Source organism: Dendropsophus ebraccatus, chromosome 9 (genome assembly GCF_027789765.1).
Source record: "Dendropsophus ebraccatus isolate aDenEbr1 chromosome 9, aDenEbr1.pat, whole genome shotgun sequence".
NCBI lineage: Eukaryota > Metazoa > Chordata > Amphibia > Anura > Hylidae > Dendropsophus > Dendropsophus ebraccatus.
Window position 1 is genome coordinate 73,605,136 of NC_091462.1, and position 144,179 is coordinate 73,749,314.

The 144,179-nt window shown below is 42.4% G+C and overlaps 1 protein-coding gene across 2 annotated transcripts; it reads right to left on the minus strand.

Annotated features, from left to right (window-relative positions):
- Window positions 1-4,614: 4,614 nt before the first annotated feature.
- Window positions 4,615-115,678, minus strand: RHBDF1 (rhomboid 5 homolog 1). Of its 2 annotated transcripts, none has more exons than XM_069983644.1 (18): window positions 115,458-115,678; window positions 62,104-62,245; window positions 49,807-49,937; window positions 42,737-42,950; window positions 42,452-42,658; window positions 41,065-41,187; window positions 39,800-39,966; window positions 39,294-39,545; window positions 37,325-37,436; window positions 23,179-23,253; window positions 15,136-15,297; window positions 14,645-14,748; window positions 14,089-14,152; window positions 13,636-13,730; window positions 13,314-13,389; window positions 11,247-11,347; window positions 10,788-10,941; window positions 4,615-5,518 (listed from the first exon to the last, which is right to left on the minus strand). In XM_069983644.1, exons 2-18 carry the CDS (start codon window positions 62,218-62,220, stop codon window positions 5,099-5,101), a joined length of 2,574 nt encoding a protein of 857 aa, XP_069839745.1. In that variant the 5' UTR covers window positions 62,221-62,245; window positions 115,458-115,678; the 3' UTR covers window positions 4,615-5,098. The 2 variants fall into 2 exon arrangements, with proteins under 2 accessions (XP_069839745.1, XP_069839744.1); XM_069983643.1 differs by having other exon boundaries at window positions 62,104-62,248.
- Window positions 115,679-144,179: the final 28,501 nt, after the last annotated feature.

The following is a 144,179-nucleotide window of genomic DNA, read 5'->3' on the forward strand; positions in this document are numbered from 1 at the left end:
TCAGGATAGTATCAGGATTTCCTGACAGTAATCCGTTTTTACCATCAGGAAACCATCAGGAAAAACCTTCAGGATTTCCTGATGAGAAAAAAAAAATAGGACATGTATTTTTGCAAACTGGATGGTCATAGCTTGCAGAATTACAACTCCCATCATGCTTGGCTGACAGGTCATGATGGAAGTTGTACTTCTGCAGTCTGTGGTCACCCAGGTTGCAGTACATGATGGGAGTTGTACCTCTGCAGCGTGTGGCCATCCAGGTTGCAGAAGTACAACTCCCATCATGACCTGTCAGCAAGGCATGGTGGGAGTTGTACTTCTGCCACCTGGATGGCCACAGGCTGCAGAAGTACAACTCCCATCATGACCTGTCAGCAGGGGCATGGTGGGAGTTGTACTTCTGCAACCTGGATGGCCACAGGCTGCAGAACTACAACTCCCATCATGGCCTGTCAGCAAGGCATGGTGGGAGTTGTACTTCTGCAACCTGGATGGCCACAGGCTGCAGAAGTACAACTCCCATCATGGCCTGTCAGCAGGGCATGATGGGAGTTTTAATCTCACCTGTCCTGGTCTCCTGGCTGCCGGGGGGGTGGGGATGGGGGGGGTGCCGCGAGTGGCCGCAGGGGGGTGCGGGGGTGCCGCGAGTGGCCGCGCGGGGGGGTGCCGCGAGTGGCTGCCGGGGGTACCTGCGGATGAAGAGGCAGCGAAGAGGCAGCAGGAGCAGAGGCGGAAGGAGAGTGGAACTCCGGACGCTTTCCTGATGTGCATCAGGAAAGCGTCCGGGGCCCGGGCGCTCTCATAGACTCCTATGGGGGCGTCCGGGCCGGATTTCCGGACGAAAATAGGACCGGTTCTAAAAAATTCGGTCCTATTTTCCGGAACGGACAGCCCTCCGGAAAATTCCTGAAGGGTGTCCGTGTCCAATGAAAGTCTATGCGTCCGGAAATCCGTCCGGATTTCCTGTGGTTTTTCCGGACGTGTGAAGGGGGCCTTAGAGATTAGAGAGTCCATCCGAACCCGAACGTTCGGTATTTGATTAGCTGGGGCTGCTGAACTTGGATAAAGCTCTAAGGTTGTCTGGAAAACATGGATACAGCCAATGACTATATCCCTGTTTTCCACATAGCCTTAGGGTTTTATCCAAGTTCAGCAGCCACCGCTAATCAAAATTCGAAAAGTTTGGGTTCAGATCGACTCGAGCATGCTCAAGGTTCGCTCATCTCTACTCTTTTTTCTTTTCATAGATGTGAAAAGGGTTATCCTGCACTCTGTTTAACAAATTTCCTTTATTAATATGATTAAAACTAGGTCATGGTTTCCTGACTGATGCATTTTCCACTTCTTGGGCGCTTAATTATAGTCATAAACACAGTGTTAAATCCTAACATGGTTGCCAGGATACATAAACTTTATATTTGAGGGCACAAAGGACTTAACCCTGAATTTTCCCAGTGCAAAGCAAAATATAACTTTTATTACATAATAGTAACTAAAACAAAGTGAACAAATATGAAGTGATTAAAAACTGCTAAACCCTTAAGGTCCTTCTACACAGACAGATTTATCAGTCATTTTATAGAAGGCAAAGCCGGAAATCGATTTAAAAAGAGGATAGATGCCAGTTAGAGATGAGCGAACCTCGAGATTCTGGAGTCCATCCGAACCCAAACTTTCGGCATTTGATTAGCGGTGGCTGTTGAACTTGGATAAAGCCCTAAGGCTATGTGGAAAACATGGATATAGTCATTGGCTGTATCCATGTTTTTCAGACAACCTTAGAGCTTTAGCCAAGTTCAGCAGCCCCCGCTAATCAAATGCCGTGTCATCAGGTGCAAGACAAATAGGATTCCACCTGTTTTATGTGAACAGATCCTTAACCCTTTAAGGACATGGCCCATTTTCGTTTTTACGTTTTCGGTTTTTCCTCCTTGTGTTTAAAAGGTCATAGCACTTGCATTTTTCCACCTAGAAACCCACATGACCCCTTATTTTTTGCGTCACTAATTGTACTTTGCAATTACAGGCTGAATTTTTGCATAAAGTACACTGCGAAACCAGAAAAAAATTCAAAGTGTGGTGAAATTGAAAAAAAAACGCATTTCTTTTATTTGGGGGAAATGTGTTTTTACGCCATTCGCCCTGTGGTAAAACTGACTTGTTATGCATGTTCCTCAAGTCGTTACGATTAAAACGATATATAACATGTATAACTTATATTGTATCTGATGGCCTGTAAAAAATTCAAACCGTTATTAACCAATATACGTGCCTTAAAATTGCTCCATTCCCAGGCTTATAGCACTTTTATCCTTTGGTCTATGGGGCTGTGCGAGGTGTCATTTTTTGCGCCATGATGTGATCTTTCTATCGGTACCTTGATTGCGCATATACGACTTTTTGATCGCTTTATATTACATTTTTTCTGGATTTGATGCAACCAAAAATGCGCAATTTTGCACTTTGGGATTTTTTTGCGCTGACGCCGTTTACCGTACGAGATCAGGAATGTGATTAATTAATAGTTCGGGCGATTACGCACGCGGCGATAGCAAACATGTTTATTTATTTATTTGTTTACTTTTATTTAAAACCTGGGAAAAGGGGGGTGATTCAGACTTTTATTAGGGGAGGGGGCTTTTTACTATTAACAACACTTTTTTTTTTTTTTTTTACACATATACTAGAAGCCCCCCTGGGGGACTTCTAGTATATACACTTAGATCTCTCATTGAGATCTCTGCAGCATAGATATGCTGCAGAGATCCATGAGATCGGCACTCGTTTGCTTTCGGCTGCTGCAGCCGAAAACGAACGAGTGCCGAGCCGAGGACGGCGCCATCTTGGACGCGTCCCCGGCCGGCATCAGTAACGGAGATGGCTCCTCCGGGACAAGGTCCCGGAGGAGCGATCTCCCCCACTAGACACCAGGGAAACGTTGCCTCCGGTAATCGGAGGCAGCTGTCAACTTTGACAGCTGCCTCCGATTAGCTAATTAGCGGGCACGGCGATCAGACCGTGCCCGCTAATAGCGGCGGTCCCGGGCTACACGCGGCACCCGGGATCGCGGCACTTCAAAGCTTTGAAGCTTTGAAGTGCAAGTGAGGACATATGACGTAGGGGTACGTCATATGTCCTTAAGAGGTTAAAGGACAACTCTGGCCAAAAGTATTTTTTGATATGTTATTACTTATGGAAAGTTAGACAAATTTCTAATGTACATTAATTATGGGAAATGCACATTTACTGCTATTTCCCTTAATTTAGTAGATCATGAAGACTTCAATTTCTCAGAAATTCTGTTACGTCACGAATCAGGGTGTAATTACAAAGGAGTGTCCAGCAGGGGGTGCACTACATATAGAAGTTAATGAGTACCATTGACTTCTATATATAGTGCGCCCCCTGCTGGACACTCCATTGAAAATTACATGGATGCGTATGTAAAAATGTAATGTAATGTACAGTATGTTTTTGATTGAATACATTTATGGAATACTTTGGGGAGCAAGAGCAACCCTGATGTGTTGGGCCACGTAGCAGCCCCTGTATGTAGAGGTGCACACCTCTTGGAAAGAGTTCACATTACCTATTGCATTGTTACAAATTACCAATAACTTTGTGTTGTTTAGTCTAAATCTGAACTTCCTGTTTTCCTCTTCTTTTGTTTTTCTCACCTACACCTAAAAAAAAAAAAAAAACTGCCATCCTCCCTAATCCCAACCTCTCAGTTCTATCTTCCAGATATTGCCCATGCATGCTGTTTTCTGAAATGTGCTACCTTAGACTAGCAGAATTTTTCTTAAAATCCAGTTTTGTGTGTCCTAACCCCCCCCCCCCCCCCCCATCTTTTTAGGCAGGCTTATCAGGTTCCATAATAAGCAGTTGCTACTACTATTACCCCAGCCTTGCTGGACTATAGGAGAAATAAAACAATTTCTACCTTCTGCCTTTTGTCTTTACCTCCTATCCTTTACCTTACCTATCCCATAGTCTGTAGTGCTTGCCAGCAGGGCACTCACATCCCTTGTTTGAGTTGATGCTTAGGGCCCTATTACACGTCCCGATATTGAGGAGGAAGTTACCGCCGGCACTCTCTTCCTCCTCGTTCCCTACTCACTGTCTGTGGATTAACACGCACAGACATCGAGCAAGGAAGAGCAGGGGGGCCACGGGGGGCCCATAGAAGAGAAGAGAGAGGTGGTCTGCTGACGCTGCTCCTATTACTCGGTGCCACAGGCAGCAGACCGTCGTTATCGTTGTCTGGTTTTTAGAACATGCTGACAACAATCAGCGGACATTGTGCATGTAGGCTGATCGTTGCTTTTCAACATGTCTTATTCGATTATCAACTGTAACGGACAGTAATTGACCAAGTATGGCCGACATTCGTTTCATGTAATAGGAACTGATTACTGTCTGTATATATATATACCTCCAACTGATAATTACTTTGTGTAATAGGGCCCTTAGTGTGAAATTCAGCAATGCCTAATTATTGTCTGTATATATACTCTCAGAACTGTAAAGTGCTGTAAAATATGCTGGCGCTTTAGCAATATTATTATTTGGTACATGGTATAAGAAACACTAAACTCAACGTTCAATAGTCTGCTTTTCTTTTATTATGGGTAAAGTAGCTAAAACGCTACCGGGAGCTGAATTCCTGCATTGAGTTATGCAGGACAAAAAAATATTTAAAAAAACATAATCATTGCATTAGTCCACCAAAAAGACATCACACTGTTGTTCAATAAAAGTGAACAAGGAAACAAATAGTTCTGTTTTCAGACAGTAAAATCATCTGACACATTCAACAAAGGTTATCAAATACTATATATACATTAAATTATCAATGTGCACCTTAAGAATATTGTTTCTCTTAATACGGATATATATCAAAAATATTTTATTCCCCGCAGCGAATGATGACCATGCCTGCTGATTTATGATTGCTACATGGGTCAGTTACTAGGGATGTGAAATTCAGCAGTCTGTGGGATAATGGCTATGTTATTCCTTCAGTACCTTTAATAACAGCAATAACACAATGTATCTAAACCATAGAAAAATCATTTTGTATAAAAATGCAATAGTGTCAATGAAGTTGAGCATCAAGGTCATACTTTTCACAAAATTTGTCTGTAAATGGAATACAGGTTAAATACTCGCACCATTCACACTTGATATGATAAAAGTAAAATAAAACCACAAGTCCTGAGAAAAGTCCAAAAAATATTAAAAGAAAAATTATAATTTGGCACCTTTTCCGGTACATGTCAAACTTGCCGAAACTAATGTAAGGAAGAAATGCAAAAGACAAAAAGAAACCACTAATAAAGCCGGAAATATGAGCAAAATTGTCAATCCATGGAAGAAGGCCAAATGTGAATAGGAAGATGACAACAGCGAAGAGTTTTATGAATGCCCTCCACGGTCTTTCTAGAATCTGCCAGCTTTGGAAAAGCTCAACAAAAAGACATGCCAAGATTCCAAACTGTGATCCAGCTGGTCCAACCTGGAAAAAATAAAGGCATAGTGTCAATTTCTAAATACCTTACATAAAATTACATTGAATTTATAGATATATAGTACTTTAGGGAAAAAAAAAAAAAAAAACATGCATGTGTTGCTTCAATCCTCAAATGTGTTTTAACATTTAATGGTTGATACATTAAAAAAAAAATTAGTTATTGTAGGTTGAGGTCTGATCTCTTCTGTGTTCAGTCCAAGTTCAAAGGAATTGTGAAGCTTGATGTCATGCCCATGCCTGTTCGGATCCCAGCGAGGCCCTCAGCTCGTGGTATATGGATACACCCTTAGCCATGTTTTGTATTTGAATTCTATGTTTTATTTGCACAAGTCTGAACACTGTCTGAACATAGCTCTACTCCCTCTGCTCTGGTGATTCATTTCTTATCACACCCAGTTCTTCCCTATTAAGTTCACTCTGGCCACTTAACAGTTAAACTCTGTTTTGCTTAGGTGATTGATGTCTAGTCTTTTCACTCACCCTTTGCTGTGCCAGTCTGTGTTCTGTGTGCCTGGTACAATGAATGACGTGCTGGACCAGGTCTATGGCCGCCTATAAAGTGTTCGGAGGAGCAGTAGTTTTGGCCAGCTATTGAGCATGCTTTTGTTTTTTTACTATCCCTGTCTTCCTGTTTATGGCTTACCTTACCTTGGGTTTTGTACCTCTGTTTGTGGATTCTGACTTAGTACCACACTACTGTATGTGGATGACCTCTGCCTGTCTATTGGTTTGTCTCTGGCTCTTACTTTGTTCCTGTTCATGACTACCTGGTTTTGACCCGGCCCGTTTGACTATTCCCTGATGTTTGTCTGTTTTGTTTTATGTTGACAACCCTTGGTGCAAGTTAGAGTTTTTCACCAAGTTGCCCGCAGTTGTATAGGGCTGTCTGAGGCAGGTAGGCAGGAACAGCTGAGTTAGGCTGAGAGCAAGGCTCACTGTCGTGTCCTTCCTGTACCCATATAGGTATTCCGTTATAGCCAAGCCAGGGGCAGATTTAGGGTACCACGGTCCCCAGGCAGTTCAGAAATTGTGGGCCCCCTGCTAACTACATGCTCCCTGGGGGGGTAGTTGTGCTATGGATCACTGCTGAATAAGCCACAGAGTGGCCCAAAAAAGACCTAAATTTCCCAATACACCTACTTAGTGTTTTTAAACTATATACTTTATTATATATTAATTAACAAAACACATTTGTAAAAATGCTCTGCACCAGTCTGCAGCCAGGTTAGGCTGGATATATAGCTGCATGTGGCCAATGTTAGCGTTCGTTCTGTGTATATGGCTGAAACTACCGCTGTTTTTCCAGATTATGTTATACTGGAGGGATTGCGCAACTTTTACATGAGTATTTTGGTAACGAATATCTAGTTTAGGGTCTTTTTTGGGCCACTCTGGAATGGCTCCTGGTATAATGGCTCCTACTACAGTACATGACACCTGGCTCTGTGGGGACAAACAAAACTTAAAAAACTTTACATTTCTCTCTTGTGGGGTCTGAAGCACATGTTAGAGCTTTTCCTCTGTGTGGGTCTCTGTTTGCAGGTGCTGGGGTGGCAGGGGGGATCAGAGTGACCAGGTGTATAAGCAGAGCTCATGCTGCATTTACACGGAACGATTATCGCTTGAACTTTCGCAATAACGATCGCATTTGAGCGATAATTGCGCCGTGTAAACACAGCAAACGATCAAGCTATGAGCAAAAAATAGTTCATTTTGATCTTTCAACATGTTCTCAAATCATCGTTCATCATTCGTTAAAATTCGCAGATCGTTTCGTGTAAACAGTCTTTCAAAGATTCACCCTATGTAAAAGATGGGCTTAAGCGATCTTAAAAACGATCGCATTAATGATTCTTCTTACGAATTTTCTTACAATCTTTCTAACGATTTATTCTTCTAAACGCTGATCGTTATAAAAACCAAATCATTGCTTCAAAATCGTTAAACGATCGATTGGGCAAATTATTGCTTTGTGTAAACGCAGCATCAGTAATGGCAATGAATGGTTACTCTACCTGCTTGGGGGGGTGGCTGCAGTGATTAGTGCTATGAGCTGCTGTTCCCCTGTGGTTGCTGTGAGGTTAACTCCTGTCAGCTATCATTTCAAAAAACTTTGCAGAAATCAATTAATATAAGAAAGTCTGTAATAGATTTTATTAGGCAAAAGAGCTTCCTTCTGTACTCACACACAAGCCTGTTTTTCCTCAACCGCCCCCCCTCCCCCTGTTTTCTAATCATTACTAAGGTAAAACGCACTACAGCAAAATCCATTGAAAGCCAATGGAGGGAGTGGAGCTGAGAAGGAAACTAGCTGTATTAACATGTGAGAACGCTCAACACTGGTCTGGGAACTTATGAAGATTTGTTAAACTGAGGAAGATTTGCAGGATCCTGTTTTAGGCTATGTTCACACTACGTATATGTCCGGCCACATATTTTTGCGGACGGACACATACGCGGTAAACTCCGGCCGGGAATTTACGCAAGTTGCGGCCGGCTACGTACGGACTGCGAACTTACGCCCGTAGTCTACTTACGCTTCCCGAGCGCCCTACGTAGCGATCTGACAGCGGTCTTTTACTTGGAAATCTTCGCCTAGCCCCGGACACCCCAAAGAACCTTTTGGATCAGCACAAAAAGCTTGCAAAATGAAGAAATCACCACTACGTACGGAACCGCATGTAACGCTACGGGCGTAAGTTATGGCATTTTTGTCCCCAAACAATGGTCTGGTTCATTTTTTACGGCGCCGCGTACGATCCGGGCGTAAGTTCGTACGTAGTGTGAACTGTGCAGCCGTACATTGTATACTTTCCATTGTACGCAAACTACGTAAGTTTCCGGCCGCTTATTCACGGAACGCGCTACGTCCGGAGACTTACGTAGTGTGAACATAGCCTAAGTGTGTATATAGTGTCTGTGCTGGCACAGAAGCTAGTCTGCATTCACACTGCAACTATCCTTTGAGAAAGCAGACACACATACATTGCAGGGTGGTAACCAGGGGAAAATGCCATATACTAGGGATAGAATAGCCAGATATAGTCCTGATCCTCATTTTCATTATGGTGCAATAAAAGAAAATTGCTATTTTAGCTAAGTTTAAAAAAAAAATGTAATTCTTTTATCTATTTTTTTTTCTTTTATTATTTTTTCCATATACATCTCACTATCAGTCTCTGTATCTATAATAACTCTGTATCTAGCATAACTCCTGTGCATCAAGCTCGATGTCTGGGGGTTATGCTAGACTCTGATCTATCTTTTACTCCCTATATCTAAGCTCTTGCTTGCTCCTGTCACCTACATCTCAAAAGCATCTCCAGAATCCGCCCATTTCTCACCACTGACACAGCTCAGACTCTTACTGTTGCCCTGATCCATTCCCGTCTTGACTAAACTCCTTACTAGGGATGGTCCAAACCGAGTTCGGTTCGGGTTCGTACGAACCCGAACTCTCGGTAATGATTCCCGCTGTCTGCCCGCTCTGTGCAGCGGGCGGATCCAGCGGGAGGACCGCCTGGAAAACTGGGATACAGCCATAGCCACAGGCTGTATCCCAGTTTTCCAGTCGGTCCTCCCACTGTATCCACAGAGCGGGCAGACAGTGGGAATCTGATGCCAAGCGTTCGGGTTCATACGAACCCGAACCTTGGTGGGTTTGGACCATCCCTACTCCTTACTTATTGGTCTTCCTTTCTCTAAGCTCTCCCCTCTCCAGTCTATCCTGAACGCAGCAGCCAGACTCATCTTCCTCTCCAGCCGTTACACTGAAGTCTCCCCCCTGTGCCAGTCACTGCATTTGTTGCCCATTAAATCCAGAGTTCAGTTTAAACTCCTTACCCTCATCCATAAAGCTCTCCACAACTCTGCCCCTCCATACATCTCCTCCCTCATCTCCACCTACCATCCTTCACGTGCTCTGCGTTCTACTATATCTTCGACAGTCCCATGCACTTTATACATTTTACCTGTAACAAGGCGTTTAACTGGCTCGTCCAGCCACTTCTATGTACAATGGCTTGACCAGGGGCAAATAAAGCACTTGTGCCTCGTGTCACCCCCATTTCGTAGTCTGTACGCTCTCACGAACAGGACTCATATTTATGATGTATTTTTATTTATGCTAATTATTTAATTTTATGTAATTGTAACCCCTTTACTGTGTAAAAAAAAGCACTGCGTAATCTGTTGGCGCTATACAAATAAACATTATTATTATATATATATACAGAGCCACGTTTTGTGTAAATTTTTGAGAAGGTAAATTTTTCATACCATGCAAGTTATGGTAAAATGGACACATTATCTGTAATCTGTGGGTCATTATGATTACAGCAATACCCAACTTAGGCTAGGTTCACACCAGTATTTTACCCTCCGCCTTAACTCCTTATTTTTTCTGTTTTGCTAACAAAGAATCTTTCTTTATACAGTGTTAAGTCCCCCCTAGGAGACTATTATAAGCAATCACTGTATTGATTATACTAATCAATACAATGCAAGAAGATTCCATTAATAAGTTAGATTAGTACTCTGCTAGTAGAACCTACCTGATGCAGACTTTATTCACACAGCCAATATGGCCAGCACAAAGGCCTAGTAAATGTGTCAATTTGCCCTATTAACTGATCATCACTGTATAATTGCGTTGTGGAGGTGTCAGTCACTCACAGGGACGGATTAACTTTACCATAGACCCCGGGCTGTTCACCAAGCCTAGGCCCCCTCTACCCCATGTAACTATGGCAGCACTAGCGTGGTGTTCAAAGTACAGGTTAGATAATATTATGATGGCTTGATTTGTGCACAATTGCGGTAAAAAAGCAGGGATTTTTTGCGAATCATGGCAGAAATATAGCCAGGAGACAGTAATACTGCTGAAAGTAAAAGTGTTTTTGGGTGGCCATGGGCCCCCCAGGAGCTCAGGGCCCCGGGTTACTGCCCGAAAAGGACCTATTATAATCTGCTACTGGGCACTCAACACCCGCGGCAGTGTCATTTGCCTTTTAAATGCTGCAATTACTATTCATTATGCCATTTAAAAAATTAAATGACTGACATCTGCGGGATTGCTGATGTCAATCACCACTGTGAATGAAGTAGACCCAGCTTCTGAGCCCACTCCATACTCTTTCTCACATCTGCTGATGTAAATATACAGATCAGCAACGTGAAAGGGTAATGAGATATTATTCTACTTTGTCTAAAAGAAGTCCTAAACAACAAACAAAAAATGGTGGACTTTAATTACCTCAGCTCTATAAGGCAGGAAAATTGAACTTGTAAGATTACCAGTAATCCCACTTAAAATGTAAATGATAGAGATTCTATGCCAGCCTGCCAGCTTTTCCAAATCTCGAAGTATTGTCATCTGGAAACACACCGACACCAAACAGTGCAAGATGCTGCAAATATAAACATATAGTGGATTAGAACATGCCTGCACCAATTCTGCAACCTTTAACAACAGATACCAGGAAACATTGTAATAGTAATAATTACCTTTGCTGGGCACTGGTTTATATGTTTACATGACTATGTATATATATATATATATATATATATATATATATATATATATATATATATATAGCTAAACACTAGTTATATATTTACCGCAAAACAAGAACAGGGTCTATAGTTGGTATGGTCATAGCAGCCATGTACAAAACATCTTTTTTTGAAAGAGACAAGATATATTTTTGCATACCCAGCATGAAGGAACAGGGAAAGCCATAACCTATAGAACTGGTCTGGAACTTCTGGGTTCAGGAATGGCAGTAGACCACAAACATCATCCATGCAGTGAACCTAGAAATAACATAAATATTTCATCAATGTAATAAAATGCCCCTTGTCAACCCCTGACTGCCTACCGAGCTGGCATCACCGCTGAACAGATATCAATAAAAAACATATAGAACCATTGTTGTGTGTGTTTTTGTTTATGTCTGGGGTGTTTTTTTTCCATAAAAATGGCCTTTATTTGGCCCACGAATAGTGTCAAGGGGGCAAAGCCTATCATTCCCTGGGCCTTAGCACTGCTACACATCACTGTGCTGTATGCAAGTGCTCGTCCCTGATTATAGAAAGGGGCAGGCATACATCACAGTAAGACGTAGCAGTGCTGAGGGGCCTGTGAACAATAGGCCCTACCCTCTTGCCAATATTTACAGAACGAATAAAAGCCTTTTTGATGAAACACAGACACACAATAAAGATATGTTCTGAATTATTTTATTGATCTCTATCCAGTTGTGCCATCAGCTTTGTAGGAAGTCAAGGGGTGACAATGTCACTTTTCAGTAGAAAGCAAAGTCCAACAGCATCCGAGGTAGCCTGCTAAGATCCTTTACTAAATTGTATTTCAAGTACAAACAGAGAGCATGTACTTGGAAATGTAATTAAAGACTGGAACTTCTACCTTGGCTGCTATTGGACTTTGCTTTCTGATGATACTGATTTGTTTTTAAAGAAATCTAAGGCCCCAAACTAAGACAGTCAAAAATACCAATGCTTTTCTACTTAAAGTGGTACGTGCACTTGTGTAATAAAGTTATACAGCTTTGCAAATTACTTCAATTTTAAAAATCTCAATTCTTCCAGTACTAATCAGCTTCTGTATGTCCTACAGAAAGTTTTTTCATGACAGGAACTGTCAAAGATCAGAAGAGTTTTTCTTTCAACAGTTTCTACTTCTTTTGATATTTCCTGATATAGACAGAAGAGGCAGCAGAAGAGGCCTTTTCCTGCAGGGCATACAGCAGCTGATAACTATTGGAAGAACTGAGTTTTTGAGGTTGGTGCAGTGGGTCCATGCAGCAGTAGGTTCGCACATGCTTCATTAATCACTCTATAAGTCACGGTCTTACTCTTGAGATCACACAGGGATATGGGATATCTTAGAGGTCAGATCTCCCCTGTCCACTTACCCCCTGTCCTGTGGAGAACATTTTTTTTAGTAACTGGAATACTCCATTATTCTGTACCCTCTATATTATACACGCACATACATATTTAACACCCAGTAATCTTGACAGGCAGTGTACTAGGGTAAGTTGCAGTAAAATATACCTGTGAATTTAAACATTTTTGAGCATTCTGAATAACCAAATAAACAGTCTTGATGACATATTTGCTTGTCATTAAAGTCTCCCTGTTCTTTTAAAAAACGTTTGACATGTCCTAATTACATTTCAAAGGGTTTGATTGGTCATTTTCTTTGTCCTGAGACCCCCACCAATCGTTAGACAAAACCAGGAGAAGCACCTGGCAGAGCGCTTCACTCCCTGGCTGACTGCCATCTCAGATTCACTGCAGGAGATGGTCTCCATAGCCAACTTCAGTAACATGGAAAAGGGACAGATCTGGGGAAGAAGCGCTTCTCTTCGGTCTATGTAATGATCGGTGGGTGTCTGCTGAACTCCCCAATCAATCAAAACTTTTGGCATTTTTCTAGGAGGTTTTTTTTTTTTTTTTTTAATAGAGACAATGGGAGGATTTATCAAACATGGTGTAAAGTAAAACTGTCTCAGTTGCCCCTAGCAACCAATCAGATTCCATTTTTCATTCCTCACAGACTCTTTGGAAAATGAAAGGTGGAATCTGATTGGTTGCTAGGGGCAACTGAGCCAGTTTTACTTTACACCATGTTTAATATATGTCCCCCAATGCCCTATAAGTATTTTTTTCTTTATTTGTATTTATGTCTGCGTTAGATGTGCATGGCCACCTACACAGTGGTTGTAAACCTCCGTAAACCTAATGAAAGAGTTACCTGCGAACACAAAGTCGCTTCTTCATGGAAATATCCTTTCATGAAATCACAGTACTCTCTCGATGTTATTTTACAGCTGAAGAAATAGAAAATACATTAGTAATATTTATTAAAACATTATTTTCTGGCAAAATCATAAATGTGATAAATGATCTGGCCATCCTACTGTGTACAGGCTCATTCTTTGCCACTGTAGAAAGCTATAAACCTCATATGGACTCTGTCTCAGGCAACAAGCATCAATGTTTCCCTCCATGAATAATAATAGTCATCCAGCAACCTAGGTTCTATAAGGTTACAATTACTAGGATAATGTGGTTACCTTCCCTTCGTTCCAATACAACAGGGCCTGCCTGTTATTTCACAATTCATATGTAGATGGTTAGGGTAGCTTCCATTTGTGCTGTTAGTGCAGACCTACAAGCAAACAAGAAGCAAAAATAGTTACTATGCACGGGTAGGTATATCATATTAACACATTGGCATATACTTACTATTCCCACCCAAACAGTTTAGTGTTAGTTTTGCAATACATATTTGGAGCACAAAGTGTTAGAATGCTGTGATACTTTACAAGAAGAAACCCGAACAACCTAAAATTATTGCCTTGCCAGTGATCTCACAATCAAAAAGACTAGTATGTTTATCATTATATGACAACTACCTACAGCTCACGACAAACATACTTATCATGAGTGGTCCACAAGCAGCTAAACCATTACTGGTATCTATGTACTGTATACAAAATGATTTAAAGAAACGGACAGCTACCTACCGGCCACTTTGTGATGTCATCTGGCCACTCATGAGGAGGAACAGAAGCTGGTTCAGCACAAAACCTACAACATAATGCTCTTTTATTGAAAAGAAAGCACTTACACAGTATAACATACTTCATTTCAACGCTGTGTTAGGCAATGTCCATACTAGATAATACAAGGAGGGATACAGCTTTTTTCCTGCTAGATATACAGCTGGCTATATGCAAATAAAAGGGGCTCTGTGCTGCTTACTGAATACAGTTAGATATGCTCACCCAGTAAATTAGATACTATACTAAGCAAGGGCTACAAGTAACAAGGATTGCACTAGGATATTGCCCTTGTTTATAATGGAGAGGTATATTGGCTAAGCTGTCATACTATATCACTGCACATTTCATTTCCTGTTTATTTGACTTAGTTGGGTCAATGTCTAAACACTTCTTTTGCCTACTAGAAGCTAACAAGTTAAGCTGAGTTTTCTGGTTACAAAAACCTCTATTACTTTTTTAACAGTAAAAGTTTAGTTCAGATTCATGTAAGCAGTAATATATTAGGGAACCTTATTACCTGGGGTCCTGGCGACAAACCGATCCATAGTGCCTTTCACTTTTGTTTGCTAGTAGAGGGGTGCTCGAATGATACGGCCACTTTACCCACACAGCAAGTGTAGACTGGAAAAACAAAAAAATAGAGCATAAAAATAAATAAAAACTACAAACCTGTTACATAAAAATTCCATCAACGTAAAATATAATAGGCACTATTAGAGATCAGTGTAACTCGAGTATGCTTTGTTTGGAATTTTAATACCGGGGGCTAAAAAATTGTATGCAGCCCTAGGGAGTCCTGGAAAACCAGGATACAGTTATAGGGATTTCAACTGTCCCCCTTAATCAATGAAGCGGATAGTGGCCTGTTCACCCTCTATGGGGTTTACGAACATTGCCAAGTACTAAGCAAGGCAACATTAATAATATCCATAGGGTTAATCAGTTGCACATTATGTATTAATCCCCTAATAGAGAACAAGGCTATGATATTACAGAATACAGTCTTACTGAACACTCCTCTTCCGAGGTCTGAATACATCCCGATTTGTCATTTCTCACACAGCACGCAGAGTGCTTCTCTTTTTCTCTTTTCTTCTGTATTAAACTGTACACTTGCTGATCTTGTCTCATGCACGGTGAAAATTTAGCTCCAAGATGTATTAAATCTTCCTGGAAGAATTTACAGTTCACAAATAAGAATTATTTATTCGCACAATAAATTACATACATTGTCATTTCTTCATTGCACAGCTATCTCTTCACCAATTCTTCACCAGTGGATCCCTACCTAGTGAGGGAGAGCTTGTGCCCCATGGGTACCCTGCCTATATATGCCATTCTATATGCCCATCAACAGTATGGCATGTGGCATTCCCAGATCTTATTACTTCAATACTAGACCGTCAAAGTGTATTTGACAACTGAGAAATGCAAACACAATAATGTAAGTACTGACGTCAAACAATAGCCGCTCTGAATGAAATCACACAGACTGGAAGGAATGCACTTACTTATTTCATCACTGAGCTATAGAGCTCTATGAGATTACATGATAATCAGGCTAACAGACTATATGATAGCCTCTACTTGTAGTCTCTATTTACACACTATAGCTATTTTATTTTTACAGTAAAAGGAGACTACACATGTAACACTCATATCCCCCATGTATGATATGAAATATATGTTTTCCCATAGTTGATATGATAACTCAATATTTGCTTTAATGAAGATAGAGTTAGCAATAGACCTGAGCAAACTTTGAGCATGCGAGAGTTCATCCAAACCTGAGTGTGCAGCATTTGATTAGCGGTGGCTGCTGAAGTAGTTTAAAGCCCTAAGACCGCCTGGAAAACATGCATACAGCAATAGGCTGTAGGGGTTCGGGCGAACTCGAGCATGCTCCAAGTTCGCTCAACTCTAGTTAGCAACATCCAAAACTCAACAATATTCTTGAAGACAATGTAGCCAATTACAAACAGCTTCATAGAAAGGAGACCACCTGTCACTGTGGTCTTACTGAGCTTGTAATTACCCTTGTATCAGGATGGTTATTACTGTCTGGCCATGCAACAATGACAATAATACATGACGATGAAAAGGATCCAGTGTTTACTATATACTACATGTAAGTAGGTACAGTTCCATTAAACACCTAAAATAATATATCTGACATATTATAAAACATATGATAAAAAATAGAATAAAAAGTGCTCAAAAATTAACATCTTCATAAATGTGGTACTGACACATACTAATATCATGGTAATATCATAATGTCAAAAATAAAAACTATAAACTTATAGGGGTCTGATTTTTGGGGGGAAAAAAGGTACTGTCCCACAAACTTGCATAATTTTCTCCTGGACCACAAAATACGACTTAAAAAATATTTATATCATGGGTCTTAGAAGGTGAGGAGGACAACAAACATAAGCCAAAAACTGGTGGGTCGGGAAGAGGTTGAAATAATTGATTAAAAAAAACTGGTGGACATTGGTTATGCCTTGACTAATGACAGCTAGCTGCCTTGCGTTTTAGGGTACTCTCTATAATACTGTTAGGGCTGAGTGAGTACTATTGTGCTTTTGCCATGGTTTTTTTAGGAATAAATATAAGTAATACAAAACAAATCAGTTTTGCAAAAAATTGTTGGAATGCACAGCAACAAACCTGAAGGTATGATAAGGTGATTGACAGATGCAGATAATAGGATGATAATCATCTCTTTACCGATTCCCTTTATCAATAAATTAGATGGGGATGGGGCCAATAATACTATAGAAAGTGTTGGAGTTCACCGAGAGAAAGCATTGCTTGGCGGTAAGTGAGCTCAAGAACTGGTTAAACATCACTGGCACTATAAAACAGACATTTCTGGCGTGACAGATTATGATATGCAAAACTTTTAAAGAACTTAAGAATGTGAAGAATAGCTTTCAAGTGAGTCATAGGAAAATAACAGATGAGATAAGCTGCAACTGAATAGAGGACAAAGTAATCCATCCTAATGCTGTTAGTAAAATATCCTCATAAAGTGTCTGAAGGCACGGTCACACATATGTGGTGGGGAGGAGGATTTAGAATTCTTGTGTTCAGATGCTAGTGTATGGCAGAAACTAGAAAAAACTCCTTGGCCGTGATTGCCTTCTTTCTTAAAGTAGTCACAGCCCCTACATAGTGTGTGTGAAGTAGTCTGTTCCCCAAAGCGGGGGACAAAACCCTTTAAGGGAACGTAGGCACTGGAAATGGAAGGCGTATTCCTTACCTAGCCAATGACTAGATCAGCACTTATACAGTGAGCAGGGCCGCACAAATCTTTGTTAGACTATTTGTTGTGCCCTTTACTTTTATCATTCTTTGGCTGTACACCCCAGTGGCAGATTATAAAATGGGTCGCCCAAAACAAACTTACGGTACAAACACACTGGGCGTATTCGCAGCGGATGGACATCCCGCTGTGAGTATGTCGGCAGCCCGCCCAGTTAATCCCCCTGTCACCGGAGTGAATACTTCATCTTCTCCCCGCCCCGGCTTGCTTCAGGGGTTCACGGCACGTCCCGCTCGGTCAATCAGTGCGCTGCCCCACCACAGCGCACTGATTGGCTGAGCGGGACGTGAAGATGCCGGGTGCCCCGAAGCAAGCCGGAGCAGGGATAAGGTGAAGTATATGCTCTGGCGATTGGGGGTTAACGGGGCGGCTGACATACTCACAGCGGGATACCCATCTTGCTGCAAGTTTGTCTGCCCATAGAGTGTACAGGGCAGGGATTCACAGCAGATACGCCCAGTGTGTTAGTACCCATATACTATCTGTGCAGAATGGGCTGCAATTCTTTCTCGATTTGTACAAAAGTTTGTGTGAGCATATTTTTATTCCGCCACTGACACACCCCTATTACATGTGCCAATGTGTCAATGTGCAGCTGACAATGATTTTTTAACCTTTCAAAACGCAGCAGTCAGCCAGAGAACATACACTTGCTCATTTGTCAGCTGATTGGGCGGCCCATTACATAGGGCAATAATCACTTCTGTGTAGTAGGACCTCAAGTTTATCATGTGCTGCCAGTGTCAGATTTTCAGGGACATGCCCTATTGACAAATGCCCAGTTGTTAGTTTATTCATAAATTTGTAAAAGGTACACCAAGGAATGGCATAATGTAAATGTGCACCAGCATTAGTGTTACATGGACAAAACAAGTAGGTACATTTACCATAAAATGAATGACGAAGCCTCAAAAATAATATTTGGAGGTGAAATTCGAAATTCGGGCAAGAATGTTACAATTTCACAAATTTTGGGTGATTTCCAGGTTTACGTAATGCACTTTACAGCATAACTGACATCTTCCCCCCCCCCACAATGCAAAAGCGGAGGAGGCCTCAGCGCCGCAACAATGCTGATCCCAGCTCAGCATTTGATTGCTATGGGCTCAAGCTGTAAGCCCATAGTAATTGAACAATGATCTCTCAATGATCAATGAAGTACATATGAACTGCACTGATCACTATGAGAGATCAATGTAAATCTGGGGGGCTACAAATTGCAATGTAAAAAAAAAAGTTTTTTTTTAAATATAATTTTATAAAAAAATAATATAAAAAAAAAAACATTTGGCATTGCTGCACGCGGAATCCCTTAGACTAGTAATCTATGACATTCTTGATTTCACATGGTAAACGAAATAAGCGCAAAAAAGGCACAAAATTTGGGATTTCTGTTCACATGAAATCCAGAAAAATTGCAATAAAGAGTGATCGAAAAGTTGCATATATGCAAGCAAGCTACTGATAAAAAGTACAGATCATTTCACCAAAAATCATACCTCACAAAGCCCCATAGAAATAATAATAAAAAAAAGTTATATGGATGGTAATAGAAACATTTAGCTTAAAAAGAAAGTTTTAATTTTTTAAAAGGCATGTTAGATTTAGACAGCATGCTTATATGCAGCAATGTCCTCTGTGTGCATCCCTGTTCATTCATGATGGCAAAGTCCCAGATATTCCCACCAAGAAAACAGTTATTGCTTCTTGGAACAAAACATTTAAGTTAATTCCTTAATTGTAAATATTTCAGCAAATGACTACATGCCAGTGAGAAATAGAAAACCATGAAGATCATTTCAGGACACACTGAATGTAAAACAGTAATCCCTCTCATATATTAATAGTTCTATTTTTATAACACATTGACCTGTGTGTTATAAAGAAACAAACCAGCAGCAGTTTAGCCCCAAAATGTTAAAATATTTAATATAATAATAAGTATATATTTTTTGCAGGAGATACAGAGCCAATCATAGGGTGGGACTCAAGCAAGCAGCTGTAACATAGAGCTGTCAGCAAGTTCTTGCCTTTGTCTATATTAGGCTCTGTTCAAACGGAGAAAAACTGGCAGAATTCATGTTCATTCGTCAGAGAGGAGGCGCGCGAGCCTCCCATAGACTGTCATTATGACAGGGAGGCTGGCGGGATTGCATGGCGGAGAATTCCGCCAGTTTTGCTCCGTATGAACAGAGCCTAACACATATACATGGTCCACCGAAGTAAGAAATACTTCTTACTGCTGTCGTATGCTAATAACAGATGGCCTGTGTTATAAGGTATACTCCTACACATTATCACTGTCAGACCTAACTGTAAAGAATATCCAATATAAAATAAACTAAATGTCTATTAATTTATAAATTTTAGGCCAAGTTCAGACACTGTTTTTTTTGTTAAAAAACAGCCATTGTTTTTATTCTTCAATGTTTCCCATTGAAGGCAATTGAATCAATGGCCATCTGTTCACACAATGTATAGAATAACGGCCGCTGTTTGTGACCACCTTCAAATTTATGTTCATGACATTTACTCATGGATGTTATTTAGCGAACAGTGGACGTTATTTTTAGTTGTTCAGACATAGTATCCATTTATGGCCATCATTTCACTTTTAGGCTATGTTCACACGACGTAAAAGTATAGCCGCTGTTTCCATCGGCAGCAACGGCCGTACTTTTTGCGGAGCGCAACATAACCTTATCTGATATGGGATCCCGGCCGGAGAGTATACACATCGTATACGCTCCGTCCGGGATCCCATACTGGGCCGCAAATAACTGACATGTCAGTTTTCTGCAGCCGGAATTCAGTGAATTCCGGCCGCAGAAAGACCTGTCAGTTCACACAGTGAAGCAAGCGGCTCCGGACACTCGCTTCACTGTGTGCTATGGGAAGCTCTGATGCGGGCGCGCGCTGATGCGCCCGCATCAGAGCTCTGCCACCGGACGGATCATCCGGCCGGTACTTAAGTACCGGCCACGATGATCCGGGCACAGCCAGGTCAAGGAACGGCCGGTCTGATACGTTGTGTGAACATAGCCTTAACATTATTTTTTTATAATGTAAATTCTATTTAAGTTTTTAATAGTTACATCCAAAAGGGTGGGAAAAGTTGGAACCTGAACCTAAATAATGTACCAACAGCCCTCATTGCAATGACAGCCGCCAAAGTATGGTAAACAATGGCCATAATTTTGAGTCTAAAGTAATGGCAGTAGAAAAACATTGTGTGAACATAGCTATAGAGTAGATTGCAGTATCAAGACAGATTATGAAGTTTAGGGTTATTTAGTTTAGTTTAGAAAAAAGTTGTCTTAGGGGCGATCTGATCACAATGTACAAATAGATGAATGGACAGTATATATAAATGAGGATTCTTTACTGTAAGAGCAGTATAAATACAGAACACTCTACCACAAATTCTTGAAAATTGTGGATTCACTTTATGATTAAGAAGTGTCTGGATGCCATTCTTGAAAGATAAATGACAAGATATGGGTAGTAAAATGATGAAGATGAGATGCTGATCAGATTAATTCTGATTGCCATATGTGGAACGGGTAGGAATGCCTCCTCTAATATGGGGTAAGTGACATATGCCCCAAAGTGGGTTTTGCCTTCTTCTGGATCAACACAGTGGGATTATAGGTTGGACATAAAGGACATTGGTCTTTCTTTATCCTTATCAATTATGGAATGCAGATTATTTATGAGAGCTGACATTTCCTCTTCAAGGCCAGGGCTCCACAAGGACACATCACAGCAAATCACTACACACGCACAATCAGGCTGAGTTCACACTACGTATATTTCAGTCAGTATTGTGGTCCTCATATTGCAACCAAAACCAGGAGTGGATTAAAAACACAGAAAGGATCTGTTCACACAATAGTGAAATTGAGTGGATGGCCGCCATATAACAGTAAATAACGGCCATTATTTCAATACAACGGGCGTTGTTCTAAAATACCAGCAAATATTTGCCATTATATGGCGGCCATCCACTCAATTTCAATATTGTGTGAACAGATCCTTTCTGTGTTTTTAATCCACTCCTGGTTTTGGTTGCAATATGAGGACCACAATACTGACTGAAATATACGTAGTGTGAACCCAGCCTGAGTCAAGCTGGAATGCAGTGTGATACCACACCTATGACATTGCATATGTAAATGGGTTCTAATGCATTCCTTTACTATCTATATTAATCTTCCTAGTAGACAACAGTACATATACTATTTTGGGATACCGTTCCCTTAACCCCTTCACGACGCATGACGAGTATACTTGTCATGCGGCCATTAAGGGGGATCAGAGAGGGCTCCCGGCGTGAGCCCTCTCTGCAGCTCGCAGTCCCCGGTTGCTATGTGTAGCCAAGGAACGGGGGTATTAGCCGCCGCGACCGATCACCGCAGCCGGCTAATTAACTATTCAAATGCAGCTGTCAAAGCTGACAGCTGCATTTGGATAGTAACCGTGCCCACTGTCCCTGGTGTCTAGTGGGGGATCTCCCCCCCGCAATGCGATCGCGGAGGGGAGATTCGTTGTAATGAGCCGGCCGGGGCTCAGCGTCGGAATGACACTGATCCCGGCTCGGCAATCCATTTAGATGGTCTGCAGCAGACCATTATAATAGAGCACCGATCTGATGGATCATTGCTCTATTATATACACAGCATTGATCTCAATGGGAGATCAGTGCTGTGTATATAGAAGTCCCCCAGGGGGATCAGTGCTGTGTATATAGAAGTCCCCTAGGGGGATCAGTGCTGTGTTGATAGAAGTCCCCCAGGGGGCTTCTAATTACTGTATGTGAAAAAAGAATAAAGTGTTTTTATTAATAAGAAATCCCCTCCCCTAATAAAAGTCCAAATCACCCGCCTTTTCCCATTTTATAAATAAAAATAAATAAAAAAATAAACATATTTGGTATCGCCGAGTGTGAAATGGCCCGAAGTATTAAATGATTACATTCCTGATCTCGCACGGTAAACAGCGTAAGCGCAAAAAAATGCCAAAGTGCAAAATTGTGCATTTTTGTTTCCATTAAATCCAGAAAAAAATTTAATAAAAAGTGATCAAAAAGTCACATATAGGCAAACAAGGTACCAAAAGAAAGAACAGATCGCGGCGCAAAAAATGACACCTCACACAGCCCCATAGACCAAACAATAAAAGCGTTATAAGGATGTGAATAGAGCGATTTTAAACACAAAGGGTGTAAAATTGAGACTGGTGCAAACTGCCCACAGCAACCAATCACAGCTCCTCTTTCCTTTCACCAGAGCTGGAAGCTGAGCTGTGATTGGTTGCTGTGGGCAGTTTGCACCAGTCTAAATTTTACACCCTTTGATAAATCTCCCCCATTTAGTTTTCTTTAAAAGGTTTAAATTTTTTAAAAGCTATACAAGTTACATATCGTTGTAATCGTACTGACTTGAGGAACATAGATAACACATAAGTTGTACCATAGGGTGAATGGCGTAAATACGAAACCCTTCAAAATTGCACTTTTTTTTCAAATTTCACTGCACATATAATTTTTACTGGTTTTTCAGCATATCTTATAGAAAAATTAAGTCTGTATTTGCAAAGTATAATTGGTGTCGCAAGCACAGTGGTCTTTTAAACATGAGGAGGAAGAAACGTAAAAAGCGCAAAAATGAAAACTGGCTCCGTCCTTAAAGGGTTTAAAGAAATTCTGTAAAATCACTTACTGAGTTTGGTCCTATCCAAAAGTTTTCTTGTTGGATATATCTGACATTTTCATAAACTCCCTTATTTCTTAGAACCTGCAGAATAAAAATTAATCTTTAAAACATCTTTTAAACAAGTATTAAAATATATGTACACCATTGTGGAACTTAAACAGCAAAATAAGCATAACACACCTTACTAATTGATGTAATATATAAACCTTTAAGAGTTCTCCAGGTTTTTAGTAAACAATAGTAAAATACAGATCAATTGTAGTACTCTATATTGTAAGCATTTTTTTTTTTTTTTTTTTTCTTTTTTTAAATTTCAACCTTTTATTATATCCATAAATAATTACAACAATATAGCTAAATGCAAGAATAAAGTTATGCCCCATTCCCCACCGTACCCACTGACCCATCCCCCCCCTCCAAACAAAGAACAAAATTATCTTCCAATAAAACCCTTAGGACAATACATAACCTCTTTTTCCATGGAGTCGAACCCGCGGAACATCCTCTATAAAACCTCCTACTATGAGGTGCAGAAGTTCTAGCTCACGCTTCCCCCTCCCACTAGCTTATGCGTTTAGTTTATTAATTCTAACCGTGCAGGGTTTCCGCCCCCCCCCCCGCCCACGCACGGGAAGCACCCCAGGCCAGACAAACAATCCGTACAGACAATAAATCAAAAGAAGAGGGAAAAAAAAAAAAAAAAAAAATCATACACACCCTCTGTATATATGTAGCACAACGATCAATACATTGCACCTCTCTTCAGCAGACCAAAACCCCGGCAGCCCCCCTTCTCACACTCGGTGTACCTACCAGCGTCAGTCACCCACCTTTCTCAGATGGATTTCCAACACCCAGCAAATGCACCCCAGTTCTTTTTTTTTTTTTTTTCTCTTCTTTTAAAAAAAAACTGCGCAAATCCCTCCCCAGTATCACTGTGAAGGTTTCACGCTTATCCCGCTCTCCCCTGATGACAAACAACCATATATAATGATCAAGTCTGACACCCTGGAATGCAGGAATCATACACACAACACACTGGGGCTGCTCATGGACAAGGTCTACCCGAATAGAGAAGAAACAGAGAAAAGGGACTCTCACATCTTGTATCCCTATATTATATCTTATTAATTCATTTTATGCTTTCCCACATACAGAGCAGCGCAAACATTCCTTAAAATAAGGCCAGTCATACCGAGACATCTCAGCCCGGGACACACCCCCCGCCCAGGCAGGCGAAAGCGGCCCCCCCCACGGTCACCCCCAAAACTCTCCCCAATATTTTATCTCACAATTCAGGAGTTCCGCGAGCACTCCACCGATCACAATCTGTCATGGATGCATCACCCCATATAACTATGGCAAATCTTTTCCTTAACTTAAATTATAGACAAATAATATAATTATAAATAATCTCTTGCCTTCCTATAACTACATAGTTTTACAAATATATAAGAAGAATATATATATAAATCCAACAACAACAAAAAAAAAAAAAAAAAAAAAAAAACCCTAACACTTAAATCCTAGATCTCTCTCTCTCCCCTCCCTCCCCCCCCCCCCACCCCGATCAGCCCCTCCCAACTGTTTCCCCAATGGCCACATTTCCCATATTTTCCTAAATGATTGAATCCTATTATTTTTCTTGGCTCTTATATATTCCATCACTATTATATTATTAACAACTTTTTTCCAACTGGAGGCCTCTGGTGGCCGAGGTTGTATCCACTGCCTTAGTATACAATTTCTAGCTGCAAACAAGGTTTTAGCAAGCATTTTTTTTATATATACAGAGCATCTTACATCTGTGAAGATCCCCAAAATACAACACATAGGTTCAAAATTAATTTTAGTACTAGTAACTTTTTCAAGTTCTGTTATTACATCTTGCCAGTATCTAAACAGTTTGGGGCATCTCCACAGCATATGTATCAAATCTCCCCTTGCTCCCGAGCATCTAGTGCATACATCTGAATTTCTGATCTTCATTTTTGCTAATTTCAACGGGGTATAATGTGTCCTATATATTATGAACAACTGTGAAACCGTGTGGTTCAAACGAGGACTACACTCCTTTGCTGCTTCAAAAACTGCCGGCCAATCTATATTCTCTATCCCAAGATCTTCTTTCCATTTTATTTTATACTGTGTACTAACCCTATATTTAATTTCCTGTGCGATAAGTTTATATATCTTCCCTATAAGACCTTTCTTAACGTGTATTATTTGTGGCTGCAATAATATATGATCTTGTGTATTAAATATATCTTTGTCTTGTGTTGCCTTAAATCCATGTCTAATTTGCATATATCTAAAGTGTTCTCTATAACTAACTCCAAATTCTTTTTGCAAAACCTCGAACTTCTTAATGTTTCTATCATTCATATCTATTAAGTGATCTATCTTGTGAATTCCCTTCTTTACCCAGAATATAGGATCATCTATTTTGTGCAATTCGCTAATTCGTGAATTTTTCCATAACGGTGTAATGTGTTTTATCCCCTTAAGTTCTAGTTTCCTTTTAACACTATACCACACTTTTTTTATCATATAATCTATAGGGTTGTTTTTATTACCAATCTTGTCTGCCTCAAGCAAAGTCGGCAAATCCGGATGGAATTGATTCACCTTCCGCTCCCACATTCCCGTGAAATCATATGCCTTCCATTTTACAATATACATCATTTGGGCAGCTAGAAAATAAAGCTCATAGTCTGGTAGTTTGAAGCCACCTTTACTCCTGTCCTGGATCAACGTATCATATCTAATTCTCACGTTCCTATTCTTCCATATAAGCACATTACACAATGTAACCATATGATGAAAACATTTTTTTGTTATCCACACGGGACTATTTGCTAATACAAAAAGAACCTGGGGTAGTATGACCATTTTGATAATGCTCATCCGAGCTGCCATACCAATCGGAAGTTTGTTCCATATTTGAATTTTTTTTCTTATTTTGGAAAAGAGCGGTATCACATTGAGTCCAACAAATTTTTCTATTTCAACCGAAAGTTCTATCCCCAAATATCTAATTGATTCCCCTGGTACACATACCCTCAATTGTCCAAAATCATCACGGTCACTTTCATGAAACAACATTAGTGATGACTTGGTCCAATTGATAGCAAAACCAGAATAGTCCCCAAATGTATCTATAAGTTGTATCAATTTTGGGACCGAAGTTTTAATGCTAGAAAGGAAGAGCAGGAGGTCATCAGCAAATAGCGATATCTTCTCAATTCTGTCTGAATATACAAAACCCCCTATTTCTGCCTCCTCTCTAATCATAATAGCCAACGGCTCTACAGCCAAATTAAACAAGAGCGGGGACAGAGGGCACCCCTGTCTCGTCCCTCTCGTCAAACAAAAAGCATCAGACAAAACAGAGTTAACAAGCACCCGAGCCCTTGGAGCCGCATACAAAATCCGTATCCACTGCATAAAACTCGGACCAAATCCCATACGCTCCATAACGGTCCACAAGTAGTTCCACTCGACGCGATCAAAAGCTTTGACCGCGTCGAGTGAGACCAACGCTCTACCCTCAGAGCTACCCCTGACCTCCTGTACATTAGAATACACTCTACGTATATTGGAATATACTCCCCTCCCCTGTATGAAGCCTGACTGGTCCCTATGTACCAATGATGTTATAACCCCAGCCATCCGCTTTGCCAAAACTGTAGCAAGAATCTTGACATCCGAATTAATCAGGGATATAGGCCTGTACGACTCCGGGCTCAGTGGGTCTTTTCCCTCTTTAAGTATTACTATTATCACAGCTTCGTTCAACGAATCGGGCAATATTCCTACAGAGTGAGAAAAGTTTAGTACTTCCAGAAATTCCTCCAAAAAGGAATCTTGCATTGCCTTGTAGATCTCTACGGGAATCCCATCTGACCCCGGAGCCCCACCATCCCTCATACCCTTCAGAGCATTTTTCAATTCTAACTTAGTGATGGGTTTCTCGAGATCCTTCATCTGTTCCTCAGTAAGTTTAGGAATTGAAACTCCCCGTAGAAAATCCCCGATATCCTCACACCCCCACTTCAACTCCGATGAGTATAATGCTTCATAATAGTTCTTAAACACCTCTAAAATTTCCTTATTAGATGTCACTATCCTATCTCCACCTTTCATGGCCACAATCCCCTTACTACTTTGTTGATGGCTAATTACCCGGGACAGTAGCCTCCCCGGCCCCTCACCCTCTGTACTCCTTTTGGCCTTCCAAAACTGATCTTTAATTTCTACCTTAAGAGCTAACGCTTCATCTAATTTATCTCTCTCCTGTATCCACTCCTTCCAATTATCCTCTGACGGTGCCTTCCTATACCTTGCCTCAGAGTTTTTAACCACATTATATAATTCCTCCTCTCTTCTCTTTGCATCCTTCTTCCACCATGATATTTTGTGATGTAATATACCTCGTAAAGTTGCCTTGAACGCATCCCAAACAGTATTTAGGCATGCAGTGCCCTTATTAGTCTCAAAAAAAACCTTATTTTCAACTTCTAGGTCTATCTGAATTAGATTAATCCAAAATGCATTTATTCTTATAGGTTTACAGATAATGCTTTCTCTCTTGTACAGTTCAAGTATTAGCGGGGCATGGTCTGACAGTCCCCGCCTTCCAATTTTTATCCTCTTCACTAGGGATACACTATCATCCGTACCCAGCACTAAATCTATACGCGACATCACCTTGTGAGTTTTATTAACGCAGGTATATTCTTGGCAGTCACCATTTACCTCCCTCCATAGGTCTCTCCACCCCAGTTCTCCTGTAATTTTATAGAGCTGTGTATTTCCCTGCTGCCCCAACCTCCCACCCATTCTGAATCTATCCATAGAGTCCATAAACACCTCATTAAAGTCTCCTATGATATATTTAGGGCAACTAGCCATTTTATGCATGTGATTATCTATCTCAAGAAACATCCTAGAGGAAAAGGGGGGAGGGAAATACACAGCCGCTAACACCATCTCTATACCCTCACACCACATATGGACAACAACAAACCTTCCCAGTTTATCGATATGAGAGTTGATTATCTCTACTTTTAGAGACCTGTGGAACAGGATACTAACCCCTCTAGAGTAAGAGGAGAAGAAAGAATGATAGTTATCTGTCATCCATCTCCTTTTTATCTTTTCAATTGACTCTGGGACTAGATGAGTTTCCTGCAGCATCACAATTGCTGGCAAATAATGATTAAGAGCACTAAATACTGCAGCCCTCTTAACTTTGCCAGACAACCCCCGCACATTCCAAGAAACAACCCTAAGAGACTCTGTCATTACTCAGAACCAGAAAAGTTAGTATACAAGACATAGGCACACCTATACAGGATGCCAGGGAAAAGGATGCTCCAAGGAAGGAAGGAAGAAGAGAGAGAGAGAGAAAGAGAGAGAGAAAGAGAAAAAAAAAAAAAAAAAAAAAATTAATTTTATACCCTCCCCCCAACCCCCCACACATCCCCCAGCCCCCACCCCCCCCTCTTCCCTCCCCTCTCCCGTCCAACCCCCCCTCCCCCCCCTCCCCCCCACCCCCCCATTCGACCGACTACATAACGTTTACGCAGTCTGTCTCTTACCTAACCATCCCCCCTCCCCCCTCCCCACCACAATGCTTCACTAAAGAAAGAAAGAAAAAAGACATCATTATATTGTAACCGACACCTTAGTAGATCAAATTCCCTTCAGCTCCATCCACCGGGAAGCTTCAGCAACATCATCAAAAAAAATAGTAGTATCTGAGTAGATCACTCTAAGACGTGCTGGGAATAGCAAAGCGTATTTAATCCCTGCTGCCAACAGTCTTTTTTTTACCCCTATGAAGCTCATCCTCTTTCTGCGTGTATCATAGGAGAAGTCTGGGTACATACTTATTCGGTTATTATTATACATTATTTCACTTTGCTTTCTATTAAGTTCCAACAGAGTATCCCTATCTCTGAAGAAAAAGAGTTTAGCTAGAATCGGTCTGGGCTGAGCCCCTGGAGCCCTCTCTTTCATTGGCACTCTATGAGCCCGCTCAATTCCAAAATATTTGGACAATTTTCCTATATCGTATGTCCCAACCACCCAATCATGGATAAACTGAGTACAGTTTTTACCCTCACTCCCTTCAGGGAAACCGACCAGCTTTATATTAGAACGCCTATCTCTGTCCTCTATCTCTACCAGTTTCCTCTGAGTATGTTCAACCTTTTGCTTCAACTCCTTTACTTCTTCCAAACAAGTAGTCTGCACACTTTCGACAGATACCACTCTTTTTTCAATTTCGTTCATTTTTTCATTCATTTTACCCAGATCATTCCGAACAAATGAAACCTCCGCCTTAATAGATCCCATCTGTGACAGAACCTCTGTTAGTGAGTCATCCAACTTTTGAATCATGCCAAACATCTTTCCCAATAACTCTGTATCCTGAGTCCTATGCTTGAATGCAGCCGCCCCCTCAACTTCTTCCTCCTCTATCTCCTCTGATATTTGTCCAGACTCCTCTAAGGGGGGGTGGGAAGTTACAATGTCACTGTTCAAGCTCCGCCTCCTATCAGCATTTACAGACGTTTGTAGAAATTTCTCAATTTTTTGGCTTGGACCCTTAGGTCCTAGGAGACTACTACTTGTTGGACCCCCTGATTTACGGGTTTGCTGTTCATCTGGTTTCTTCTTTGCCCCCATCTCACCTACCAGCTCACTTGTACCAATATAGAGCTATAGCGTTACAAACTTTTACAATCGCTATTCAGCCACAACAGTATCACAAGGTGCAACCAGTAAAAGAAGAAAAAAGAAAAGATATTAGTAAGGGTTAACTTAAAAATTCTTATCAGCAATCCCAGTACACAATGTTAATACAAATTGTTCCTAATGTCTTACTAGAGCTACAAACAAATATAGATCAAATCTAATGTCCTGGTGAAGCTGAGAAAATTCAGTATTAGTACAGGTTAGATGGTTAGAGTCCAATTTCACTCTGGACCTCCAGGCAAACGGTATTGGTATCCCTTGCAAAGTTATCAGACAGTTAGTGTTAGTATAAATAATATCCAATTCTTTTGTTAAAGCACTAGATACATAACATTAGAGTAGGTAAGATCAAATCTCTTCCTAGGGCTCCAGATACAGCACATGATGTAGATTAGGTCAATTCTTATGTCAAAGTTCCATAGACACTGTATCCATATGAATTCGCTCAGAAAACTCTTAAGGGGACTCCAGGTACACACATATCCAAACAGTTAAGTAATGCTTCCCACAGCTTTAGTGGTACACTATTCAGAACGATCTCACCCGTTTTCACAGATTTAGCAGTGTGTGTCAGGTTCCCTTCAGCATTGCGCCATCATACAATAAATTCCCCCGGCACCAGGCATTCAGGACACAGCTTTCTCAGACAGCTCAGACGCGACCATCCCCTGTATCGCCGCCGCTATCCGCTGCCTTCACAAGTAGCCACAGTCCAGCCACTCAGCCGGCTCTCGTCCTCTCAGCTTATCGGGTCCCCCTGATAGCCTCACCGGAGGTAATCCAGCTCGTTGGCATTATCGGAGCTCAGAGCGCGGTTTGCTCGGCGTCCGGAAGCATGTGGTGGGTAGGGGGAGGAGCTACGAGCGCTCACGTCTCATGCGTCCGCTCCCATGGCCCCATTAATTGTCCTCAGGGTCTACAACTGGTTAGTACAACTGCTGGGAATATAGTTTTATTTTTTTACATATAATCATGTATATCTAAAGAGATCCTAAAATGAATTTTGCATATTGACTAACGGCTGATCAGCTGAGCGGGATCGGAGCCGGGAGCCTCACTGTAGCCACGCCGCCGAGCAGGTAATGTATGCTCTTGGCGGCGGGCTGCAGGATGCGGCTGGCGATGGGCTGATGCGGCCGGGGATGGGGAATGCGGCGGCGGAGCTGCGGACAGCGGGGGGTTAAAGCACATATTCACAGTGGAATGTCAATCCCGCTGCGAGTATGTGCTACCATAGGGGTGAATGGTACCGGATCCGCAGCGGTTCTCGCTGCGAATTTGCAGAAGTGAGATCCACTGCAGATACAGTATATGTGAAGGCACCCTTAAAGGGATTTTTTAAACAAATCTAGGCCCAACAGCTAGAAAATCAGCGAGGAAATTTGTGAGGAAATTTCATGTTACAAGGATGTTTTCTTAAAAGATTGACAAATTGGATACATGTTTACAGCCTGAAAGAACCCCTTTCTTCTAGCAAGAAGTAAAAGAACATAGACAGGTTTTCCTCCGCCATGTGCCAAAATCAACTGTATTTAAATCTGGATAACAATAAGTAAACTGAACATCAATATGAATCTTATCTTAAAACTCTTTAGCAGATTTAAAGAGAAAATAATTTCCATATAAAATCTGCTGAGCATCTGTAGTTTAGCTTATTGCAAAATCAACTGAGCAATTCCAATACCAAACAGATCGAATGAGCCGTCCATATGACGAGATATTTAATGTGAACCCAGTAACATAACACACTTTGCAGACAAAATAAACACTTCTCATTGTCTTTCTCCGATAGATAAATAACAGAACATATAAGAGGAATACTTCCTGGATGACAAATAAGGCAGAGGATGAGCCTCCAGCTGGCTGATACTGCTAAGGAACACATCCTGCGGCAACAATAGCTGTACTATCTGATCTCTATGTTACATGCCTTACATATGGAGTGGCTCCAGAACACAATCCACATAGAAATATCCTTCTTCCTTCCTTCCTGCAGAGATGAAATTATCTTTACAGTTATATTCTTCTACTAGACTATAACTGTATACAGTGAGAGGATTCTTATACCAAGTTTCCACTGCTATATAGCTAGTGTGGAGCTTAGAGATGCGGCAGGTAGAGATGAGCGAACTTGTTAAAAGTTTGCGTTCACATGAACATCAATGATTGGCATTTGAATCCCATTGTCAGTTTTCGGGCAAAAAAACAACTTCTCCAGGCAGATCTTTCAGGTTTCCCTAAACCCGAACTTTCGGCAAGTTTGCTCATCTCTAATGGCAGGGTGTTTACTGGGTCTGGACTGTATCAGATGAAGACTGTGTCTATATATGTGTCAAAAGTTCCATTAAAAAAATACTGAACAAAATGCAGTGTCATTCTGGTTAGTGCATACCATGATAAACCACATTAAAGTCAACACAAAAGGGATTCAGCACCACCATTATTCCATAGATTGTATGGTCCAGGCCCTAAACTCAATGAGCTTTGGTGGCTAAGAGACCTTGTTACAGTAATTCCTTATATTCTGGGTAAAATGAGGTTACACAAAGATTGACTGAAATGTACAGTAATTTACGTCACATTTACCCACGTGTGCAATATCATACTATTCACATATTATGTAATCTGTATGTTTATTATATAATATTGAATATGCAGCTTACAGTACAGTAGCATATACTAAAATATATAGAAAGCGGTTGTCAAGCGATCAATGAAACACTAAAATATTTAATTTTCTTAACAGGAACGTGACCTGTTGTTTAAATCAAGTTTTTATGCTAAACATATTTTATAAGAATTGTAAGGCTGGGTTTACACTACGTTTTTGCAATACTTTTTGCAAAAAATGGATGTAAAAACGGATACATTTGTGTGCATCCATTTTTCCATTGACTTCCATTATAAAAAAAAAGAGGGATCAAAACGCATCCTTTTTTTTAACGTACACAAAAATAAGATCAGCTACGTTTTTGTGTACTTAAAAAAAAAGGAAGCGTTTTGATCCATTTTTTTTTATAATGGAAGTCAATGGAAAAACGGATGCACACAAATGTTTGCAAAAACTGATGAAAAAAAACGCATTGCAAAAACATAGTGTGAACCTGGCCTTAGCTATGTTTTTTTTTTCAAATTTTCTATTTAACTATCTGTATTATAAAATATTCCTGATATTTTAGCAGTTTTAATTCAGGCCACTAGGCCTAAAACTAAACTGAGACTTCCTGTTCTGTCTGTGATGATAAAAAAGAGACTTCTGGTACAGCATCACAGTGAAAGGTAACACCAGAACCAATTCACAGGTCACAGAGGATGCTTAGAAACCTGTCCCATGCAAAGAATAGGTAGTGGAGGTGTTCATTTGTTCATTGTGTTGACGTCCATGGGGCTTGCTGTCATATCACTAAATGCTGTTCAAACAGCTATAACACTTTTTTGGTATCTGGCTCCAATCAGTAAAAAAAAAACAACATATCACATAGGTGACATCCAATTGTTTTAGCTAGCACACCATAATAAGTTGTATATGTACAGTACATAATCAGTTGAATATGTACATAACCATAACCAGTTGTTTATGTACAGAGTGACTCAGCACTGGCACTTATAGCACTGGCACTGGCACTTATAGCTAAGAGCAGTGGCGTCGCTAGGCAGTTTTATCCGGGGCTCCTGCCCCGAATGTTTTGTGCCCCTGCATTTCCAAAAGGCTGGCAGTGATTGAGTGCACTCACACAGACTCTGACTGTCCCGTGCAGTCAGAGTCTGTGTGTGCCAGTGCAAGCTGTTATCTGACTGGGCCCTGGTCCAGGCACTTACCCAGTCAGATGACAGCCCAATTCAGGAGCCCCTGGTTCTGAGGCTCACTTGCTGGGACAGAACACAGGCGGAGCGCGCTGACATCCTGTCACCGTAACTGTACGGCATTATCACATGTCTTGGGGGAGGGGCCTCAGGTCTACAGTCCATCTGCATCAGGTCGACTTGTCTCAGGGCAGGGGGGCTGACACTGCACCCTGAATCTGTACTGTGTATGTGTGCCTGCCTGCCTGCCTGCCTCTCCGTGTATGAGAACTGTGGATGTCTATAAGCAGTGTGCACATGTATGGGTGTAAAGTGGGCTTATGTATGTAAGGTGCACGGTGTGTGTATTGTACATGTAAAGGATGTATGAATGCATGTACAGTATATGCATACCTTCCAACTTTTGCAAAGAGCAAAGAGGGACATGTGCACCGCAGTCCCCATAGCCACGCCCCCATTAGCAACCCTCCATAGCCCCTCCCCTACAGTCACCACATGCTGCTGACTGAATAGTGCCCTATCCAGTATCCAATCCTCCCAAAAATGCCCTATATAGTATCCAATCCCCCATATAGCACCCCACATAGTATCCAATCCCCCACATAGTGCCCCACATAGTATCCAATCCCCCACATAGTGCCCCACATAGTATCCAATCCCCCACATAGTGCCCCACATAGTATCCAATGCCCCATATATAGTGCCACACATAGTAGCCAATCCCCCCATATAGTGCCCCACATAGTAACCAATGCCCCATATAGAGCCCCACATAGTAGCCTATGCCCCCATATAGTGCCCCACATAGTAGCCAATCCCTCCATATAGTGCCCCACATAGTAGCCAATGCCCCCATATAGTGCCCCACATAGTATCCAATCCCCCCATATAGTGCCCCACATAGTAGCCAATCTCCATATAGTGCCCCACATAGTAGCCAATGCCCCCATATAGAGCCCCACATAGTAGCCAATCCCCATATATAGTGCCCCACATAGTAGCTAATCCCCCCATATAGTGCCCCACATAATAGCCAATCCCCATATAGTGCCCCACATAGTAGCCAATCCCCCATATAGTGCCCCACATAGTAGCCAATGCCCCCATATAGTGCCCCACATAGTAGCCAATCCCCCCATATATGCCCCACATAGTAGCCAATCCCCCCATTAGTGTGGCCCCAGCGAAAAAAACAATAAACCAGTAACTCACCTGTCCTCCGGTCCCAGCAGATCCTCTTCCGGCAGAGCGCGCACTCCCGTCATCCTCCGGGGCAGGCAGCGGGGTATACAGACACTGACTGTACCGGAAGTGATTCATGACAGAGGCTGCAGGTCACTTCCGGTACAGTCAGTGTCTGTACACCCCGCTGCCCGCCGCGGAGGATGACGGGAGTGCGCGCTCTGCCGGGAGAGGATCTGCTGGGACTGGAGGACAGGTGAGTTACTGGTTTATTGTTTTTTTCGCTGGGGCCACATATAATGCGGGACACGGGGGGCCGTTGCGGGACAGAACCCCGAAAACGGGACTGTCCCGCGGAATCCGGGACGGTTGGGAGGTATGGTATATGATAAATGTGCAGTAAGTGTATGCATGTAAAGTAATTGCATATGATGTATGTATATGTGTATGTGTACATGTGCAGTATGTGTATATGATGTATGTATTTATTATACTGTATGCATGTTCAGTATGGGTGTATATGATGTACAGTATGTGCAGTGTGTATAGGGTGTTTGTATGTATGTGCAGTGTGTATAGGGTGTGTGTGTATGTATATGGGGTGAATATGATGTATGTGCAGTGTGTATAGGGTGTGTGTATGTATATGGGGTGAATATGATGTATGTGCAGTGTGTATAGGGTGTGTGTGTATGCATATGGGGTGAATATGGTGTATGTGCAGTGTGTATAGGGTGTGTGTATGTATATGGGGTGAATATGATGTATGTGCAGTGTGTATAGGGTGTGTGTATGTATATGGGGTGAATATGATGTATGTACAGTGTGTATAGGGTGTGTGTGTATGTATATGGGGTGAATATGATGTATGTGCAGTGTGTATAGGGGTGCGTGTGTATGTATATGGGGTGAATATGATGTATGTGCAGTGTGTATAGGGTGTGTATGTATGTATATGGGGTGAATATGATGTATGTGCAGAGTGTATAGGGGTGTGTGTGTATGTATATGGGGTGAATATGATGTATGTGCAGTGTGTATAGGGGTGCGTGTGTATGTATATGGGGTGAATATGATGTATGTGCAGTGTGTATAGGGTGTGTATGTATGTATATGGGGTGAATATGATGTATGTGCAGAGTGTATAGGGGTGCGTGTGTATGTATATGGGGTGAATATGATGTATGTGCAGTGTGTATAGGGTGTGTATGTATGTATATGGGGTGAATATGATGTATGTGCAGTGTGTATAGGGTGTGTGTGTATGTATATGGGGTGAATATCATGTATGTGCAGTGTGTATAGGGGTGTGTGTGTATGTATATAGGGTGAATATGATGTATGTGCAGTGTGTATAGGGGTGTGTGTGTATGTATATAGGGTGAATATGATGTATGTGCAGTGTGTATAGGGTGTGTGTGTATGTATATGGGGTGAATATGATGTATACACGGGGGGACTACCAGCAGGAAATATTTAACCACCTGGGATGGCGGCCAAATGGGCTAGTGTGTGTGTGTGTGTTAGGGATGTACGATGCACCGAAATATTGATACTACTATCGATATTTTGGGCAAAAAAACGATTTGATACCAGGATTTCCTGGTATCAATACTTTATTTTAAGTTGTGTAATAGAGCAGCTTAACATAAAGTATACCGCAGAGAACACGGCTAGCGGCTAGCTGAGTGCCAGCCATGTTCTCTGTGCCACCCCCAGCCCCCTAGTGTCACCACCTCGGCCCCGCACACTGTTTGGAAAAAAATGCCCGGCTATGATGCTAGGAGTTGTGCACAAGGAGGTATGCTGGGAGTTGTTGTGCACAAGAAGGTATGCTGGGAGTTGTTGTGCACAAGGAGGTATGCTGGGAGTTGTAGTGCAAAAGAAGGTATGCTGGGAGTTGTAGTGCACAAGGAGGTATGCTGGGAGTTGTTGTGCACAAGAAGGTATACTGGAAAATGTTGTTGTGTTGGGAGGCTACTGCAGCAAAACTGCAACTCTGCACAGCAACTCCCAGCATACCTCCTTGTGCAACGCCCCTGGCTAAGAGTGTCCACCTTGCTGTCCAGATAGAAATATCCGATAAAAAAACCATGAGTGAATACATGCAAGGTTCTCTACGCCAACTACTAATGTAGCTCTGCTTTAGTGCAGAGTAGGGAATGCCTGCTCTATGTAATGTCTATGTCTTTGCTATTAGAAAATGACCCATAGTATAAACAATATAAATTCTTACTAAAATGTCAGCTATCTCAGGTATGTGCTCTTGCTCAATGAAACAGTTTGGATAAAATACTATCCACCAGTGCATTCCATTAGCGACATAACAGTACTTACAATAGGTAACATAGTAGAAGAACAAGCCTTCTGAAATAAAGGACTGGAGAGTTGAATTACTTACTGATTCTACGGTTTCATGCTGGGAAAATCCAACAGGTGCAATGCCATAGATGCATACCGTCAAGATGGTGATCAGTAGATGCACAACTGTAATCCAGTAAGTGAAGAATGGCCTGAGAGAACAGAAAACGGGTCATTAAGCTCCCCCGGGCACTGTGCCATGCCTGCCAGGGTCTACATGTTATCATCTCTAAGGTACTATAAAAACTCTTCATTTTCATTATAGACATCAATGCAAAATGATAACTCTGGAATTCCTTTAGGTAAGGTACACATTTTCCTACCCATTCTATTCATTCAGTGCACTTACAAATGTCTGTAGACAGAGACTATCCCACTGCTCCATTTTAACAGAGCAAATATTTGCAGATCCCAGTGTGCAAATGTCTGTACAATACATGAAGAAAGATCATAAAGCAAACTGGCTTACAGTGCATTGTTTCTAATATGAACATGACCGACATGCCAATCGTATACCACAGAATGTTTCCCCTGCCCAGGCAACCCTAGGTAAATCCAGCAACTAATTCAATATCAATGCATATTGCAAGCTCTTGTAGTTTTGCCAGGAATGGTTTCACTACTCCATGCTCAACCCCAAACATAACAATACTGACTAATAATTCCTAAAATCTTACATGTATTTTACATTATGATAACAATAACCACCCATTATATGATTCTGATAAAATATTAAGGATTTATAGAAGTTTCTGATCAGTCTCTGTGTCACCTGCTCTACTATGGCAGTATAGCAGTATAACAGCTGATATAATGGCTAATTGTCCATTGAATTGGAGGAGCTATTACTTTCACATCAGTTCGGTGCCTCTATTGACCAATGGTCTTAATTTTTAATATACTTACAGATTTAAATCTTAGTTTTATTCACATAATCTTTAACTTTCTTAAAAGTTACATTGGTCATGTAAGAAAAAAGTTCTCCATTCTGACAAGCTCATCAATTTTGTTGTACAATGTATGATAGACAAACATAAAAGTCCAGTGTCTCCAAAAGGTAAAACTTGCTTTATTTAAAGGTTTTCTATCACTTTACCAGGTTTAGTTAAAACAAACTGGCACAAAGGGCACAAACAACAGTGGCCATCGCATTTCGCACCTGGAGTTCTTAGTTTACTTGCATTGCTATGTGTTGTCCTCACCCTTACGTGCTCATTCTCCTGCTGTAGTAGTGAGGAAGATCTACAGTCTAAAATGTATAATAATTATAATACATACAAATAGCACTGAGATAATGATAGGCATAATTCTTGGTTGCTTCTATTATTACAACCATGTGTACAGCAATGGTTACTAATGTAAGAAAAAAAACAACAATACAGATTAGTGCCAATACAGTAATACTGCCACCCAATGCCCACATACCGGTACTACCATACAGTGCTCAAAAAGTATCCATACCCATAGCAAATGGCCATTTCATGTCAAATCATTGCTAACATACCATTCCAAGTAATATAAGTATATGTCCCGAAAACTTCTGGCATACAACATCATGCATAGTGGGGGATGGCAGTCTGTGGTGGTGGTGCTTGTGGCAGGGCAGCCTCCAAGAAATAACATTAGGAAGAATCCCGGCACTCACCAAGTTAAATTATGCTTGTTTATTCAGTGCAAAACATCTCTGTACCCTATGATGTTTTGCGCTGAATAAACTAGCATAATTTATCTTGGTGAGTGCCGGGATTCTTCCTATCGTTTCCACATCATGTAGTCCCCAAAATTCCCAAAGGCTTCATACAGCCTCATATAATGCTCACAACAAAGAACAGATAAAGAATCAGTCACATCAATAACTGGACTGTCTATAGTATACATACAATAAAACATGTAACATTAACCATGGAAGCAAATGAATGTAAGAGAACACAAGTCATCTACGCCTCTGCCAGCAATACACACCAATTGGTACACAGAGACTTATTCTGTTACCTTTAAATTGCGCTTACCGGTGATCATCCATATCTTCAATTTGCCTTTTTACATAGCTATCTATTCTCTTGCGATAAGTCCTATTTGTTAATCTTCCCACCATTCCCAGTCCATACGGCCTTTTTTCTTTTGCAAAGAGTTTCCTCACTGGGATAGTTATACGTTGTCCTCGCTTTTGAGGAGCAACACTGACAACTTCTTGGCACAATCGGATTTTTGGCTGTACGAGATGTCCGTCTTTTGTCTTGCGCCACCCTCTTTCCAATGGCCTGGAAACACGCAGAATGTATTTATGCATATGTTAGCTGTGACAAAATCAGACTTTTACTTAAAGGGGTTAGTTGTAGTTTTCTATTGGTAAATCTGATAAAAGATGCATCATACTAAATTAGCCTCTACTTGTTAGCAGATCTCACTCTGTTCATGAGATGAGTCCAGGAAAAAACTCTAAAGGTCCAAAGTTGGTGATAGATTCCCTTTAAAGATTTACACATATATTTTCCATATTCACATGTCCACCTACAGCATTAAGTGGCTTTTTTCTAGTTCACTCTTATCCAAAGCGCTTCCTGTACGCTCAACAGTATCTTCGGCTTTTGCGTTCTGCTCTGCCTCCTTTATGGCAGCCTCTGATGGGGATTCAAACACTTCATCGGGATAACTGGACATATCTTCGTGAAGAGCTCCTTCCTGGTAAACACACAATACTGTAAGGACATGGCATGCCACACATCATGGTTTGCATTAGTACTTCTTGTGGGTCCTGGAGCAAGGAAGTGCTATGATGTCTTTACAATACACAACTGAGTTGGCCAGAGATGTAACCATGATTATTATTATTAATAACTGTTTTATCTAGGGTACTAAAAAGTTGGAAATCTGTTGAGACCATTTATTTTTCCTGCATTATCACAGTGTTTGCTCTAACTTTATTATTATTCTTAGCTCCCCCACACACTTTATCATGACTAACAGATAATCCCCTTTTATAAGATAATGTCTCCTTTCTCTCAGCCTGGTACAGTGCAATCCTGGAAATTCCCCGCTAGAGGCCTTCTGTATATTTGCTCAGAATTTTATATAAAAATCCAAAGATTTAATTCTGTTATCTAATAATGTTACTGAGTTTGTTACAAATGTTTATAGACATTTTTGTTAAGATGAAAATTTCGGCATACACAAATTAGCCATAAGACTAAATAAAACCACCCAGGAGTGGATTCAAAGTAATGGGTAAAATAAAGGAAGGACTTATATGTCCCCTACTTCCACTGAAGCGTATGGGAGCTGCTCTGCCCTTGCCAGGGATTGGACCGTACAGGCTAGCCTTTACGCTGCACACACACTAATGGGTTGCTTTACTGTTTTTCCTTGCTTGGTCAATTTTTGGTAGGCACAATTTGGCTCTTGTCCATATCATTCACATCCTTTCATATTTTAAAGCTTCAAGAACCAACTGATCACTTGCTTCTAACATATTCCAGTATTGACAGCTGTCACTGTCATGAGATGTGTTCAATGCTATTTATAGTGTTATAGTTGGTCAGTATATTCATGTATCTCCAGTTTTGTATTCTATGAAACATTTATGCCCAGGTACTAAATGAAGATGGCCCTTGTAATATAAACAATGTAAAATGGTAAAATGTGGTCCATAAAGGAGATCCACATAAAGCTGCATTTTTTTTTTTTATTTAAAAAATCACAACATGGATGAAGACGTCACTGCTTTATCTGTTCCCCTTTTTATAATTATGGATGAAAAAAATTGATTCAGATTTGTCTTACCCTGGCAAAAAATGATGTATCTAACTCATCTGGAAAATCCATCGTGTCTTCTTCAAGAAAACTAACTGGGGTGAAGCTTCTTCGTTGTATCCTTCGTAGCGTACCTTCTTTTACTGAGCGCCCCTGTATTTTTTAAAAAGGGTCAAACAAATTATGTACCATAAGTACTAAAATGAACAGTCACATCTGTTTATCCAATACATGTCTACACATAGTGGAGCATTACCACTTAAGGCATTCTTCTTCATATAGAACGAGCAAACTTGCTGAAAATTTTAATTTGCACAAACCCGAACAATCGGCATTTGAATCCCGCTGCCTGAAGATGCAACATGGGTTTGTGCAAACTCAAACTTTTAGCAAGTTCGCTCCTCTCTAGTAATCTATAGTTTCTGCAAATGTATTTTACGTGTAGGAATGGAAATGACAAAACCTTTGTGCTCAGAACAGCAATTGTCTCTTTTGTTGCTCTACTATTATTGATAATGTTATATCAATTGTTATATGTATATCAATAGTCATTACTTTAAATCCTATTTAAAGGTTTTTTTTAAAGAAAAGAAGGCTGAACCTTATATGGAGCTTACACCATAACAAAACAATAAAGGATTTTGTGTGCCACTTCCATGGTGTCAGATTGCATTGTATGGCCATGACCACACAATGGGCGAGATTTATCAAACTGGTGTAAAGTAGAATTGTCTTAGTTACCCCTAGCAACCATACAGATTCCACTTTTCATTCCTCAAAGATTATTTAAAAAATGAAAGATGGAATCTGATTGGTTGCTAGGGGCAACTAAGACAATTCTACTTTACATTAGTTTGATAAATCTCCCACAATGTCTCTTTTTGGCCATTTGACCAACGTTGAATTGAATGGCAGTTGTTTATGGAATAATGCCCAATGTTTTGAAATAACAGACACAAAATTATGGTCGTCCAAAAAACATCTGTCAAACGACCAAAAAATGTGTGATCGTGGCCTACAAGTGATTTTTTATTTTGTTGCTCTTTTACTATTCAGCTTTTTCTTATTTTGAATAATTCGCTATCAACACTGTTTTGAACTTGAAACAGTATGCAGGAAGTGTAACTAAAATTCATAAAATACACTGAAAAGTCAGGAATGTTCCCCCACCTTGTTGTTAGTAATCTGAACTGCAGTAGTTGCCATACCATAGGATGAATAGTAGTGTCATGTATCAGACTATCTACACAAAGGAGACTCCATAGAGTGGAGTGAGACAACAGAAACTCAACACTATGTCTCTACGCAGGATAACTTGGAACCTCTGTGGGCCCTGTAGTAGTTATGCTCATGAGGGTATTGTCATGTAGCTCATTCGTAGATGAGAAGAATATACCTAATTCATGCGAGTCCTTACCTTAACAAGGGCAGCTGCTGCCCTAAAGCTCATCTTGGCTACAGACTCTTTTTTCCGTCTTCTAGGAAATCGGTTGAATCCAGATCTTGAGCTTGTAAATGAACAGAGAGAAGTTGCTCCTGGAGTAATAGGTGTATGTGGCATACTGTAGCCATCGGTGTCTTCCACCATTCGGAAAGCACGCCCTCTTGCCAAAGGATCTATAATCTACACATATAATTATTATTCATCATGTACAAAGAAAGGCATTGATGTTGTGTGCAGTGCAACCATAAAAGACCATACCTTCTGCATATTAAACTGTGTTGGTCCCACATAAAGAGGAGGTGGTGTTTCTGTACTTGTTAAGGATATGTTATCTTGGCTGGGAAGATCCATTTCTCTTATGACCTGTGGTTTTAACTTTCCATATCTCTGGCTGCAATGTCTAAGGCTTTTTCTTTGCCATTTCTGAGTGGAATCACTGTCTTTACTTACTCCAAACCAGTCAGCAGTGCCCCTGCAATGAAAAAATATGTGAAAGCAACAAGTGTAGAATTAAAGAGTACTTGTCATTAGAAATACATTTGACATGTCACTGAGACATGTCAAAAGTTTTGAACAGTCAAGGTACAAGTCTGAGTACACAGGAGATCCGGGGGATGACCATGCTGCCTCGCGTCTTTGACCTGGATGGTCCTGTAGACTTACATTATGTGGCCATCCAGGTCACATAACACAGAAAAGAATGCACGGCACACAGAATTTTTCCAGCTCGTTCTCCTGATTAGTTGCGTTTGGAACACTCAGTCTCTATGACATGTTAAAAGTTTTTACCAATGACAGGTACTCTTTTAAAGTGTGATGTTCTCCATAGGTCTGAATACATATATCTCAGAGTAAATAAGTGCTGATGGCAAGGAAAACAAAATCCACTAGACTGGATGAAAAAATCCTGACTTGTCAATAAAAGTTATTGAGTTATTTATAAACCCAACTCTCTTTCAACTCATTGACTCACGGCTGGACGGAAACTGTAATACATCATTTTTATGTACCTATTGTTCATCACTATTAGAGACTGGAGACTCGAGGATGATCACAATAATTACTAGAGAGGAAGTCTGCAGTGTAAAATATTTCCCAAGATGAAATAACAACAATTTTCAGCTCTAACTTGCTACTACCATTATTTAAAAACTCCATTAAAACACCACTCCAGACCACTGTACCTATAAAATGCAAAGGGGTATGACTTTAAAGGTAGATATATGCTGCTTAAATTATGGTCATCATGAAACCCTGACAGGCTATTTAATTACTACTCATTACTATTACAACTATGTTTTAGTCTAAAACCTAGCTGTGGCATTGGGGAAGTGTCTGGGAGGCGGTCTTTCTGAATTCTCCCTGACCTTCACTATTTGGGTATGTACCACCTCCCAGATACTTCCCCTTTACAACCTGGTACAGACTTAGAGAGTGCCCCATCCATGATGACTTACAATCTACGGAGAAAAGGAGAACAGAGACTGTAGAAAAGGCTAAATGTATGTCCACTATTAGCTGTGTACATAAGGCTACAGTATGTTCACACAACATCTTCTTATGCAAAATAACATCCGTTGTTTTTGACATGATGGGTGCTGTTTTACAATGGTGGTTGTAAATAATATTTATGAACATTTTACAACTGACATTATCAAACAATGGCCATTATGAAAGCCTTTCTTTAACTCCATTGAGAGATAATGGCTCATTAAGGGTATGTTCACACTGAGTAAAAGCGAAAAAGCTAGCCCCCACCGTGGAATCCTGCCTGCCGGAGAGCAGAGGCACGGGACATCCCACAGACACACTAAAGCAGGCAGGATTCCATAGTGGGGGCTCCGCTGTGGAATTCCGCTGCTTTTACTTAGTGTGAACATACCCTAACAATGTTCCAGGTTAACACTTTTTATTCTTTAAAACAATTCCAATCAGAGCTATTGAGAAATAACATTTTCTCAGGAGATTTTGAAATGTACCTGTTGTTTCAAAACTTCTGAATTTTAAAATTGTGCATAGTTTTGTTACATGAACCCTTGAGCGAAGCTGTTTGCAAGTGTTATACACACTTCGACTGTGGAGGACAGCCCCTATTCAAAATCCCTCCTTCTTTCTGCAATGCCATGACATTAGGCTTAGAAAAAGTGCACAGGGCTAAACAGACTGGCATTGTGCTGTAGAATAGTTTACCGTATACTACTGTAGATGGAATGTATGGGAGTGAAGTAGGATATCAATACACTTGGTTTATAAGGTGCTATGTGAGCACAAAGGAAACAAATTGAAGCAGGGCGAACCACAGCCAGGAAGGGGGTCCTGGAGAAAGGGTTACATTAGGAGGCAGCAATGTACAGTTGAACAGTTGCCTACAGCTTTATCGATGGTAAGAGATAAAATGGAGGCCTTGATTTACCTTTCAGGCACAGCCTGGCCCTGCAGAAGTACAGTGTGGACCCTCTGAAGGAGGGAAACAGGATCAGATTGCATGCACACAGTCCAGGCTGTGTCCCCTGCATCCAAGCCCGCCCCCACTTCCTGTGTTCTATCTTGCTCTTTCAGCTGCTAGACATGGAATTGCCCTAACAGGCAGTGGAAAATAATTTGAAGTGAAAAGGAAACAACTAGTGGCCAATACTTAACAGCTTTTTTTTCTGGTGTAAGGAGTCGTTCCTGTTAAATCGACAAATATGTTGAACTATCAACAGGGTTTCAATGAAAAAAATCCCTTAACAACAAGTCATATCTTACCTTGTACTGTTATTGCTATATATATATATATATATATATATATATGTGTGTGTGTGTGTGTGTGTGTGTGTATGTATTATTAAATGTGATACTGGAAACGAACTCTAATATGACCCACATGTTAAATGAGTTATGGCATATGTATATTTTTAGTAGACTACTGATTTTGTCACTGAATGGCATTCAGATCTCGGTCATGTGCTGTATTATCTAGGCCTGCTGCCAGCTGGGAGAAATTCCTGGATGATGATATTTGTTGTGCTACTTCTCTGTAAGAGGAACTCCAAACACACTAAAGAGTTGCTTGCATTTTTTTCTTTCTTATAATATCAGATGTAACCTATAGTGAAAGAATGATCTGGTTTCTATCATGTCACTTAGATGTTATCTAATATACAGACTAGTATTTAACAGGTGATGAATACAAGCATCAGCTTACATAACAGCTCTCAGTGAGAAAGATCCCTATTCACAGGTATCCATAGTTCATCTGACAGTGAATGGAGAACTCTTTTTCTTGCAGATTAGGGTTCACACACAGCAAAATAAAAGCTTAAAGTGTCACTGTCGTTAAATTTTATTTTCAGAAATCAATAGTCCAGGCGATTTTAAGAAACTTTGTAATTGGGTTTATTAGCCAAATATGCCATTATCTGCATGTAAAAAGCCTTTTCCCCAGGCCCCCCCTCCTCTCTTTTCTGTCATCTACTGCTCAGAATCAGGAAATCTTGACTGTTTTTTCATCAGTCGGATCTGTCTGGTCTATGAAGAGGGGAGGGGGGAGGGGGAAGGAGCGAGATTAGCACAGCTGAGAGCCAAGAAAAAAGGATTGCTCAGCGGGGGAGCTATTCACAGTGCTATTCAGAGGTCAGAGAGGTCAGTGGTGACTGTCAGAGGAGAGAGCCCGTGATGTGAATGTAAATTAACTCTTTGTTGTCCTGTTTTGCTGCCCCTACTTTCTCTCTCCATAGGAAAACCATAAACACAGAGGGAGAGCTTCAAACTGCTTTTTCATGATAAAAATTATTTTTTTGGCTAATAAAACCAATTACAAAGTTTCTTAAAATCGCCTGTACTATTGATATCTGCAATAAAAATTTTAACGACAGTGACACTTTAATATGGCTGTGATTGTCAGTAAAAATGTGAAACAACATGTGAATGGATGGACAAAAAACATTATTTGGACGGTTGTAATCATTACATTATTCAATATGGTGCACTGCCATCCAATTTTTGATTAACTTCATATTGAAAACACATCTGTATTTTTACTTGAAAGTTACGACCATATTTTACGGTGTCTGAAAATAGCCTTAAAAGCGTGTAATCATAACTTCTTTATTATCTTCCCCCACACCCCTGCCTGCCTGGGATAGACCTTTTAAAAGACTGAATCCGAAATTTCTTACACAATTACTCAGGTTGCAAAAAATTAAGTGACTGACCACTTGTAGACTGACCACGTGTAGATGCCACCATAAGTACCATTACAAATAACCTTAGGAGTAACTGTGAATTTCAGGTTTACTAAGCTTATATAATAGAACTTTTTTTTTTTTTTTTATATTAGTATGGGTTTGGATCGCCAAAATTCATTAGGAGTATGGCATGATTAAAACCACCCTATTTTACTGCTTTCTTGTCATTTATTTTATGTTTTTAAATTAGTCTTCAGAATAATATTATTTTATAAGCTGAAACGTTGAGTCTATGTAATTGGTTGCGTTGAAACTCTGCTCTTAGCCTAGGTGACAAAAGAAGAATAATGACACAAATAAAAAATATATCTGCAACCAACTCGCGTACGACAGTGATTTTATTCATTTCTAATCCTTCAAACCTTTACTATACTATTGGTTTACATAAAATACTCTTATCCTGTGCGTTTTATTGCTTCCACTGAAACATTTATCAGAATTAATAGACATGCAAGGAAGTTAATTCACGTCAAACCAATTGTTTATTAGCCATGTGAGTCCAGTCAAATGTTATAAACTATAATAAAAAAATTTCCAACAGAAAAAAAAAATCATGCAGAATTGCAGCACCCTACATGCACTTCAAAATCTACCTGCAAAAAAAAGTAGAGATTCTCTGACGTTTCCTATAATATATAGGTCTCCTGCGTGCCAGATGCCCCTTTACTGGCATGGTGCTGATTCTGTCAAATGTGACATGCTTCCTTTCAGGAAAAATACGAGAGACATATTGGTGAACATAACAAGACTAATTCAAAGTGTATTTTGCAGCTTCTGTCAGAGGTGTACAGTACATTGGGGGGATTTTTTTTTGTGGGCTATTTGTTTCCATTCAAGTGAGGATGGGGAGAAACAGAAACCAGCTAATGATAAAAAAATATATAAGTGTGTTTTTATGGTTTTGATGGCAGCGAAATGGTGCAGTTATTTCGCGTGATTGAAAAAGCTACACAACAACCTCTCTTGACCAATGGATCACAGAAGTTAGGGCGATGGACAGAATAGAAGAGATTGTGGCAGAGGAACATGGCTGGTCTGAGAATGTGACAACATCTGGTTCTCCTGGTGTCAGTTTATGGACTCACCTGAATTTATACTATTCATCAATTGAGCCCTCTGAAGTTCTAACCCACTTTTCAGGGGACTACCCTGAAAGGATGTCAACATTGGGCTGATCATGATTTATTATATTTACTTCACTTAATACATATCATCTTATTTTATCAGCTTATTTTAGCTTTCACGTGTCACTATAAAGACTTGAGATAAAGGTGAAAACTCTACAAATCCCCCCTCCTTTTTCCCTACTCCCCTCCCTCCTTTTCTTCATTTACACTCACACTTCTCTCTCTCGTAATTACCCTCAGCATTCCTTTTACCCCCAACGATCGATAGCAAACTAGAGCTACCTGAAATCGACACTATGATAGTCGTTAGTTACGATCATTACAAGGATCATTTACTCTATAGCTCATGATCTACCTTTACTTACTGCGAAGATTAACAAACGATTAACAATGATTTTAGGTTCAGCTTAAAAGATGCGATCAACGACACATGATCAATTATATGATCTCATTGTTTAAATCTGAACAATATAATGACTTTTTGCACAAAAATGATCCTGTGTAATAGGGTCCTAGTTACATAAGTGTTAAATACTGTTTTATCTAATACAGGCTATTAACCCTCAGATGTTATTTCTTACTTGAGGATATATTTGAGCCCAAGCAGTTTACTTCTATTTTGTAATGCATTTTATATGTGTTATTTTAAAGCAAGTGTACCATCAGTACATTCCAGGGAAGCTGGTGCCACGGTCCTTTTTATGAACCAAGAACGATTCCCGCGTACAGCGCCATGCTATTCCCTTGCAACGGCAAGGGGTGAAGCACTGGAGATGGGCCGGCACCTCTATGACGCAGCTCCATTAGAATTAATGGGGTTTCCTCCCACTGGGGGCAGGCCGGCGCCGTTCTATCCATGTGCAAAGCTTAAAGGGGTTATCCAGCGCTACAAAAACATGGCCACTTTTCCCCCTACTGTTGTCTCCAGTTCAGGTGCATTTTAAAATTAAGCTCCATTTACTTCAATGGAACTAAGTTTCAAAAACACCCAAACTGGAGACAACAGTAGGGGGAAAGTGGCCATGTTTTTGTAGCACTGGATAACCCCTTTAAAGCGAATGTACCAATGGTACATTCACATTTTAAGTGACGTTTCTGGATTCTATTTGTACCAGGGTTTACTATTCAAACCACTTTTCTTTGTATTACATTATAACTTAATGGGATGTCACTAAAAACTGATAATACATAAATTACTCAGCATATCCGGGTGAATTACTCAGCATATCCGGGTGTTCTGTATGTACAGCCCCTATGCAGACCTTGGATTCTCTATGGAAACAAACTGCAAACAACCTGTGTGGTCTGATTCAGCAGTGATACTAACAATCACCTGTCCCCATGAAGTAGGGGAAGATAAAAGGATCAGTCTATCCAGAAGTCTGTTTTTCTTGAGCTACAGACACAGAAGGGATATTTTAATCAAAGCTATTTGCAAACTTTGTTTTATTTTCATCTTAGATGCACAGGAGCAGAGAAAGACTGGTTGCATCAGTGAACATAACCTTCACACCCCATCTTAGCAAAACCACTATGAAGTTTATTTTTCTCTGTGTGATGACTATTAGGCTATGTTCACACGATGTAAGAGACCGGCCGGGTCACGGAACGGCTGGTCTGTGCAAAGATCATCTTTCCGGCCGCAGTGTTCTGATGCAGGCCCGCATCAGAACTCTCATAGCACACAATGAAGCAAGTGGCCGAAGCCGCTTGCTTCATTGTGTGAACTGACAGGTCTTTCTACGGCCTCAGAAAACTGACATGTCAGTTCTTTGCGGCGCCGCATGGGATCCCGGCTGGAGCATATTCTATGTGTATACGCTCCGGCCGGGATCCCATAGAAGGAAAGGCAATGTACATACACGTGCAAGTATGGCCGATGGCAACAACGGCCATACTTTTACATAGTGTGAACATAGCCTTACAATTGATGATACTAAAAAACAACAACAAATATTATGACAATTGTTACCTTTTAATGGTCTGGGTGATTGAGGTCTGTCGTTGTAAGATTGGCCGCTTCGAGTCATTGGGAGGAGAAGGAATTCTTGTGTTCTCAACTGGCATACTCACACTTCTTAAAAATGTCTGGCGCTTGAAGGGCTGGAAGTAGAGATGTTTTTATTGTAACAATTGCCCAATGTGTTTTAATCACATATTTCATTCAGCAAATGATTCACACAACATATATAATACATTAGGTTAAGTGTATAAATTTTACAAAAACTGTAGATGCAGATTTATTTTGATTCAAAATCGATTGCTGCTACCTCCTGAAGTAAGGCCATTTGATCACATGCATTCTGCATCACCTCTAACATTGAAGGGGTTCTCCATAAAAACTGCTGCTTGCTAGGGCTAGTGAATGCTTAACACTGTACTAACCTTGCCTGTTCCAGTGCTGATGATGCCTGATGATGCTCTGCAGAAGAGCAGAGCATCATCAGGCATCATCAGCACTGGAACAGGCAAGGTTAGTACAGTGTTAAGCATTCACTAGCCCTAGCAAGCAGCAGTTTTTACTGCTGATATTCTGAGGACTCTGCAGTGATTGGCTGCAGTGGGTTTAGCGTGCCATCAAGAGGGGCCAGACCTCAGGTCATCAAAGTAGGGACTAGGGACTGCTGAACTAGATGAGGCAGCAGTTTTGGAATCACAGAACCCCTTTAACTAACAAGATTATGTATGAGATAAAATAACTGTGTTTTATATAAAAAACTCGGTTTATGTGAGGTCAGCTCTCAAGAAGGCAATTTTAAATGACTATAAAATAAGCAGTTTTTATAGTAAAGGTTTTAGGCTATTTTTACACTGCATCTCACAGTTTTTGCCCAAAATACACATCAAGGAGGGCCCTGTTACCCAATTATTGTCATCTATAATACAAAAAAAATTATGCATTGTAAGGCTATGTTCACATTATGTAAGAGACCGGCCGTTCCGTGACCCGGCCGGGTCACAGAATGGCCGGTTTAAGAAAAGATCATCTTTTCGGATGATCTTTAGCGCTGCTTTGTTCTGATGTAGGCGCATTGTGCGCACCCGCATCAGAACTCCCCACTACACACTATGGAACGTGCAGCCGGAGCAGCTCGCTCCACAGTGTGCTATGACAGGATTTTCTGTGGCCGCTATTCAATGAATGACATGGGGGGGGGGCACTTTTTTGCTGGGACCGGGGAGGAGGTGAGTGGACGTCTTTTCCCTCAGTCACCTCCTCCCCGGTCCCAGCAAAAAAGTGCCCCCCCCCCCATGTCATCCATGTGTTCCAGTGGCGGGTCCCGCATTGCGGCGCTCCGGTGCCTGGTTCCCGGACCTGAGACTTTTCTTTGTTCAATATATGGGCTAACCAGTGATTTTCCCAATTCCTCTAAAAAAATTTCCCATTCTTCTTTTATACAGTTTATTTTTGTTCCAATTTGGATCTATTTCACGCCATAACACAAATGCATTGTGCGCCGACACATCAAGAATATTGTAAAAAACAACCAATGGCCACCGATTAGTTTTGCGTTTACAGGTGTAAGTGCCTATGAGTTGATCTAGAGTATCACCTGCCCCTTTAGTGGCATTGTAATGTAACATCATGTCTGGCTTTCTGTCGTCTCGGTTACTGATTGACCAGAATGAGATTATAACTCCTTTATTTTTTTCAAAAAATGCTTGGAGATTAGTATAAAAGGCTATCGGTCATTTTTGACCTAACAGTACAAGAGTAAAAAAAGACGTGGAGCAAAAAGTAAACAAAAAATAAATAAATAAAAACTGCTATTAGTAAGAACCCCTCAAATGAGGAAAAGTCAATGAACCACAAGTTTCAAAACCGCATAATGAATATTTTAAAAAATATCAAATTTCAAATTCGGTAATTTTTGACTGAACAGAACAGCAGGTTTAAGTACCGCAGGAATCACGGCCGTTGTAACAACGGCCATGATTTCTGCCGAACTTACGTAGTGTGAACATAGCCCAACTGTATGAAGCTGTATGGAATAGCGCAGCAGCCTGAGCCACCTATTACAGAGCACCCCACTATCCATAAGGAGGCCTCATAAGGCCGTCAGAGGATATGTATACCATAAAAGCCAGATTTATTTATTTATTTTTTTATTTTGGAGCATTTGTTAAATAGGGGACATGAACATAGTGTGAAAATAGCTTAAGTTTAATGACACAATATATTTCCAGCACTAAATTCTCTGGGCAGCAAAGCAGCTAGTAGGACTAATACTAAGAAGGCACCATGACACTACTGAGGTAAAGCCAAGGTCTGAATCTATAACAGATGTAATATGTCTTTATTATTCCAGAACAGTGGAGCTGGAGCTAAACACTGAAGCTGAATCATGTTCTCTGTAAATAACCTCAACCAGCACCCATCCACATCATTCATAATGACCACTCAGAGGAAATTAGGAAACATGTCCAGGTCATTGCGAGCACTAGACCACACTCACGGCCATGTTATTATGTATTCAAGGGTCGCCCTAGGCTGATGAATGGGTCAAAGCAGTCTTCCTCCAATTGTGAATAATGAAGGCAACATAAGCCGACTGTCAGCATGATCTGGTACTGTGTCGACATTTGTTCATCAGTTTAGCACCACACTATTTTGGAACATAATAACAAAGCATAATTTTGTACCTATATTATATTTTGCAACAAAAGTCCATTAATAGTTGTTTTTTCCATTTATCAAGTTATTGTGTGTTTTGCTTGGTGCACAACGGAAAACATTATAAATACACCTAAATGAGTATCTGTTGACGCGGGCGCTCCTTTTCAATATTAGAATTTGTTTATGAGTGCCTATTTCCTCTCTTTGTCCAGGGTACTATACTGAAATACTGTGTGTAGCACACGACTGGAGAAAGGGGGTCATATTATGTTTTTCAGAACCCGGCTTACATCAGAGTTATAACTGGCCAGGCATTCTCATATTTGCATTCTACAATTTAACCCCTTTCTGTCCAGGAGCTTTGCCACCTTTCTGGACAGGCACATTTTTAAGTTTCAGCTATGAGCCAGTTTTATAGCAGACTGTTCTATTCCTCTGCCAACCTACATGTAATTTTGTTTTTGAGAACATACACAGCTTTCATTTTGTAATAAAAAAAAAGTGAAAATTGAAATAAGTGAAGAAAAAAAAGGGCAGGGATGCTGGTGGTACGGTCCTTTTTTTGAACCGCCGCCGGCCCCCAGCTCAATTAGACATTGATTCTAATAGAGCCGCGTCAAAGAGGGGAGGGGTCTTGTTACACTGGGGGCCGGCAGACCAACCCCCTGTGCTTCATACTGGGCCGGTTCTCAGGAATGGACTGCCACCCTGCGCGGGGACCGGGCAGTGGTTAAAAAAGAGGAACGGACCAGCGGCATTCCCACACCAATCCATTTGTGTAAAAAAAAAAAAAAGTGATGTACCTGATGGTACATTCGCTTTAACTCTGATGTATACAACGTGAGCATCAGCCAAAATCAGGGTTTGTGCATCGGGAGTTTTCCCATATGTAAGCTATGTTTCCGCTATGTCTATTTTTGGCCGCTTGAGGCTAAATAACAGCCATTATTTCATAATGATGGTCTTCATTCGTAGGGTTTGTTCACACGCGGTAAAATAAAAGTTTAAAATAAAACAATGTGTGAACAGATTCTCACACATTATTATGTATTTAGCAATTTTAGGTTGTTATACATTGAGCATGTTCATTATTTGGATGGCCGTGATAAATTACTACCATTATTCTATACAGTCTGTGCACTGCCCTTCAAATTCCCATAGATTTCAATGGAGCACATTATTATAGTACTTGAAAAGCACTATATTGTAATCCGTATTCTTCTTCTTCTTCTTCCGTTTCTTCTTCCAGCCATTTTTCTGCGCGTAATACAGCCCGAACCGCTTTGCGCACAGACTCCGTTCAAACTGCGTTTCGAAGCCCTCGGCGGTGTGTGGTGTGCTATTTTTCGTTTCGATCGGATTTGTCGTTTTTAAGAAATTTACGTTTAAAGACCCCAAATTTCCCATAGAAAATAATGGCCACACTCTAACTGCTGACAGCCAATCACAGCACATATGCAAATAGCTGAAATATAGCAGCCAATAGGAACTCTAAGGTCTCGTCATGCATTGTATCACACCATCCACAGTCACATGTACACTATTGGCCAATAGAAGATGTAATATATGGAAGGTCCTTAACCATTTTGTCTCCCTGACATGAGTAAGATTGTCATGGTAACCGAGCAATGGTCTTTACCATTATAAGTAGCAGAGGTCAGTCAGTAAAATAGCAGAGCTGAGGCAGCCATGTAGCAGGTACGGGATCCAAGCTGCTCTTAAAGGGACGGTACCCAAGCCGCTCTTAAAGGAACGGTACCCAAGTCGCTCTTAAAGGGACCCAAGCCGCTCTAAATGGGTCCCTTTAAGAGCGAACTAAGTACCTGTAAAAGCGACCCGGGTCCCTTTAAGAGCGACCTGGGTCCCTTGAGGAGGGAAATGGGTCCCTTTAAGAGCGAAATATGTCCCTTTAAGAGCGACCTGGGTCCCTTTAAGAGTGATCTGGGTCCCTTTAAAGGAAATATTTCACTCTTAAAGAAACCCATTTCGCTCTTAAAGAGCGACCTGGGTCCCTTTAAGAGTGAAATATGTCCCTTTAAGAGCAACCTGGGTCCCTTTAAGAGAGAAATATGTCCCTTTAAGAGCAAAAATCGGTCCCTTTAAGAGCGACCTTGGTCCCTTTAAGAGCGAAATATGTCCCTTTAAGAGCAAAATGGGTCCCTTTAAGAGCGACCTTGGTCCCTTTAAGAGCGACCTGGGTCCCTTTAAGAGCGAAATATGTCCCTTTAAGAGAAAAATGGGTCCCTTAAGAGCAACCTGGGTCCCTTTAAGAGCAAAATATGTCCCTTTAAGAGCGACCTGAGTCCCTTTAAGAGCGACCTGGGTCCCTTTAAGAGCAAAATGGGTCCCTTTAAGAGCGAAGTATGTCCCTTTAAGAGCAAAATGGGTCCCTTTAAGAGCGAAATGGGTCCCTTTAAGAGCGAAATATGTCCCTTTAAGGGCAAAATGGGTCCCTTTAAGAGCAACCTGGGTCCCTTTAAGAGCGACCTGTGTCCCTTTAAGAGCAACCTGGGTCCCTTTAAGAGCAAAATGGGTCCCTTTAAGAGCGAAATATGTCCCTTTAAGAGCAAAATGGGTCCCTTTAAGAGCAACCTGGGTCCCTTTAAGAGCGACCTGTGTCCCTTTAAGAGCGAAATATGTCCCTTTAAGAGCAAAATCGGTCCCTTTAAGAGCGACCTTGGTCCCTTTAAGAGCTAAATGTGTCCCTTTAAGAGCAAAATGGGTCCCTTTAAGAGCTAAATATGTCCCTTTAAGAGATAAATCGGTCCCTTTAAGAGCGAAATATGTCCCTTTAAGAGATAAATCGGTCCCTTTAAGAGCGAACTTGGTCCCTTTAAGAGCGAAATATGTCCCTTTAAGAGCGAAATATGTCCCTTTAAGAGCAAAATGGGTCCCTTTAAGAGCGACCTGGGCCCCTATAAGAGTTACCTGGGCCCCTTTAAGAGCAAAATGGGTCCCTTTAAGAGCGAAATATGTCCCTTTTAGAGCGAAATATGTCCCTTTAAGAGCAAAATCGGTCCCTTTAAGAGCGACCTTGGTCCCTTTAAGAGCGACCTGGGTCCCTTTAAGAGCCAAATATGTCCCTTTAAGAGCAAAATGGGTCCCTTTAAGAGCAACCTGGGTCCCTTTAAGAGCGACCTATGTCCCTTTAAGAGCGACCTATGTCCCTTTAAGAGCGACCTATGTCCCTTTAAGAGCGACCTATGTCCCTTTAAGAGCGACCTGGGTCCCTTTAAGAGCGACCTGGGTCCCTTTAAGAGCGACCTGGGTCCCTTTAAGAGCGAAATATGTCTCTTTAAGAGCAAAATGGGTCCCTTTAAGAGCGAAATATGTCCCTTTTAGAGCGAAATATGTCCCTTTAAGAGCAAAATCGGTCCCTTTAAGAGCGACCTTGGTCCCTTTAAGGGCAAAATGGGTCCCTTTAAGAGCAACCTGGGTCCCTTTAAGAGCGACCTGTGTCCCTTTAAGAGCGAAATATGTCCCTTTAAGAGCAAAATGGGTCCCTTTAAGAGCAACCTGGGTCCCTTTAAGAGCGACCTATGTCCCTTTAAGAGCGACCTGGGTCCCTTTAAGAGCAACCTGGGTCCCTTTAAGAGCGACCTGTGTCCCTTTAAGAGCGACCTGGGTCCCTTTAAGAGCGACCTGGGTCCCTTTAAGAGCGAAATATGTCCCTTTAAGAGCGAAATATGTCCCTTTAAGAGCAAAATGGGTCCAATGTCTGGGACCCAAGTCACTCTTATAGGGACGGGAGCCATGTCGCTCTTAAAGGAATGGGATCCAAGTTTCTCTTAAAGGGAAGTCACTGGTAAAGGGGCGCTCTTTTCAAGCACTATGTATTTTCCTGGAAATGCAAATCTAGTTATATTAAAAATACGTCAAGGTTTTTAGCTAAAAATTACGGCTGTATTTTACCTTTATTTTTTACAGTGTCTGAACATAGCCCGAACAAGTAAAAATTATTTCCTTAAAAACATGACAGTAAAGCTATATCCAAACACCATAATATAAAGGTTTTACTGTTTGAAACGTATTTTCAATCTAATAATGCGGAAATGAAATGGGAATGGGAAATTGGATGGCAGTGCACACACCATACAGCTGTGCTTGATTATGACTGTCCAAATAATGAACATGCTCATTATTTATCACCTTCTTTTGTAAAATACTTACATTTTTTTCATCTGTTTACACATTGTTTTATTTCCACTCAAGATTACATTGGTATTTAGGTTTTACTTTCTTATGTGTGAACCTAGCCTAAGTGATGCACAGAAATATCTTTTACTGATCTCTGGTGGGCACAGCATGCAATAGTATCCAGACCCTTTCCTAAGGCCATGTTTGACACAAAACTTGCACTTTTCCTAGGGAGTCCAATAATTTTCTGTTGCAGAGAAAATGTCGGAAAAAGTGTTTTTTTTACAGAATTCTGTATGACTCAATTCTCACAGGGATAGTACCGGATGGATAAAACAGAGCCATAATGACTTCTTCCTGGCACTAAAGAAAAGTACCCTGGTCTCCAGATTTCTCTTCTTAAGTGTTGCTCATAACATAGTGTCACAGTGACACAGATCACAATGTGTTAGCATACAGGACTATGCGAATATACTACACAAATACAATAAAAACGTCAAATAGTAACTGTGTGAAGGGATTTTAAAAATGTACAAAAATAAAGTTTTAAGGTTACACAGTGATTTATATGTAATCCTCAACAGCATATAAAATACTATTTGTCCAACTTAATATAAGACCGCCTTCAGCCACATCAATGACAGAATAAAAAAGTCACGGCTGCTGAAATGCCAAGAGGCAAAAACAAAACAGAACACGTTTAGCTAGTCATTCTGACCTAAATAAACCTAGTTATAGAGGAGGATAAAGGGGTTGATTGGCCCTAGTAAATCTTTAGTTATAGGCTCGGGTTAAAAAGAAGTTTTTCTTGCCTGCTAATTCCCCAGTGTTGCTGTCCCGATGATACCTGGTCCTGGCTGAGCAGCACTTCCTGCTTACGTGCCGCTCATTTAGCCAATCTGTGACATTAGCCATGACCCACTTCACACAGTGATTAGCTCAGCCAGTGTTTTCTGTCAGGGAGGTGGCAAAAGAAGGTGAGTATATTTTAAAGCCAGCCCAAGCTCAAAATGAAACCTTTTGTGGGGCTTAAAGGGGTTGTCCAGCTAAAATCTTTTCCTTTCAAATCAACTGGTTTCAGAAAGTTATATAGATTTGTAATTTACTTCTATTTAGAAATCTCAAGTCTTCCCATACTTATGAGCTGCTGTATGTCCTGCAGGAAGTGGTGTGTTGTTTTCAGTCTAACACAGTGCTCTTCGCTGCCACCTCTGTCCATGTCCGGAACTGTCCACAGCAGTAGCAAATCCCCATAGAAAACCTTTCCTGCTCTGGACAGTTCCTGACATGGACAGAGGTGGTAGCAGAGAGCACTGTGTCAGACTGGAAAGTTACAGTTCCACTTCCTGCAGCACATACAGTAGCTGATAAGTACTGGAAGACTGAAGATTTTTAAATAGAAGTAAATTACAAATCTATTTAACTTTCTGAAAGCAGTTGATTTGAAAAGAAAAGATTTTCGCTGGATAAACCCTTTACCATCCCCTTGTCAGGCTCTGCATTTTTATGCCATCCATTTGGCCATACATTGTAAGTTCCAACGGTAACGTGAATACAGGGCTGATGGGGCATGTGCCCCAGGAGTTTGGGGATGGAAGGAGGACCAGTCAGCTAGCATATAGAGATACAGGGTTGCAGTAGTAAAAAGAGAACTTTGTTCAGGGGGAAAAAAAAACTGATTACAACTCTTAAAGGGAACCTGTCACCCACACGTGCCGGGGTGAAGGCCGCCCGACCCCCAGCTAGAGCCTTGGATACTTACCCCCTCTCGCCAAGTCCCGCCCCTGGAGCCGGTCCTGGGACGGAGATATCCTTGTCGGAAGCCCGACGCGCGTGTTGCAGAGATGAGTCCAACACCCATAGAGAATGAATGGAGACATCATTCTCTATAGGCATCGGACTCATCTATGCAGCGTCCGTCCCGGGACCGGGTCCAGGAGCGGGACTTGGCGAGATGGGGTAAGTATCCGGGGATCTAGCCAGGGGTTGGGCGGCCTTCATCCCGGCACGGGGGTGACAGGTTCCCTTTAACAATTTAACTGCCCTGGGCTATGTTCTCACAACACCTTTTTTAGGTAAAAAAAAGGTTGTTTTTCTATAATGACGGCCGTTATTAATGATCATTAATAAGGGCCGTCATCATCAAAAAACTGCTGTTTTTGACCTAACAAGACGTTTTAGGAATGTAGCGCAGAAGACCACTTTATTATTGTACAAGATCTAATGGGAATACTGCTCTCTTGGGACAAACACTTTAATTTTACAGCCATAACTGTTGTAAGTTTAAGAATTGTGCCCCTTTAAATCCCAATATGTGCCATATTTTGGCATGTCATTTGTTATGTAAATCTGTTTTGTTTTCTTTTTTGCCTGCTATAGCAAGAAAGCACATTTTGTATCATATATGTGACATGAAATGACCTGTATTCTCAGTACATAAAGTAAAGCACACATTCATGGGTAATGAGTGATCTGTATGCATGTATGAACACTGGTACTAAGGTCATACTGATGTTTACAGAAGAATCTTTTGGTGGAATGTATTGTTTAGATGTGGGCATCCATCACAATGAAGCGGCACTTGTCTAAACTCTGCCCAACCTTCTCTGTGTATGTTCTGATACAATCTAAGCAATGCTCCTCACAGTTATTATTGCAGGCAGGTGAAGTCACCCCAAACAGACAGCTCAACAAGTATAACCAGGTACAGAATTAAAAAGGCAAATAATGATCTCAATCAGTCAGACAGCAAATGGCATCTGCAATAGAGATGAGCGAACCTCGAGCATGCTCTAGTCCATCTGAACCCGATCGTTCGGCATTTGATTAGCAGTGGCTGCTGAAGTTGGATAAAGCCCTAAGGTTGTCTGGAAAAGATGGATACAGCCAATGACAATTCTGTCATATGTCGCATCCATGTTTTCCATATAGCCTTAGGGCTTTATCCAACTTCAGCAGCCACTGCTAATCAAATGCCGAACGATCGGGTTCAGATGGACTAGAGCATGCTCGAGGTTCGCTCATCTCCAATCTGCAAATAAACCTGGGAAAGAAATGCAATGGAATTATCTAAAACGTAAGAGTAGCTAATAAAAGCACTAATAAGAGCACCTGTAGCCAATCCCCCAAAATTAGATTTTACGATCATCAAATAGTTTAGGTTTCCCAGACTACAGGCCTTTTTACAGTTTTGAGGTGACCCCTCAGATGGGTGTGAACTTTATTTTAAAAATGGGAGTAAAAACCAGTTAATGAGGGGGACATGTTTGCCTTATATACACATTCTGGTGGCATAATCCCTTCCATCACTTGAGAGACAAGGACAGAATACAGGACATTCCAGCATCGGGTCCCGGATCACGCCGCCCCGTTCTCCCATACAGCTGCCGCCTCCTGGTCTGAGCTGCAGCTTGAGACGTGATGTCTTAAGGCAGCTCTGCCATTCAACAGCCAACCCTGGACTCCGCTACGACCGCTGAATGGCTGAGCTGCCTTAAGACGTCACGGCTCAAGCCGCAACTCAGACCAGGAAGCGTCAGCCGGCCGGGAAAACGGGGAGGCGCGATCTGAGACCCGGCACTGGAACCAGGGAGGTAAGTGACCGTCGGTTTCTATATCCAGCCCCCCCCCCAGCCGTACATAGCCCGGAGTACCCCTTTAACTAGTGCTATACTCAGGAAAGAGCCTGAGGCTTAAATGACATGCAGAAATGTCAGTCAAGCATACATAGGGGGTGTTATTGCTGGATTATTTTACATGTGGCATCTTTTATTACTGGTGGCCCACACACGTAGATAAGTTCTCTCTAACCCCTTTATAGAGAGATCTCCCAAGCCCCTATATAGTGGTGATAGTGCTTTGGGGGGTTGTTTTTATATCCTTCACAATAATTTTTGGAGTCTTGGTCATGCTCTTACAACCATTGTCAGACAATTCTGTCATATGCGCATTGTCTTGGTGTCATGGATGTGCATGATCTGCAAGGATGGACTTACACCCAAATCAGTTGACAGTGCCTTCCAAATAAATAAGTGGGCCCAGACCATAATGCTGCCACCACCGGCCCCCACACCCAGCAGCACCAAACTCCCCCGGACCTTAGGTTAACTCCCCCCGATGGACCCCTCACAGGCAACCAACGCCCCCACCCCCACCCCATACACCCACCCGCGGCACAAACCCAGTATACCGCAGCACCCCTGTATACTCACCCCCGGTTCCACATGAGAAGACCAGGAACAAGGACAGGTAAGATCACTGCTCTCCCCCCCCCCAGAAATAAAACTCCCACCATGGCCTGCTAAGAGGTCTTGATGGGGGTTGTATTTCTGCAGCCTTTGGCCATCCAGGTTGCAGAAGTACAACTATCATCATGACCTGTCAGCCGGGCATTATGGGAGTTGTAGTTCTGCAAGCTGTGACCATCCAGTTTGCAGAACTACACCTACCATTTTTTTCTTCTGATCAGGAAATCCTGAAGGTTTTTCCTGATGGTTTCATGAAGGTAAAAAACAGATTACTGTCAGGAAATCCTGATACATTCCTGATGACATTTGAGGTCTCCTGATCAGGATTTCCTGACAGTAAAAACTGACACAGACGTGTGAATGGGGCCTTAGACAAAAGTCTGAAAGCTTTAGCTGTCTGAGCATTATGGGAATTGTTGTTTTGCAACAGCTGGAGGGCCAACTGCAAAACCTGCACCTAAACTCAGGACAAGAGTTGTGCTGTTTCTGGAAGAAAGCGGCCATGTTTTTTAAGCCTGTGTTTTAAGACTCACAACTGAGGCTCCACGGACCCATTTTTTGCATATTTAAATTTATAGGGGGCAATGTATTAATGGAGACTCTTGAGTGAGTACATCATTGGATTTTTTTCCGCTTATGTCCCTGAGCTCAGTGATTGTTGTGCTTTGCTTGTCTATTTTTCATTGCCCCCATTAGCCAGAATCCTGCTCCACACTGACGAGGGGCAAATACCCAGAAACAGCTGTCTATGGATGGATGCCTGGCTTTGGTAAAAACCCTTGTCATTTCACAAAACTCGCAACAAAGTTAGACTTTGACACAAAAGGGGCAACCCTGGTATTTCCCTATTTATGTTCCAATACTCACAACCGAGTGGGACTTAGGGGCTATGTATCAGGGTGGTTTGGTGATCTCTGCACTGGGAGGTACCCCCTGGCAACAGGTTTTGAGACTTGCAACTGAGGCCACGGACCCATTTTTTTGCATAATCCTGGATAACCTCTTTAAAGCCTGTGGAAAAACAAAAGCTTTTATACCCATCTTACTGTTGTACTTTGCTTTTTGTACTGTGTTTGAACATCGTCTCAATGGGAATGGAAAACAATGCATCATGTTATTCAATGAGATTTCATCCAAAAGTTCTCTACCAGACATAATGTAGAATGCGGAAAGCCAAAATATAGTCACCATGATCTACTTTCAAGTGCATTCACCTTTACATAGTATTTTGTGCTGCCTGTACATAGAAAGCAGTATGATGTCATACCTGAACAAAGACCGGCTCCTCGCTTGCTGTAGTAGTTACAGATGGTATTTCTAATTTTAACCATGGTGGCTTCTTTCTTTGTAAACTGCTGGTACTGTCCCGACGCGCTTCAGTCATCTTTGTTCTTTTACACTTCTTATGTCTGCTATCGATAAAAAAATATATATATATTAATATAGGTATTGGTACTAAATGTACATTTCTTTGTCATTTCACTAACATAGGCAAATGGGAATATTAAGGTCAGCCTGGGCTGCATTTACATGCAAAGATATCAAGAAGGAACAGAAAACACTATTCATATCAAAGCACATATAGCCCTTCATTTCCCCATAATTTGGTTTCCATTCACACTGCAATGATTACACTCACTCCAGTTACTGCAATACAGCAAAGGCCTACCATTATAACCAGTCTCAGGTGCAGTTACATGGCTCTTGTCAGTCATACAGTACTTGTAATTACTTGTAGCTTTGGCCCCCTTTACATGTCCCAAAAAAATCTCTCTGGGTTTCTTATCAGGAAATCAGGACGGATTTCTGGACCCATAGGGGTACATTAGTCATGGACACCTTTCAGGTTTTTTCCTGAAGGGTGTCAGTTCTGGAAAATAGGTCAGGATTTTATATATCCTATTCTATTTTAGTCCAGAATTCCGGCACAGACTCCCCTATAGAAGTCTAAGAAAGCACTGGAATCCCGGCCGCTTTTCTGATGCACATCAGGAAAGTGTCTGGGATTTTGGATTGGTTGAACTCCGGGAGAGCGCACACCCCGTTTTTACTCAAGAGTGTCATCAGGATTTCCTGATGCACATCTGGATTTCCTGTGCTCCTATAGACTTCTATGGGGGCATCCGTTCAAGAAATCCTGATGAAAATAGGAGAGGTTCTTTAATTTCCTTACCTATATTCCTGAACAGACACCCTTCAGGAAAACTTCTGAAAGGTGTCAGTTTTCAATGCAACCCTATAGTTCAGGAAATCCTGACAGGAATTCCTGATAAGAAAAACGGACAGTTTTTTTCTAAAGTTGTACCTCTCATACACTGGACACCAGCAACACCTAATGGAATGGGCTTCCATATAACTGAGTGTGTGGTTCTATTGTGCTCTGTCACTTTGATGTGAAGAAGAGCATTGTACCTAGATGACATCCTGCACATTACACTGAAGAAATAGTTTTTGTATTTCCTAAGGAGGAATTAGAGGTACACCTGTAGCAAGAGGGAACATGACCTGTCTGATTCTAGCAGAGTGCAAGAATGATTGTTTGACTTGAAGCAATTGCACAAGGAAACAATAGATCATTTGACAGGAAGTTCTCTGATATCTACCTGGTCCTGTGTTAGCAGTCAGAAGACAATTCCTGCGTTGCATCCACCTTTATGCCTCACAATGGACACATTGTATACAAGCTGGTACATGACCCAGACAACTTCTGCTTAATCTTCCTTAAAACTGGTTGATCTTGTTGCCAAACATGAATTGTTGAAACAGTTCAAGCTCTCCCAATGAATGTTCAGGGGTATGTACACTCTTCACACACCTTCGGAGCATACACTCTTAACATCCTTAAGCTGTTGCTATTCACTTCCTAACACTTACGTGGATTTCCTTGCAATGAGTTTTAAAAGGTGCTCATGTTTTTTATACATTATTTTATTTAGTGAAGAAAGTCACAGCAGGATATAATATAATGACATTGACACATTTTATACAAGAAAATAGAAGCAAGAACCCAAACCACAAAACCACCAAGCCCTTGTCAGGGCAGGAGGGGGACACGGATCAGGGGGATCCCATGGGGTGAAGAAGCAGAGAAAGGAAGAGGTGAGAGCCAGTGGGTGGAACGCAACTCTGGAAGTGGAGGTGGAGATGGGGTTGTTGAGGGGTCAAGGCAAGAAATTAGAAGACACTTAGAAAAGAGGCCTAAAAAGAGAGAAAACAAGCTCTAGAGATGATTTCTATATTCTGAGACTGACGGGAATTGTATACAGCTTTCAGCATGTAGTTGCTGAGACTCTCCTCCTATATATCATTCATTCCAGCATACATAACATGTCTTTTTAGGGCATGTATAAATTGCCAAAAAGAAAATTACATTCTAAATACTACAGTGGATTTGAGGATTGTCTGGTGAAAAGTTTTTTTTTTTTTAAATAAACATGTTACCACAGTGCCTGGTCTCCATTGCGCTCTACTTTCTGATGCTGGGTTGGGCATAAGACTTTGTCGATGACCCAATCACTGGCTGAGGCAGGACACTACTAAAGTGATTTGCTGCACCAGGAAATGGGGTTATGAAGGTTATGAAGGCTCCTGGGGAAGGAGGGAGGGCAGTACAGTCTCTTTTTCTTTCATTACACAGCCTGCACATATTTTTTTTTTAAAAAACTTCTTACGGGACAACAGCTTTTAAGAATTTTGTGAGGATCCTGGAATGCACATGCACACATACAATAAGTACATAAGCTTGCCACAATGCTAAAAAAATATAAAGCTACATTGCAAACTGTGTTCATAAAAGTATTCCCATCAACTTTTCAGCTCCTATGCACACCTATGTATTTCTGTAGTTGCAGTCTGTAGTAATACTCTCTTGCATTATTCACCTACTGCATGTTAACATACATTAGGAAATTATGAAAGAAGTAGGAGACAGATCAGACTACACAGGGCTTGTCTGTAGTCTGTTACCATGGAGAAGCACATCTACATAAAAGCAGTAGAAACAAAATGGTTGGATATGTTTAACCAAAATATTTTTGCAAAGCTATTTCTTATTCTATGTTTAAACTAATTGAAGCTATACAAACACTGGTTGAAAACTTGTGCATAGCCTCTAACACGTCAGCTTTAAGTGTATCAATAAATTTGTGCACGAGCAAAATATTTTGTTACAATTATTTTTTTTTCATCATTTTGTTCCTTTAGACAGGGTTATGACATTTGATTATACAAAAAGCGGCCTGAGTCCAATTTGAAATATTAGTAACATAATATCTGTTAAAGATTCCTCCATCTTGGGCATGAACTATAACAGTCCATGAGGACAACATTATGTCAGGGCATCACAATCCAGTGAACTATATTTACTCTCCACTTCCTACAAATGTCTCTGCAATGCCATCACTTCTAGTCTGGCATCACTTTACACATCAAACAAGTGTTTATTTACTAGTCAGAATAGGCTGCAGGTGTTGGGTTTAGTCACTGGGAAAACCAATAAAAGTTCACAGGGTGCTTTTCATCAATGAACACAAACAGATGTGACGAAAAACCTTTAACATGAAAGTGAGATGACAAAGATACATTATTATTTTATAAAGTACAGCGCATGCCATCTGTATAACAATGGGGGCTATCCATAGGTAATTACAGTGTGTACTTTACCTCATTTTATTTCCAAGTACAACTATCTTTTGTAAAAAAAAATGCAGCATTCCCTATACAGATTAATCACAGATGTCTTCTCCGGGCACTGACTGTATTTTCAGGCCCTGCCTCCTCCTCGTTGTCAACCATTCTGAAGGAGGAGGCGGCCTGAGGACACAGCCAGAGGATGGAAGAGACGGATCATTAGCAGCGCTGATGGTAAATATAAACTGCTTGTGGTCTGGAAACTGACCGCAGAAATATATAATATATTTCCCTTTGTCTCTATCAGCTGAACAAACAGCTATTTACCCAGGAAGATGTGCGGCCGATAAAGATACATTTTAAAGCAGGTCTTAAACAGACGATCAACCATCGATGTCACTCTTACACAGGCCGATTATTAGCCGCAGGAGCATTTCTAAAGATATTCCTGGCCGGTAATAGGCCTGTGTAAAGGGTCCTTAAAAGCTGCTACTAGTAGACAAGTGGGTGGGATTTCCTGTGACAACTTTCTGTCAATACTAAGAAAATAGGAGGGGCTATTACACAGAACGATGGTTGTTAGATACGATCGTTATTACGATCGTTATTTCTATCTTTGCTGTGATCGTTTATTCCTTCTGATCTAAGCGAAACAATGGGCAATGTGCAATTACACAGAACTATTAGTGAAAAAATGCGGAACTTGAGCGAACGAACGTGGAATTACAGCGAACGATTAGCGATAGTTTTAGCTTCAGATCTAAATCAATGATCAACGACATACAAAGATTTTTCGATCGTTGCCTGCAATTACACAGAACGATTATCGCTTAAATTCAAACGATATAACGATTTTTCGCACGATTATCGTCCCGTGTAATAGGCCCCTAATGAGGAGACTAATAACTGCTAGAATAGGTAGGTAACACTGACCAGTAGATTAGTAAGAGAGCGACTGCTGTAACTACATTAATATGCATCACATGTTCCTCTGTTGTGTTGTGTTAACCTGCCCTATAGTATGTTGTAGCTGGCTCCTTCCTTTTAGAGCTGGCTTACAGATCTGGATAAGATTTGTGTAGGCCTGGTCTAAAGAAAGACTTGCTGAAAAATGAAATAATGCACCTTAAAGGAGTTATACCTTATACAAACGTTCCATGTTTCATGAACGTGCCATCTGTGGAAAGCCTGACATGGAGTTCCCCCCTGCATGGCATCATCTGTCAATATGGTGCTGGGAGCAAGTAATAAGTAGAAAGTAAAGAAGCAACTGCGTGACTGCTGCTGCCGATGATGCCGTGCAGGAAGGGGACACACACATACACCATGTCAGACCTTTCACTGATGGCATGTCCGTGAAAGGCTTTAGAGTTAGAATTGAATAAAAAAATTTATGTCACAATTGGCCTCTGACTGGAAAACTGGACCAGCAAATCGCTGATCGTATAGAAGACATTATGTCACATAGCAATTCATTAGCATTGATAAACTCATTAGCTTCTCATTTGCTTAAAGAGGCACTGTCATATTTTTTTTTTTATCGCCTGGACAATAGTCCAGGCGATTTTAAGAAACTTTGTAATTGGGTTTATTAGGCAAATATGCCATTATCTGTATTTAAAAAGACTTTTCCAAGTTCCCCCCTATCTCTCATTCACTGCAAAATATCAGGAAATTGTGACTTGTTGCATCAGACACAACCCTGTCTGTTCTATAGAGAGTGGAGGGAGTCGGCAGCAAAGAGCAGAGAACAAATGATTACAGGCACAGAGCTGGGTAACAGTGAATTCTGAGGTTTGAGATTCAGTGCTCACTGTCAGAGGAGATAGCAGGGTCATGTAGTTGTAAATTAACTCTTTGTTGCCCTGTTTTGGTGTCTCATTTCCCTCTCTCCATAGGAGAACAATGAAGACAGAAAGGAGAGCTTCAAACTGCTTTTTCATGATAAAAATTAATGTTTCGGCTAATAAACCCAATTACAAAGTTTCTTAAAATCGCCTGTACTATTGATTTCTGCAAAAAAAAATTTAATGGCAGTGACACTTTAAACTCTGGCAAGTGTATCATTGCTAATGGATCACTAGTGACATTGCCTCTGTGGTCTTTTCTCCATATGGTCAGTACCTTGGTGGTCCTGTTTTCCAGTCAGTGCAATTCTGGCCTATAGTGTCATTTACAGAGACCAGAAGAGCCACACCACCCTAGGGAGAGGATCTGGCTGTGACCGGCTCATTATAACATAAGGCTGTTTTTGGTTGTCGCGCCGTCCAGCACAGCACACTAAGATGTAAGATAACTCATTACGCCTGAGGTACGAGATGAGCAAAGTAGGTTTGTTTTGCTTTGTACTAAGCAAAACTGATCTGCTCTCATTTCCCTTTTATTTGGTAAAAAAAATGTCCAACTGAGGGACATTTTGTTACTATGTCAAGAAACTTCTAGCCTGGATGCGAGATAACATATAGATTATCAAGGAGGTCCCATATTGCATGCCACAGCACATCTGCCTACACATGTTGCAGCTGGGGTATAGCTCCTGGACATGTGGACAAATTGATATTTATGTAGCCTCCTTATATGCTACTTCACATGCAGTTATAATATATTTTCCCTCTTTATGGTAATACACTCTGAGAAATAATGTTTAGCTTATTACTGTCCAAGAAAAATAGATGTAGCTTGTATTACATAGTTTAACTTTTGACAAAGATCCAAGTACGGAATTGAGCCTGTACATTTATTGTACATATAGAGGAGAACTTCACAGATCATCCATTTCAATAGCATTAATCCCTGTAGATCGGGATCTAGTTAATGATAAGAAAGTCATAAGGGCCTTGTACCAAGGAAAACTAGATATCTCTCTTTGAGACCCTCTTTGCATCCAAAGAAAATGCAGAGCAATGGAAATGCACAATATATCAAGATAGAAGACATGCATGATTTTCCATTAGTTTAATTCATTGATATATTGGAAAACATTTAATCACTTTACTATATTCCATTAAACAAAGGAATGACTGTTGTATCCTGGTCAAATTTGATCTTGTCTCCCACCCCCCTGAGTGATTCACTGTCTATGATGGTCCCCTCTAGCCTACTCCTGAGCAGACAAGGAGTAATAGAAGCAGGTGTTGCATCTTCACTGATGCACTGCAATGAATTGATGCAGTAATAAAATTATTTTAAATGGCACAGAGGATCAGAGCCGGCACTGCCAATCCCACATAGACAAAAAGACAAGACATAAACAGTATATCCCATGTAAGATAATATCGGATAAAGTCCTTATTATGGGGCTCAACTTCAAAGACAAAAGGTGCTTGATCATAATATGTGCTCAGAAATGAGAAGAAAAAAACAACACAAATTAAATTTAAAAAGTTCTTTACTTTATTCCACTATCGGTGTTACAGGTAGAGAATACAGTGCTGTGTTGCGTTACAGGTAGTAACAGTGTGCTGTGTGGTGTTACAGGTAGAGAATATAGTGTGCTGTGTGGTGTTACAGGTAGAGAATACAGTGTGCTGTGTGGTGTTACAGGTAGAGACTACAGTGTGCTGTGTGGTGTTAAAGGTAGAGAATACAGTGTACTGTGTGGTGTTACAGGTAGAGAATACAGTGTGCTGTGTGGTGTTACAGGTAGAGACTACAGTGTGCTGTGTGGTGTTAAAGGTAGAGAATACAGTGTACTGTGTGGTGTTACAGGTAGAGAATACAGTGTGCTGTGTGGTGTTACAGGTAGAGAATACAGGGTGCTGTGTGGTGTTACAGGTAGAGAATACAGATGGCTGTGTGGTGTTACAGGTAGAGAATACAGCGTGCTAAGTGGTGTTACAGGTAGAGAATACAGTGCTGTGCAGTGTTACAGGTAGAGAACACAGTGTGCTGTGCAGTGTTGCAGGTAGAGAATGCAGCGTACTGTGTCTTGTTACAGGTAGAGGATACAGCGTGCTGTGTGGTGTTACAGGTAAAGAATACAGCGTGCTGTGTGGTGTTAAAGGTAGAGAATACAGCGAGCTGTGTGGTGTTACAGGTAGAGAATACAGTGTGCTGTGTTGTGTTACAGGTAGAGAATACAGCGTGCTGTGTGGTGTTACAGGTAGAGAATACAGTGCTGTGTGGTGTTAAAGATAGAGAATACAGTGTGCTGTGTGGTGTTACAGGTAGAGAATACAGTGTTCTGTGCAGTGTTACAGGTAGAGAATACAGTGTTCTGTGCAGTGTTACAGGTAGAGAATACAGCATGCTGTGCAGTGTTACAGGTAGAGAATACAGCGTGCTGTGTGGTGTTACAGGTAGAGAATACAGTGTGCTGTGTGGTGTTACAGGTAGAGAATACAGTGCGCTGTGTGGTGTTACAGGTAGAGAATACAGCGCGCTGTGTGGTGTTACAGGTAGAGAATACAGGGTGCTGTGTGGTGTTACAGGTAGAGAATACAGCGTGCTGTGTGGTGTTACAGGTAGAGAATACAGCCTGCTGTGTGGTGTTACAGGTAGAGAATACAGTGTGCTGTGTGGTGTTACAGGTAGAGAATACAGTGTGCTGTGTGGTGTTACAGGTAGAGAATACAGTGTGCTGTGTTGTGTTACAGGTAGAGAATACAGCGTGCTGTGTGGTGTTACAGGTAGAGAATACAGTGCTGTGTGGTGTTAAAGATAGAGAATACAGTGTGCTGTGTGGTGTTACAGGTAGAGAATACAGTGTTCTGTGCAGTGTTACAGGTAGAGAATACAGTGTTCTGTGCAGTGTTACAGGTAGAGAATACAGCATGCTGTGCAGTGTTACAGGTAGAGAATACAGCGTGCTGTGTGGTGTTACAGGTAGAGAATACAGTGTGCTGTGTGGTGTTACAGGTAGAGAATACAGTGCGCTGTGTGGTGTTACAGGTAGAGAATACAGCGCGCTGTGTGGTGTTACAGGTAGAGAATACAGGGTGCTGTGTGGTGTTACAGGTAGAGAATACAGCGTGCTGTGTGGTGTTACAGGTAGAGAATACAGCCTGCTGTGTGGTGTTACAGGTAGAGAATACAGTGTGCTGTGTGGTGTTACAGGTAGAGAATACAGTGTGCTGTGTGGTGTTACAGGTAGAGAATACAGTGTGCTGTGTGGTGTTACAGGTAGAGAATACAGTGTGCTGTGTGGTGTTACAGGTAGAGAATACAGGGTGCTGTGTGGTGTTACAGGTAGAGAATACAGCGTGCTGTGTGGTGTTACATGTAGAGAATACAGCGTGCTGTGGTGTTACAGGTAGAGAATACAGTGTGCTGTGTGGTGTTACAGGTAGAGAATACAGCGTGCTGTGTTGTATTACAGGTAGAGAATACAGCGTGCTGTGTGGTGTTACAGGTAGAGAATACAGCGTGCTGATTAGTGTTACAGGTAGAGAATACAGCGTACTGTGTCGTGTTACAGGTAGAGAACACAGCGTGCTGTGTGGTGTTACAGGTAGAGAGTACAGAGTGCTGTGTGGTGTTACAGGTAGAGAATACAGTGTGCTGTGTGGTGTTACAGGTAGAGAATACAGCGTGCTGTGTTGTGTTACAGGTAGAGGTAAAGTCCACAGCAGCACAAACAAAAATAGAATGGGGCGGGTGCCCGTCTCACCACTCCGGCCCAGGGGTGGCAGCAAGATCCAAAAAAGAGATGAGAGACAGCACATCCAAGGAATAAAAGTGATGTTTTAATGACACACCAGTGCGCACTGGTGTGTCATTAAAACATCACTTTTATTCCTTGGATGTGCTGTCTCCCATCTCTTTTTTGGGTGTTACAGGTAGAGAATACAGCGCGCTGTGTGGTGTTACAGGAAGAGAATACAGCGCGCTGTGTGGTGTTACAGGTAGAGAATACAGCATGCTGTGTGGTGTTACAGGTAGAGAATACATTGAACACAAAAAGACAGGTGGCTCAACCGAATACTACATGAAACTACGGGGTGCCACTCAATGTCTAGATAGCAATCATGATAAACCAAAAAGAAACAAAGAGCTAGACATGAATCAAAGAGTGCACTCCACCATACGATTTATGAAAAATAGAAAAAATTTATTTTATTAGTTACAAATCACATAGAACACTACACAATACAATTAAAAACAATTTAAAAAGTTCCAGTCAGGAACATACAAATCTACGGTCTACCCACAAAATCAATATTGGGCATCAGACCTACGGGGGGTAGCATACAAATAATATTGTTGACATGACCCAAGTGAAATATATTAGATGTCAAAAAATAATAAAGTCAAATCCCTAGGCACCGCGTACAAAAAGCTAGTGTTGCCTGGAAAAACAGTATTATGCAAAATGAAATCTTATCAATTCAGAAGAAAAAATGTAATCAAAAACCATGATAATGAAAGCATAAGTCCAAGTGTCGACAAATCAAAAACCAAATCACTGCACTGAAAAACCAAATGTCAAAATATATGTATAAAGAAATATCACCCAAAGCAACACAGGATGGATGTCGGTGCCTGAATGGAGCAAGGGTCATGGAGCTAACACCCCCGAAAAAGAACCCCACGCGTATCGTCACCCTCCGGTGACTTTGTTTCTTTTTGGTTTAACAGGTAGAGAATACAGTGTGCTGTGTGGTGTTACAGGTAGAGAATACAGTGTGCTGTGTGGTGTTACAGGTAGAGAATACAGCGTGCTGTGGTGTTACAGGTAGAGAATATAGCGTGCTGTGTGGTGTTACAGGTAGAGAATACAGTGTGCTGTGTGGTGTTACAGGTAGAGAATACAACGTGCTGTGTGGTGTTACAGGTAGAGAATACAACGTGCTGTGTCATGTTACAGATAGAGAATACAACGTACGGAATACGAGTAACAGTGATGCATGGTTGCCAGTGGATGACAGTGTAAAGAAAATTATAAAGTTATACTTTCCCGGTGTCCTGCTACCTTTCCCCCCGCGTTCTCTGCTCACCGCAGCCGCTGCTGACACTTCTGGCCCTATGGGGCTCAGTGACTGGCTGAGCAGCCTGTCACTGATGAGGCAGGGCCAGAAGTGTCAGCAGCGGCTGTGGTAAGACAGCAACACGGGAAAAAGGCAGCAGGACACCATGGTAACATGGGTAAGTATACATCTTTATTATTTTCTATGTAAAACTAAGGGCTGCACGGACATCACTAACAATGTCTGTGCAGCCCTCACACACGATTATTGAGCCATGTATATGCTCAGTAAGCAAGCGACAATCTAGCAGATCAGCAATGTTGAGCCATCTAAACTGGCTCTTAGCTATCCCTTTGCTTTAAAAAAAAAAAAAAGAGTTTTTTTATGTTGCAACAAAGTGCCAAAGAGGTGTTGCTGAGGCACTTTACTGCAGCATAAAACTGCATTTTTTTTGCCGATTGCAGTCATTGATAGCTAAATGTAAGGTAATATGAGTATCCTTTCCTCTAGCCCTATGTCACACTGCCAACTACTTGGTACTAAATTACCTGATGACAAGTTCACTTTAAATAAGTGCTGCCTTATCCAGTGGTCACAGTCCTTAGATCATTCTAGGTGTGTGAACTTTGACACACTGCATATAGTATTTCTGTATTATCAAACACTGTCACATGAGCTGTATCCACATTCAGGTTTACAACACCCATTCATTACACATGGCTGTGTCAGACTATATACCATGTGACTGTATGAGGAGGCGTGAGGATGGATTACTTATATAACAGCTATTTCTAGTTTAGTCATTTCTCTAATTATTCCCACATTAGATGGGTACCATGCCACAATACACTACTTTACTAACTATGCCACTGTACCCTATGTGGATGGTTAAAGGAGAAGTCCTTTGAAAAATTTTATTTAAGTATTGTACAATATATACTGATTATGGGAAATGCACATAAAGTGCTTTTTTTCCCAGCACTTACTACTGCATCAAGGCTTCACTTCCTGGATAACATGGTGATGTCACAACCCAACTCCCAGAGCTGTGCGGGCATAGCTGCTGGAGAGGATCATGGCAGAGGGATGCTCAGTTTCCCTCCAACACCCCACATCCCTCAGTGTCCCCCTGCCATCATCCTCTCCAACAGCCACAGCCTGCACAGCTCTGGGAGTCGGGTCGTGACATCACCATTTTATCCAGGAAGTGAAGCCTTGATGCAGTAGTAAATGAAGGGAAAAAAGAACTTTATAAGCATTTCTCATAATAAGTCTATATTCGTAATTTGTATAACTTTTGGGGGGATATACAATACTTTTGCTGGACTTCTCCTTTATAAAATTTTCACCGGACTTCTCCTTTAAAGGTTAACTTCAGTCACAAGTAAAAACACAAAAGATCGCACCTCCATCAACTGAAACGTATAAGATGTGTCAATGCCAGCACCAAAAGGATTAATCCCATTAAAGACTCCACAATTACGACAACTACATGATGTAACCAATGATGACAAGGACACAAAATCATGTTGCATTTGCAAGAAGACCACACAAGCCCAGCCATGTGAAAGGAAAACAAGTTGTGGAAGCTTGTGGTTATAGAAAAAAGTTTACATAGTAGCTGCATTCTGTGGTGCTTATGTCATGTGTTTTATTCAGGCTCTCAGCTTCTCTTTCCCAGACAAACTATGTATTCTTCAAAGACTATCATTAGATAGGATTTTATATCCTGTCCTAGACAGTGACCTCTGTAGTCATCACAACATAGTGTGGCGAGGTATGAGAAGGATGCGTGCTTCTCTCCGGGACATTCATAGAGATGGCGTCTGTGGAGATCCAAGTCACATGAATAAGTGTTAAATATCCTACACTGCAAGACTCCAGGGTCACCCATGCATCATGTCATGTCTATAGACAGAGTGATAGTTTTATAAGTAGAATACCTGTATATGCATTTTGTGCACTTAAATTTAGTTACTTCCGTGCATTGGTTAGGGCAAAAATGATCTTTTAATCTGCAGCAGCTGAGTCAAAGAGAAGTGACGTAGAGCATCCGTGTCCTAGGCCTGCAACGCCTCTCCTTTCTTCCTCCCCACCCACTCATTGCTTGTCTAAACAGTCCTACACTTCATTGACTCAGCTGCTGCAGATTAAAAGATCATTTTTTACCCTAACCAAGGCACAAGGAACATTTTAAAAGACACAAACGGGAAGGACTTATGCTACATTTACACGGAGCGATAATTCGCACAATCGATTGTTTAATGATTTTGAAGCAACGATTTGGTTTTTATAACGATCAGCGTTTAGACGAATAAATCGTTAGAAAAAACGTTTGAAAATTTGTAAGAAAAATCGTTATTGCGATCGTTTTTAAGATCTCTTAAGCCCGAGCGACGATTTAAGAACATGTGGAAAGATCAAAATTAACGATTTCTCGCTCGTCGTTTGATCGTTTGCTGTGTTTACACGGTACGATTATCACTCAAATGCAATAGTTTATGCGAAAATTCCAACGATAATCGTTCCGTGTAAACGCAGCATATCTGTCATCAAATAGACAGTACCAGCGGTTTGGGGGGTGGGTTGGTGGATAAAGTATCGCTTTAAAATAAATATTTATTCCACACATAAACGCTGTCCATCTGGAACCACTAACAAGAAATGTGTACAGGTGACTACACTACAGATATTTACACGTTCACACACCCATACAAACTGATAGCTCTCACTTGCCCTCTCTATCCATAAAGACATTAGTACTAAATGTTATTAATGCATCAATCAAATCTCAATCCAGTCTCAATCCAATCTGACCATACTTTGCCGAGCTTGTGCATTTACAACTCACGTAGAGCACCTTATACAGTGGTTATGGGGAAGACTGAAACTCCTTCTCGGGCTGGCATCTAGTACAACCCCAGAGAGCTCCAGTATCACCCAGACTCCTCCTCATACAATAAATAAGCCACTCTGGTGGCCTCCAGCTCACCAACACAACACCAATGAATAAATTAAGGCCTAAACGTGCTTGGGCACCTAATACTTAAGTCAGCCAGACCCACCACCACTGCTGGGTTTGATTGTATAAGTGTATGGTAGCCTCCCAAGAAGGGTCAGGGGTGCTGGATTTTTGCTTCCGGACTTCCTTCTCTAGAGAACCCATGAACGTTCGGCCAGGTTGAATGCACATATGTATTGCATTGCATATTGTATTGCATGTATTGTATATGGATGCCATGATTGCCTAAAAGGATTTGTTGTGCCCAAACAAAGTCCCATGTCTACAGTCAGCTGAGTCTGCTTGCCATGGTAAACACAACAAAACATCTGCTTTTACATTCTACTTCTCACAGCCAAACCAAGAAAATACAGCCATAAACAATGGACTATGAAAAAAACTGTTCTGAGCCTAATAAGTCCACATTTCTGGAGATATAAGTAATTGGGAGGGTCAGGATGTGACACTAGTAGCACAAGGCCATGGACCATCTTGGTTGATAGCATTCAGACATGTTAACTAATATATACTTGTTTTTTCTAGGAGCCCTTTAACTGTACTGTAAGAAAGTGGGAGAAGTTCACAGGGCATTAAGCCTGGTAACTGAGTAATCTTCTGCTATTATGATGAATACTATATTCAGTATGAGTAATACACTACACCCAAAATGTTATGAAGTCATTAGCATTCTGACAGTGGGACATATTTGGACTCTCTTAGGACTCCGTTTTAGGTGGAATATCTCTGTATTATAATTCTGCATGCTTGGACTGGTAATATGAATGGGTCAGTAGGAGTACGCATAGGAAGGTTGGCAAAAGCTTATACAATGCCGACAGATGTACTGATTTTGTAATGGAAAGGTCAATTTCAACACCACTACGCTAAATTTATTCAACTAAAAAAAAAGTAACAACTTTCACTTCTAGAGAAAGGCCTAGTGCAGACTTTACTGTATACATGAGGTTTTTACATGACTGGGATAGAGTCATTTACATTACTACCAAAATATCAGAATTATGTACCTAGGCTTACGTGTGTCATATAACTGGAAACCACGTGACTGTAAACATGTCAGTGCAAATCTCCTACACTTGTCTTTGTTGGGCCGCTGTGTTAACTCATCTCACTGACACAGCAATCCTACAACCAGCTGTTGGCCCCTTATATTGCTGTGCAGCTGATCATGAAGACTGAGCTCTTGGGTATTGGTTCTTTCTTAGTGATCACAGTGGATAGTAAAGACAATTCTGGAAACATTAGAGAATCTAGAGGCCACTGAAAATATTCTGGCATGTTCAAGACCATATCTATGTATATTTAAAGGAATAGTGCAGCAAAAAAGTTTCTCCCCTATTCCCTCCCCACATGAAAAGTTACATAGATTTGTAATATACATTGGTAGCCAATTGAAGCTCCTTACCCTACTTTCATTGGTCCCGCTGGCCATCGGAAGTGGCTTACTTCCGGATTCGGGCAGGACCATCTAACAGCCCCGGGCGCCATCTTGGGTCGGGACAAAGGGCCGACTATGTCACGATCCGGGGCATTTCTTAAGCGTTCCTCTAAGCTCATGGGCACTCCCTCCCTTGCCTCCCTAAGCTCTGCTATTGGTTACCCTGCTGCTCTATCTACAGCAATGCCACTACTATTAGAACTGCAAGTCCAAGCCCACCCGATGGCCATGCACATGTCAGTCCATTGTATGGCCATCAGGTGCGTCGGGACTTGCAGATCTAATAGTAGTGGCATTGCTGTAGATAGAGCAGCAGGGTAACCAATAGCAGAGCTTAGGCAGGTAAGAGGGGCATGCCAAGGCAGGGAGGCCTGGGAGCTCAGAGGAATACCCAAGGAACGCCCCGGATCGTGACGTAGACGGCCCTACGTCCCAACCCAAGGCCCCTGGCTGTAAGATGGTCCTGCCCAAACACTGAGGTAAGACACTTCCGGTGGCCAGCGGGACCAGGGAAAGTGGGGTAAGCAGCTTCAATTGGCTACCAATGTATATTATGAATCTATATAACTTTTCACGTGGGAAGGGAATGGGGCAGAACCTTTTTCGCCGCACTACTCCTTTAAGTCATCATGAAGGCTCAGAAAGTATTAAGTGGCTTAGGCTTGTATAATGTCTTGTCTACCCAATGCCAGGTAGCAATCTTTGAACAAACTTACTATAAACCCTGCATTTAAAAGGATTCTTTCTTCCCTCCAGGGAACCCCAGACCCCACTCCAGGGAACCCTATTTGGGAAACACTAGTGTTGAGTTATACTGACAAGACAATGAGAGAATGGACATAAAAACATTTTTCTGAGCCAGAAATGTTGTTAAAGGCATTGGAACTAAGTGATAATCTTGGCATGTCATGTATTAATCATTAAAGGAATAAATATGTTATATGCAGTTTGTACATTAGATTTACTAGTATATTGTTCCATTATATCACCACTAATACTGAAATTTAATCAGAGGGTACAATATCCTGTATCTCATATATCTACTGCAGTTTTTACTGAGCAACAAGGTTTAGGTCAGGTTCACATGCTGTGTTTCTTAAACAACTGCTGTTATTCCAGGTTGCAACATCAGCCGTTGTTTATTAACAGTACTCCAGTCCATTGCGGTGAATAGGACAACGGCCGTCATGTATACCCACTGTATACACTGCGGCTGCACAAATAAAACTGACAGGTGTATTTTCTACGGCTGGAGTTTGATGAACAGTTTCCACTGTGGCCAACGGCAAATTGGAGTGCGGGCAGGGCCGGCCTTAGGGTAAATGGCGCCCTGTGCGAAACCTTTCTTTCGGCGCCCCCCCCCCCCGACACCTTTAAAGTAACATAAAGCTTCCTGCCCTCCAGACAACACCCATCACCCGGCCCCCCTGCCATGCACACAACTACCCACGCCGAACACACAACTACCTTACCCCTCAGCCATACACACAACTACTCTGCCCCCCAGCCATAAATGCAACTACCTCTCCGCCATTCACACATCTACCCCCTCCAGCCATATACACAACAACCAACCCCTCCAGCCATACACACAATCACCACCCCCAGCCCCCAAACAACTACCACCCTCAGCTCCCCAAACTACCACCCCAGCCCCCCACACAGCTACCCACAAATACACACAGACACACACACAGTACATGCAGACACACACATAAGCCTCCACGCCAAGGGTCTATTCATACAAGGGCAGGCACACTAAGGATTTTCTGCAGCAGGTTTGAGTGCAGAAAATCTGCAGTCTATCAGCAAAGTGGAAATGAAACTTAAAGGGAAACAGTCAGCCCAATTGGGCTGATATGGTTCCCAGGAGCGCTGTATAAAGCTCCTGCAGCAGCCGCGGCACTTACTGGCAGCGGCTGCTGCAAAAGCTTTATACCAGAGAAAAACACGTTTTATTCTCTTGGTGCGTGACAGGCAGAGGCAGGGGGGTAGTCATCTGGGTGGCTCACCGTCTGTGTCTAGTCACCACTCTCTGCCTGTCAGCACGCTCGGAGGGATGATTGACCGGCAGAGAGGTATGTTACTGGCCTCTATGGCCTCCGCCCAGATGACTACCTTCCCGCTTCTGCCTGTTGTGCGCCTGGGGAATATAACTCATTTTTCTCCAGTATAAATATTCTGCAGCAACTGCGGCCGGTATGTCCTGCGGCTGCTGCAGGGGCTTCATACAGCGCTCCTGGGAACCATATCAGCCCAGTTGGGCTAATTGGTTCTCTTTAAATGTCTTCTTCTATGTACACACAGACACATGACAGAGAAATGTACACACACACACACACGCCAGAGCTATGTACACACACACAGACACATGACAGAGAAATGTACACACACACACGCCAGAGCTATGTACACACACACAGACACATGACAGAGAAATGTACACACACACACACGCCAGAGCTATGTACACACACACAGACACATGACAGAGAAATGTACACACACACACACGCCAGAGCTATGTACACACACACACATATGACAGAGCTATGTACACACACACATACACGCCAGAGCTATGTACACACACACATGACAGAGCTATGTATACACACACATACACGCCAGAGCTATGTACACACACACACGACAGAGCTATGTATACACACACATACACGCCAGAGCTATGTACACACACACACACATGACAGAGCTATGTATACACACACACACACACACACACACGCCAGAGCTATGTACACACACACACACGCCAGAGCTATGTACACACACACACATGACAGAGCTATGTACACACACACATGACAGAGCTATGTATACAAACACAGAGACATGCCGGAGCTATGTACACACACACAGACACGACAGAGCTATGTATACACACACACACACACACATGACAGAGCTATATACACACAGAGACACACACGACAGAGCTATGTACACACACACACACACACACACGACAGAGCTATGTATACAGACACGCCGGAGCTATGTACACACACACAGACACATGACAGAGCTATGTATACACACACACACACACATGACAGAGCTATGTACACACACACATGACAGAGCTATGTACACACATGACAGAGCTATATACACACAGAGACACACACGACAGAGCTATGTACACACACACACACGACAGAGCTATGTATACACACACACAGACACGCCGGAGCTATGTACACACACACACATATGACAGAGCTATGTACACACACACATACACGCCAGAGCTATGTACACACACACATGACAGAGCTATGTATACACACACATACACGCCAGAGCTATGTACACACACACACGACAGAGCTATGTATACACACACATACACGCCAGAGCTATGTACACACACACACGACAGAGCTATGTATACACACACATACACGCCAGAGCTATGTACACACACACACATGACAGAGCTATGTATACACACACACACAGACACATGACAGAGCTATGTACACACACACACAGACACATGACAGAGCTATGTATACACACACACACACAGACACATGACAGAGCTATGTATGCACACACACACAGACACATGACAGAGCTATGTATACACACACACAGACACATGACAGAGCTATGTACACACACACACAGACACATGACAGAGCTATGTACACACACACACAGACACATGACAGAGCTATGTACACACACACACACAGACACATGACAGAGCTATGTACACACACACAGACACATGACAGAGCTATGTACACACACACAGACACATGACAGAGCTATGTACACACACACAGACACATGACAGAGCTATGTATGCACACACACACAGACACATGACATAGCTATGTACACACACAGACAGGCCCATCACACAGACATTCACAGACACTTACTTTTCATGCTGGCCTCCAGGCTCCAGGCCTGCACTTATCTCCATCTTCCTCTCCTCATGACTCTGCAGGCCTCCCCCTTACCTTCTGCACCGACTGCAGAGCTGTATAAAGGAGGGGGCAGACATCACTGCAGGGGGAGGGGGACCAGGACAGAAAAGAGGGGGCCACAGCTCTTCACTGGATCTTCTGTGGTATGTCCAGCCTGGGAGCTGCTGAGAGGGAGGGGGGGCATCCACGGAGAGTGCAGGAGGGGGAGGGGGGATGGAGCCGGTCTCTTCCCTATGTCTGGCAGCTGCTGGAGCCTCCTCAATCCAGCAGGGGCCCTCAGCAAGCCCACCAGGCATGAAAGAGGGCGGGCGGCCAGCTGGAAGGGCGCTCCAGCAGACAGGCAGCACATCTAACGTCCATAGATGTGCAGTGCAGCTCTCTATCTGCCAGAGCGCCCCCTAGCTGGCCGGGAGTGAGGCGCCCTGTGCAAGTGCACAGGTCGCACACCCCAAAGGCCGGCCCTGAGTGCGGGTACACCCGAATGTGCCTGCATTCCAATTAAAATAAATTTGTGCAGCCCTTTGCTTCAATTACTGTACAATTTCCCCCAGTATTTCAAAATTGCACTATGATCACTTAAAAGTACAAGCTAAAAACCTAAACTAGTAATTTCCTGTTTTGACTGCTAGGTGCCATGTTATCTTGTAAAAATTTTTATCGACTGTAACTCACCAAACACATTGATGTCCCCACAATCACACATTACTAGTCAGCCAGACAGGATGTTCTTATTATTGCCTTTGCTGACTCCTCACAAGGTCTCAGAGACAACAGAAGGGGACATGTCATCAGAGTCTCCTCAGAAAACTGTCATCTTAGACCTTTTTTTTTTTTTACACTTCATGTTAATCATATTAATGTAGTTATTTTATCCGTTATACAATTCTATTCTATCCGTTATAGCTGTCAACTTAATAAACCGTCATACTGTACATTTTACTCTCTAATGTTTTTAAACTGATGCCCCATGAAAGAAGAGGAAGAAGCCCGAGTGATTACATTGTGCGTCTGGTTTTATCACAATATATTGTTAACAGGATTTTTTGGATATTGGATTCCATAATGGTAGGTGATATTCTGAAGCGGAAGCACTCGTTTCTAAAAGCTGTTTTCTGTGGGTGACAGGTCCCTATCAGCGTAACTAAATGTAAATAAAGGAAGATTTATCATGCTTTCACAGCTATTTCCAGCCTATTGTCCAACAGTGTATTCCACAATAGTCTACGTTTTTACGTCACTTGTAGCACTACTGATATTTCACAGGAATGTTTTGGCATTTATAAGTAGTGATAAATGTATGGTTACTATTTTTATAAACAGTTTGTTCCTAAATGCTTACAATAACCGTCATGTACATTATTATTCAGCAGGTTATTTTAATGCAAAATGTTATAGTGAGAATGAACAAGATGGACATTTAAAGGGGTTTTCCAAATGGGGTGTGCCACACAAGTTTTCAAGGTGATGACTAAAAGCCTGCATACTACCAAAGGTTGACTTTAGTTGAAATAGACTGACAAAGTATAACTTCTGGCAAGTCATAGCGACATGTCAGGAGTTTGTATCGGTGGGGTGCGGGTGCTGAGACCTCCACCAATTGCTAGAGAAAAAGGGGCAGAAGCACTCAGCAGTGTACACTCTGCCATGCCTTCCCCCCGCCTTGCCACCCATGCCCCCCCCTTCGCCCGCCTATCAGACGAGCGGGGGATACGGCTGGCAGACACCATGGATCGGGGCGCATTGGATTAATCTCCCCTGAGTGTTTATTAAACATTATCTACCTGTTTGCACTGCGGTAGAGTCTTTGCAATTCATGTACATATGTAGCTCTTCTGATTAATCTGATATTGGTCTGACAGCACAATGTCAAGGCCCTTTCACATTGTGAATGGCCATTTACATGATAATCAGTTGTGGGCTGCAGATGACTGCTGACCCCCCCCCCCCCCCCCTTTTCTGGGTTCCAGACAACAGAATCACATACTGTATAAAAGAAAGTCCCTCAAAATTCCCCTCTTCAAATATTCAGGACCAGTTCCATTTTGTATATGAAGGGGAATTTTTCAAGACACACATTAATTGTTGGACTGGAATTTGAACTGTGTGTGAACATAGCCTTTCTGTGTTTTCCATCCACTCCACTACTGCCCAAAATGAACTGAGCAAAAATACTGTGTGGTAACATAGCCTTAAAGTGTAGATAGGGAAAAAAGCACATGGGCCACTCTGCAATGGGAAGGGGGCAAATCCCACACACTGTGTGTCAATGTAGAGAGAAAGCAGAGAAGCAGTCTCTGCAGGGCAGGGAAACCATATACTCAGTGTCTGTCAGCACAAGGTAGAAGGGATCACTCATGGGCTGCAGAAGCTGATATCAGACCAGGAATGAAGGTATGCAGATACATGACAGCTAGTGAAAGCAGCAGCAGCCTGGGCTCACAGACCTCATACCCAGCAGGTATTTCTATTCAGGTACACATCCAAATGAGAACTGTCTGACACCAGAAAGAAGTGGCAAACTGCATAACAGGGGGTCGGAATGAAGGAGTGAGAACTGCTGTCTGAAACTTTGCACAATGTTATAACTCAAAACCTTTAAAGTAATACTGTCACCCCCTTTTTTGCATTCTGACTTCTCTACACAGATATAAAGGGTAAATTTTGCAGTTTTCACACCTTATTTTATATCATACGTCATGTTGTTCCAGTAAAAAAGTGATCTTTTATCATCTGTGGATTGTGCTACCTGGGTGACGCTTCATGGGCACAGCGCCACTTTGCCCCGCCAACCCCACCGGTGGCCCCACCCCATGATGTCATCGGTGCATAGGCCTCGCCCCTCGAGGGCCATTGGAAGAGGCCAGCCTAAAGGTCTAGGCCCCACCCCCTCTAGGTCGGCCCATACCAATGGGCGGTGAAGGGACAGGCCTATGCAGTGATGACGTCACGACCCATGAGTTATTAAAGCAGTCCCCAGCAGCATCAGGGAGCCTAAAGGTGGTGGCTGGTTCCCATTTAAGCATTACTCTGATTTGTAGCAGGTCTCACTGATGGCAGCGGGTCTCACTGATAAACCCTTCTGTGATCCTGAGATACAGCCAGGGGAGAGTATTTAGCAGTGTGTACCTCTCCCCTGCTGTCAATCAAACCCAACTCTTTTCATTCATTAACAGTCTATTAAAGAGAATCTGTCAGCTCCTGGGCCCTACCTCAGGTGGTGACAGTGTGCTGTAGCTGACAGCCCCCAGTGAGCATGGTGCCTTTTTGGTCATTCGGATTATGTACAATCTTATGCCTCCTACTGTACTAAAGAGTCACAGAGCAGCTGTTCGTGCCACACTCTGTCATGCATCCTCCACCCTCTTCATGAATAATCAATGCTGCCCGGCCTCCTGCTCACTTAGCTGTCAGATTGCAGATCAGTCCTCTGTAGGCAGTTTAAGTCTGAAAGAAACACTGAGGTATAATTGAATCTCTCCTCCCTAATGTGCTGGAGCTGTGGTCTAGGTGTAACTCACCTGTCTAGAGACCTGCCAGCAGTTCATTCTCTGGTTTGAATCCCCTGATGGAAATTAAATGGATGTCTCTTTTTTTTCTCATTTTTGTATCATTTTTAAGGCTATGTTCACACACAGTATTTTTGCTCAGTATTTAGCAACCAAAATCAGGAGTGGATTAAGAACACAGAAAGGCTATGTTCTCACACTGTTGAAATTTAGCGGATGGACATCATTTAATGGCAAATATTGGACGTTGTTTTAAAATAACAGTAATTATTTGCTATTAAATGGCAGCCATCCACTCAATTTTAACAGTGTGTGAACATAGCCTTTCTGTGTTTTCAATCCACTTTTGGTTTTGGTTGCAAAATACTGACCAAAATACTGAGCAAAAATACTGTGTGTGAACATAGCCTTAAAAATGCTTAAAAGTGTGTAATCGTCCGATATAATAAAATACATCAATATTGTTCCCACACGGTGAACAGTGTAAACAAAAAGCGGTTAAAAAACGCCAGAATTTATTATTTTTATTACATTTTATTTAAAATAACATGAATAAAAATTTATCAATACGTCTCATCTACACAAATATGGTATTAATAAAAACTAGAGATCATGGCACAAAAAATGATACCCCATACATAGAAACATAGAAACGCTGTAAAAAAGTTTTACTGGTAATAAAAATAGTAAAACAATAGAAAACATATATAAATTGCATATCGCTGTATTCTGACTGACCTATAGAATAAAGATAAAATGTCAGTTTTACTGTAAAGTTCATCACGTAAATACGGAACCCCCACACAATTTGCAGAAGTGTATTTTTTCCCCCAATTTCCCCCCATAAATTATTTTAGGGGGTTACGTAATAAATGGTATGGTAGACCAAAAGGCACCATTACAAAGTACACTTGTTCCTGAAAAAAACAAGCCAACAAACCAGCAGTAGAGACAAGCGGACCGTCGGACTTTTGGTCTGACGGCATCAGCGCTCTCTCATCATTCCTGTGATCCCGGCCGCATGGGAAAATTGAGAATTGTCCCAGTCCTTAAAGAGTCACTGTCGTATTTTTTTTTTTTTGCAGAAATCAATAGTCCAGGCGATTTTAAGAAACTTTGTAATTGGGTTTATTAGCCAAATCTGCCATTATCTGCATGTAAAAAGCCTTTTCCCAGGTCCCCCCCTCCTTCCTCTTTTTCATCCACTCTGAAAAATCTGAAAATTGTGACTTGTTGCAGGAGACGTACCCTGTCTGTTCTAGGGAGAGGGGAGGGGGGAGGAGGAAGGAGGGAGTTAGCCGGCAGCAGAAAGCAGATAACAGAGGGTTACAGGCACGGGTGACAGCTGTAATCTGAGCTCAGACAGGTCACTGGTGATGGTCCAGAAGAGATATCCCGTGAGGGATTTGTAGATTAACTCTTTGTTGTCCTGTTTTGGTCTTTTCTTTAGCTCTCTCCATAGGAGAACAATGAAGACAGGGGGGAGAGCTTCAAACTGCTTTTTCATGATAAAAATGCATTTTTCGGATAATAAACCCAATTACAAAGTTTCTTAAAATCGCCTGGACTATTGATTTCTGCAAAAAAAAAAATTCACGACAGTGACACTTTAACCCTTTAACCCTTTAAGGACATGGCCCATTTTCGTTTTTACGTTTTCGGTTTTTCCTCCTTGTGTTTAAAAGGTCATAGCACTTGCATTTTTCCACCTAGAAACCCCCATGACCCCTTATTTTTTGCGTCACTAATTGTACTTTGCAATTACAGGCTGAATTTTTGCATAAAGTACACTGCGAAACCAGAAAAAAATTCGAAGTGTGGTGAAATTGAAAAAAAAAACGCATTTCTTTTATTTGGGGGAAATGTGTTTTTACGCCATTCACCCTGGGGTAAAACTGACTTGTTATGCATGTTCCTCGTTACGATTACTATGATATATAACATGTATAACTTATATTGTATCTGATGGCCTGTAAAAAATTCAAACCGTTGTTAACCAATATACGTTCCTTAAAATCGCTCCATTCCCAGGCTTATAGCGCTTTTATCCTTTGGTCTATGGGGCTGTGCGAGGTGTCATTTTTTGCGCCATGATTTGATCTTTCTATCGGTACCTTGATTGCCCATATACGTCTTTTTGATCGCTTTTTATTACATTTTTTCTGGATTTGATGCGACCAAAAATGCGCAATTTTGCACTTTGGGATTTTTTTGCGCTGACGCCGTTTACCGTACGAGATCAGGAATGTGATTAATTAATAGTTCGGGCGATTACGCACGCGGCGATAGCAAACATGTTTATTTATTTATTTATTTGTTTACTTTTATTTAAAACCTGGGAAAAGGGGGGTGATTCAGACTTTTATTAGGGGAGGGGGCTTTTTACTATTAACAACACTTTTTTTTTTTTTTTTACACATATACTAGAAGCCCCCCTGGGGGACTTCTAGTATATACACTTGGATCTCTCATTGAGATCTCTGCAGCATAGATATGCTGCAGAGATCCATGAGATCGGCACTCGTTTGCTTTCGGCTGCTGCAGCCGGAAGTAAACGAGTGCCGAGCCGAGGACGGCGCCATCTTGGACGCGTCCCCGGCCGGCATCAGTAACGGAGATCGCTCCTCCGGGACAAGGTCCCGGAGGAGCGATCTCCCCCACTAGACACCAGGGAAACGTTGCCTCCGGTAATCGGAGGCAGCTGTCAACTTTGACAGCTGCCTCCGATTAGCTAATTAGCGGGCACGGCGATCAGACCGTGCCCGCTAATAGCGGCGATCCCGGGGCTACACGCGGCACCCGGGATCGCGGCACTTCAAAGCGGGGCCGCCGCGCGGCCCCGCTTTGAAGTGCAAGTGAGGACATAGGACGTACCGGTACGTCCTATGTCCTTAAGAGGTTAAGGCCATTTTGGGTTCCGTCCTTAAAAGGGAACTCCAGGTAGAGGTTAAAAAAAATGAAACTTCTGCAGAAGCATATAGCAATACTTTCCTATCTATTCCAGTTTTGAAACTACCAAAAATCCATTTGTTTTGGGGAGTGTTGTTCTGTTTTGTGTTTCTGTACTTCCTAGTTTATCAGTTGTACACACTACTACAGGTTCCAGAATGCAATGCTTTCCCTCAGCTGTTCATCGCAGTCCTCCACCCTGCCTATTCCCCGCCCAAAGCTGTTTCAGAACAACTAGGCTGTGTTCACGCATTGCAGTTTCATTGTGTTACTGAATTATTTGCAGTAATTTATGATTTCATTGTGGTCCCACTCGCACAGCACGCTGTATTCTCTACCTGTAACACCACAACAGCACACTGTATTCTCTACCTGTAACACCACACAGCACCCTGTATTCTCTACCTGTAACACCACACAGCATCCTGTATTCTCTACCTGTAACACCACACAGCACGCTGTATTCTCTACCTGTAACATCACACAGCACGCTGTATTCTTTACCTGTAACACCTCACAGCACCCTGTATTCTCTACCTGTAACACCAGACAGCACGCTGTATTCTCTACCTGTAACACCACACAGCACACTGTATTCTCTACCTGTAACACCACACAGCACACTGTATTCTCTACCTGTAACACCACAAAGCACGCTGTATTCTCTACCTGTAACACCACACAGCACCCTGTATTCTCTACCTGTAACACCACACAGCACTGTATTCTCTACCTGTAACACCACACAGCACTGTATTCTCTACCTGTAACACCACACAGCACGCTGTATTCTCTACCTGTAACACCACACAGCACGCTGTATTCTCTACCTGTAACACCACACAGAGCTGTATTCTCTACCTGTAACACCACACAGCACGCTGTATTCTCTACCTGTAACACCACACAGTACACTGTATTCTCTACCTGAAACACCACACAGCACTGTATTCTCTACCTGTAACACCACACAGCACGCTGTATTCTCTACCTGTAACACCACACAGAGCTGTATTCTCTACCTGTAACACCACACAGCACGCTGTATTCTCTACCTGTAACACCACACAGCACACTGTATTCTCTACCTGTAACACCACACAGCACCCTGTATTCTCTACCTGTAACACCACACAGCATCCTGTATTCTCTACCTGTAACACCACACAGCACCCTGTATTCTCTACCTGTAACATCACACAGCACGCTGTATTCTTTACCTGTAACACCTCACAGCACCCTGTATTCTCTACCTGTAACACCAGACAGCACGCTGTATTCTCTACCTGTAACACCACACAGCACACTGTATTCTCTACCTGTAACACCACACAGCACACTGTATTCTCTACCTGTAACACCACAAAGCACGCTGTATTCTCTACCTGTAACACCACACAGCACCCTGTATTCTCTACCTGTAACACCACACAGCACTGTATTCTCTACCTGTAACACCACACAGCACTGTATTCTCTACCTGTAACACCACACAGCACGCTGTATTCTCTACCTGTAACACCACACAGCACGCTGTATTCTCTACCTGTAACACCACACAGAGCTGTATTCTCTACCTGTAACACCACACAGCACGCTGTATTCTCTACCTGTAACACCACACAGTACACTGTATTCTCTACCTGAAACACCACACAGCACTGTATTCTCTACCTGTAACACCACACAGCACGCTGTATTCTCTACCTGTAACACCACACAGAGCTGTATTCTCTACCTGTAACACCACACAGCACACTGTATTCTCTACCTGTAACACCACACAGCACACTGTATTCTCTACCTATAACACCACAAAGCACGCTGTATTCTCTACCTGTAACACCACACAGCACCCTGTATTCTCTACCTGTAACACCACACATCACTGTATTCTCTACCTGTAACACCACACAGAGCTGTATTCTCTACCTGTAACACCACACAGCACACTGTATTCTCTACCTGTAACACCACACAGTACACTGTATTCTCTACCTGAAACACCACACAGCACTGTATTCTCTACCTGTAACACCACACAGCACGATGTATTCTCTACCTGTAACACCACACAGAGCTGTATTCTCTACCTGTAACACCACACAGCACGCTGTATACTCTACCTGTAACACCACACAGTACGCTGTATTCTCTACCTGTAACACCACACAGCACTGTATTCTCTACCTGTAACACCACACAGCACGCTGTATTCTCTACCTGTACCACCACACAGCACGCTATATTCTCTACCTGTAACACCACAAAGCACGCTGTATTCTCTACCTGTAACACCACACAGCACCCTGTATTCTCTACCTGTAACACCACACAGCACTGTATTCTCTACCTGAAACACCACAGAGCTGTATTCTCTACGTGTAACACCACACAGCACGCTGTATTCTCTACCTGTAACACCACACAGTACACTGTATTCTCTACCTGTAACACCACATAGTGCACTGTATTCTCTACCTGTAACACCACATAGCACTGTATTCTCTACCTGTAACACCACACAGTACACTGTATTCTCTACCTGTAATACCACACAGCGCACTGTATTCTCTACCTGTAACACCACACAGCACTGTATTCTCTACCTGTACCACCACACAGCACACTGTATTCTCTACCTGTAACACCACACAGCACCCTGTATTCTCTATCTGTAACACTACACAGCGCTGTATTCTCTACCTGTAACACCACACAGCACACTGTATTCTCTACCTGTAACACCACACAGCACACTGTATTCTCTACCTGTAACACCACACAGCACACTGTATTCTCTACCTGTAACACCACACAGCACGCTGTACTCTCTGCCTGTAACACTGATAGTGGAATAAAGTAAAGAACTTTTTGAATTTTTTTTTCTTTTCATTTCCACGCACATATTATGATCAAGCATCTGAAGTTGAGCCCCACAATAAGGCTCTGATCCTCTCTGCCGTTTAGCATAATTTACTTGTGTCACTGCATCATTTTTGTGAATACGCTGCAGTACTGCAATGACACTCCAACATGTGTGAACACAGCCCTAATTTCACTGCACACTTCTGCACAATTAGAGAAATCAGCGCAACACCTGCTTCTGGCCAGTGTGAGATGGTGAATCACTCAGGGGATTGGGGGATCCAGCCAAGCCTCCTGGGACATCATGCCCTGCCCCCTGTCTGCATCATCAGCCTGTTCTCAGCAAACACACAATGTGAGACAGAGGCATGGAATATTTGTTTTCTAAGGGGGATAGCAGAAGGAGCAGGAGACAATGTGGATTGGCACAGGGGCCATTTTTCTTCACTTCCTCGATTTCTATCAGCTACCAGTGTAGCAGAACCGTACAGATACGGTTATACATTGTATAAACACATATATTTAATTTTTAATGTTCTTTAAATAGAAAACAAGTTTTTCCTATCAGGAGTTCCCCTTTAAGGGGAGGAGTAGTACTGTGTGTATGTGTCCCACACACCAAGCAGGGAGGGAAGGGGGATTTAGTTAGTTGTACGGACATCTCTCTGCCTCCCTGCTCGGTGCCATCTATCTCCCTCTTTCCCAGTGTGAGCCTGGTCCCTCTCTGCCCTGTATCCCTGTGATACATTACATACAGTTGCATATACAATACAGTCCCATAGACTTCTATATATAGAGCGCCCCCTGCTGGACACCCCATAGGAATTACAACTGATAACCCCTTTAAGCCAGTCAGATTTTCACATAATAGGACACTGGCCCTATTACATAAGGGTGGTCAGGGAATATATCAGTAATAGGACACTGGCTCTATTACATAAGGGGGGTCAGGGAATATATCAGTAATAGGACACTGGCCCTATTACATAAGGGTGGTCGGGGAATATATCAGTAATAGGACACTGGCCCTATTACATAAGGGTGGTCGGGGAATATATCAGTAATAGGACACTGGCCCTATTACATAAGGGTGGTCGGGGAATATATCAGTAATAGAACACTGACCCTATTAAATAAGGGTGGTCGGGGAATATATCAGTAATAGGACACTGGCCTTATTACATAAGGGTGGTCATGGAAAAGTTGTCAGTCACTATTTAACAGTTTGTTTCTGAGCTGGAAGAGTCCATTGTGTGTGGGGGGGAGATCTGTTCTGTTCTCTTCCTGGATGCTGGATGATTGTATATGAGCAGCAGTATAATATGGAGATATCCTGTGTAATATAGAGGAGCAGGAGAAGACATAAGTAGTGTAGCTGTAACCTCTGTCTTAGTGTGGTGTTTTCTCTCTGTGAGAAGATTGTGTGTTATAGCTGCAGCTGTGTGTGTGTGTGTGTGCTATGGCTGCAGTAGGCTGTGTGTGTGCTATGACTACAGCAGGCTGTGTGTGTGTATGCTATAGCTGCAGCAGGCTGTGTGTGTGTGTGTGTGTGTGTCTATATGCTATGGCTGCAGCAGGCTGTGTGTGTGTGCGTGCTATTGTGTGCCCCCACAGTGACCTTCTATATCACTGTGTGACCTCTATATCACTATGTGTGACCCCCTGTATATCACCATGGCTGACCTCTATATCACAGGGATCTGGCAGTGTTAGCAGTGTTTCTGTGTGTATGGTGAATGTTTAGTTAGAAACATAGAAGACTGTCAGCAGAAAAACATCACCTGCTCCATCTAGTCAAGTTGTGAGTTCAGGACATGGAGGCATGGAGTTCAGGACATGGAGGCTGGAGACTGGCTGCATCCACTTCACACACAGGAGAAGCTGCTTTATATCTTTCCTTATTCCCTCAGAAGTCACCCCAGGATCATGTAGGACATTAGGGAGAAGCTGCTGAGCCAGTGTGATAAATAACTACCCAGGTATATGACTGGCCATTTATGAAGGAGCAGGAGTCGGGAGTCAGAGTCGGTCCTGATAAAACTCAGGAGTCGGAGTTGGAGTTGGTCCTGATAAAATTCAGGAGTTGGGACTCGGAGTTGGAGTCGGAGCTGCGACTTACGGACTCCACAGCCCTGACTAACACTTCTAGTAGTAGTAGATGCTTGGAACAAACGTCTAGCAGATGTATATATCTGTATATATCTATTCTATGATAATAAAAAATCAAATGATATAAGACCAGACTAGATGGACCAGGTGGCTCAGCCAAAAGCAATAACCCCAATAATTGTACAATATTAGGGACTGTCTCCCTGTCCACAGTGCATCTGCCCCCTCTTCAGGCTTTGGTCACATGCCATGTACCATGTATATCACCAATGGGGGACCACAGGAGCACCAGCACTGGAGTGGCGAAGGATTTAACAGGTGAGGCTTGTGTCTTTGAGAACACTGGCTTTGTGTCTATTCAATCACTTAAAATGTCTTTTCTTGTTCATTTCTCCACAGTGATGTAAGAAATGAGACTGGCAGATACAGGCAGTTTCATCAGGCTGCTTCTCATTAGTGCACACCGGCTTCAGGTTGTATGTTGTTTGCCTTCATAACAGTGAATGGAGGTTATAATTTGCTGTACCACTATAAATATTGAGTGGTAATATTATCCTCTAGACATAAAATACTGCACATTCTTTTTCCCAAAACAGATCTGGTTACTTCAACCATTGCTGCTGACATGCAAAACAGTTTGTGGACTTTGCTCATAGGAGGCAGGTGGCCACTGTAGTAATACAATAACTATTCAGAAAATAAGCTAGCTATAGCAACTTCACTGCATTTGTATCTTATATCACAACCTGTGTAATATAGTTACCCCCCACCCACCCACCACCACCAGATGTATCTGACATACCACCTAAGAGGAATAGGTCCCAAGAAGAGGCATCCTTTATAGCAATATCACATTTACGAACCAATTTTCACTTATTGTAGAGAGTGGAGATGTAGTCACTATTGTACCACTGTAACGGCCATTTTAATTGTAATAAGACATTTTTCAGATGTCTGTAAAAAAACAAAACCAAAGGTTTAGTTCCTATCCTAACTCAGTTAAACCATACCAGACTGGGCTACCTGGAGCTGGGATTGGCCAGTGCCATTCCAATCTATGAACAGATGATATGACTAGAAGCCGGAATTCTTATTTGGGAGAGGCATTCATTCATTGTTTAAAGGCCCTAATACACGGAGCGATTATCAGCCGTATCCGGGCAATATCGGCCTTTATGGCCAATAATCGCTTTGTGTAATAGAAAACAATGATCAGCTGACATGCACAATGTTAGCTGATTGTTGTCTTTCAACAGGCTGAAACGCTAACAATCTGCTGTCGTCGCTCCTATGGGCTGCCCAGACAATCTGACGATCTGCAACACCCCCCTTGTCCTCGATCGTTGTCGATCCATGTAACAACGCCAGAATCAGGCGGGGGAACAAGGAGCAGCAAGGGGCGACCTGACAGTTTGGCGCTTGCTTGCTCTCCACATCACCCCATGTAGTAGGGGCTTAACAATAAGTGTCCGACTGACTACAAAGGAACCGCTTTGTTATTGCAATGGTTAACCTAATTTTGAATAGCACCCTTAAGGGGATTGTAGGGTTTCCCTCTGCCTTATTAACAAAGGGTTTTGTTTCTGTCCTATGCTCCACCCTGACCCTCAATGTCCTCCTCTCCCCTCCTCTTTATTATTATGATTATTTTTTTTTTCAAAATTTTTTTATTATCATCACCAGGCATGACAGAAAATACAAAAGCTCAGAACTAGGGATGGTCCGAACCTGCCGAGGTCCGGGTTTGTACGAACCCGGACTCTCGGCAATGATTCCCGCTGTCTTCGTGCAGCGGGTGGATACAGCGGGAAGACCGCCTGGAAAACTGGGATACAGCCTATGGCTGTGGCTGTATCCCGGTTTTCCAGGCTCTTAAGCAAAAGTGGACTCCCTGAAGAAGCCAATAGCGAAACAACGTTTGAGGAGTGTGAGGTGGGAGGCCTGAGGCTTTGGGAATTGTATTCCCGGGTAACCTTGTTTATGTGCACTTGCTAACATTTTGGGTAGATTTAGCTATGCAGCCTGTGGTTTGGTATATATTTTAGTACTTGCACTTTATAATACTGTTTACAACCTGACTGTAATGAGCTATATTATCTGTACCTAATATCTGCACTTGCACTTTAATTGTAACATATACCTGTCCTCCTGTATGGTCTCCCACCTCCCAGGTCTTTGTTTTTATTTTCCTTTTTCCCTTTTCCTTTTTATTGTTGCGATGATTCTCAATAAAGTCTTTTGTATATATCAGTGAATTTTCAATATTTCTTTTACATTCACACCGGATGGGTTTATAGGTGTTTAGTCTTAAGCAAAAGTGACCCGTAGGTCCAAGATGATATGTAGTGAAAGAAAAAAACAAGTGTACACATACAATAGGTACATCTCAGCCCTTACATATATGCCGGGAATTACAACATTTTTGGAGAGGTGAAAAAAGGAAGACAAGAAAAGTAGTGCAATAACAGTCACCTCAAAGACAATTGCAACAAAGCAAACAAAAATGCTCCAGTAGACATATTATCAGATAAAAATTAGCACTTTGTAAATGCGATATCAGGGGTTCAGCCAATCATCCCTCTTCTCTATCCGGATAATTTAAGATTCCCAAGAGTGCCCTTCAGGTCCTCCTTGCAGTACCATTCCGTGTAGCGGAATTGTTTCATGATAGATATTCTTTCATCTTCAGGTAAGATTTTGGAAATGTATTTTCTCCACTTATGAAAGAAAAGCTTAGTGGATCGCTCTTCAGAGCGTAATGTATCAAGTCTATCTAGAAATAATAATAATTATTATTTACTCATTTATTTTTTTGTTAATATATTTTTATGTTTCTGGACTTTTTAATAAGAAAATAAATTTTCTTGTTGTTACACTTTGTAATGTGTTGTATTTAAGTGAATGGCCCCCTTCCCTGTGTTCCTCCCACCCCCGGAAGTGTGGTGCATTATACTCACCGAATTACTGTCGACCCCGGCCGCCATCTTGGGTCAATGAAGTCATCTTCAGGAGGCCCGGCCGGACCACATGCCGGCCCCCCTCTGCTGCATCATCAGCTGAGACTGGCTAAGCATACCCATGCTCAGCCAATCGCGGCTGAGCAGCTGATGACGCGCCACAGGGGGGACAGCATGAGGGAGGGATGGAGCGGTCTGGACAGCCTCCTGAACATTACATCATTGTCCCAAGATGGCGGCCGGGGTCGACAGTAATTCGGAGAGTATAATGCACCACACTTCCGGGGGTCGGGGGAACACGAAGAAGGGGGCAATTCACTTAAATAACACACATTACAAAGTTGTATAACTTTGTAATGTGTGTTATTTAGTGAATAAATGTGTAGCAATTTATTCACAATATTAACAATATTCATGTCAAAGTATATATTTACAAAAAAAGAAAAAAGAGGCAAACAAGACTATCTGCCTTGGTACAAAATAAGCCTTAGATTAGGATTAGGGGCCTTGTCGTTCCTTAATGCAGCCAGTCAACAGAAGTGAATATGTACAAAAATACAAAGTAATATAACTTTATTAAAATAATGTATTTTATCAATATTTTTATTATCCAAAATACTCCTTTCACTTTGTCATTATGGGATACTGAGTGCATAATAATGGGCGGACTTGAAGTGTATATATAAACTGAAAACCAGCTCTATTTAGTATTAGTGCAAAATCAGCCAATGTACTAAGGTTTTTACATAGAAAGTCTGTTGGTGGTATTAAGTTAAAATGTGACAGTGTTTTCCAGCCAACTAACATAATGGTTTATTCTTTAACTCACTACAAAGCATTTTTTTAAACAAGCTGGCTAAACTTCTCCACTTTCTCTCCAAACCTGTTATTTCTGTCTTTCTCTGCAGCGGTAAGAACATGCCAGGAAAGGATAATAAGCAGATCCACTGCCAACAGACGTGAATTACACCGGAATTAACTGCAAGTCTAACAAAGCAGTCCCGATTCATTGCTGAGAGGAAACAGATCTTCTGACAGCCTCTCCAGTCCTGAGTAGGCAGACACAATATATGTCTTGCTCTGTAATAAGATGAGAATCCGGTTTATAGTAGCAAGTGTAATGCTGCCAAAAGTAACCTATCCCATGATAATAAGGCCAGCAGCCTCTGTACAGAAGCAATGTCCTGCCCCATTATAGTGAGGCCAGCAGCCTCTGTACAGAAGCAATGTCCTGCCCATTATAGTGAGGCCAGCAGCCTCTGTACAGAAGCAATGTCCTGCCCATTATAGTGAGGCCAGCATCCTCTGTACAGAAGCAATGTCCTGCCCATTATAGTGAGGCCAGCAGCCTCTATACAGAAGCAATGTCCTGCCCATTATAGTGAGGCCAACAGCCTCTATACAGAAGAAATGTCCTGCCCATTATAGTGAGGCCAGCAGCCTCTATACAGAAGAAATATCCTATCCCATTATAGTGAGGCCAGAAGCCTCTATACAGAAGCAATGTTCTGCCCATTATAGTGAGGCCACCAGCCACTGTACAGAAGAAATGTCCTTCCCCATTATAGTGAGGCCACCAGCCTCTATACAGAAGCAATGTCCTGCCCCATTATAGTGAGGCCAGCAGCCTCTATACAGAAGAAATATCCTGCCCCATTATAGTGAGGCAAGCAGCCTCTATACAGAAGCAATGTCCTTCCCCATTATAGTGAGGCCAGCAGCCTCTGTACAGAGGCAATGTCCTGCCCCATTATAGTGAGGCCAGAAGCCTCTATACAGAAGAAATATCCTGCCCCATTATAGTGAGGCCAGCAGCCTCTATACAGAAGAAATATCCTGCCCCATTATAGTGAGGCCAGCAGCCTCTGTACAGAAGCAATGTCCTGCCCCATTATAGTGAGGCCAGCAGCCTCTGTACAGAATCAATGTCCTGCCCCATTATAGTGAGGCCAGAAGCCTCTGTACAGAAGCAATGTCCTGCCCCATTATAGTGAGGCCAGCAGCCTCTGTACAGAATCAATGTCCTGCCCCATTATAGTGAGGCCAGAAGCCTCTGTACAGAAGAAATGTCCTGCCCCATTATAGTGAGGCCAGCAGCCTCTATACAGAAGAAATATCCTATCCCATTATAGTGAGGCCAGAAGCCTCTATACAGAAGCAATGTCCTGCCCATTATAGTGAGGCCAGCAGCCACTGTACAGAAGCAATGTCCCATCCCATTATAGTGAGACCAGCAGCCTCTGTACAGAAGCAATGTCCTGCCCCATTATAGTAAGGCCAGCAGCCTCTATACAGAAGAAATATCCTATCCCATTATAGTGAGGCCACCAGCCTCTATACAGAAGCAATGTCCCATCCCATTATAGTGAGACCAGCAGCCTCTGTACAGAAGAAATGTCCTGCCCCATTATAGTAAGGCCAGCAGCCTCTATACAGAAGAAATATCCTATCCCATTATAGTGAGGCCAGAAGCCTCTATACAGAAGAAATTTCCTGCCCATTATAGTGAGGCCAGCAGCCTCTATACAGAAGATATATCCTATCCCATTATAGTGAGGCCAGAAGCCTCTATACAGAAGCAATGTCCTGCCCATTATAGTGAGGCCAGCAGCCTCTATACAGAAGAAATGCCCTGCCCCATTATAGTGAGGCCAGAAGCCTCTGTACAGAAGCAATGTCCTGCCCATTATAGTGAGGCCACCAGCCTCTATACAGAAGCAATGTCCCGTCCCATTATAGTGAGGCCAGCAGCCTCTATACAGAAGCAATGTCCTACCCCATTATAGTGAGGCCAGCAGCCTCTGTACAGAAGAAATTTCCTGCCCATTATAGTGAGGCCAGCAGCCTCTATACAGAAGAAATATCCTATCCCATTATAGTGAGGCCAGAAGCCTCTATACAGAAGCAATGTCCTGCCCATTATAGTGAGGCCAGCAGCCTCTATACAGAAGAAATCTCCTGTCCCATTATAGTGAGACCAGCAGCCTCTGTACAGAAGAAATGTCCTGCCCCATTACAGTGAGGCCAGCAGCCTCTATACAGAAGAAATATCCTGCCCCATTATAGTGAGGCCAGCAGCCTCTGTACAGAAGAAATATCCTGCCCCATTATAGTGAGGCCAGAAGCCTCTATACAGAAGCAATGTCCTGCCCCATTATAGTGAGGTCAGCAGCCTCTATACAGAAGAAATATCCTATCCCATTATAGTGAGGCCAGAAGCCTCTATACAGAAGCAATGTCCTGCCCATTATAGTGAGGCCACCAGCCACTGTACAGAAGCAATGTCCTGCCCCATTATAGTGAGGCCAGCAGCCACTGTACAGAAGCAATGTCCCATCTCATTATAGTGAGGCCAGCAGCCTCTATACAGAAGAAATATCCTATCCCATTATATTGATGCCCCCAGCCTCTATACAGAAGCAATGTCCCATCCCATTATAGTGAGACCAGCAGCCTCTGTACAGAAGAAATATCCTAGCCCATTATAGTAAGGCCAACAGCCTCTGTACAGAAGAAATGTCCTGTCCCATTATAAAGAGGTCAGCAGCCTCTATAAAGAACAAATCTCCTGTCCCATTGTAGTGAAGCCAGCAGCCAGTGTATAGATGAAATCTATCCCCTTATATTGAGTCCAACAGCTTCTCTAAAGAAGAACTACATCAGCACAAGAATTCCATTTAAGTTAGAGGTTTCACCTTCCACACCTTTTCCATGTTTTCACTTGCTGACAGCTTTTACTTGATGTCAGCCGCATGGACTGAAAGGAAGTGGTTTCCTATAGCATGTGCCTTCTCAGGTGTACCTAGAAAAGCCCTTATTTACTTGTAACTTACTGGGCTTTGGAGCTGCTCTTCTTACAGAGAACACGATATTGCAGCTACAGTTGTCTGCTACTGAAGTTATAATTCTTAGGCTGCCAATACACATTACATTAACACAGACAAGGTCTAGCAGATGTTGGAATAAAGGATCTGACATGTTGGATTTCAAGATCCTTTTGTCCTGCTGCGAGATGTACATCAATAACCAAAAACTCCTGTCACTGTCTATGGGATTTCTATAGATACCAAGTGGGACATTTATCATGGTAAAAAGGCGTATTCTTGTCGGAAAATGTCCAGATGCAAATAAATGTATTCGCAAATGGACGTTTTGCGAATAAATATTTGAATCTGGCCATTTTCCTCTACATACATCTCTGTTCTATGGGAGCTGTGGGGACACTTTTAAGTCGGGTGCAAAAAACACTGGACTTAATAAATGTCCCCTCGAATGTTATGCTAAGTTACTGTTGGCAGAAAACAGAATGCCGACTGAGTATGCATGGTGCTGCTTCATTCACTCAGGCAACATAGGACTCCCACCAGTCAGATACTTATGTTATATTCTGTTTTAATCTCGGAATAACACTTATAAAGAAAAGGTTTGTCAATAAAAAGAAGTAGAAAAACAAGGAAATTAAAACAAATATTCTGAAATATAACTCTAAATGTAATTATTATTATAATAAATATTTATTATTATCACTATTTGTTTCTATTTTAATTATTATTACTATAGTTATATTTTTTCTAAATAAACTTGTCTAACCTAATAAATATTCAATGGCGTAAAGTAGAAAAATGTATTCAGTAGCATTTGCATATCCAAGGCTGATATGTTAAAATAGGAAACTGACATTCGAGTCATTCTAAGGAACAGCAGGCCTCAAACAACCATGACTATATTTATTTTTACTATATTTTCCATGGCTGACCTCTTGCAGCTCCACAACTGAGCTACTGAAATGTACTTTCCACGTCTTGCAGTGATGCATTAGGTTACAAGGACGCAGAGACCAGGAAGTAGGGAGCAGAGATCAAAGTCAGAGGAAGAACTTGTTTTCCTGTCTAGATTGTTGTTGTTTCAGAGGAACCTGCTTTAAGATAATTCTTTCCAATTCCAACAGGCTTGAACCTGCACAGACTCCACCGGCATAGTACATGGGCACAGGGGTTTCTTATAGGTGAAAAGAACACATTTCACAAATTATCTGTATTTAGGAAAATCAGATCCCAGCCTGATAACTTTCGTTATTCACGTGTATATGAGGTGTGGCCAACTATTACACATCATACTTTCTCATGAATGGAGCCAACAATAAATCTGTGCAGCTTGTACAATTAAGGATTGTTCTGTAGTACATGATCATTATCATTTCCCAATCCTTTTCTAAAGGTTGCAATTGTCTTTGCATATATCATCTTCTAATTTTTTATTCTGTAAAAAAATAAAAACAACAAAGTGTAATTCTATTAAACTGGAACACAGTGTAATATGTTGACATTATATAAGAAACAAGAAGAAAAAATAATTATAATTATTGGTATAATTATAACCTAATTATAATAATTATTTTAATAGTATTTAATGAAAAGTAGAGCAGGAGATGAAACTTATACATATACACTATTATAATTCTGCCCCTGAGCATGGATATCAACTGCTTGAGAATTGGGGTGAGGGGCACATACGTGTACAGAGAGATATGTACATACATGCCTTCTAGAAACTAGTCAGATTTTGTATCAAAGCCGACATAATAATAATAATAATAATAATAATCATCATCATCACCATCACCTGTCTTCACACCTGTATTACAGGCTCTGCTGCGCGCCTCTCTAGTAGGTTCCATCAATGATACTAGACAAAGTAGCAGAGTACCGCTGCACTATTTTGTCCAATAAAATACCAGACAACATGCTAAAAACCCATCAGGCCCATTTGGATTGATGGGGTAGATCAGGCAGATAGGGTTTTTTTCATTGTTTTGCTCAAATGATGGGGCTTTATTATGGGAAATATGACGCTGGTGTGAACTCAGCTTTAGGGTCTGTTCACATATACATTGCATTGGGGCTTCCACTCAAAATAAAAAGCACAACACAGTGCCAGATTCATCATCTGACTGAACCATCATCGTGTATGTCATGTTAGCAAGAAAGATAGCACTGCAGATATTCTTCCAAGCTGATCTGACAGAACCTGTATGACAGCCTTGAATATAGATGTGAACAGAGCCTTTAAAGAAGTCGGACAAAAATTTTTAATAAAGTATCATATTGCCCCCAAAAGTTATACAAATCACCAATATACACTTATTATGGGAAATGCTTATAAAGTTCTTTTTTCCCTGCACTTACTACTGCATCAAGGCCTCACTTCCTGGATAAAATGGTGATGTCACGACCTGACTCCCAGAGCTCTGCGGGCTGTGGCTGCTGGAGAGGATGATGGCAGAGGGATGCTCAATGTCCCTCCAGTGCCCTGTGTCCCTCAGTGTCCCCCTGCCATCATCCTCTCCAGCAGCCACAGCCCGCACAGCTCTGGGAGTCAGGTCGTGACATCACCATTTTATCCAGGAAGTGAAGCCTTGATGCAGTAGTAAGTGCGGGGGAAAAAAACACTTAATGTGTTGCTCCTGTAAAATATTTTCACTGCACTTTTTACTTTAAAACTAGATGTGTTTTTTACCATGTATTTTATTCCATAAAACAAGGATTTTGCAGCTTTCTTTCTAAAACTATAAATTGTGCTATTCCTCTGTTATTCCTACAGGAAATTTATAAATAGGGGAAAATCCCTGTCTTGCCCCTTTGTTTTTAGAGAGGCCAGATAGGCCGCTGCCAGAGCAGTCCCCCTTTACAAATAGTGGACACAAGAACGTTCTGTTATGCTGAACATTCTTGTGTATCTCTGGGAGAGATAACTGACAGCCAAACAGCGCATGGCCATCTTTAAATTTTTTTTTTTTACTTGTTAGTCCTTCGCTTCACAGATTTACTATTGAAAATTTGCAACAAAAAGCTGTATTACTTACTGTGCACCTCTTTCATTATATGTTTCAGGTGCATTTTGTGCCACATGGCTTCAGTAAAAGGGAGCATACTTATGGCGTATGGCTTCAGTAATAGGAAGCATACTTATGGCATATGGCTTCAGTAAAAGGGAGCATGGCTTCAGTAAACAGCCTTTGTTCAGGTAAAACGGGGGTGGCTGAAAAGGCTCACCATGTCCCAAAATGGAACCAGAATTCTGGCACATGATTCTGGTGTAGTTTAAGCCAACTAATAGCTGGTCTTCTAGCTGTAGCACCACTACTATTCCTGACAGGCTATGCAAGTACAATGGGAATTTTAGTTTTGAAACAGCTGGTTGGCCGCAATTTACCCTCTGTTCTACAAAGACTAAAGCAACAGATTTATTTAACTGCCTTTTTGATTTATTTTTAAGGCTGCCTGGTCTCCATTTACACTAAGGGCCACATGTATCATCCGGCGAATGGATGATTTTCGGCGGAAAGTGCCGATTTGCGTCTTTTTTTAAGCAAAAATGGCGGATTTGCGAATAAAATATTCGCAAATCGGCACTTTCCGCCGAGTACGCAAGGGGGCGGAAAGGGGGCGGAAAAGGGGCGGGGAGTAGGCGGAACGGAGGGCGCGGATTTATCATCCGTTCCGCCAAAATGTACGCCGAAAACCTACTCCAGTCCTCAGCTGGCGTAGGTTTTCGGCGGTGCGCAACGGCGTGCACGGGATTTATGTAGAGGCAGTCCGCCTCTACATAAATCTCCGTAGCGCCGGAGCTGCGGGGGCATTTTTACGTCCGGCGTAAAAAACGACGGACTTAATAAATGCCTCCCTAAGGGTCCATTTACCCAGTAAGATTGTTTGACAGATTATCTGCCAAAGATTTGAAGCCAAAGCCAGGAATGGATTTGAAAAGAGGAGAAATCTCAGGCTTTCCCTTGTGACCTCATCTCTGTTTATAGTCTGCTTCTGACTTTGGCTTCAAATATTTGTCAGATAATCTGTCAGATAATCCTTCTGTGTAACTAGACCCTAAGAATTGGACAGAATTGAACTCATCTCCTTGGCTTCGTTGGCTGCAGAACCAATATAATGCCTTGAAAGTCTACCTGCTAATGAAAGGGTTTTACTGCTTCCTAGTGAAATCCCATTCATTCTCTGCACACTTTAGGAAGGTAAAGAGATTATCTGACATGCAAATGTGAATCTACGTAATCTGTTTGTTTAACAACAAAGCTGCTAAGTACTAATTATAGTGGTGATCAATGGAAGCATTCAATAGAAATGATTACTATTACATCTAGAAGAGATACTGTCACCATCCTATTGTCTGAAGATCACCGAGCAACAAGCAATAGTAACAAGTATTCACACGTGATCCTGTAACTAATGTAAGACTCTCTTCTCAGTACAGATGGGTCTATGGATGAAAACATTATTAGCTATCTATGGATATAAATATGGATACATTATCAGCTATCTATGGGTACAGACATGGTTACAGTCTTCTGAAAAAAGATGGTCATAATGCATAATATTCAGAATCTATCACATAAAAAGTGGACTGGATAAAGCCCCTATTACACGGGGCGACATAGAAGAGCAAATGACAGCCCTCGTTTGCTCCTTGTTCCCCGCTCGCTGCCCGCGCTATTGCACGCAGCGGCAGCGAGCGGGTGACAGCCGGGGATCCGTGGAGAGGTGCAGGGGGGCTGCCCGGGTGATCGCTTGATCGCCCGGGCAGCCCATAGCATATAGAAGCAGTATGCTGCCGCCGCTCCTATTCCACGGATCGATGGTAGCAAATCGCTGCTATATGAGTCATTTGTCTTTCAACATGTTGAAAGACAAACGACTACAACGATCAACTGACATCGTTCATGTCGGCTGATCGTTGTGTTCTATTACACAGGACGATTATCGGTTGTAACGGACGATAATTGTTCCGTGTAATAGGGCCTTACGAGTGGTCTTCTCAAAGAGGTGTTTTTAGAGAGAAGGGTTCACTACACCGCACAAAATCTTCCAGAGAGTAGGCATATCAATCCTGACACCACTTCTATTACAATGCTAGCACTACATATACTTATTTAAGCCACATTTAACCCCTTTAACATTCACATTTATTTACTGATCCTTCCAAAGATCACTTAATATTTTACTTTTTGTAGTAAAACGGGACAAATACAGCATTTAATCTCAATACAAAAATATCGGAAAAGAGAAATGAAAGTTAAAATGAATGAAAATAAAAACATAAGGAAAACGACTATTTGTCAGTCTGTAAAAGATGTCTGTAAAGCGCTGAAACAAACAGCCATTCAGAAATCTGGCAGAGAATCGGGTCGTTCTTTCCTTTGATTCTCTCTCTCTTCCCCTGGGGCATTAGAAGGAGTAGGGCTTATAGTTATAGAGGAGGTGCTTATCCATGCTTTGCCATCACTACGTTTGTTCCTGAGTAAGGTAGAATTTTGCTTAGTTCCCAGAATGCTTTAAGACTACTGAGTTTAAAAATGTTGCAATACTTTCCTATGCATGGATTATTGAAATAACGGTAACCTCGCTCTTCCTCTAAAGTCCTATTCAATTTGCTGAGGGCACTGCTGGTGTCAATAAATATATGGTTACCTACAGTGAACCTAATGCTGAGGGTCCAAACCCTTGTAAGTGCTCGGCTATTACCTACTGCTTACACTGATTCTTTAGCACCTCCTTTGCAGAGGAGGAAGGTTTGTGCTACAGCAAGCTTCCTCCAAGGAACAAATAAAACAGCCTATGTGTCAGCTCATTTACAATATTACATATGAAGACAAGGTACATTTTACAGGCGCAGATCCATGCCCAGCACAAGTTTCTATTTAGGAGACTGGCACCTGATTCTGAGTTTTTTACAAAGCTGAATGATTAAAGGGGTTGTGCACCAAAAATGTTTTCTTTCAAATCAAGTTATATAGATTTGCAATGTATTTCTATTAATAAAGTGTGACACATTGTCCAGTGTGACACATTGCTCTCTGCTGCCACCTCTGTCCATGTCAGGAGCTGTCCAGAGTAGAAGAGGTTTTCTATGGGGATTTGCTGCTGTTCTGGACAGTTCCTGACATGGACAGAGGTGGCAGCAGAGAACACTGTGTCAGACTGGAACGAATACACCACTTCCTGCAGGACATACAGTAGTTGATAAGTACTGAAAGACTTGAGATTTTAAAATAGAAGTAAATTACAAATCTCTGGCACTTTCTGGCACCAGTTAATTAGTATAAAAAAAAACATTTGGTGAAAAACCCCTTTAAGCCATGGCTGCATAAATAATCATTCATGTGGTCTGACACTTGCACCATTGCCTGTTTGATTGATGGTTGCCCCATGTCTTATGAAATGGAACACATTTTGTGAACAGGAATCACTGTAAACAATGCTAATATGTCTTTTTAGGTTTACCATATATTTAAATTATTTCTTTCAGCACAGTTATTTAAGATCTGCAGGAACAAGTCCATATCTATGAACTCTCCAGGGCAAAATAAATAAATGTAGATAGGATTAGATCATACAGTTGATCTTCCCACTCAGTAGACTGATCCATTCAGGAAATATTTGTCGAGGCCACACCTGAAAATGGATCAACTCTACTCCAGTCTCTATAAATGAAGACAGATTGGGGAATGCAGAGACAAAATGTCATCTGAGTTACTCTGTCTGTGCACCTACACACAAATGTAAGAACATATTACTTCATTATCCTCTAATTCCCCTCTTTTTTTGTATATGACATCTGTAATCAATGTATTATTAGTGTATGAAATCAACAGACAGTCACCCACCCAGGCACATACACTGATCAGCCATAACATTAAAGGGGAACTCTGGATAAGAAAAAATTGTTTTCTATTAAAAGTACATTAAAAGTTATATAGATGTGTCTATACAATGTATTACTGTATCTGTACAGTTCTGCCACACTGGTAGCTGATAGAAATCCAGGAAGTGAAAAAAAAAAATGGCCCCTGTGCCAATTCACATTGTCTCCTGCTCCTTCTGCTATCCCCCCCAGGAGACAAATCTTCCATGTCTCTGTCTCACAATGTGTGTGTTTGGTGATGATGCAGACAGGGGGCAGGGCGTAATGTCACAGGAGACTTGGCTGGATCCCCCAATCCCGACTGATTCACCATCTCTGACCGGCCAGAAGAAGCTGCTGCACTAATTTTACTGATTGTAATGGGTGGGGCTGTGATGATCACATGAGGGAAAGCATTGCATTCTGGAAAATGCCAAACCATGCTTTTTATGAATAAATTGCATCTTTATTCTATCTGGCAACTCTTGGATGTTTTCCTTGGGCAGCGCTGAGTAAGAAGTACCCTGTTTTTTATTTTATTTTTTTTCACTATAAACCAGGAAGAACAGAAACACAAAAAAGAGCAAAACCCCCCAAACAAATGTATTTTTGGTAGTTTCAAAACTGGGATCGACAGGTAAGTTATGCGTTATGCTTCTGCAGAAGTTTCATTTTTTTTAACCTCTACCTGGAGTGCCTCTTTAAAATCATCTGCTGAATACTGTATATGCCCCCTCATGCTGCCAAAACAGCTTTGAACTATTGTGGCCTAGATTTCACAAGACCTCTGAAGATGTCCTGTGGTATCTCACAAGACGTTAATAGCAGCAGAGGCTTTAAAGGGAATGTGTCATCTGTGAATGATCTATTCTTTGGTCAAGTTTTTATCTTAAAGCCAATGTACCACAAGTACATTGCTTTTTTGTTTTTAAGATGAACAGACCGGTGCTGGAATGCTGGTGCCATGGTCCTCTTTGTTATGTTCATCAATCATGGAACGGCCGGTGTAATGGAACGGCCGGTGTCTCTCGCCATGTGAACATGGCCTGATAATACATAATTTAGAGGACTTCTCCAGTTACTGACAACTTCCTGCCTGGTTATGTGACCTCATATACAGTACCCTGCTGAGCTAATGTCAATGTCATTAAAGATCAGGTCTCCTTCTACCTTTTTTACTAGCAGACATGAACACTGAATAGAATCATTCACACCTTCTGAAGATTTTACTGATAAACAGCACAACAGGACATAAGCCTCTGTCCACAGTATCAAAATTTTATGTCAGAGGTATTTGTTACAAGAATTCCCCGATGTACACCTCTGACAGAAGACTGACGTATGCTACTGTATAGCGTTACACTGACACATGTCTCCCATTGGCCACAATGTTCACAAAAGCTATACTGTGTGGTATACTTTCTTTGCAGCCTGTTGCTCTTTCCTATACAGTTTTAAAAGGTATCATTATGAATAGCAGCCAGGAAGGCTAAAAAGGTCACTCTCTTGGGTAAATGGGGGCTTTTTGATGTTATAAAGCTTTTCCAGTGGATTCCCCAAATGCGTTTATATAACATGACATGAACTGTGACTAAAGAAGCAAGAGACATTAGATACCCCCAGGAAAATATTTGAATACATATATATTTATATATTAATAATGGTGCACTATTAGAGCAAACAAAAGTAAATGGCAGCCTCCATCCTGTGCTTCCTCTGTCAGGAAACTACAACTCTCATGGTACACTGGCAAATAAAGCATACTTTTAGAAGAGTACATAAGACGTTTATTAAAAAGCACCATGGCCTGATTTATCGACCTGCCTGAAACCAAAACTGTCTGGTGTTGCCCATAGCAACCAATCACAGATCTGCTTTTATATCTTTATGAGCTCAAGTAAAATGAAAGTTGAGCTGTGATTGGTTGTTATGGGCAAAACTAGACAGTTTTGGTTTTAGGCAGACTGGGCCTATCTGTCTGCTCCAATATGTTTCTAGCTTAGAAAACCCCTTTAGGGTACAATCACACTTACCGGATCCGCAGCTGATTTTCTGCTGCGGATCCGCGGCGGATCCGTAGCAGATTTCATTTAAATAACTGAACACTGCATCAAATCTGCACCATCAAATCTGCTGCAGATCTGCTGCAGATCCTGTAGGTGTGAACGCACCCTTAGGCTATGTTCACACTGCGTATATGTCCGGCCGGAGATTTACGCTACTTGCGGCCGGCTACGTACGGACCGCGAACTTACGCCCGTAGTCTACTTACGCTTCCTGAGCGCCCTACGTAGCGATCTGACAGCGGTCTTTTACTTGGAAATCTTCGCCTAGCCCCGGACACCCCACAGAACCTTTTGGATGGGCACAAAAAGCTGCAAAAATGAAGAAATCACCACTACGTACGGGACCGCATGTTACGCTACGGGCGTAAGTTACGGCATTTTCGTCCGCAAACAATGGTCTGGTTAATTTTTTACGTAAGTTCGTACGTAGTGTGAACTGTGCAGCCGTACTTCGTATACTTTCCATTATACGCAAACTACGTAAGTCTCCGGCCGCTTATTCACGGAATGCGCTACGGCCAGAAACTTACGTAGTGTGAACATAGCTCAAAGAACATTTTAGCTAAGAAAGAAAAAAAACTAAAAATATAAGGCCTTGAACTTCCCTTCACACACAGCACCCGCTTCCACTGCCAGCTAGGACAATGGGAAGGTCGAATACAATTTTTTAACAACTTGACATAAACATATACACGTGTGATTTTTTAAAGGTCAAACCACTTAAAGGTTAAAAAAAAAATGAGTTTTACCTCGTTTGGCTTCAAAAACGTATCACTCTGCTCGAAATGCTAAAGCATGTAAACAGATATGGGCGGGAGGTAAACTTGTGTAGAGACAGAACAGCGAATGATAAGAGGAGTATTTTAACATTTTGGACAGAGTGAATTTTTTTTTTTTTTAATCCCCGGAAAACCCCTTGAAGCAGGAAAGGAACTGTCATGTGCTCTATGGTTGGGAACAGAATCTGCTTTGTGATAGCAGAGCTATAACTGTGAGCTCAGACTGGCTCCAGCTATCTATCTCGTGAGAAATTCTTGAGAAACCAGACACACACCCAGCATACTGTAAAACTACTGAATTTACATTTTTTCTAAACTCTTCTAGTGTAGCTATATAAAACTATGTCTAGATCACTATAACCCCCTGTACATCTTGTGATGACAAACCCCTAAGCTATAGGGGTTCGCCATCACAAGATGTAAAGAAGTATTTTGATTTCTGAGTTGTTGCCTCAATTCATAGCTTCTTCTTCTTCTACTTCTTCATGGGAGGGCTCCTAGCCACTCTGCATGTTGTGACAAAGCAGTTTCTATGGCATAAGTAGAAACTCCGTTTCATGAGAACATGGGAGTGTACTCTGAAAGTACTGAGCACATTACACACCGCCAATCTGATGGGAATTCTGCTCTCCACAGTTCGAAGGTACACTGACAGCAAGCTACCATCAGCAGAGACAATAGAAAGAGCATACTGTCAATCAAACCAACATAAAATAGAATTTCAAAGCCTGAACATGTCATGTGCGGCATAGTCTGAATGCTGCAAGAAAAGAGACCAACAACTAAAGACAGTAAAGAAATAATTCAGATTAATTTATTAATAGCGATAATCCCATGGTGGATGGCAAAGATTGCTATTAAAGGAACATTCTCATCTTATAAAGCGTTTGTTGTATGCCATTACATTAAAATCAGTGGGGGTCCGAATAAACCGACCCACCCTTAGTGGGAGGAAACGCCTGCCCTCTATGATAGGGTTCCATTGATTCTAATGGAGTCACGTCATGGAGGGGCTGGCGTTTCCTCCCACTAAGGGTGGGTCGGCCCACCTCCAGTGCTTCTGCCTGGACCTGGTGGTACAGTCACTTTAACTGTGCAGGGAACTCCAGGCAGCCCCTGGAGCAGGCATGGGGAACCTTTGGCCCTCCAGCTGTTGCAAAGCTACAGTTTTGCAACAGCTGGAGGGCCAAAGGTTCCCATCCCCGCTCTGCCCTCTGTTGCTATTCACCATAGTCCCTACAGCTCTGTTGTTGTTCAGTCCAGCCCCTAGAGCTCTGCTGTAGTTCACCCTAGCCCCTACAGCTCTGTTGCTGTTCACACCAACCCCTAGAGCTCAGTTCCTGTTTAACCCAGCCCCTAGTGCTCTGTTGCCATTTACCCTAGCCCCTACAGCTCTGCTGCAGTTCACCCCAGCCTATAGAGCTCTTTTGCAATGGTCCCCAATGACCATAAAGCAATAACATATCATAGTTATTTCGCCTCTCAAATGTATTCGTATTTAATATATTTAAAAAAAAAATGGAAAGGGAAACTACTGAGGGGGCCATAGGCCTGGAATTAGATAAGCAGCACCTAGATATTTTTAGGAAACTGCTTAGCAACAAGCGGAGTATCCAGTTGGTGACTACTTTGTATTATTATGCTCCTCAGAACACAGGCACAGTGAGTCCATTTGCTGAAGAAACAGCTGCTGCTCATACTGGTGACTAGAGTTCCAACTCCCACATTTCTTAAGGAGGAACCGGAAGGGCCTTGTTAAAATAGCCGTCATCATGGAAAGTCCATCCAACCAATCTAACCAATTAGAGTTCAGGTTACGTTTTATGAGGACACTTTACATAATAAAAGCTGAGCAGTAGTTAGGCCCCAACTGATCAGATGGGAATACTTTACACATGTGGTTTTTTCAATGACAGCACCCTTTTAAAGTCTACTACAGCATCTGACATAAGAATATCCTCCCTATGAATTATTGCCTGGTGCCAAGTACCAGCATGCGCCAGGGCTCTTGGCTCTACTACACCAACAAGGAACGAAGAAGAAATAGCAGTATCATATAGAACTCTTATTGATGACAAACAAACGTATGTGCCTGTGGCAAACATTCCAGACAGTAAGGTAACACGGAATACATTACAAATCTCTACATTTACACAGGTTCTCAACCTAAACCTATTTATAGAAAAATCTGTTTAGAGTAATATCATAGCCTGAGAGGGAGAATGACAAGACCCATGGTGTGCTGCTCTTTCCACTTTTCTGCAGTCAGCACTGTGCCAGGCCAGTTTTGACATGTCTTACAGTTGTGTTGCTAAGGATACACTGCCTAACAACCACAATATCCCCAACAAATAGTCACACATTGTAGTTTTAAATTATGCCCATTCAAGTAAATGGCAAGTCATACAACATATAGTCTCATGGTGCGTTTACACAGGCAGATTTATCTGACAGATTTTTGAAGCCAAAGCCAGAAACAGACCATAAACAGGGAGCGGGTCATAAAGGAAAGACTGAGATTTCTCCTTTTTTCAAATCCATTACTGGTTTTGGCTTCCAAAATCTGTCAGATAAATCTGCCTGTGTAAACGCATCCTCAGTGTTCACACTATGGGATTTTTCGGCTGTCATTGCTGACTGCCATCAAAAAGACGTCTGAGATTTGCTAATGACGGGCGTCTATTATGATCATGATCATTATATGTTAGAGCATATATGTTAGGGCATACTTAATATTGTAGTTTCACAGCAGCAGCTGCTGTGAAACTAAAACATATATGTAATAAGAGGAGTCCCCTGATCACGTTGAGGCTAATTTCACACTACGTGATTTAAAAAAAAAAAAAGACATAGTTGGAGACCTACATAAGACCTGTCAAAATTTGCCGAAAGTCGAAAGTAAAAGCAAACAAACAAGCTATGTAATATATCTTACAAGAGAAAACTTGCCTTCTTCTTCTCATAGCCACATTACACTGCTCAGTACTGTTGTATAATGTCATCCATGCTGCTGCTTATTCCTTAATATATCATTATGACTGGCAGTGGTCTAACCTATAGGACTTCCTTCAATCATGAACATAAGAAGGTAGCAGTTTTATAGTCCCTCTGCAAAGTGGCTCTAAAGAACAGGTCTGACTGCAGTACATTACCAGAACTGTGTTTCTTCAATTCTCCTGATCTGTGGGCATCCCTGAGACCACTATTAATAAAAAAGTAATGGCATATCCCAGCTATATGGCATCATGTTATTGGTTGGCTAAATCCCCTTAAGCAGTTGCCACTACGCCCAGATGTAACCTCAGCCATATTATACTGCTAGTTCAAGAATATAAGTGGAATGTTATTTTAAGGCATTCATGCTATTAAAACTGGGGAGTGATCTCTGAGTTTATACTGCGCACAAACACACACACTTATACACTGCACACACGCACACATACACACACACACACACACATATATATATATATATATATATAGCGCCATATAAGGCCACAAAAGAGCAAAGTAAAATGTGACAAAATACTCCACCAAGGAGCAAACTGACAAGTGAAACTGAAATTGCATAGACCATCGATACACTAGAATGCGCTGTACAACCTGCTCACGTGAGTGGTATCCAGGTAATGGTAAGTCAGGGCCAGTGTTTGCACAGGGCTTACCAGGGCAAGTGCCGGGGCCCGAAGCACCTATAGGGGCCCAGAGCTCTGATGTTCAACCACCTCACTGTAGTGCAGGGTGAGCGCTGAACATCAGAAGACACAGGAGACGGAGCAGGACCTGCACACAGAAAGAAAAGGGTGAAGGACCTAATCACATGACCTGTAGGTCCTCAATCTCACAGTATGGAGATCAGCTCAACAGAGAGGAAGCGGGAGAAGACAGCTGTCTTGTCTGCTGTGCTGTGTGTCTGTGTGTGTCAGGCAGTAATGTGTGTCAGTAACGTCTGTGTCAGTCAGTCATTTGTGTCAGTAGTGTCTGTGTCAGTCAGTAATGTCTGTGTCAGTAGGGTCTGTGTCAGTAAGTAATGTGTGTCAGTAGGGTCCGTGTCAGTCAGTAATGTGTGTCAGTAGTGTCTGTGTCAGCCAGTAATGTGTGTCATTATCAGTGGCATATGCGTCAGTCACTAATATATGTCAGTAGGGTCTGTGTCAGTCACTAATATGTGTCAGTAGGGTCTCTGTCAGTCAGTAATATGTGTCAGTAGTGTCTGTGTCAGTAGTGTCTGTGTCAGTCAGTAATGTCTTTGTCAGTAGTGTCTGTGTCAGTCAGTAATGTCTGTGTCAGTGGTGTCTGTGTCAGCCAGTAATGTGTGTCAGTGTCATTTGTGTCAGTCACTAATATGTGTCAGTAGGATCTGTGTCAGTAATGTGTGCAAGTAGGGTCTGTGTTAGTCAGTAATGTGTGTCAGTAAGGTCTGTGTCAGTCAGTGATGTATGTCAGTAGGGTCTGTGTGAGGCAGTAATGTGTGTCAGTTTCAGTGGTGTATGTGTCAGTCAGTAATGTCTGTGTCAGTGGTGTCTGTGTCAGCCAGTAATGTGTGTCAGTGTCATTTGTGTCAGTCATTAATATGTGTCAGTAGGATCTGTGTCAGTAATGTGTGCAAGTAGGGTCTGTGTTAGTCAGTAATGTGTGTCAGTAAGGTCTGTGTCAGTCAGTGATGTATGTCAGTAGGGTCTGTGTGAGGCAGTAATTTGTGTCAGTTTCAGTGGTGTATGTGTCAGTCAGTAATGTCTGTGTCAGTAAGTGTCTGTGTCAGTAAGTGTGTGTGTATAATGTGTGTTGGTGTATGTCAGTGGTGTCTCAAGTGATTGGGCTTAGTGGATGGATGAGGGGCCCATAACAGACTCCATCTGATCCCAGCAAGACAAGGAACGAGGTGTGCATAGCCAGAAGATTAGCGAATATTTAGCAAACGATTAGCAATGATTTTAGGGTCCGCTTAAAAGATGCGATCAGCGACTCGATCGACGAACATTTTTTTCAATCATTGCCTGCATGCACACTGAACGATTATTGTTTCAATTCGATTGATATAACTTTTATTCACACCATAAGGCTCCATTAACAAGGAGCAACTGGCAGTATATTATTAGATATATTGTAAGTTAATTTACAATCATGTAGAGAAAGTACAGAAACAACTTGTGACCTATGTATTCCTGCTATGTGCTCTTATGTAATGAATGATCAGCACTGCATAAACTGTATCCAGGTTTATCTATTTACTCCACTGAAGACTAAAGCCTCACATGACACAGTAAGGAGACGTTACACGGTCAACTGTATATAGGGCGTTCAGGAACATCACATGTGTGTGGTGTGTATATATATGTGTGTACGCTATGTCAGTGTATAGGGTTAGTATATGTGTAAATATTATATGTGTAGATTATTATGTGTGTGTGGGGGGTATGTATATGTATGTTTCTGTGTAAGCATTTTGTATATGGGTGTATTATATTGTGCACGTGTATGTCTGTGTATATGTGGTGTATATAGGTAATATGTATGTATGCAGGTAAATAGATGTATATATGTGTGTGTGTCTGTGTATATGTGTGTTGAATGTCTGTGTATATGTGGTGTGTATAGGTAATATGTATGTATGCAGGTTATACATGTGTCTGTGTATATGTGGTGTGTATAGGTAATATGTATGTATGCAGGTTATACATGTGTGTCTGTGGATATGTGGTGTGTATAGGTAATATGTATGTATGCAGGTTATACATGTGTCTGTGTATATGTGTGTTGTATGTCTGTGTATGTGTGGTGTGTATAGGTAATATGTATGTATGCAGGTTATACATGTGTGTCTGTGGATATGTGTGTTGTATGTATGTGTATATGTGGTGTGTATAGGTAATATGTATGTATGCAGGTTATACATGTGTGTCTGTGGATATGTGGTGTGTATAGGTAATATGTATGTATGCAGGTTATACATGTGTCTGTGGATATGTGTGTTGTATGTCTGTGTATAGGTGGTGTGTATAGGTAATATGTATGTATGCAGGTTATACATGTGTGTCTGTGGATATGTGTGTTGTATGTCTGTGTATATGTGGTGTGTATAGGTAATATGTATGTATGCAGGTTATACATGTGTGTCTGTGGATATGTGGTGTGTATAGGTAATATGTATGTATGCAGGTTATACATGTGTCTGTGGATATGTGTGTTGTATGTCTGTGTATGTGTGGTGTGTATAGGTAATATGTATGTATGCAGGTTATACATGTGTGTCTGTGGATATGTGTGTTGTATGTATGTGTATATGTGGTGTGTATAGGTAATATGTATGTATGCAGGTTATACATGTGTGTCTGTGGATATGTGGTGTGTATAGGTAATATGTATGTATGCAGGTTATACATGTGTCTGTGGATATGTGTGTTGTATGTCTGTGTATAGGTGGTGTGTATAGGTAATATGTATGTATGCAGGTTATACATGTGTGTCTGTGGATATGTGTGTTGTATGTCTGTGTATAGGTGGTGTGTATAGGTAATATGTATGTATGCAGGTTATACATGTGTGTCTGTGGATATGTGTGTTGTATGTATGTGTATATGTGGTGTGTATAGGTAATATGTATGTATGCAGGTTATACATGTGTCTGTGGATATGTGTGTTGTATGTCTGTGTATAGGTGGTGTGTATAGCAGTGTGATCCCTGCCATGGCTCTCTCCATGTTATTTCCTCAGTCTTGAGCTCAGAGCTGACACTCACCAGTCACAGGGCTGCACTCATCCCCCGGCAGGACAGTAGGACAGACAGCGGGCTCCGGGCTCTAGATCCCACGGGCTCCCCAGTGTAAATCCCAGATGTGTCCACGTCCAAGTGTATAAAGTGCAGAAGAGTGATAAGAATCCCCGGGGCTCCGGGCTCCGGTAACTTTCTGCAGTGCACACAAGTCTGGAGAACAGGGACACCCTCCACTTCCACCTATCAGCGCCGGCAGCCGGGACTTGTACACAGGGAGGAGCCTCATAAATGTCACATTGTTACAGCAGCCTAACCAGTTCAGCGTGTCTCCTGAGCTGCGTGTCTGCGAGCGGCCAGCAGGGGCGCCCAAGAGCCGACACTTGCTGAACTCTGAAGAAAACTTCAGCACTTTCCTCGTCTAACTGGTGCCGGAATGCAGAGAGACATAATCAATAAGTTATAATCAAGAGAGGAAGAGATAAGGGCAGGAGGGGTGCATCGTGTGATGGGCTTTGGCGACTCATCTACAAGCCACTATGTTTCTCTAAGAATAACAACTTTCTCAGAGAACAAGAGGACACAGCGAGAGGTTAGATGGGGGAAAGATCAGAAACAATGTGAGAAAATATTATTTTACTGAAAGAGTAGTAGATACCTGGAACAAACTTCCAGCAGAGGTGGTTGGTAAATCTACAATAACAGAATTTAAACACGCCTGGAATAAACATACATCTATCCTAAGATAATAAGAAAGAAAATACTAAAAGGGCAGACTAGATGGACCCAGTGGTCTTTTTCTGCCCACAATCTTCTATGTTTCTATGTTTCTACTCTATCGGAAAAAAGTACTAAAAAAAAAACCCGCACTCTGCAGACAGACAACGTGATGACATCATGGAAATAAGATATAACAACATGAAAGAACTTTTCTTTGAACTGGAAAAAGTCAGTAAGTCTGAAAATGGCATCAATCGGACAGTGCCCCTCTAAATGTTTATCTCTCTGAAAATACTCTACCCCATACTTTAAGATTCTAAACGTAATTAAAATTATAATAGTCAATAAAGACCGCATGGGTAACAATAACTCTAAAATTGACACAAGCATTAACAATTTAACGTCCACACACACCAGGCCACACCACTATCAGCAACCAGCCACTCCAGGACAATGTGGCCACCATCAGGCAGCATGCCCCCCCTCCCCTCGAAAACCTGCAGTGCCTGCCATCTCTTCTACCACCCATGTTTCTCCCCCCCCTTTCACTCTACCCACCCCCATGGCTCCCCAGCCCCCCCCCCCATCTCATCCATCCCGTAAGACATGATTGATCTCTTAGCCAACCATCCTGACTGACTACCCCTTCCATCAGGGTGTTTTGAAGAAGACCCATTGTTTGAGAATTAATTTCTCACCCTCCATCCGGGATTCAACACCCCTCTCCATTCACCCACTCTTCTACTCCCCAATCAACAAGTCCACACTCGCTATGTCCTCTGAATTCCCCTTTCCTCCAGAGGCCACCATCACCTTTTTTGATCACCTGTCTTTTTTTGGACTACCTACCTAGGTAAACCAAACGCCTCCCCTCGTGGACGTGAACTGAGACCAGTCACTGAGGCCAGTCACTGAGACCAGTCACTGAGGCCAGTCACTGAGACCAGTCACTGAGGCCAGTCACTGAGACCAGTCACTGAGACCGGTCACTGAGGCCAGTCACTGAGACCGGTCACTGAGGCCAGTCACTGAGACCGGTCACTGAGGCCAGTCACTGAGACCGGTCACTGAGGCCAGTCACTGAGACCGGTCACTGAGGCCAGTCACTGAGACCGGTCACTGAGGCCAGTCACTGAGACCAGTCACTGAGGCAAGTCACTGAGACCAGTCACTGAGGCCAGTCACTGAGACCAGTCACTGAGGCCAGTCACTGAGACCAGTCACTGAGGCCAGTCACTGAGGCCAGTCACTGAGACCGGTCACTAAGGCCAGTCACTGAGACCGGTCACTGAGGCCAGTCACTGAGACCGGTCACTGAGGCCAGTCACTGAGACCGGTCACTGAGACCAGTCACTGAGGCCAGTCACTGAGACCAGTCACTGAGGCCAGTCACTGAGACCAGTCACTGAGGCCGGTCACTGAGGCCAGTCACTGAGGCCGGTCACTGAGACCGGTCACTGAGGCCAGTCACTGAGACCGGTCACTGAGGCCAGTCACTGAGACCGGTCACTGAGGCCATTCACTGAGACCGGCCACTGAGGCCAGTCACTGAGACCGGTCACTGAGGCCAGTCACTGAGACCAGTCACTGAGGCAAGTCACTGAGACCAGTCACTGAGGCCAGTCACTGAGACCAGTCACTGAGGCAAGTCACTGAGACCAGTCACTGAGGCCAGTCACTCAGACCAGTCACTGAGGCCGGTCACTGAGGCCTGTCACTGAGACCGGTCACTGAGGCCGGTCACTGAGGCCGGTCACTGAGGCCGGTCACTGAGGCCAGTCACTGAGGCCGGTCACTGAGGCCGGTCACTGAGGCCGTTCACTGAGACCGGTCACTGAGGCCGGTCACTGAGACCGGTCACTGAGGCCGGTCACTGAGGCCGGTCACTGAGACCGGTCACTGAGACCAGTCACTGAGACCAGTCACTTAGACCAGTTACTGAGGCTGCAGTGTGTTTGGAAGAGTTTAGACAGCCCCATTAGGGTCAGTAAATAGAGAGACTGGATCAGGTGATGTGAGTATGGATTATTTTGTTGTTTTACAGTCCAAGCAGGCTACCCAGTGGGTTTTATTCAACTTAATCATAAAACCACTTTTATGCATAGAAATAAAGCTGAAAGTATACACTTTAATCACATATTGATAGTTTTGTTTATAAGTTATTGTGTGCAGAGGCAACATATGTAACTTTCCAAATGCTGGACCCAACTGTAGATATAGATAGATAGATAGATAGATAGATAGATAGATAGATAGATAGATAGATAGATAGATAGATAGTTCAAAAAGTAATTTGTAGTATCCATCTAACTTGCAACCCCTTCCCCCCCCCCCCCCCCACACCCATTGTATTTTTTTGCATGTTATGATGGAGTGCTGAAAATTACTTTTTGAAATATATTAGCAATTTCTTGGTCGGGACACTGTTTGCTGTCAACACCTGATATTTAGAATATCTATTTGTTTGTAGTGCTGCCATTATTTTTCATTAGATGATAGATAGATAGATAGATAGATAGATAGATAGATAGATAGATAGATAATAGATAGATAGATAATAGATAGATAGATAGATAGATAGATAGATAGATAGATATCTGTTAGACTGAGCAAAACATCCAAATGTATACCTTCGATATTAAACTTAGCAATTTCTTCTATGTTTTTCTACCCACCCCTAACCTCTTAGACCAAGCTGCATCCACGATACCAGATGGATTCAGTCAGTCAGAGAATGTGATCTCTATCTCCCTGACTCACAGCGTGAGAATTCTTCTGGAGATGATTCATTGGCTGCCACATGTAGCAAGACAGAAGCATTTTCTGTATCCACACCTCCCAAACAAATATACAACTGGGACCTGGGTAGGACATTTCTGCAGTTACTATATAGGTATAATTTAGGCTTAAAACACCTGGGACATAGATAATACTTGTCATCTGTAAATAACAGTAATAATCACATGTCGCAGTAAAGTACAGTGATAGGGCGGGTACAAGGGATTATTCATAAACCATCCCCCTGCAACGTCACACCTCCTCCTTCAGTATATACAAGAGCGCACCATTAGCCCGCCATTCAGCTAACCAATGCAAACAATGGCCGTTCTGCCGTGAGCAGCCATTGTTTAACCTACGGATGGAATTAATGATCATTAATCCCAGCTGTAGGTAGGGTAAAAAAATGGCCGATCACAGCGGAATGGACGTTGTTTGTACAGAATGTGAACATAGCCTTGGGCTGCTGTTCTGAAAACTGCTCCTGCACTTTTTGAGACCAGCCAGGAGTGGCTTCAAAAGGAATGAATGGGACATATAAAGGAAATTTGAAGTGGATAAAATGAAAAATGTGCATTGCTCTCTTTTTCACTGCTAGTTGTGTTTCTTTTCTTCTATGAAAGAAGTTCTCATGTTCCTAAATAAATGATGTTTGTATAGTCCATGGGTTATACCGACAGAAGTGGTCTTGAGAGATTATTATTCCAGGAGGATTTCCTGTGTTCTAGGCATTTTTCTTTATTGTAGTAGTTTTAGACATTTGGTAAACTGTACCATATGTTGAGTCTCCCTTTGCTAACGGGGAAATAGATTTAGTTAAAAATGTTGAATTTACAAATACTTTTCTTATTAACCACAATATTGAAACTTATTCATATTATGAACAGTATTGAACTATTTTAATGCCAGTTAGAATTTGGGAGTCTGTGGGCCTGAGGGTGAGGCAGGGGTAAATCTTTCCCCCCATCTGGAAAACACAACCTAGAGAGCGGACTGTCTATTTCACTAGAAAACACACCACGCCAAGAAGCCTCTTTGCAGGGGAATCTTCTGGAATTTTCTGTTTGCCTAAGTAAGTAGACCTCATGCTCTCCAGGTTATGTTGATTGCTTGACCTTTATAATGGTCCCCGAAATCTTGCTGTTCATTGGCTGTTTGGGGAGTTCCTAGTAGTTAGTAGCTAAAATACCAAGACAGAACACAGTAATGGCCCTATTGCATGAAGCAATTATCGGCTGTATTTGGCCGATTAACAACCATTACGGCCGATAATCACTTAGTGTAATAAAATCAACAATCAACCAAAATGCACAATGTCAGCTGATCATTGTCTTTCAATGTGTTGAAACACAAACAATTAATAAAGGAACGATCTGCTGCCATCCCTCTGTGTAATAGGTGCAGCAGGAGAAGGCCACCGCTATCTCCTGTGGGCTCCCCGGACGATCTTTAGAGCACCTCCTTGACCTCCCGGTGCCCCCCGCACTTACCCGCTCTCTGTTTACACATGTAATAGCGCTGGCAGCGAATGGGAAACGGAAAGCGAACGCTCGCTTGCTCTTCCTGATCGGCCAGAGTAATTGGGCCTTAAAGAGGATTTACCACCAGGCACATCCTCTTTAATCTGAACCCACGGATCGAACGGTGCCGTCACAGGGAAGCCGAGGCCACGGTCCTTTTCTCGGACCGCGGCCCGGTTCCTGTCCACGGCGCTGTTCTATGCACCGGAACCGGCTGGTGCTCAAGCACTGGAGGTAGGCCGCCCCCCCGCCCCTAGTGGGAGGGAATTCCCTCCCCTGTATGACGCGGCTCCATTAGAATGAATGGAGTCGCGTCATACAGGGGTGGGAATTCCCTCCCACTGGGGGCGGGCTGGCCTGCCTCCAGTGCTTGAGCACCGGCCGGTTCCAGTGCATAAAAAACTGCGGTGTGCACGGGAACTGGGCCGCGATCCGAAAAACGGACCGCGGCCCCGACTTCCCCGTGACGGCGCCGTTCCATCTGTGGGCTCAGATTAAAGAGGATGTACCTGGTGGAACATCCTCTTTAAGTGGGGGCAGGGCTTAGCTTGTGCAGGAGACCCTGAGAAGTATGAATGTAAGCTAAGGGCCCTATTACACGCGACCATTATTGTGCGAAAAATCGTTATATCGTTCGAATTTAAACGATAATCTTTCTGTGTAATTGCAGGCAACGATCGAAAAATCGTTCGTATGTCGCTGATCGTTGAGTTAGATCTGAACCTAAAATTATTGTTAATCGTTTGCTAATCGTTCGCTGTAATTCCACGTTTGTTTTCTCAAGTTCCGCATTTTTTCATCAATCGTTCAGTGTAATAGCACATTGCCTATTGTTTTCCTGAGATCAGAGAGAATAAACGATCGCAATAACGATCGTATCTAACAACCATCGTTCTGTGTAATATGGTGAACGATTTCAGGTTAACGATAAACACTCTCGTTTGCGATCGTTTATTGTTAGTTTTTAATCATTAAAAATCGCTCCGTGTAATAGAACCCTAAGGGCCCTATTCCACCGGATGATTATCGTTCGCATAATCGTTAATGATTAACGATCTCAAACGACCGCTATTGCGAAAGACCTGAAAACGTTCACTCATTTCCATGGAACGATAATCGTCATTTCCATGGAACGATCGTATTTTGTTTTTTCTTCGCTATTTCTTCGCAATTTCTTCGCTATTGCGTTCGTATCTACTGCGAACAACCGAACAACATCTTATTCAATGTGAACGTTTTGCGAACGAGCAACGATAAAAAAAAGGTCCAGGTCTTATAAAGCCATCAACGATTTCTCGTTCAGCCGTTAATCGTTAACTGCATTTCAACCGAACGATTATCGTTTAGATTCGAACGATTTAACGATAATCTGAACGATAATCGTCTGGTGGAATAGGGCCCTAAGCCTGTCTGCCTTCTCCAGAGGGCTCCTACTGTTCCTGAAAGGTAAAGGCTTTCTTCTTAAATCCGACTAGCCATAAAATTGTGAGTACAACTGCCAAATAACCCAGCTCTGGTAACACCTGCTGAAATGGAGAGAACAGGAATTAGCCGTGCACCATATTGGAGACTTTGAGGGGCTCCATAACAGTAGTGAGAGTTGTTGGGAGTTGCCTAATAAGCAGTTGTGAGTGGCATAAAGGCAGCACATACAATGTTGGATGTTCCAATCTGAGATGGTTTCTTAGTAAACCACACCTCCTCCTGGCTTTTATCTGGAAAATCCTTTGATCTTAGATTCATCTGGTCTTAATAAAGCTGGAGGCATCAGGAGGTCCAGGAGACCCAATTTGGTATAAAATAGTGCAAAATACACTGTATAAATGAGCCTGATGACTTCTAAGGGTAATACAGTACAGAGGAATCTTTTAATTCAGTTTTTTTTGTTTAATTCAGTCCCATACAACGCTATCTATAATAAGTAAAAGAGTACCAATAATATTATTATTATTATTATTGTTATTGTGTCCCGGGGAATAGTTGATGCTACGCTGTATGTCCTCAGTTAGAGGTCTCTAAATAAAAAGATACAATACTTGTTATTAAAGACATAGTTGAACTTCTCAAATGATTTAAATGCATTCAGAAAACAGCTGGCCTTACCCCAAAGTACATCCAAATGTGTCCATTTGGGATCAATCTGAGTGGTGAGTAAGGAATTCCCTGTAACGCTGCATAGCAGTCCCAGCTGCTTTTGCAGGAGGGATTTGTAATGAAGTCCCAGACTTAAATAGCCAAACTCTATGTGAAGAATAATAACTCGGTACGTCTAATATTACATAAATAAGTCCTGAATGTTTAAGTGTCACCTTGGGTAAAATGACTTCTTTGTATTTTCTAAATCTAAAATTAAAGGGAAACTAACCTGCTCATATGTCCCTGTAGCACAGGGGGTGCTGAGGATGAAGGTAAGTTTCTTACCTTCATCCTAGGCAATATGTTTGTGTACTTGGTAGTGTAATCCATATGCTAATGAGCTTGTTTGGTGCAGGACTACCACCCTGTCCCGGCCAGCTCTCCCCTTCTAATAATTATTCATCGTGTGATGTTCAGTGATGATTGCCGGAATGATGTCATTGCAGAGTGCTGCCTCAGTGTTCATTATAAGGGGCGAGCCGGCCAGATCGATGCACTGATGGTGGTAGTCCCGACCCCAGTGCATCAAACTGCCACATTAGCATATAGATTAAATTACAAAGTACACAAAAATGCAGCCAAGGATCAAGGTAAAAAACTTACCTTCATCCTCAGGGCCCCATGCACTATAGAGACATATAAGCAGGTTAGATGCTTCTTCTGGGACGCTTAAACATTCAGTACTCTTGTCAGCACTTGGCTATTCAATTGTATGAGTGCTGTAAAGAGAAGAGAACCCTCATACAACTGAATACAGGCTTCCTCACATAGTGTCTTGCAACCCACTACAACATTTACTATCCACATCAGAATTTTCTGTAGGCACCTTAATAGCCAGTAAACAGTGAGACCCTCGGTCTATGCCTCTCTTTCAAAGCAACGTCAAAAGGACACTTGATATACAATTTAATGGGACACATTGATTTGTCTTGTTTTCATGTTGTCTTCAATTGCAGTGTATGAGCCTGTAATTTATTATTTTTTTTATATGAGAGGTGTGACCACAGATAGTAAAACTATTGGGATGTAATGTATTTAATAAATTATTGATGTAATATGTTTGATGATTTTAACATCTCGATGTCTACGTACACTACTGTGATATATTTGGGTCTGGAGAGCTGATGTCTATATTCAAATGATTTTCAAGATGTTGAGAGTCTCTAGGGTGCCATGATCTGTTTCTCTTGTCCCCACTTAAAAAATTGCAAACTTTACCAATTGCCTCTGAGGGTCCTAAATCATCTGAAAACATATGCATGAAGATCCAGGTAACATGGGCCTCCAGTCATAGCTTCACATAGTTTTTTTGCAATATATTTTTGTTTAGCATCTGAGCTAAACTGAATTAAAAAGTGATGACAAATTATTTAATCAGTTCTTTAATTTGTATCAGTTCTTCAATCCACCTCCAAATTGTAAGAGAAGAACAAGCTAGGCTGGGTTGACATTTGTGTTTACTCCTCCATCAGATTCTTTTTTCTTTTGCCATTTGGGGAAAAAAAAACAGAAATTAACTAATCTGTTTTAGCCCCCATTGATTTCACTGCATTTGTATTTGTACCCATTTACATGCATTTGTGTATTATCCATCTGTGTTCCAAACGGAGTACGAACGGAAGGAACACATCAGTTTTTTTATTTTATTTTTTTTCTATTTAATCTTTACTTACATTTTTTTCCACTTCCTTTTTTTCCCCATAATTATATCACAAAATCACAATATCACAGTTACGTACAAAAAAACAACAGCCACAAAAAATATATATATATTATCTCCCCCTCCCCCCTCCCAAAAAAAGAATGAAAGAAAGAAAGGATTATCTTTTCACTTGGCAATGATGCATAGAATCTCTAACCAAGAGACAATTCAATTACAAAACATTCAGTTTGTCTGCCATTAGCCTGCCATTATACAAAATATCTATAACATAATATGACACAACAGAGACTGTTTCGAAGAACCCCCCCCCCATTTTCTGACGTATCTCTTGCCAAGGTTACCTCCAACCCCTAAAATCAGGAGAGACCCTTTAATGGGAGCAATCCTGTTCCTCATGAGCTAGGCTGGAGAACGTAAGGACACGGACCCAGAGAGGTAGTAAGGCCAAGCCGAGTCGCCACCAGTCAACCAAGTACCCTTTAACTTCTATTGAAAATTAATACTACCAGTTGTACAACCATTATTTTTCTAAGAGGACAATATATATATATATATATATATATATATATATATATATATGCAAAAGAGATTTCACTCAAGGGCAAAGGTACATATATGATGAAACCCTTGAACCCCATTGTTACTCCCTCTTAGTGCGGCTGTCATAATATCATTATTTCTATTAAATGACCATATTATTGGATTCACCCAAGATCAGGGTTCACACATCAAGCCACACAAAATATAATATTACCCTATAAAGCTACCCTTATCTTATTTGTTATTCCAACAGGGGTCTCCGATCCCATCTCCGGCTCACAGTCATCAGAACTTTTAAGTCTCTTAGTTTCACCTCCTTTCTTATCTAAAAAAAAGAAAGAAAAAAAAATTAATGTAAAATAAATAAATAATAATAAAAATAAATTCCCTATTCTCTCCCCTCTCTCCCTCCACCCCCCATCAACCTCCCCCCTCTATCCAACACTTATTTCAATACCCTCCTCGTTCATCCATACACCCCATGTTGCTTTAAATTCCTGAACCCTCTTCCTTTTTTTGCTTTTATCTGTTCTGCGATAATAACCCTATACATCTCCCTTCTCCACTCCCCTATAACCGGGGGCTGTGATACTTTCCACTTTCGTAGGATACACAACCTTGCTGCAAAAAGAGCTTTATGAAACACCCTTTTTTTCTTAGAAGGACACTCTAATTTGGATAAATCAGACAGCAAATATAGTACGGGATCTTCAGAGAAATATTAAAAGGGTGATTGAACATCAGTTTTTTTTAAACATTGAAGTCAATGATGACAGTTGTCAATGAAAGGGTGTTCCATTTACATCCCTTTTCTATCCATCTGCCGTAATCTGATTTGGAACTTATCACGCTCAGAAGAGGAGAAACGTATTCTGATAGAAACAGACGTGAGACAAATGGGGGCAGACTGGTATAAACAGTCCATTTGTTTGACTAATAAACAAAAATGGATCATGTTAAAAATCTTATGTAATCTTTGCAAATCTTATTTAGGAGATCTGACCATGTATATGAATGGGGCCCTAAAGAGAACCTTGACTTATACCATAAAACAATCACTTCTAGGACAGACATTAAAGTATCAGGAGAAATGGATGCTTGAATTAATCCAGAACCTTATCCTAAGGTCCATGTCACCAGGTTCCTAACCTTTATCTTTCCCCAGGATGGAGAAGCTGGATGTTTGTTCCTAGAGGGCATTAGGTTGCCTACCTGGTATGGGCAGTGAATGGCCAAGCAAGACAGACAGCCCTGGTGTTTGGCACCGGAGATACAGGCAGAGGTGAGGCTGGTACAACAGGTCAGGTTGCCTCTAACAACAGGCCGTGAACAGCAGTTTATGGCATGTGTGACACCTAGTGGCTCAGACTTTATTTTTTTTTCTGAGTTTGAGTAGTCAATTGTTAAAGTTACCTACAACTATGTTAGGAATTACAACAGTAAGAAAAGGGCATGTGATCTAAACCATATATTAATCAAACATTAACCATATACGAACACTCCAAAACTATTTCAAGAATCTTTGACATTTTCCATCATAAAGTTTTCATTCAAAGGTGTTGCAGGATCAATAAAGTAGGGAATTTCTGTTGTAAAAGAAACACATTCCAGGCAAATGTAGTTTTAGTAATGCACAGACAGAGCCTATAGTTGAACCTTAATAAATTCTTATGTATGTATGGGGTACCTTGGGCCACATTACTATAGCAACTTTGCACAGAGCTGTGTATTTGATCATTGATGCTAGCTCACTGCTATGAGTTTCTTGAAAAGAGAAGTCCCATGTAACTAACAAATCTCAGGCAGGGGGGGGGGGAACTTAATAACAAAAGTATACTTACCCGTCCCCGTCCCCTTGTAGAACTTTCTTAATGATATCCGACAGACGCTGGCCTCCTGCAGCTCCTCCAGCTGCAGCGTCACATGCACGATATGTACATACACACATCATATACAGAAATAAAAAAATGCATATTCTATATATGCATAGATAATACACACATGCACCATATACACATACTCACATACTTACTTTATGTTCACAGATTTACCTCTGGTACAGGAAATCACCAGGTACAGCTTACATGCTGATCTTCTGCTCCAAGGTGACACTGTGCAGGTTGCAGACTTTCTCCCTCCCCTCCTTTTGTGTCCCAACTGCCAGCAGCAGCACATAGAACAGATGGAGGCAGCCTGAAAGGAGGAGGGTGGGGAAGGGTCCTAGGGCAGAGGGGCTGTGCTGATTCTGCACACTACATGCTGCTGCCTGTCACCCCCAGTCACTCCCTGCCTCTACATAATGGGATGAAAACTCAGGTTACTATATAGAGGCTGTGAGTAACTGGATGACAGGTGTGTGCAACAGTGCTAGGGGATTATAAATCATTATGGAACTGCTAAACAGCTTAACAGGGAGGTCCACGTTGTACTCAGGGGCCCACCAAGAGGAAGGGCCCACCGAGAAATTCTCCTGATCCCCTGTGGGCCAGTCCAAGCCTGATGCAGAGGGTATAATAGAAATAGATTATGGTAATTTTGGGGTTATGGTCTTCTATGTATGCAGCATAATAATATATTCTGATCACGTTGAGAGTAGTAGTGTTATATTTTTTTACAGAATAAAACCATGCAAAATATTCTGATAGGATTTCATTAGCGAAACAGAAAATCTAGATGTGTTCCATATTCTGGACATGATTCACGATCATTTATGAGTCATAATATTATGATTCAAAACAAAAAGAGAGAACGGGAGGTATTGCAGTGTGAATTTTGGGAGTTTATGTAGAACAGATGGTATAAAGTGGCGTCCATCATAACTATATGGGAAGGTATCTGTCAGGAGGTGAAAAGAGTAGAAAATTTGTCCTGCTCTGGACAGTTCCTGTCATGGACATAGATGGCAGCACTGTGTCAGACTAGAGAGCATACCTCACTTCCTGCAGGACATACAGCAGCTGATAGGTACTAGAAGACTGGAGGTTTTTTAAATAGAAGTGAAATACAAATCTATAACTTTGTGACACCAGTTGATTTGATAGAAAAACAACAACAGTGTACCCCCTTAATTCTACAAAATTCACTACAAATCCGAACCAAGATTAAGATTCTTGCACATTTTCCTGCTTTGTGGTGCTTTTTTTCTGGCACTTTTTCTGCAATTTTTGCATTTCAAATTAGTATTGGCGTTTTATGCCCTGCAGTTTTTTTGTTTTTTTTTTATCATGTGATTCCAGGTTTTCTGTTGAAGAACTGTGGAAAAAACACTAATTTCCATATAGACATGACAATATTCCCCCCTAAAAGTCTGTGGCAAAACAAATAGCCTTATACAGACATACACACACACACACACACACACACACAGCAGAAAAATGTCCTATGAGTTAAAGTGTCACTGTTGTTTAATATTCTTTCAGAAATCAATAGTACAGGCAGTTTTAAGAATCTTTGTATTTGGGTTTATTAGCCGAAAAATGCATTTTTTATCATGAAAAAGCAGTTTGAAGCCCTCCCCCCGTCTTCATGGTTGTCTATGGAGAGGGGAGGGGTGGAGGGAGATGAGGCACCAAAACAGGACAAAGAGTTAATTTACAGCTACATCCAAGGCCGTATTTACCACTAGGCACCCGTGGTCCTGTGCCTAGGGCAGCACCTTGCAAGAGGGCAGCACCAGGGAGCAAGGGGAAGGAAACAACTTTCTTTTTTTTTTTCTTTTTTTTTAGTCTCCTGCCTCCCGTTTAGACTTGTAAATCTGGTGTCTTTTCAAGGGGGGGATGTTGTGTTATCTAGTTACGGTATGGTGGTATTGGTCAGGTCTGGCATGTGGTGATGTACAGTAAATGTGGGAACGCAGCCTAAGGCTATGTTCACACTACATAAAAGTACGGCCGTTGTTGCCATCGGCAACAACGGCCGCACTTTGTATGGTGTGGAACACTGCCTTATCTGCTATGGGATCCCGGCCAGGGCGTATACACAAAGTATATGTTCCGGCCGGGATCCTATGCGGCGCCGCAAAGAACTGACATGTCAGTTTTCTGCGGCCACAATTCAGTGAATTGCGGTCGCAGAAAGACCTGTCAGTTCACACAATGAAGCGAGCGGCTCTGGCCGCTTGTTTCATTGTGTGCTATGAGGAGTTCTGATGTGGGCGCGCGCTGATGCGCCCTCATCAGAACACTGCGGTCGGAAAAATCATCTGGCCGGTACTGAAGTACCGGCCGGGATGATCTTTGCAGAGAACGGCCGTTCCAATGCGTAGTGTGAACATAATCTAAGACTGATGTGGTATCAATATGATTAAAATAATTATGCTAATTGGTGAGTGAGGATGGGGGGCTTCAGGTTTAGTGCCAAGGCAGCAGCAGCTGTTAATACTGCCCTGGCTACATCACTGGGCTATCTCCTCTTAAGTCAGCACTGGCCTCTCTGAACTCTGAATGCCTGCAGCTCCCTGCTGTGTTATCCTTAGCTCTCTGCTTGTTGCTGGTGACTAATCTTCCTCCTCCCCCCTCCCCTCTCCATAGAACAGACAGGGGCATGTCTGATGCAACAAGACACAATTTCCTGATAATTTGCAGTGAATGGAAAAGAGGAGGGGGGGGGGGGTGCCTGGGAAAAGGCTTTTTGAATGCAGATAATGGCATATTTGCCTAATAAACCCAATTACAAAGTTTCTTAAAATCGCTTGGACTATTGATTTCTGCAAAAACAAACAAACAAAAAAAACTACAGTGACTCTTTAACATATGGTTGCCCCGTTTTTGGCCTCCAAAAATGCCCTATGACATATTTCTGAAAAACGCCTAGTCCAGTCATATAGTACATAAGATCATACCCCTCTCCCAAAGTTATTCACAGGATAAAGGGAAAAAATAAATACTGTTTATTTGAGAGGGACACGTTCCCCACATTCTCTTCACTACTGGAGCCCCCCACCAATCATCTTGATACCTCCTATCCTGTGGATTGGGGGGGAGCAGCTACCTAGTCCACACCTGGATGTATATGTGAGGGGGTACAATACTTTGCCTCCCCCCTTATGCTGCCCACACGCCCAAGAGCCACTGGGTTGCGTATATTTGATGTATATTTATGGTGGTGTCCATGTTGCTATGATTGGTGTGACCCTGTCACTTGAAAGAGATTTTGACAAACCTTGCAGATGTAGGTATAAACCTTGCGATGTATGTTTTTCCTTCATACTGGAGTTCTACTAGCCACTGCTCCATCCTCATGCGCTCATTGTGCAGGTGATAGATCTGTGTAGCAGGCAGGTGTCCAGCTTTATGATTTTGCAATATGTGATGAGCATAAGTTAAACCAAAAAACACAAAATAAAGACACAACACATTGTCATCAGGTGTCAAAGGATCCCTATTTTATTTTACATTACATGACACTGAAAATGGCAGACCCCCGACAAAGAGTCACCCTCCAGCACTCAGGCGAGGAAAAACCCCCTGTGGGGGAAATCTCGAGGGAGCCATGGCTGGAGAGTTGCCCCTCCCCTGGGCTTAGAGGGTAATACCATACTATAAATGTTATAAAGTGGATGTGAGAGAGATCTGGCTGCAATATCTGTCACCTTATTGATGGCTGGTGGATGTATCTCTTCTCCCTCACAGATCCAGGTCCACTTCTCAAGAAGGTGGAGACTCCATGAAGGGGTAGTTTAAAGCAGATCACCCCTTTTCCCATGCTAGAACCTCCAAATTACATCAAGGGTGGGGGGCAGTAAAGTAGTCAAGCTCAAGGTCCTCTGGCGCATCCAAGATGGCACTGATCAGGGCGCGGTCCATTGCTTTATGGAACCTTCTTTATGACATAAGCGCTTGTCATCACAGTGCACAGTTGCCATGGTTACTGCAGGTAAACACATCTGAAGCATTAACCCATTAATGACTGGTGATGAACTTTACTGCAGAGGTCACTAAACACTCTTGTGACCAAGCAAACAGCTTATGGTTAGGCCACACTAAGAACACTAAATAATATGGTTTAATTTGTCCCATAGTAACCAATCACAGCTCAGCTTTCATTTCTTAAATTACTACGGTAAAATAAAAGCTGAAGTGTGATTGGTTGCCATGTGCAACTTAGACAGTCTAACTTGTCCATAGCAACCAATCGAAGCTCAGCTTTAATTTTATAAGAGCTTGTTAAGATATGAAAAGTGAGCTGTGCTTGGTTGCTATGGGCAAATCAGACCGGGTTTTGTCTCTAGCAAATTGATTGTCTTCAGCCCTCCAGCTGTTGCAAAACTACAATTACCATGATGAAAATTGCATGATGCAATTCCCATGATTGGAATTGCAGCTTTGCAAAAGCTGGAGGGCCGAAGGTTCCCTACCCCTGCTGTAAAGCTTATGATGATGATGATGATGACTAAAAACACATGACATCAAGCTTCCCCATAATGCTTTGCAGTCAGCACTTCCTCCATACCTCCCAACTTTTTGGTTGGACACTTGTGGTTCACAAACATTTCTATACACTACAATTCCCAGCATTTCCTGACACTCAATTTAGAATCCACTGGTATAAGTTATATACGGTGGATTTGTTAAAGGGGTTATCCAGCGCTACAAAAAGATGGCCACTTTCTTCCAGAGACAACATGACTCTTGTCTCCAGCTTGGGTGGGGTTTTGCTGCTCAGTTCCATTGAAGTCATTGGAGCTTATGCAAACCGCACCTGAACTGGAGATAAGAGTCGTGTTGTCTCTGAAAGAAAGTGGCCATGTTTTTGTAGCACTGGATAACCCCTTTAACCTGAGGGAGACTGCTAACCGGTGATCACCCAATTAGTTGTTCACTGGAGAAACTGCATTGACTGTAGAAAAGGGACTGTCTAGTTGTTTAAAAGTAAAGCCTACAGTATTAAAGAGGTACTCCAGCAAAAGAAAGAAAAACTGGTGCCAGAAATTTGTGATTTACTTCTATTAAAAGCAATCTCCAGTCTCCAGTACTTATCAGCTGCTGTATATCCTGCAGAAAGCGGTGTATTCTTTCCAGTCTGACACAGTGATCTCTGCTGCCATCTCTATCCATGTCAGGAACTGTTCAGAGCAAATTACTGGCATAAACAGAGGTGGCAGCATAGAGCACTGTGTCAGACTGGAAAGAATAAACCACTTCCTGTAGGACATACTGCAGCTGATAAGTACTGGAAGGCTTTTTGCTGGACAACCCCTTAAAACTTTTTAAAAAATTGCTTACTTTAAAATTTTTCACATTAAAGATACACAGTAACAACGAAAATGAAAGTCTAAAACAAAGACCATGGAAAGGTCAAGATAACTGTAGGCAACACAAGACACGCATTTTGTAAGAACAATAACAATATATAACAGAAGAAGCACTGCTTACCTCCAAACAAATGGGATGGAGACAATGCTCCATAGTATGCAAGTACCATATCCATTCATGATTTATAAGAGAACAATGACACTGTGACAGGGGAAGACAGGACAATGGCGAAACGGAGACAAGACAGGTAATAGGGAAAGAAGCAGCAGAAAAACAAGCGACTGCGTGTGCAGGGAGCAAACATGTAACCAAGATGCTGTAGGAGAGACCATAGTAAATGTCCCATTGAGTCCATATTTTCTGGCACTTCTCTATTCTGAGTTCCTGAGCAGCTGACATGTATTCCATCCCTCTAACTTCCTGTATCCGATTAATCAATTCAGCTGCTGAGGGGATCAAAGTCTGTTTCCAATATTTGGCCAACAAGAGTTTTTATGGCAGTCAACATATGGAGGAGCAGCCTGACTGAATCCCAAGACATAGATTTAGGTGGTAAGTTCAGGATATACACCATAGGATCCAAAGGAAAGACTCTGTACCCTGTACCGTAGCCACTAAACCTTGGACACCCCCCTAATAGGGACGAAGCTTTAGACAAACCCAAAAAATGTGCGGAAGGGAGCCAACCCGAGAGACATCTCCAACACGTGGACAGGGTATCCGGTTTTATACGATGGAGAAGGTCAGGTGTATGATACCAGAAGAATAATATTTTGTATTGATTTTCTCTGAGATACATGAGAAGGACCTAGCTGCCTGGAAGCAAATAATTTGCCATTGGTTTTGTAAAATTGTTTTCCCCAAATAGGCCTCCCATTTGGCCATATAGGCATGAGCTACATCCTGTCCCTCAGGGGTGAATTAAGAAGAGAATAAATGGAGGCAATCAGTCCTCTAGCCGAGGGGTTACTTTTACAAAGCCTCTGAAAGGCGGTAGGTTTCGGAAAAGGAACATACCCCGTCACTAATGCTACTGCATAGGAAAACGAAATAAGTTTGCCGCCTGCCATGGAGTTATAGTCTCATAAGTACAGCCGTCTGTCATTAAACTGGTGCAGATAATGGGCGCCAGCAGAGGTGGGAAAGAACGTAGGGGGTAGGACTTACATGCTGCCAACCAGACATCCAGTGTATCTCTCATAGGTCCCAATAGGGGGGACTGCAATACAGAAGCTGTAGGAGACCACAACAACTTACATGGATGTGGTCCAACCAGATCTTCTCTATTTCCATACATTTGGTGAACGCTGGTCTGGCAGTCCAACTCGGTATGAACCGCAGGTGGACAGACAGATAATATTTATATACATTTGGCATAGCTAGACCTCCAGAGGATTGTCCAGCTTGTAACACCATCTGCGAGACTCTGTGTCGGCCCCCATTTTATATGAATCGCAGTAATGCCCCCTGAAACTTCTGGAGAGCCGAGCGTGGAATGGGAACCGTTAGGGTTTCTAGCAAATATAAGAAACGAGGGGGAACAATCATTTTAATAGTGTTGATTCTACCCAGCAGTTTTAGTGGAAGAGCAGACCATTTGCTAAGCTCCACACCAATACTCTGGAATAGGGGAGGGAAATTATGACTATATAGGGCCTAATAATGGGGAGTAATATTCGTCCCTAAATACTGAATAGAGGTGTCTGCCCACTTATATGGGAACATTGACTTTAGGGATGAGACCACTGCCTCCCGGAGATTCACTGGCAAAGCTTCTGTTCTATGAGAGTTGACCTTGTATCCCGAAAGGGCACTGTATGCTCCCAAAAGAGCGTGCAGGTTAGGAAGAGAGACTGTAGGGTTGAAAATTTCATCCGAAAAAAAACAACTTAAACTCTCTTTAACCTGCACCCCCTGTACATCTGGGGACAGACGCAACTGGGCCGCTAAAGGCTCAAGCTGTGTATTTTTATATACATTATATAAGTAAGCTGAAATGTCACATACTCCAAGCGTAATGCTGCGAAGTTGTGTTGAATTGCTTTTAGTGGCTGTGGTTTTGGAGGGGTGTGGCTTGTCACCAGTGGTTTTTATTTTTCTCCAGAGTTTTCCAGTTAGAATTTTACAGTCAGAACAACACAAACGAAAAATTACACCCCCCAGTATCAGGTCCCTAGTATATTACACATCCCAGTATCAGGTCCCCAGTATATTACACATCCCACCTCACAGCATCATAAAAACTACTACCCTCTTTATTCTCCTGCCCCTCCATTATCATTCTACTACTCCCTTCATCCTCCTGCTCCTCCATCATCATACTACTATCCCCTTCATTATCATACTACTACCATTTCATCCTCCTGCCCCTCCATCATCATACTACTACCCCTTCATCATCATATTACTACCCCCTTCATCCTCCTGCCCCTCTATTTTTATACTACCTCCCTCTTTATCCTCCTGGCCCTTCATCATCATACTAATACCCCTTCAAACTCCTGCCCCTTCATCATCATACTACTACCCCCTTCATCATCATCATCATCATCATCATCATCATACTACTACCCATTCATCATTCTCCTACCCCTTCATCATCATACCACTACCCCTTTCATCTGTAATTAGAACAAATAAAGCTATACTCTACTCACCTGTATGGTTCCTCTAGTCCCCCAGTCCCAGTCTCTAGTCCCTTCGTAAAAGCCTGTACTTTTAAGTGTAAATGGTAATGGTAGCAGTACCAGAGTATGTATGTCCAGATATTGCACAGCTGTAGAAGGTCAAGGGCTATTGTTTTTTTTGTGTGTCACATGGATCTTTCTTCTCCTCACCTATCATCTCTCTCTTTACTTCTTCACACGCACTCCTCACCCTCTCACAGCACACCTTACATGCGCTGAAGGAAGGAAGTAACATGAGTAGAGGAAGTGTAGGGTCTTTTGTCTTTATATCCTGTAGAGGAAGGACACAAGCTAGGACGTTCCCTACAGCAGTCAAGTTGGCCCTGGCTCCTGCCAGGTCCCCAGTCTAAGTTGTGGTCTAGACAGAGGTCACATGTATCTAGACACAGTTTACCTCAAGCAACCTCACTAGACACTATGCAGTGTTAAGCTCCTACTAGAGAGGACGAGTCAGGGATCTTCCTAACCCACGCAGTGGACAATGAGGAACACAGTGCAGGACAGTATCCACAAAAAAGTAAGGAACTGATCCGGATAGAGCAAAGTTGCAAAAAGCCTATGCACTCTATCTTGCAATGCGGGTGTAATCAGAGAACTCTGACAACTCTGCTCATCCCAGGTAACAAGGTGTGGGGCTTGTGTCACCCTCTAGGACGGGTCACCTGACACTAGTGGGCAGTAGGTGGTGCAAAGACCAAAGAGTCAAAACACAGGCACACCTATTCTTTCTACTTTCAAGTATTCTACCTCTTTTACCTCTGAAGTTCCGGAAGAACACAGTACTACTTGGGTAGGCACTCTCTCAACATCCTTCTCTCTACTGTTCTGAAATTTCTACCTCTCAGCACGCAGCCCAGCCAGCACGGCTGTATCTTCTGCTTCACTCTCAGTACAGATCTCGCCTATTAAGTATAAAGAATCATATCAAGGCAAAGCTGTATTACCTGCTTCCTATATTAAGTAAACAGATTTTATTTATTGGAATGGGACTCTGTGGTTCTTTACTAAGCACCTACACAGTGATTACACCTCCCTAGGGTCATCTCCCCTTTCTGTGGGTGGCAGTACCAATAGTCCAGGTGGGTCACCATTCCACTCCGGATCACAGTGATAATTGCCCAATGGACCCCCAACAGCCCGGCAGGACACTGTCCACAGAGGAACAAGGTATAGCCAGCCCACTAAAATAAAAGCAGGTGTGCCACCATACCTGTGTGCCTATCCGGCACTGGCGTCACAACAGATTACCACCAGGCAAGGCTATATCTCGGCCAACCACCACAGAACTGGTGTCACACCTAACCATCTGGCAAATGACTGGCTGCGCCTCCACACCGGAGGTCACCACACCTCTCCCTGCTCTGCATGAGTGATGTCACTTGTGCCAGTTGCAGGGAGGAGAGAGTGGCCCCTTGTGGCTGGAGGCAAATACTGCCTGCAGCCACAAGGGATACTGTCACAGTGGGAGATTATGATTCCCTGCTGTGTCTGTACAGTGTTAGCTATTAGCACTCATTAATGCTTATAGCTAAAGGCGTGGCGTTGGCAGGGGCGGGGCTTCCCTGGACATGGTTTGGCGAGCGCTGTATCCTCAAAAACAGGACAGTCCCAGCAAAACCGGGACTGTTGGCAACTATGGGTCATGTTGGGGGTTGTGGTCTATGCAGAGAGTATAATAGAAATAGATTATGGTCATGTTGGGGGTTGTGGTCTTCTATGTATGCAGCATAATAATAATGCATTATGGTCACGTGGAGAGTAGTAGTGCTTTATGTTTTTACAGAATGAAACCGTGCAATATGTCCTGATAGGATTTCTTTAGCGAAACAGAAAATCTAGACGTGTTCCACATTCTAGACAAATCATAATCATTCATGAGTCATAATCTTATGATTCAGAATGAAAAGCAACAACGGGAGGTATTGTAGTGTGAATTTTGAGAGTTTGAATAGGACAGATGGTATAAAGTGGCATCCACCATAACTATATGGGGATGTATCTGTCAGGAAGCAAAAAGAGTAAAAACCTGGTGTGAACAGGACCCAGAGGCGTAGCTAATGTACATTGGGCCCTGGTGCAAGAGTTCAACTTGGGCCCCCCCTTCCTCAACGAAGCAAATCATAGATAGATAGATAGATAGATAGATAGATAGATATGTGATGGATGGATAGATAGGAGATAGATAGATCAAGACCGATATTACCCATAATTATAGTATATAGGAAGGAAATATCACCATGCATATTACCGCCATACTGTTACAGACCAAATCCTGTATACTGACCAATATTACCAATAATATCAGTATATAGGAAGGAAATATTACCGCCACGCCACAACCACTACCATCTCAAATCCTGTATACTAAATCAAATACAACACAGTACCAGATAACAAGTAACAAATAATACCACTACATACTGACTAATACCACCACTGCTACTGACTAACACCACCACATACTAACACCACCTCTGCTACTAAATAAGATTCACTGTACACAGATCACTATCACCCATACAGTCATATAGAGGTAGCTCCAGCTCCACACAGGTTCTGTACACCATATACATCACAGTGCAGTTACATCAGGTGACTCACAGGGGATGTCTTCCTTGATCGGAGTTCTTCCCTTTTCATCATCTTCTCCTACTGTCCTGGGCCATTGTGAGAACTTCTCCGAGCCACAAATCCACAGAATCTGCCAGACAGACATATTAGGCTCCTTACTCTAGCACCATCCTCATCTTTCTACAAACTGCACATCTGTATTGGCCCCTTTACACCCTCATTAAGTGGGTAGGCTGACTCTATCTGATCCACCTTATAGAATATGCCCCCCTCTAGGTAGAGATGGCCCCTTGCTCAGTCTTCCATATAGATGGCCCCATGTGCATCTCCTTGGGAGCCCCTCTCTGTGTAGTCCCCCTATAGTAGATGCCCCCCATGTAGTCCCCCTTATAGATGGCCCTCTTATAGATGGTCCCCTCTGTCTATCCCTTATAGTATACGGCCCCTCCTCTGTGTAGTCTCCCTTTCAGATGGCCCCCTTATAGATGCCCCCTCTGTGTAGTGTCCCTTACAGACTGCCCATCTCTGTGTATTACCCCTTATAGATGGCCCCCTCTGTGTAGTACCTCTTACAGATGCCCCCTGTGTTGTGCCCCTCTTTTAGATGGCCCCTTTATGTTGCCTCCCCTTATAGATGGACCCCCTTGTAGATGACACCCCTGTGTTCTCCCCTAAAAAATGCCCGTGTTGTCCCCTTACACATGTCCCCCATATAGATGCCCCCCCTTATAGATGGCCCCTCTGTGTTGTCCCCTTATACATGCGCCCCTTTCGTGGTCCCCTATATAGATGCCCCCCCTTGTTGTCCCCTTATACATGCCATTATCTTCCCCCAATATAAATGCCTCTTTATGTTGCCCCCCTTATCTTTCCCCCCATATAGATGCCTCCTTTATGTTGCCCCCCTTATCTTTCCCCCATATAGATGCCTCCTTTATGTTGCCCCCCTTATCTTTCCCCCCATATAGATGCCTCCTTTATGTTGCCCCCCTTATCTTTCCCCCCATGTAGATGCCTCTTTTATGTTGCCCCCCTTATCTTTCCCCCATATAGATGCCTCCTTTATGTTGCCCCCCTTATCTTTCCCCCATATAGATGCCTCCTTTATGTTGCCCCCCTTATCTTTCCCCCCATATAGATGCCTCCTTTATGTTGCCCCCCTTATTTTTTCCCCTAATATAGATGCCTCCCTATCTTTCCCCCCACATAGATTCCTCCCTTATGTTGCCGCCCCTTGTAGATGGCCCCCTTGTTGTCCTCTTATCCCCCCCTTGTAGATGGCCCCCTTGTTGTCCTCTTATGCCCCCCTGTAGATAGCCCCCTTGTTGTCCTCTTATTCCCCCACCCCCCTTGTAGATGGCCCCCTTGTTGTCCTGTTATGCCCCCCCCCTGTAGATGGCATCCTTGTTGTCCTCTCATTTCCCCCCCTTGTAGATGGCCCCCTTGTTGCCCTGTTATGCCTCCCCCTGTAGATGACACCCTTGTTGTCCTTTTACCCCCCCCCCTGCCCCAATCTTGTCCCCCGCAAAGCAGATAAAAAAAAACAAAAAACAACTCACCTAACACCTCGCTCCCCTGTCACAGCTCCCTTCTTACGGACAGGCCCCCGACAGATCCTGGTTGCCTGGGGTATCCCCGGGATTCCCAAGCTGTACGCGCACCAGGAAGCTGTGTGTGCCGGGGCGCTCCCTGACCCGGAAGTAACAGCCGCTGCGCATATAGCTGCCTGGTGCTCGTACAGCCCGGGAATCCCGGGGACACCCCAGGGAGCTAGGATCCGACTGGGGCGCCAGGGCAGTGCTCGCTGGCGGGCCGGGTCGCAGCAGTGACCGCTGCGACCGCGGTGGCTACTCCACTGACGGGACCTAAATATGGCACATTTTTAGACTGTTTTCTCCATTTTATACTCAGGCAAAAAACTATTTTTCTTTTCAAATCAACTGGTGTCTGAAAGTCATATAGATTTGTAAATTACTTCTTTTTAAAAGTCTTCCAGTACGTATCAGCTGCTGTATGTCCTGCAGGAAGTGCTGTATCCTCTCCAGGTTGAAACACTGCTCTCTGCTGCCACCTCTGTCTATGACAGGAACTGTCACGAGCAGTAGCAAATCCCCATAGAAAACACATCCTGCTCTGGACAGTTCTTGTCATGGACAGAGGTGGCAGCAGAAAGCATTGTGTCATACTGGAAAGAATACACCACTTTGCCGGAGTACCCCTTTATTTCTACGAAATTCACTACAAATCTTAACCAAGATTAACCCCTTAGTGACCGCCGATACGGCTTTCTACGGCGGTCACTAATGGTCCTTATTCTGCTGCCATCAGCTTTTTACGGCGATGGCAGAGAATAAGGCTGCGGGGCCGGGACGGCCCCCACCCCATCCCCCCGGCTACCGGAGGTAGCTGAGGGGTTGGGGCAGTGTATGAGGTCCGTCCCGGCCCCCCCCCCCTTACCGACGATCGCCGCTATTAACGTTATAGCGGCGGCCGTCGGTAAAGGGGATTACCGGTGCCGCCGCCGCCTTTCATCTCCCCCCCCCCCGCCATGAATCTACGGGGGGGGGAGATGAAATAAGTGTATATCAGACCCCAGATCAGACCCCCCTAGTGCCCCGATAACTAACCCCCCTCCCCCGGCGGCCATCATTTCCAAGATGGCCGCCGCCATCGCTGTGAACCGACTAACGTCGGTTCACAGCGATTAAAAAGTTAAAATGAATGAAAGCCCCATGCTCTCCGCCACCGGAGGTAGCGGAGAGCATGGGGCAGTCATCGGGGACCCCCCTGTGGGGTCCCGGTACAAGCGATCAGCGGTATATACTATATACCGCTGATCGCTTGTACCATGTGCTCCCGGCACTTTTTATCCCCTGTCACCATAAATGATTGGTGACAGGGGATAAAAAGTGATGTCCCCCCACCCCCCAAGTCGCCCCCCACCCCCCCTGTCACCCCCGTCCCCCAGTCACCCCCCCTTCCCCATATACTCACCGGATCCACGGAGCTCCTTCCTCCTCGACGTCCTGGCTGGTTATGAAGTGCGCATGCGCTTCACAACCAGCCAACTCTGAAAATTTAAAGTGACAGAGACCAATTTGGTCTCTGTCACTGAACTATGATTACTGAGATAGAAAATATCACAGTAATCATAGTAATACAGTGAAAATGAATATGTAAAGTACAAAAAGTGACAAACATACAAAAAAATAAAACACACACTTTTTATTATAGTAATAATTGCAGTTTACTCCCAAATTACCCCTAACCCCTCCCCAGATTACCCGTAACCACCGCACGTTGCCCGTAACCACCGCACGTTGTCCGTAACCACCGCACGTTGCCCGTAACCACCGCACGTTGCCCGTAACCACCGCACGTTGTCCGTAACCACCGCACGTTGCCCGTAACCACCGCACGTTGCCCGTAACCACCGCAAATTGCCAGTGACCCCCTCCAGATTGCCCGTAACCACCCCAAATTACATGTACCCACCCCAGATTACCTATAAGCACTTCAGTTTATCAGTAACAATCCCAGATTGTCTGTAACCCTTCCAGGTTGCACATAACCCCCCCAGGTTCCCCGTAATCATGCCAGATTACATGTAACCCCCCCAGATTGCACGTAACCACTGCGCGTTGCCTCTGACCACGCCACGATGCCTCTGACCACGCCACGATGCCTCTGACCACGCCACAATGCCTCTGACCACCGCACGTCGCCTCTGACCACCGCACGTCGCCTCTGACCACCACATGTCGCCTCTGACCACCGCACGTCGCCTCTGACCACCGCACCTTGCCTCTGACTACCGCACCTTGCCTCTGACCACCCCAAATTGCCAATGACCCCCTCCAGATTGCGGTGCCCATGTCAGATTACAGGTACCCACCCCAGATTGCCTATAAGAACTTCAGTTTATCCGTAACCACCCCACATTGCCCGTAACCACCCCACGTTGCCCGTAACCACCCCAGATTGTCAGTAAGCACTGCAGGTTGCGCGTAACCACCCCACGTTGCCCGTATCCACCTCAGATTGTCTGTAAGCACTGCAGGTTGCCCGTAACCAGCCAACGTTGCCTGTAACCACCCCAGATTGTCTGTAAGCATTGCAGGTTGCCCGTAACCACCCCACGTTGCCCGTATCCACCCCAGATTGTCTGTAAGCACTGCAGGTTGCCCGTAACCACCCCACGTTTCCCGTAACCATCCCAGATTGTCTGTAAGCACAGCAAGTTGCCCGTAACCAGCCCATGTTGCACGTTACCAGCCCACGTTGCCTGTAACCAGCCCACGTTGCCTGTAACCAGCCCACGTTGCCTGTAACCAGCCCACGTTGCCTGTAACCACCCCACATTGCCGTAACCACAGCAGGTTGCCCGTGACCACCACACGTTGCCCATAACCACCACACGTTGCCCGTAACCACCCCGCGTTGCCTGTAACCACCCCACGTTGCCTGTAACCACAGCAGGTTGCCCGTGACCACCCCATGTTGTCCGTAACCACCCCAGATTACCTGTAACCACCTCAGGTTGCCCATAACCACCCCTGGTTGCCCGTAACCACCCCACATTACCTGTAATCTCATTTTTTTTATTTTATTTTAGTAACTGCGCTATTCTAATAACCATTACTAGCTGCGGTTTTGCTCCTGTAAATTGGCGCTCCTTCCCTTCTGAGCCCTGCTGTGTGCCCATACAGTGGTTTATGCCCACATATGAGGTACCGTTTTACTCAGAAGAACCTGCGTTACAGATTTTGGGGTACGTTTTCTCTCCTGTTCCTCGTCAAATTGAGAAATTTCAAACTAAACCAACATATTATTGGAAAAATTCGAGTTTTTCATTTTTACTGGCCAATTTTGAATACTTTCCTCTAATACCTGTGGGGTAAAAATGGTCACCACACCCCAAGATGAATTCTTTGAGGGGTGCTCTTTCCAAGATGTGGTGACTTTTGGGGGGAATCTATTCTGCTGACACTACAGGGGCTCAGCAAACGCACCTGGCGCTCAGAAACTTCTTCAGAAAAATCTGCACTGAAAATGCTAATTGGCGCTCCTTCCCTTCTGAGCCCGGCTGTGTGCCCATGCAGTGGTTTATGCCCACGTATGGGGTACCGTTCTACTCAGGAGAACCTGCTTTACATATATTGGGGTGACATTTCTCTCCTGTTCCTCGTGAAATTGAGAAATTTCAAACTAAAGGAACATATTATTGGAAAAATTCGAGTTTTTCATTTTTACTGTCTACTTTTGAATACTTTCCTCAAATACCTGTGGGGTCAAAATGCTCACCACACCCCAAAATAAATTCTATGAGGGGTGCACTTTCCAAAATGGAGTGACTTATGGCGAGATTTTACTCCGCTAGCACTACAGGGGCGCTGCAAACGCACCTGGCGCTCAGAAACTTCTTCAGCAAAATCTGCATTGAAAAAGCTAATTGGCGCTCCTTCCCTTTTGAGCCCTCCTGTGTGCCCATACAGTGGTTTACGCCAACATATGGGGTACCATTGTACTCAGGAGAACCTGCGTTACAAATTTTGTGGTACTTTTTTCCTCTTGTTCCTCGTGAAATTGAGAAATTTCAAACTAAAAGAACATAATATTGGAAAAATTTGAGTTTTTCATTTTTACTGTCTACTTTTGAATACTTTCCTCTAATACCTGTGGGGTCAAAATGGTCACCACACACCAAGATGAATACTTTGAGGGGTGCACTTTCCAAAATGGAGTGACTTTTGGGGGGGTTCTCTTCTACGGACACTACAGGGGCTCTGCAAACGCACCTGGCGCTCGGAAACTTCTGCAGCAAAATCTGCATTGAAAAAGCTAATTGGCGCTCCTTCCCTTCTGAGCCCTCCTGTGTGCCCATGCAGTGGTTTATGCCCACATATGGGGTACCATTGTACTCAGGAGAACCTGCGTTACAAATTTTGTGGTACTTTTTTCCTCTTGTTCCTCGTGAAATTGAGAAATTTGAAACTAAACGAACATATTATTGGAAGAATTCAAGTTTTTCATTTTTACTGTCTTCTTTTGAATACTTTCCTGTAATACCTGTGGGGTCAAAATGGTCACCACACACCAAGATGAATTCTTTGAGGGGTGTACTTTCCAAAATGGGGTGACTTATGGGGGGTTTTCTCTCTGCTGACACTACAGGGGCACTACAAACGCACCTGGCGCTCAGAAACTTCTTCAGCAAAATCTGCATTGGAAAAGCTAATTGGCGCTCCCTTCCTTCTGAGCCCTGCTGTGTGCCCATACAGTGGTTTACGCCCACATATGGGGTACTGTTGTACTCAAGAGAACCTGCATTACAAATTTTGGGGTGCTTTTTGTCTCATATTCCTTTTGAAAATGAGAAACTTTAATCTAAACGTATATATTATTGGAAAATTAAAATTTTCAATTTTTTTACTGCCTAATTGTGAATACTTTCCTCCAGCCCCTGTAGGGTTAAAATGCTCATTATACCCCTAGATTAATTCTTTAAGGTGTGTAGTTTCCAAAATGGGGTCACTTATGGGGGTTTTCAGGATACCAGACTTCTAAATCCATTTAAAAAAAGAACTGGTCCCTAAAAAAATCAGTTTCACGAAAATGTGATAATTTGCTGATAAATTTCTAAGCCCCATAACACCCTAAAAAAGTAAAATATGTTTACCAAATTATGCCAGAATAAAGAAGACATATTGGTAATGTGACTTAGTAACTAATTTATGTGCTACGACTTTCTTTTTTTAGAAGCAGAGAATTTCAAAGTTCATAAAATGCAAATTTTTTCAATTTTTCATGATATTTTGATGTTTTTCACAAAAAACACACAAAATAGTGACCAAATTTTGCCACTAACATAAAGTGCCATA

Coding starts and splice junctions, on each gene's coding strand:
- RHBDF1 (XM_069983644.1), bottom strand. CDS start 62,220: ATGACTGAAGCGCGTCGGGACAGTACCAGCAGTTTACAAAGAAAGAAG. Junction 49,938..62,103: donor AGGAGCCGGTCTTTGTTCAG/GTATGACATCAT, acceptor CTCTACTTCCAG/CCCTTCAAGCGCCAGACATT. Junction 14,749..15,135: donor CCTCGGAAGAGGAGTGTTCA/GTAAGACTGTAT, acceptor TTGTTTTTCCAG/TCTACACTTGCTGTGTGGGT.